At 38.4% G+C, this 142,562-nt stretch overlaps 12 protein-coding genes and 1 long non-coding RNA gene across 22 annotated transcripts in view; 7 read left to right on the plus strand and 6 right to left on the minus strand.

The window, feature by feature from the left end:
- The window catches only part of LOC306907115 (interferon-induced very large GTPase 1-like), an 11,230-nt gene extending 8,561 nt beyond the window's left edge, over positions 1-2,669 (plus strand). For both annotated transcript variants that reach the window (XM_079478977.1, XM_079478978.1), the window contains exon 5: positions 1-2,669. This exon is cut by the window's left edge and continues 2,838 nt beyond it. In XM_079478977.1, the coding sequence (XP_079335103.1) occupies positions 1-1,800 (1,800 nt within the window). In that variant the 3' untranslated portion in view covers positions 1,801-2,669.
- A 7,049-nt stretch (positions 2,670-9,718) lies between these two features.
- On the plus strand, positions 9,719-32,718 carry LOC306907114 (interferon-induced very large GTPase 1-like). Of its 2 annotated transcripts, XM_079478976.1 has the most exons (6): positions 9,719-9,850; positions 12,876-13,454; positions 13,610-13,651; positions 18,227-18,268; positions 25,279-26,897; positions 27,275-32,718. In XM_079478976.1, exons 1-6 carry the CDS (start codon positions 9,835-9,837, stop codon positions 31,922-31,924), a joined length of 6,948 nt encoding a protein of 2,315 aa, XP_079335102.1. In that variant the 5' UTR covers positions 9,719-9,834; the 3' UTR covers positions 31,925-32,718. The 2 variants fall into 2 exon arrangements, with proteins under 2 accessions (XP_079335102.1, XP_079335101.1); XM_079478975.1 differs by lacking the exons at positions 9,719-9,850; positions 12,876-13,454; positions 13,610-13,651; positions 18,227-18,268 and adding an exon at positions 22,365-24,555.
- A 6,977-nt stretch (positions 32,719-39,695) lies between these two features.
- Positions 39,696-44,090, plus strand: LOC306906972 (uncharacterized protein). 2 transcript variants are annotated; one of them, XM_079478749.1, is made up of 4 exons: positions 39,696-39,939; positions 41,656-42,039; positions 42,213-42,340; positions 42,720-44,090. In XM_079478749.1, exons 1-4 carry the CDS (start codon positions 39,888-39,890, stop codon positions 42,825-42,827), a joined length of 672 nt encoding a protein of 223 aa, XP_079334875.1. In that variant the 5' UTR covers positions 39,696-39,887; the 3' UTR covers positions 42,828-44,090. The 2 variants fall into 2 exon arrangements, with proteins under 2 accessions (XP_079334875.1, XP_079334876.1); XM_079478750.1 differs by having other exon boundaries at positions 39,713-39,939; positions 42,213-42,316.
- Positions 44,091-44,473: 383 nt separating this feature from the next.
- Positions 44,474-46,447, minus strand: LOC306906973 (CD48 antigen-like). The gene is made up of 4 exons (XM_079478751.1): positions 46,355-46,447; positions 44,902-45,231; positions 44,743-44,814; positions 44,474-44,659 (listed from the first exon to the last, which is right to left on the minus strand). Exons 1-4 carry the CDS (start codon positions 46,389-46,391, stop codon positions 44,595-44,597), a joined length of 504 nt encoding a protein of 167 aa, XP_079334877.1. The 5' UTR covers positions 46,392-46,447; the 3' UTR covers positions 44,474-44,594.
- A 1,240-nt stretch (positions 46,448-47,687) lies between these two features.
- On the minus strand, positions 47,688-57,502 carry LOC306906642 (interferon-induced very large GTPase 1-like; the record flags this gene model as incomplete). The annotated part of the gene is made up of 5 exons (XM_079478241.1): positions 47,688-52,331; positions 53,834-54,223; positions 54,338-55,170; positions 55,611-56,252; positions 57,487-57,502. 5 exons carry the CDS (start codon positions 57,500-57,502, stop codon positions 47,688-47,690), a joined length of 6,525 nt encoding a protein of 2,174 aa, XP_079334367.1.
- Positions 57,503-59,818: 2,316 nt separating this feature from the next.
- Positions 59,819-63,936, plus strand: LOC306906271 (uncharacterized protein). The gene is made up of 5 exons (XM_079477536.1): positions 59,819-60,021; positions 61,378-61,704; positions 61,867-61,976; positions 62,384-62,465; positions 62,548-63,936. The coding sequence occupies exons 1-5, from the start codon at positions 59,976-59,978 to the stop codon at positions 62,556-62,558; spliced, it is 576 nt and encodes a 191-aa protein (XP_079333662.1). The 5' UTR covers positions 59,819-59,975; the 3' UTR covers positions 62,559-63,936.
- A 2,547-nt stretch (positions 63,937-66,483) lies between these two features.
- LOC306906350 (uncharacterized protein) lies at positions 66,484-69,163 on the plus strand. The gene is made up of 3 exons (XM_079477668.1): positions 66,484-67,057; positions 67,810-67,952; positions 68,278-69,163. The coding sequence occupies exons 1-3, from the start codon at positions 66,613-66,615 to the stop codon at positions 68,311-68,313; spliced, it is 624 nt and encodes a 207-aa protein (XP_079333794.1). The 5' UTR covers positions 66,484-66,612; the 3' UTR covers positions 68,314-69,163.
- A 4,004-nt stretch (positions 69,164-73,167) lies between these two features.
- Positions 73,168-81,041, plus strand: LOC306906854 (uncharacterized protein). The gene is made up of 4 exons (XM_079478541.1): positions 73,168-73,292; positions 73,393-73,722; positions 79,773-79,927; positions 80,253-81,041. Exons 1-4 carry the CDS (start codon positions 73,178-73,180, stop codon positions 80,286-80,288), a joined length of 636 nt encoding a protein of 211 aa, XP_079334667.1. The 5' UTR covers positions 73,168-73,177; the 3' UTR covers positions 80,289-81,041.
- Positions 81,042-86,076: 5,035 nt separating this feature from the next.
- On the minus strand, positions 86,077-88,877 carry LOC306907159 (SLAM family member 9). 5 transcript variants are annotated; one of them, XR_013787890.1, is made up of 7 exons: positions 88,701-88,877; positions 87,698-88,015; positions 87,548-87,607; positions 87,306-87,381; positions 87,130-87,213; positions 86,824-86,997; positions 86,077-86,398 (listed from the first exon to the last, which is right to left on the minus strand). XR_013787890.1 is itself a non-coding variant. In XM_079479080.1 (6 exons), exons 1-5 carry the CDS (start codon positions 88,735-88,737, stop codon positions 86,834-86,836), a joined length of 831 nt encoding a protein of 276 aa, XP_079335206.1. In that variant the 5' UTR covers positions 88,738-88,877; the 3' UTR covers positions 86,077-86,398; positions 86,824-86,833. The 5 variants fall into 5 exon arrangements, 4 of the variants coding, with proteins under 4 accessions (XP_079335206.1, XP_079335205.1, XP_079335204.1 ...); XM_079479080.1 differs by having other exon boundaries at positions 87,130-87,381; XM_079479079.1 differs by lacking the exon at positions 86,077-86,398 and having other exon boundaries at positions 86,425-86,997; positions 87,130-87,381.
- Positions 88,878-89,968: 1,091 nt separating this feature from the next.
- Positions 89,969-91,796, plus strand: LOC306907160 (L-rhamnose-binding lectin CSL3-like). Its single transcript, XM_079479082.1, has 9 exons — positions 89,969-90,118; positions 90,209-90,232; positions 90,321-90,380; positions 90,468-90,524; positions 90,629-90,767; positions 90,845-90,954; positions 91,087-91,222; positions 91,316-91,422; positions 91,524-91,796. Exons 1-9 carry the CDS (start codon positions 90,088-90,090, stop codon positions 91,601-91,603), a joined length of 744 nt encoding a protein of 247 aa, XP_079335208.1. The 5' UTR covers positions 89,969-90,087; the 3' UTR covers positions 91,604-91,796.
- A 510-nt stretch (positions 91,797-92,306) lies between these two features.
- LOC306907161 lies at positions 92,307-93,619 on the minus strand. Its single transcript, XR_013787891.1, has 4 exons — positions 93,569-93,619; positions 93,427-93,491; positions 93,257-93,347; positions 92,307-93,178 (listed from the first exon to the last, which is right to left on the minus strand). It is a non-coding gene; the product is annotated as an uncharacterized lncRNA (long non-coding RNA).
- A 3,165-nt stretch (positions 93,620-96,784) lies between these two features.
- On the minus strand, positions 96,785-102,889 carry tgm2a (transglutaminase 2, C polypeptide A). Its single transcript, XM_079477537.1, has 13 exons — positions 102,753-102,889; positions 101,352-101,531; positions 100,619-100,846; positions 100,358-100,476; positions 100,100-100,228; positions 99,206-99,383; positions 98,971-99,100; positions 98,678-98,781; positions 98,363-98,605; positions 97,949-98,224; positions 97,708-97,868; positions 97,477-97,613; positions 96,785-96,953 (listed from the first exon to the last, which is right to left on the minus strand). The coding sequence occupies exons 1-13, from the start codon at positions 102,841-102,843 to the stop codon at positions 96,806-96,808; spliced, it is 2,124 nt and encodes a 707-aa protein (XP_079333663.1). The 5' UTR covers positions 102,844-102,889; the 3' UTR covers positions 96,785-96,805.
- A 471-nt stretch (positions 102,890-103,360) lies between these two features.
- quoa (quattro a) lies at positions 103,361-120,843 on the minus strand. 3 transcript variants are annotated; one of them, XR_013787861.1, is made up of 25 exons: positions 120,684-120,843; positions 118,692-118,889; positions 116,506-117,715; positions 116,239-116,397; positions 115,734-115,857; positions 115,198-115,291; positions 114,993-115,079; positions 114,776-114,892; positions 114,373-114,471; positions 114,061-114,212; positions 112,682-112,820; positions 112,462-112,584; positions 112,188-112,379; positions 110,381-111,207; positions 109,191-109,440; positions 109,026-109,109; positions 108,719-108,943; positions 107,999-108,169; positions 106,981-107,158; positions 106,617-106,724; positions 105,891-105,934; positions 105,467-105,643; positions 105,057-105,274; positions 104,917-104,969; positions 103,365-104,813 (listed from the first exon to the last, which is right to left on the minus strand). XR_013787861.1 is itself a non-coding variant. In XM_079478350.1 (24 exons), exons 1-23 carry the CDS (start codon positions 120,684-120,686, stop codon positions 104,928-104,930), a joined length of 4,977 nt encoding a protein of 1,658 aa, XP_079334476.1. In that variant the 5' UTR covers positions 120,687-120,843; the 3' UTR covers positions 103,361-104,813; positions 104,917-104,927. The 3 variants fall into 3 exon arrangements, 2 of the variants coding, with proteins under 2 accessions (XP_079334476.1, XP_079334475.1); XM_079478350.1 differs by lacking the exon at positions 105,891-105,934 and having other exon boundaries at positions 103,361-104,813; XM_079478349.1 differs by lacking the exon at positions 105,891-105,934 and having other exon boundaries at positions 103,371-104,813; positions 104,917-105,274.
- Positions 120,844-142,562: the final 21,719 nt, after the last annotated feature.

The raw sequence follows: 142,562 nt of genomic DNA on the forward strand, positions 1-142,562 counted from the left end.
CTTCAACAGCGAGACATGAAGAAAAAGATTGATGCTCAGAGGACACAACATGAAAACAGTCTGTTTGAAAAGAGCAAAGAACTTGCCATGAAACTAAAGGACAAAGCAAATGATGAAAATATAATGAAGAAAGAGTTTGAATGCTTTTGGGAACAACAGATAACTGAGATTATCAGACACACTCCTACAGTCAAAAACATTGATTTATTGAAAGATGTGGCAGATCTGCTTAGAAGCAACTATGAAAGTCTCCCAGTTGACATGAATTTAAGCAGCGAGTACATTGATATGTTTTCTCTGCCAAGATATTTCGATTATGTAAAGTTAAAGAAATCCAGTGGAATTACGGGAGTTTTCAGAAATGCCATCAAAGGAGCTAAACAGATATTGGGCTTTGCTTTATCATCAGAAGATGAAGTGCAGATAAGAACTTTAATCACTGAAGTTGCACAGCAGACTGATAAAATGATTCAGACGTATAACATTGCAAAGATGGGCTACAACATCAGCTACATTCAACAACTCATAGATCACATAAAGACAAAAATAACAGATCATGAGAACGAACCAAAAGTGAAGTATCTGTTCAAGAGAGAATTCTTCAGGGATTTAGTGCTTTACATCTGTCAGAGAGCAAACAAGACAATCATTGATCAACACAGAATGTTCAGAGAAGCCCATGATCCTGTTCTCTATTCTCAACGTAAGAAAGAAGAATACTACAGGATCTTCCAGAAATACTGTAAAGGATCAACATCAGCTGCCATCACTCTTGAATTTATCTGTAATAAACTTAAAGAAACCATCGAGCAGAATGTCTACAAAAAAACTGCCAGAGATTTATCAGATGAAATGAAGACAAACTGTGGATCACTGAATGGAAACAGATCAAAACTGAAGAAACACATCCTGAAGACTCTGGCAATAAAAGAGGATTTCACAGCATACATGACCTACATTCAGAATCCTAAAGAACACTTTAAACATTTCATCAGAGCTGAAGTCAGTCAGTACATCACTGATAGATTTCATGACAGTGTTCAATCTAAGATTGAAAATAACATCACAATCCTAAAGAAGAAGATCATAAACTCATCACATGAGTCCACCAGACATGTTCAAGATGAAGATGGAGATGTTCATTCATGGTTTGATCGTTTCACACACCTGCTGTCTGATGTGCTGGTGTTCTCTGTAAATGACATCAGTGGAGTGAATATTGATGATGTTGATGTCACCGTCCTACATGATGTGATAACAAAAGAAATCCCTTCTGTAATGTCAGATATACGCCGTAGATTCACTACAGAAACATTTCCAGTGAAGCTGGACCATCCAGACAGACCAGATGAGATTCTGATTGATCATTTCTGTCAGTGCTGTTGGGTTCAGTGTCCTTTCTGTGCTGCAATCTGCACCAACACCATAGAAAACCATGATGGAGATCACAGTGTTCCTTTCCATCGTAATAATGGACTGAATGGGATGTCTTACAGAGGAACAATAAACCTTTCTATCGAAATCTGCACATCAGCAGTGGCCAGTGATCGATCTTTTTATCCAGACTCAGATGTTAAATGCCTATGGAAAGAATACAGAAAAGGAGGTCCTAAATATGCTCAGTGGAGTATCACCCCTGACCTCTCTGAGCTGCCGTACTGGAAATGGTTTGTGTGCAAATTCCAGAAGAATCTGGAAGAGTATTACAAGAAAACCTTTGATGGGACTGGAAGGATTCCAGATGAATGGAGAAAATACTCCATAGAAGAAGCTATTGAGAGTTTAGATAAATACATTTAGTGAACACAAAGAACAAGACTCTTGATATACAAGACTTTTTTAAATGAGTTTCTGTCACACACCTGGTAATCTACAATATAAAAAATAGCCTGAAATAATATGTGATTAATGATTAACACAGAAGTAACTGGTCTAGACTCATAGACAGATGTTAGATGAATTTATCAGAGTTTGATTAAATAATACTTACACAGAATCATCTCCACTGTAGTAATATATAGCTACAGTATATCTACCAAATAATGATATGTATCTACAATCACAGATTATTTTGTTTCCTTAAGTATCTGATTAAACCTACATAAAGTGTCTTATATAGGGCTGTCAAAATTATTAAGTGATCTTCTCATCGCAATTATTAAGTGATCGTCTCATCGCAATTATTAAGTGATCGTCTCATCGCTTTGATTTGATGTCATCGCAATTATTGTGAATCCGTTGGAATCAACTGATCTGCAGTATTTGCTGCATTTTACATCTACTGTCATTGATCTTCACTCACTGTTACAGTCAAATGACATTTCTCCATCATTTGAGTTTTATCAGCTTTGGGTTTTTTGTTGATTTTCTTTGTTTCCAGACTTGTTGAATTTATACAGCAAGACTCTCATATCTATTTTTAGTGCTTAAGACTCAAGTCTTCTCTGTTAATGTCACTTTACAGTAAATAATATCAGTTGTTTACAACATTTCCAAAGTATATATTTTCTTCATTAAATAAATGAATCATCAGTAATAGTTGTTAAAAGGCTTATAAAAGACAATTAATCACCAAATGTTATAATCGTTACAGCTATAGCCTTATATGATAAACTACTGTATACACATTAAGTTTCCTGAATAAAGCACAATGATTATAAATGATCAAACTGTTGTTTTTCCCTTTACTGCAGAAATATAATACAAACTGTTGATTAAAGGTTCTAGGTGAAAGTTCAGCTTTATCTTGTTTAATCCTGTGAATCACAACATCAGGTCAGATCTGTATGAACAGCTGCTTTCATCAGTGGTCGATTCTTCTGGCTTCATTTTCTGTTGAGTATCTGCCTCTATTCACACTATTCACTTAAACTTCTAAATGTAATAGAAATTAATGAATTACTCCTCTTATTTACTACTAACAAATAACAATTGTAGTAAATGTTAAAAATAGCATGAGCTATTGAATTTTTTTTATTGTCAAGGTTTATGATAACTAATGAACATGAATTGTCAAAACGTATTAGTAATAGGCCTAATTAAAGTCGGCATGAAACGGAAGTAGTGATTGTATGTTTTCAGTATCTTGACGTACCCGAGTGAAACCACTTGACTCGACTTGAGGGCAACACTTGATTTCATCCATCTAAAACTGATTAATGGTTAAAAGTTGGGCATTTGCCAACAAAATGGAGGCAGATTTGCGATCAGTCAGTCATTGAAGCTGTCGCATCTTTCCTCGTGACCAGAAGTGAAGAGGTTATTTCGAGGAGGGGAGGTAAACGCTTTTGATTAAGGATTACAAGTGCAAATTAACTTTTAAATGAATTCATAAATAATTTATAATAAATATTTCTCCACTGTGTAAAACAATGAGTGATCATTTTAAATGTCATGCCGACTTTAACATTAACTGATATCAACAAATAAAAAAAGTGTAACCAAACTTTTTCCAAACTCACAAGATGTGCTCTGGCTGCAAAATGGTCAGAAGAATTCTCAACCTCTAAACCTGTCACTGTAGTTTCAAATCTTCCCTTCTTGACTTTTGCTGCTACTTTTCGCGATAAACGCGATGCAAAACTAACTTGTTCACGTGAAAGGGCATTTGATGAGGCGGCCAAGATGGCGGACTGAGTAGTCGAGCTGTTTCGTGCTCTTACAAATTTTCCCAAGTCAGTTTAGTTTGACACGTTTTTTTCTACCTCCACCTGCTAGTATACACACCCAAATTGTGGCGTCGATATGGAAGACCATTGTTACGGAATGGAAATAGCTGTATGTTCGAACAAAAGGGAGATAGGAGCTGATTCTGATCCACCCACACAAACCTCAAAGAAAAAGTCAAAAATACCAACAGAGAGTGAGAAAAATGAGGTGCCCAATTCGGCTATACTGGATGCGATTAAAGCCCTTGGAACTAATGTAGATTTAATGAAGCAGCACAGCGATGATTGCAAGCGTTGCTAAGTCCGTCCAAATAAATGCGCAGGAGTTACGAGAATACAAAGATAAAATTAAAATGATGGAGAAACAAATTGGAAATTTGTATGAAGTCAACAATGATCTGAAAATTTGTGTGTTTGAAGAGGAAAGATACAAGAGAAGGTGGTGTCTTCGCATAAAAGGTCTCAAGGAGAACTCAAACGAGCGCATAAGAGAGGTTGTGATTGAACTTCTGGGCAAGATAACACCGGAGTTTGCTTCTAACATGGGGGAGGCTGTGGATGTCGTGCATCGGGTGGGAAGGAAGGAGACTGGTCGTCGAGAGAGGTGATCATTCTCTTTACCCGCAGATACGGGATGAAGTATGGAAGAGAACCAAGCCATCATCTGTGTGCAAAGAAGCTGGCATCCATTTGCCGAAGACCTGACGAGAGAAGACAGACTATTGAGTCGAGACTTATGGCCAAGAATCAAACAAGCCGGAAAGGAAGGCAAGGCAGCTGGCTTCAGAGGTCATTTTGGATATATCGAGGGTAAACGTATCTCGTAAAAAGGGTATTGTCTGCTTCTTTTTGCGATATGCATGAATAAATGTCCAGGCAAGCTTATTACTCATAAGACTGATGTTAATGGCCATTGGCTTGCAGTGGTCCTACACTTAGACAAAATATTTTTCATTATAGTTAATGTATATGGGTATAATGTCCAAACACTGAATAAAGGCCTGTTAGAGACAATAACAAATGTCATAAGTGACCTACAAACTAGTTACCCAACAGATAATATTTTAATCAGTGGGGATTTCAACATGATACCAGATGAATATATAGATAGACCACCTTCTAAATTTGATATTTCTCATGTGAACAGTATTATTCAAAATTTCTGCTTATCCAGTGGATTAATTGATACTTGGAGAAAATTAAACCCCACTGCCAGACACATTTCGTGGTTTCAAACCGAATGCCACTTCAAGGTCGAGAATTGATTATTGGCTCGGATCTGTTGCTCTTTCAAGTAATGCGACTAAATGTAATATTTCAGGTGCCCCCTTAGCAGCTCATTGTGTGATCAACTTAATCTTAGAACAATGAAATAATCTTGTAACACTAAAGGCTATTGGAAATTCAATGCAGACTTGATGAATCATATCGACTTTTGTACATGTATTCAAAAATGATTGCTGAATTTACAGTAAAAAAGATGGCAAGTGGTATTAAATGGGAGTATTTCAAACATAAATTAAGAGAATCTTCAATGATCTTTAGAAAAAATCTGATGAAAAAGAAATGTGAAAAAGAAATCCAGTTAATTCAAGAGATTAATAAATGCTTTTGTCAACCTTAAATGTCAGATGTAGATAAAGAAAAACTTAAGCGTCATTCCATTCTAGATGAATTCTATATCAAAAAGTCTGACTTAACCATACAAGAGATTGATACAGCGATTAAACATAGTAAATCCGGTAAATCACCGGGTCCTGATGGGTTCACCATAGATTTTAATAAAACATTTTGGGATGACCTAAAATATATTTTATTTGAAGCCTTACAAGAGTGTATAAACAATATTGAATTATTGCCAACTATGAAACTGTCACGCCAGGCTCGGACCGGTGTACACACCACAGGCGAACAGGAGATATCAATAGAGACTTTATTAAAGGAGTTATCCAAGCACACAGATCAGTCCAGAGCGTACAAAAAAACAAGGACGTTTCTTCAAAGAAGGATGTAACACAATACATAACAGGTATCCAAGAAAGCGGGGAAACTCCAAAAACAATGGATAAATTCCTTCAGAAACAATGGCTAAATTCCTTCAAAAAACAATGGATAAATTCCTTCAAAAAACAATGGATAAATTCCTTCAAAAAACAATGGATAAATTCCTTCCAAAGAACAATGGATAAATTCCTTCCAAAGAACCACGGATAAATTCCACAACGGGTAAGTTAAGTAAGACATAACAACATCAACACCGAACAAAGACTGAAGTGAAATCCCAAACTAAATAGTGTCCAAACAAATTAGATGACGAGCAGCAGGTGCGGGTGTAATTAGAATTCCGGGGAGTGTGATCTGTGCGGAGGGTGAGAGAGCTCTGTTGTAGGGGGCGTGGTCGGCGGAGCCGGTGTTATAGAAACAAGGACTTATCTTTTCCTGGCTTTGGTATCAAAATGATAAGAAGATATTAGATAATTTACGCCCTATAACACTACTTAATAAAGATTACAAACTGTTTTCTAAAGCACTGGCTTGCAGATTAAAAACCAGAATATCACCAATTATTAGTGTTACCCTATCAGGATTCTTAAAGGATAGATCAATTCATAATAATATCAGGTTAGTGTTTGATTTGATTGAATATGGTTGTTAGGGTGTACCGTCGGTGAAGGTGTAAAATCAATGACGATGGAGAAGAATTCACAATCCAGGGTGTTTATTTTGGTACAAAAAGTGATTCCCAAGAAAAAAGACAAAAATTAAAGCAAAATAAATATTATAACCAGTCTATACGAGGTTCACTTGTGTATTCTGGCTATGCCAATATTCAGGCCCCAAACATACTAGGAAAATCTCCCCTTTAAAATGGCTACCAGGAGCTCTTTTATAGGAGTAGGCTCCTCCCATTTCTGGAACATACCATGTAGCAGTAATTGATCATTTTAAAGAAGGATCACATTACCCAAAATAGTTTAATCAAATGTTATTAATATGCAACCTATGCATCACACTATTAATTACAACAGGATGTCTAAACATTGCAAAGAGAAATGTCTGAAAAATGTTAGTTTCCCTGATTTACCCCTGTGATGTCACTGACAATGAAAGTGCCCTTCCTACTGGGCAATTAGAAGCTTTCAAAATGGCAGCCGTCGCTGCACATGGGTTTGCCAGTAGAAAGGTAACCCACAATGTGAGTACAATAGTATTGTATATGTGTATATGTATGTTGGTTTGTTACAGGGAAAATAAACTTAACATTTGTAAAAGAGTTTGGAGTGGTTTCTGTAAATGTTAAATCATATAACACAACAAACATTAAGCCTTGAGAAAAGTCCTTTTAGCCATAAGTCACAGGCTATCTGTGACAATGGTCATCTAATTGAAGAAGAGAATCATTTTATTTTTGGATTTCTATAAGGCTTTTGACATGATGGAGCATCAATTTATTTTTCAAACCCTTAAACACTTTGTGGGATTTCGAAATCTCCAAACTCTCTGAAAAACTTTCTGCTTTCCATCAACAAGTATTATTATACTGGAAATTGATTTTCAAGCATAATTTTAGGCCTCATAATATGTCAATCTAGAACAACAGATGTATAACTGTGAACAGAAAAGCTTTGTTTATTGATGATTGGTGTCAGAAAGGGTCACTAACACATGTAATGGACAATGTTGGAAATATACTGAGTCATGATGCTTTTTGTGGTTAATACAATCTAAGTTGCTCCTTTAAAAGGTATGAAAAAATTATCAAGAATATTCCATTACCGATGCTTGAATTAGTAAGAGAACATTTAAATATTTAATGATAATACCTAAATTACACAAATTTATTATAAAAATGTAAGTTTTGTTGACAGAAAATATATTTTTTAAGAGAGACTGTTTAGTACAGCATTGTTTCCCAGGACCGGTATTGAGAAATTATATTTTTCGTCATTATGAGAAGAAAGATGTGTGTAAAATAAAGACAGAGATTCATTCCTTTCCCATTAATCCTAAATGTAAAGAGGTGCATTTTAGAATTCTGAATCATATATATATCCAACAAAGAATTTTTAACAGTAAGATTTAATGTTGGGGATTCAAATTTATGTCAAATATGCAAGATAGAGATTGAAACGGTTGAACATTTTTTCAGTGCAATTTGGTAACCAAATTCTGGAAGGATGCGTTGAGCTGGTTGCAACAAAGAATATCTTTAAGGCTGATACTGTCGTGGGGACTTGTTAAGTTTGGACTATTATTTAAGGATGAAAATGTATCTTTTAAGATTAACAGTATGTTGCTCCTGTTGAAATTTAATATTCACAAATGTAAATTTAATTAATTCCTCAACGGTTATTGGCTTTCAAGCAAGAATTCAGAGTATATTTAGAGACAGTGAAAAGGATGAAAAGCCCTAAAGCAGTGTATTTGTACTCCTTATTGGAAGATGTTGTTTTTTTAATTTGAATAACTACCTACTCCCCCACATTGATTATTTTATTTTATTGTTTGTTTATTTTATTTTATTTTTACACTGTCTTCATTGTACTTACTGATGGGAATGTTATGAATATTGTGTTTTAATATTTGTATTTAAGCTCAGGTTGTTTGTGAATTTTTAATTATAAATGCCATTTTTTGTCAATGTTCTTCAATTTGTTAATAAAAAAAATTAAAAAGTAAGGAAAAGGTTAATATGTTTGTTACAGTCTCTGAATTGAATGAAAAATATTTTCTGCCTCTTTTCTGTCCCTTGTGAGAAATAAGACCTTTATTGAAATCAGTTTTATATCACCAGATGGCACTGTTGCATGGTTTAGGGTCAATGATATAACTTGATAAATAAATATTCATACTAAAAAACTACAGCAAATGACAAACTTCTGGGGAAATCCAAGTCTGTGAAACAAACACGGAAGTGACTCAATCTGCAATTCATCGCCTGGACAAGAGACTCGTTCCAAAAGAGAGAAGAATCTTATTGAGTCACATGTTGAAATGCCCAACTTCACAGCAGAAAAACAAAACCTGTTTACAGTCTCGTAATTTCGCCCTTTATGACAACTGGGGGGGGGATTTTATTTTAAATTATATTAAGCCTTAAAATTCTGTCAAATTAAGGGCGTGTACACTTGAGTGACAGGTGGATTCAGCAACCAGGCACCTCAGCTCCAACCACGTCCCGCCTCTTTGCCCATGTTTGATTATTCTAAGATGGCGATGGCCGGCTCTGCCCACTTTAGGCTTCAGAAATCTACTCTGAAACTATGGATGACATCATGGACACTACGTCTGCACAGTCTATGGGGAAGACCCAAGCCAAAACATTAAACCAAATATTGAAGAGGATGTTAAACTAAAGATAAACCAACAATATAAACATAAAATAAAAACACAGGTAACTTCCTATGATTGATAGTCTCTCAAAAAAGAACAATATTTATATTTTCAAACGAAAGCTCCTCTACAGCTTTTCTATTACATGATATAGATGAACGGCAGACACATTACACTTATACCAGGGAGTGGCAAACCTGTGAAAGGTCACATTTCATTTCTTACTTCTATGAATATACCTCCCTTTTAAAGCACTATACAGGGGCTGACACAGAAAGAAGATGTTGTCATGTTTTTGCTTCTTTGCTGAAGGAGATAATGTTTTCATGAAACACCCTTTGTAGAGCAGTTTGTTCGTTTAGGGGACTGCCAGTGTATGTAGATAGAAACAGATTTTTCTAAGGTAATAAAAACATTACGCCTCATTATGTAAGGTCTTTATACACCCCTGATAGACATAGTCATGAATATTATATTGCTTTTCTGTTAATAGATCTGTCAATGATTAAAGCTTTTCCTAACCTTAGTTCAAGGAGATGAACAGAGCACAAAATTTTAACTTTTTTATTTTAAACAAAATAAAACCTTTTCCTCTGTAATATTCGTCTTTAAATTGTGTACTTAACACATTCAATAGAATGATTCAATTGTCATACTTGAGCTATTTATTCAGAAACATTTGTGGGCTTGGTCGCTGTTGTTTTTAAAGGAAAGGACTTTAACCAGATTTTGAGTCTTAAACTGACTAGAGACGTGACAATTGTCACATATCTCAAAACCACTTTCTCTTTCTCTTTCTCTTACAGGAACGCTTGAATGAGATGAAGTTGAGATGGCGTCGAGTGAAGGTAAGAATTAAAGTAAAACATATAACTAAAGATCCAAATATGATGGAATTCCTCTGTATAGACTTTGTTCTATTTAATTATTGTAGTAACTTGTATTTTGTCGGGAATGTTTCACACTATATTTGGCTTCTTAGGTGTGTTTAGCACAAAAATAGCTCGTCAAAAATACACATCTGCAAATATTTCAGAATGTAAATGGCAAATAATTCATAATGTGTTATTTTATTAATCTTTCAAAGGCTTGAATATATATCAAGTAATACCACATAAACCAGGACGGTTACGACATAAATACAGGAAGTACAGTTTCTAGAACTTTCTTACCAAGCGAGATCAAGAGGCCAATTCCAGTTGGAGATTAAAATCTTTATTTCCAGAGATAAAGGACAGAGCCCTTGAGTTTGACCTCTGGTGGAGCTGTTGGGCAATTGCATCTCATAATGAGGTCGACTAAAACATGAAACAGCAACGCCATTTTCTTATCATATAGAGAAGATCATGCTTCCTGCATTATACCCTTTAATGGCGCCAAAACACTGTTTGTGATCAGTTTTTATACTTTTGAATCCTCTGTGTTTAAATATTATCTACTGACTGTTGACCTTTTATGCTTTGCATTCAGGACTTTACCAGCTGAGCAGTATAAATGACAATTTAGCACAAATATTACTTAATGTTATGAAACACTTGTGAGTATTATGGGCGGAGAAATATTGCAAAATAATGCATTGGAACACTAAAGATAAAACATTTACAATATATAATTAATAAATAAGGAAATACTGTTAAATATTAAAGATTTCGAAGTATTAAAATGTTTTAAATGATAAAATACCACAACATGGTCTCTTGTTCAACAAATCTCTTGAACTTCATCAGAGAAGATTTTAAGTCAGAATTAGCATCACCTTCTGAGAAGGCTGTCAGTCAGAGAACATCTTGCATCATTACAATGTTTACGATCACTTAACATGTAACACACACCATAAACGCATGTATACCACATGAACATGTTCACCTCAGTGTTGGACTGTCTAAATAAATAGACTGAAATCAATTACAAAATTATGTATTATGGGGTTTATAAACCTTATGCACACACATTTTAGATGTACATGACATTTCAAAGTATTGCTTAACCATAAATGATTTCTTCCCCACAATATGTAAATTTGGTTGTAGATATTTAGTTTGAATAATTTATCTCAAGTAATGATCTAGATCGGGGTCCCCAAACTTTGAGTTTAGCTCTAACCTTCCTAAACACACCTGCCTGCCATGATCGCGGGTGGTGAGACACGGACAGAGGTGCCAGGTGCAGACAGCGGGTAAGGGGTTAACAAATATTTCATAAATAAATACAAAATTAAAAAAAACACGAGGGGGTAACATAAGAAAACACAGGGAAATAATAACATGACAAGATAGGACAGGACTAACTACACTTAAACAAGGCTAAAATAAACTATTAGTATGAACCACCACACACCACCACACACCACCACACACCACCACACACCACCACACACCACCACACACCACCACACACCACCACACACCACCACACACCACCACACAACACCACACAACACCACACAACACCACACAACACCACACACCACCACACACCACCACACACCACCACACACCACCACACAACACCACACAACACCACACAACACCACACACCACCACACACCACCACACAACACCACACACCACCACACACCACCACACAACACCACACAACACCACACACCACCACACACCACCACACAACACCACACACCACCACACACCACCACACACCACCACACAACACCACACAACACCACACACCACCACACACCACCACACACCACCACACACCACCACACACCACCACACAACACCACACACCACCACACACCACCACACACCACCACACACCACCACACAACACCACACACCACCACACAACACCACACAACACCACACAACACCACACAACACCACACAACACCACACAACACCACACAACACCACACAACACCACACAACACCACACAACACCACACAACACCACACAACACCACACAACACCACACAACACCACACAACACCACACAACACCACACAACACCACACAACACCACACAACACCACACAACACCACACAACACCACACAACACCACACAACACCACACAACACCACACAACACCACACAACACCACACAACACCACACAACACCACACAACACCACACAACACCACACAACACCACACAACACCACACAACACCACACAACACCACACAACACCACACAACACCACACAACACCACACAACACCACACAACACCACACAACACCACACAACACCACACAACACCACACAACACCACACAACACCACACAACACCACACAACACAACACAACACAACACAACACAACACAACACAACACAACACACCACAACACACCACACCACACCACACCACACCACACCACACCACACCACACCACACCACACCACACCACACCACACCACACCACACCACACCACACCACACCACACCACACCACACCACACCACACTACACAGGCACTCACCCAACAACCACAATGAACCAGCACAAGACAGAAGACACAAGGGCATTAAATAAGTGACCAAATCAAGAGGGGAACAGGTGTAGGGTATGAATCAATAACGAGGAGACGAGAGGATGGGAACAGAGACGAGAGCCTATGGCAAGCCAAATAAACTATAATTGCCTCTCTCCACATAAAACATAAGGTTCTGTCATTATCCTGCCACTAAACCAAGAAAAATATGACATGATGTGGAAGAATCATGACACCTGTCTGCCAGTTTCTGATGTGCCTACTAAGATCTTGGTCAGCTGCTTCAGGTGTGTTTATTTAGGGATGGAGTTAACTTCTGCAGGACTGAACCTGGGGACCCCTGATCTATTCTAGTCGAATGACACAGAAAAGACTTGTAGTTTAATCATGTGTTTTTTGTATCGTCATGTGTCCTCCAGTGAGTAATTTGAGGATTATTCTTCTGGGCAAGAATGTCTCAGAAAACAGCAGAGTTGGAAACTTCATCTTGAGAAGATCAGCGTTTGAGACTGAAGCTCCTCCAGATGATGTTGAGCAGCGCAGTGAGAGAGTCAGAGGAAAACTGGAGGAGAGACACATCACTGTGATCAACAATCCTCATGTGCTTCATCCAAACCTCACAGACGATCAGATCAGTCATGAAGTGAGAGAGTGTGTGTCTCTGTCTGCTCCAGGACCTCATGTGATCATCCTCATACTACAACATCATGACTTCAGTGAAGACGACAGAATCAGAGTGAAATATGTGCTGGAGAAATTCAGTGATCAGGCGAATAAATACACCCTAGTGCTGACAGATGAAGACAGAAACACTGAAGAACAGAGCTGTGATTCTATTCATCAGTTAATACAGGAATGTGGAGGTGGACATCTTTATTTTGAAGAAGGAAAGAGAGAATGGCACTCTGAGTTACTCCAAAAGATTAACAAGATACTTGATGATGAAACAAACACATTTCTCAATTGTGACTTGTATGAGGATCAAAATGACACATCGGGTAAGTTTATTTACAAACTAACTGCAAATAAGTGTTTTGTTATACAACTATGACCAAAAAGACCTTTTACCATGTCCTTTCATTGTAAGACTGTTTCTGTGCTTTGAGTTGTATATTGACATTATGATTTACACGTATGTTTTGTGTGTATACAGTCTGCATAAAGAGACAAAGTCCAATTGGTGAACGGCCAGACAGTAAGTGAAACAATACTTGTAAAAATTATTTATAAAACATATTTTAGATAAAAAAAATTAAGAAACTCCATTTTAACTTGGTTAGACAGACACACTTTTCTGATTATTACTATAAACTTTGTGTAAAATTATTATGCAAGTTTTTACTGATTCCAGACCACACCAATCTTTATATATTCTTTAAATTTTTTATTATGTACTGTATAATGTCTATTTATATGGTTAACAAAGCTGAAAGTGAAAAAGCCTTTAGATTCAGGTGTAAATAAATCTAAAATAGAATTTGTGTGGAGGTAAAATTAGTCAAAAAGAGGTTCAATTTACACAGAATTGTGAAAATGGTTATGAGGAACCCTTTAAAACTCTTCTTACTTCTGCATCAGACCTTCGCCATAGGCAAGGCGCAGATTTTCATTTGTTTGTGCATCGTTGTCCGCGTCGCAGTGTTCACAGAGCTGAAGAAGTTCGTTGTGTACGTTAGATGTGTCCCAAATTACATACTATACATTATAAACCATGCAACTCAACCATGTAGGGTATGAATTTATCGTCCCAAAGGGATCATCCCGGTACTTAAGGGAATATTCCACTCAAAAATGAAAATTCTGTCATGAATTATTCACACTCTAGTTGTTCTCCGATAAAATTCTAGCAGTGTTGATGATATGCAGTCCTTCAGCACAGATCTTTTGACAGCCAGACTATGAGGTTAAACAAGGGCTGGCTAAAGGCATGGGCAGGGGTGGGTTGAGCCCACCTAAACATCTGTCTTGCCCAACCAATGAGAATTAAAACATAACACCAAAAATGACTGTATCTTCTGTTGGCTGAAAGCAACATTACTGTTCACTCAAAGAGCAGCTTAAGTTTGTAACAGAGAAGCATGCTACATGCTACATGTGGAAGCAAAATAATGTGCAAAGGAATTTAAGCGCACTACACGCATGCTTTTAATTTATTATAAACAGCATGTAAAATAAATTTTGCAGTAAAATCCAGCGCCGGCGCTGTGTTGGGGCATTCGAGGGCCGTGCACCCCCTAGCGGTCATTGATGCTCCCCTACAGGCCATGGCGTGGCCCAAAAAAAATCCCTTTTAGTTATTATTTTAATATTAAATGTTCAAACTATAACTTAAATAAAATAAAAAGAATGGGGAAAATGCATAATTTTGGTTGTTCATGGCACGTTACTAGGCTTCCTCATGGTGAATGCTTATTGGTCGCCGAGTAAACTTGTTACATTTGATTTGCAGCGCGCGCGCAAAATCCATTTCAAGTTGAAGAACAGTTTTTCAAGTTGGAGCACAGACACACAATACTACACGAGAGAAAGATCAGGTTAGTGCAGCTTGCATTCGGGAAAGACTTGACACGCAAATGCACAAGCGAATGGAAGGACACACAGTACTTAGACGGTTCAGTAGCAACACTCGTCGCCTGCAACTCTTCTGAGGGAAACTCGTTTGTTCAATTCACTTATTGAAGCCAGCCCTGGCTTTCACTGGCCTACTAAACAGGTGAATTGATGATGAATGTTTGTGGGTTCTAACTGCATTTGTGTTTTATACTTGGCTATCTGTAAAGATATATGGGCTTATGTCATTTCTGCTTGGTACGTGCATAAACTGCTGGAAGGTGTGTAACCCAGGTTAAAAACAATTATTAGCATAAAGTAATAGCAGAATATACATTTGTTCTTTAATTATTTTGTTTATGTCACGGTGTGTGGACAGAACCCAACCGCAGGCAGCGGAGTTAAGTAACAAAAACTTTATTTAAACAAAAGACCCTCGATGGGGAAAACATGATCTAAAACAAGACAAAAGTGTAAACTAAAACTTCCCACATGGGGAACAAAACAAACAAAGTCCCATTGAATAGTAAATCAACAAAATCCACAAACTTAGAACAGGAACAAACACGATAATCCATAGACAGGAATAATCCAACAAGGTGACGTGAGGAGGTACGATAATGACAAAATGACAATGAACCGACAAGGGACAGAGGGAAACTGGGGCTTGATAAAGGGAAACACTAACAAGGACTGATGACACAGGGAGAGTGGCGGCAGGTGACATGGATGAAACACTAAGGGAAAGCTAACAGGAGGATTGCACGAGGCAGGTGAGGGGACTGAAACACTAAGGGAAAGATGGATCAGGGCTGGAGAAAAGACTAACACTAATGGACTGCTAACAGGGAAACAAGGGGGCGGGGCTAAAGGACGTGACACCGGAGAGAGAGCATGGCTTCTCAAACCAAAACAATGCTCTTTCTCCACACAAAACACATGGGACTGACATGATCCTGCCACAAGACTCGAAAACCAAGACAAGGAGAGGCAGGATCATGACAGTTTAGAAAATGAGTCCTTTAGAGTATTTAAAGTCCTTGAAACTCTAACAAAAAACGGTGTTTAAAGAATTTATTTTATTTGTTGAAGCACACTTTGTTTTTCTGTATAATTTTTTTTCCATTTCCTGTATTTTATTTTATCTTAATTTATTTATCAAGTTCTACAAAATTTGCATTCTACATAAATCAAAACACAAAAAAATCAGTTAAACCTTATACCATTATTGTTGTGACATCCTACAGGCGAATTTTAGTCTTCTGATTTAACTGGTCCATACGAAGACATTTGTGTGATGATGTGCAACTCGTTTTATGAAGAAAAAAGCCTCAAGTTTTCGGAAACATCTATGAAAAAACTTTGTCTGATGGGGAAATTCTTTTTAACTGATTCAGTGTTTTATTTTTGTCGTCGTAATTTGTTAATTATTTAAGTATAAAAAATATATAGCTATTTATTGTATGCCTATTCTATGTTTTTTATTTAGCCTATATTATATTTATATTATTATTTTCTGTTCTGTTCTGTTGTTTAGGCTATCTGTTCTGGGCCGGGTTTCCCGATAACGATGTAGCCTATCTGAGCTCTTAAAAGAATCTCTACGTGCAAGATTATGACTTTAGCCGCAATTCATCGCGCGTTTCCCAAAAATTTAGCTACTGAACTCGTAGAACGCGAGAACATGTGCTTGAGTCGCTTTCCATTCGCAAAGTGCTGAACTAACCTTATATAGAATAATTTCTGAACGTTTAACCTAACAATCGTCATCTGTTGTGTATAAGGAAACAAGACAGGAAGAAAATATATATAAAATAACATTCTATATAGATCATTGGAGCGAACTGACTCTTGCCGTATCCGGTCGGCAAAACAGCAGATTTCAGCGCTGTCTTCTGTTCCTCTTTTAGATTAAAACCCAAGTCTAAATCGTTCATTGTCATTCTATATAGATCTTTCAGATTTAGGTCTGGATTTCCATACTACTATGAAGTTGCCAATGCGTTAAATGTAACATTCATCATCCAAATGCAGCGAACAAACAAACACACAGGTTATTTTCGTGATCGTAGTGCTCTCTCTATCTCTCTCTGCACACAAGTGAAAGTGACTTATGCCCATGCTCCAGTTCTCGCTTTCCTTGGTTGATTCCTGGGCGTGCCGCATGCTTTTCCGGGATAATTGTCCAATAAGGGATCATTAGATTTTATTCCTGAAACCTGTAGGAACACTGGAGGAGTTTACACAGGATTACAATGTCATAGGTCAAACTAGTTTTTTGACAAGTTGACCAATATTAAGGATGAGAAGCCAGCATGTTTAACATTGTAAATAAGTCAGAATGTATGCACACCGTTGCATCCCCCCTTTAAGAAACAGTTTATTTGCTTGCAATATTTAGGCTAGATTTTAACCTACCGTCCGTCAGGAATGACTGAAAGCTTCCGCTTCAGAAATCTTTCTCTCTCCATTTCAAACACCCCAAATAATGCTGCAGGTGGTAGCAAAACATTGTGCAGTGTATTCAAATTCATTCATTAAAGAGTTTTTTTTGCTTAATTAAGAAGTCAGTGATCGTTCAGTGATGGGAATGTTCCTAGGCCGCTTCCTTTATAGGCTTCTATTTATTTGCTCAACAATAATTATAAAAACAAATTATACTTTTGTAATAAATGCCTGTTTTAATATCTTTAACATCATAAATCATTTAAATTGTGCATGTGTTGAAGTCATATATTGCAGTGTTTGTTGAATTCCAACAAAAGCAAACCTCTCCCAAAGTCACCCAACACGGTGAGAGGATGATAATAAAACTCATTAAGGACTCATTAAAACAAATTCAGGGTTATTTTATGAACCGTTATTTTTAGACTTTTTCTAATACATGTACAAGCATTAGTTTTGTGTTGTTTAAAACTGAATACGAACTTATTTTTTGCGATGTTTCAGTTTAAAAACGCAGATCATCTTTTCAGTAGTTTTCTCCAAATAAACTGTTTGCCGCAAATAATTGCAAATATAAAAAAAAGTTGTATGTCAGAAGTTTACAGAAATTAACAAAAAAGATAATTTTATTAAAACAGAAAAATTCTTATCAGAAAAAAAGAAAATACTTTTGATATGGTCTGTTAATTTAAATTTCATTTTACAAATGATTTAACTAATAATGAAATGAAAACAGTTGTGGATAATATCACGTGTGTGTGTGTTTTTATTGCAGTTGGCACAATGCGGCATAGTCCATCTGGTGATCGCCATTACAGTAAGTCAATACACTTTGGTAAAAAAATAAGAGGTTTATAAACCTTATACACACACCTTTTAGATTTATACATATTTCTAATTATTGCTTAACCATAAATTATTTCTTGCCCACACACAACATGTTACTTTGGCTGTAGATATTTTGTTTGAATCATCTATAAGATGGTGATGATAAATCAAGTAATGATCTATAGCTCGAGGTCCCCAAACTTGGAGTTTAGCTCTACCCTACCTAAACCCACCTGCCTGCCAGTTTCTGCTGTGCCTACTAAGATCTTGATCAGCTGCTTCAGGTGTGTTTATTTAGGGATGGAGTTAACTTCTGCAGGAGACCGGCCCTCCAGGACCGAACCTGGGGACCCCTGATCTATTCTAGTCGGAATTAAACAGAAAATGTCAAAAGACTTGTAGTTCAATCATGTATTTTTTGTATTGTCATGTGTTCTCCAGTGAGTGATTTGAGGATTATTCTTCTGGGCAAGAATATTTCAGAAAACAGCAGAGTGGGAAACTCAGTGATTAAACATCAGTTAAAACAGGAAAGTGGAGGTGGGCATCTTTTTTTTGAAGAAGGAAAATCATGTTACCTTTCTGAGTTATCCAAAAGGATTAAGATGATACTTGATAATGCTGATGACACATTTCTTGTCTGTGACTTATATGAGGACACAGAACAAATATCAGGGGATAAAGAAACCTTAGTGGACAGAAAAATGCCAGCGCATAAAGAAACATCTGTTAATGGAGAAATGCCAGCGCATAAAGAAACATCTGTTAATGGAGAAATGCCAGCGCATAAAGAAACATCTGTTAATGGTGAAATGCCAGCGCATAAAGAAACATCTGTTAATGGAGAAATGCCAGCTCATAAAGAAACATCTGTTAATGGAGAAATGCCAGCTCATAAAGAAACATCTGTTAATGGAGAAATGCCAGCGCATAAAAAAACATCTGTTAATGGAGAAATGCCAGCTCATAAAGAAACATCTGTTAATGGAGAAATGCCAGCGCATAAAGAAACATCTGTTAATGGAGAAATGCCAGCGCATAAAGAAACATCTGTTAATGGAGAAATGCCAGCGCATAAAGAAACATCTGTTAATGGAGAAATGCCAGCTCATAAAGAAACATCTGTTAATGGAGAAATGCCAGCTCATAAAGAAACATCTGTTAATGGAGAAATGCCAGCGCATAAAGAAACATCTGTTAATGGAGAAATGCCAGCGCATAAAGAAACATCTGTTAATGGAGAAATGCCAGCTCATAAAGAAACATCTGTTAATGGAGAAATGCCAGCGCATAAAGAAACATCTGTTAATGGAGAAATGCCAGCGCATAGAGAAACATCTGTTAATGGAGAAGAAATGCCAGCGCATAGAGAAACATCTGTTAATGGAGAAATGCCAGCTCATAAAGAAACATCTGTTAATGGAGAAATGCCAGCGCATAAAGAAACATCTGTTAATGGAGAAATGCCAGCGCATAAAGAAACATCTGTTAATGGAGAAATGCCAGCGCATAAAGAAACATCTGTTAATGGAGAAATGCCAGCGCATAAAGAAACATCTGTTAATGGAGAAATGCCAGCGCATAGAGAAACATCTGTTAATGGTGAAATGCCAGCGCATAAAGAAACATCTGTTAATGATGAAATGCCAGCGCATAAAGAAACATATGTTAATGGAGAAATGCCAGCTCATAAAGAAACATCTGTTAATGGAGAAATGCCAGCGCATAGAGAAACATCTGTTAATGGAGAAATGCCAGCGCATAGAGAAACATCTGTTAATGGAGAAATGCCAGCGCATAAAGAAACATCTGTTAATGGTGAAATGCCAGCGCATAAAGAAACATATGTTAATGGAGAAATGCCAGCTCATAAAGAAACATCTGTTAATGGAGAAATGCCAGCGCATAAAGAAACATCTGTTAATGGAGAAATGCCAGCTCATAAAGAAACATCTGTTAATGGAGAAATGCCAGCGCATAAAGAAACATCTGTTAATGGAGAAATGCCAGCGCATAAAGAAACATCTGTTAATGGAGAAATGCCAGCGCATAAAGAAACATCTGTTAATGGAGAAATGCCAGCTCATAAAGAAACATCTGTTAATGGAGAAATGCCAGCGCATAAAGAAACATCTGTTAATGGAGAAATGCCAGCGCATAAAGAAACATCTGTTAATGGAGAAGAAATGCCAGCGCATAGAGAAACATCTGTTAATGGAGAAATGCCAGCTCATAAAGAAACATCTGTTAATGGAGAAATGCCAGCGCATAAAGAAACATCTGTTAATGGAGAAATGCCAGCGCATAAAGAAACATCTGTTAATGGAGAAATGCCAGCGCATAAAGAAACATCTGTTAATGGAGAAATGCCAGCGCATAAAGAAACATCTGTTAATGGAGAAATGCCAGCGCATAAAGAAACATCTGTTAATGGAGAAATGCAAGCTCATAAAGAAACATCTGTTAATGGAGAAATGCCAGCGCATACAGAAACATCTGTTAATGGAGAAATGCCAGCGCATAAAGAAACATCTGTTAATGGAGAAATGCCAGCGCATATAGAAACATCTGTTAATGGAGAAATGCCAGCGCATAAAGAAACATCTGTTAATGGAGAAATGCCAGCTCATAAAGAAACATCTGTTAATGGAGAAATGCCAGCGCATAAAGAAACATCTGTTAATGGAGAAATGCCAGCGCATAAAGAAACATCTGTTAATGGAGAAATGCCAGCGCATAAAGAAACATCTGTTAATGGAGAAATGCCAGCGCATAAAGAAACATCTGTTAATGGAGAAATGCCAGCTCATAAAGAAACATCTGTTAATGGAGAAATGCCAGCGCATAAAAAAACATCTGTTAATGGAGAAATGCCAGCTCATAAAGAAACATCTGTTAATGGTGAAATAACAGCGCATAAAGAAACATCTGTTAATGGAGAAATGCCAGCGCATAAAGAAACATCTGTTAATGGAGAAATGCCAGCTCATAAAGAAACATCTGTTAATGGTGAAATAACAGCGCATAAAGAAACATCTGTTAATGGAGAAATGCCAGCGCATAAAGAAACATCTGTTAATGGAGAAATGCCAGCGCATAAAGAAACATCTGTTAATGGAGAAATGCCAGCGCATAAAGAAACATATGTTAATGGAGAAATGCCAGCGCATAAAGAAACATCTGTTAATGGAGAAATGCCAGCGCATAAAGAAACATCTGTTAATGGAGAAATGCCAGCGCATAAAGAAACATCTGTTAATGGTGAAATGCCAGCGCATAAAGAAACATCTGTTAATGGTGAAATGCCAGCGCATAAAGAAACATCTGTTAATGGTGAAATGCCAGCGCATAAAGAAACATCTGTTAATGGAGAAATGCCAGCGCATAAAGAAACATCTGTTAATGGAGAAATGCCAGCGCATAAAGAAACATATGTTAATGGAGAAATGCCAGCGCATAAAGAAACATCTGTTAATGGAGAAATGCCAGCTCATAAAGAAACATCTGTTAATGGAGAAATGCCAGCGCATAAAGAAACATCTGTTAATGGAGAAATGCCAGCGCATAAAGAAACATCTGTTAATGGAGAAATGCCAGCGCATAAAGAAACATATGTTAATGGAGAAATGCCAGCGCATAAAGAAACATCTGTTAATGGTGAAATTCCAGCGCATAAAGAAACATCTGTTAATGGAGAAATGCCAGCTCATAAAGAAACATCTGTTAATGGTGAAATGCCAGCGCATAAAGAAACATCTGTTAATGGAGAAATGCCAGCGCATAAAGAAACATCTGTTAATGGAGAAATGCCAGCGCATAAAGAAACATCTGTTAATGGAGAAATGCCAGCGCATAAAGAAACATCTGTTAATGATGAAATGCCAGCGCATAAAGAATCATCTGTTAATGGAGAAATGCCAGCGCACAAAGAAACATCTGTTAATGGAGAAATGCCAGCGCATAAAGAAACATCTGTTAATGGTGAAATGCCAGCGCATAAAGAAACATATGTTAATGGAGAAATGCCAGCGCATAAAGAAACATCTGTTAATGGAGAAATGCCAGCTCATAAAGAAACATCTGTTAATGGAGAAATGCCAGCGCATAAAGAAACATCTGTTAATGGAGAAATGCCAGCGCATAAAGAAACATCTGTTGATGGAGAAATGCCAGCGCATAAAGAAACATCTGTTGATGGAGAAATGCCAGCGCATAAAGAAACATCTGTTAATGGAGAAGAAATGCCAGCGCATAGAGAAACATCTGTTAATGGAGAAATGCCAGCTCATAAAGAAACATCTGTTAATGGAGAAATGCCAGCGCATAAAGAAACATCTGTTAATGGAGAAATGCCAGCTCATAAAGAAACATCTGTTAATGGAGAAATGCCAGCGCATAAAGAAACATCTGTTAATGGAGAAATGCCAGCTCATAAAGAAACATCTGTTAATGGAGAAATGCCAGCGCATAAAGAAACATCTGTTAATGGTGAAATGCCAGCGCATAAAGAAACATCTGTTAATGGTGAAATGCCAGCGCATAAAGAAACATATGTTAATGGAGAAATGCCAGCGCATAAAGAAACATCTGCAGAAGGAAAATTGCCAGCGCATAAAGAAACATCTGCAGAAGGAAAAATGCCAGCGGATAAAGAAACATCTGCGGATGGAGAAATGCCAGCGCATAAAGAAACATATGTTAATGGAGAAATGCCAGCGCATAAAGAAACATCTGTTAATGGAGAAATGCCAGCGCATAAAGAAACATCTGTTAATGGAGAAATGCCAGCGCATAAAGAAACATCTGTTAATGGTGAAATGCCAGCGCATAAAGAAACATCTGTTAATGGTGAAATGCCAGCGCATAAAGAAACATCTGTTAATGGTGAAATGCCAGCGCATAAAGAAACATCTGTTAATGGAGAAATGCCAGCGCATAAAGAAACATCTGTTAATGGAGAAATGCCAGCGCATAAAGAAACATATGTTAATGGAGAAATGCCAGCGCATAAAGAAACATCTGTTAATGGAGAAATGCCAGCTCATAAAGAAACATCTGTTAATGGAGAAATGCCAGCGCATAAAGAAACATCTGTTAATGGAGAAATGCCAGCGCATAAAGAAACATCTGTTGATGGAGAAATGCCAGCGCATAAAGAAACATATGTTAATGGAGAAATGCCAGCGCATAAAGAAACATCTGTTAATGGTGAAATTCCAGCGCATAAAGAAACATCTGTTAATGGAGAAATGCCAGCTCATAAAGAAACATCTGTTAATGGTGAAATGCCAGCGCATAAAGAAACATCTGTTAATGGAGAAATGCCAGCGCATAAAGAAACATCTGTTAATGGAGAAATGCCAGCGCATAAAGAAACATCTGTTAATGGAGAAATGCCAGCGCATAAAGAAACATCTGTTAATGATGAAATGCCAGCGCATAAAGAATCATCTGTTAATGGAGAAATGCCAGCGCACAAAGAAACATCTGTTAATGGAGAAATGCCAGCGCATAAAGAAACATCTGTTAATGGTGAAATGCCAGCGCATAAAGAAACATATGTTAATGGAGAAATGCCAGCGCATAAAGAAACATCTGTTAATGGAGAAATGCCAGCTCATAAAGAAACATCTGTTAATGGAGAAATGCCAGCGCATAAAGAAACATCTGTTAATGGAGAAATGCCAGCGCATAAAGAAACATCTGTTGATGGAGAAATGCCAGCGCATAAAGAAACATCTGTTGATGGAGAAATGCCAGCGCATAAAGAAACATCTGTTAATGGAGAAGAAATGCCAGCGCATAGAGAAACATCTGTTAATGGAGAAATGCCAGCTCATAAAGAAACATCTGTTAATGGAGAAATGCCAGCGCATAAAGAAACATCTGTTAATGGAGAAATGCCAGCGCATAAAGAAACATCTGTTAATGGAGAAATGCCAGCTCATAAAGAAACATCTGTTAATGGAGAAATGCCAGCGCATAAAGAAACATCTGTTAATGGTGAAATGCCAGCGCATAAAGAAACATCTGTTAATGGTGAAATGCCAGCGCATAAAGAAACATATGTTAATGGAGAAATGCCAGCGCATAAAGAAACATCTGCAGAAGGAAAATTGCCAGCGCATAAAGAAACATCTGCAGAAGGAAAAATGCCAGCGGATAAAGAAACATCTGCGGATGGAGAAATGCCAGCGCATAAAGAAACATCTGTTAATGGTTTAGTCAAAGCAGAAGCAGATTCTGATCACAATGAAGCTGGAAAACACAAAAACGGTAATTAAAAATACATGTTGGGTTTGCATTTCAAATGATTTAGTTAAGGAACATCCAGTATGCACCACATTATTTCACAACGTGTTACAGTTAATTTAAGCTAGAAACAATAAAAACATTACATTTAATTTAATGTGTAATGTAATTGTAATGTAATGTGTAACCTTATAATGTAGCTTGTATTTTGGAAGTCCATATAAGAAATGTATTTGTGAAGGTGATAATCAGAAAATGTAAACATCACATACAGTAGTACATAAAATACAGCACATTTGAAGTATATTACCCATAATCAGTTAATTTTAATACTGCGATCAAATGGAATATCCACATTTTCTGTTATTTCAATACTGTACAAAGTGTTCAGCAGAGCCGACAAGATTAATAAGATTAAATATTATTTTTGGCAACAGCCCTGTTTTTCAGATTTGTCTTTTGCTGCTCAGAGTATAATCTGATGATGATTTCTGATGAAAAACATTTATCTTCTGTACATTGGCTTTCCTAAAAACTTAATTTGTTGAATTCAAGACAATTTTTCTGTCTGCACTAATGGCCTCATAGACAATACACTGACATACTATGCAGCTGCGCTCGAGTTTGAGTCCAGATTATTTTGTGGTGTACAATTAAACATTCAAGTGATATTCACATCTAAATGGATTATGTTGTTGCTTTATATACTGCTATATTTCATACCATATGTAATCTTCTCTTCTTCAGATATTACAGAAGGTTCAGATGATGTGAGGATTGTCCTGCTGGGAAAAACTGGAGCTGGGAAGAGTGCGACAGCAAATACCATTTTAGGGAGAAAAGCTTTTAAAGCAGATGTATCTGATGGGTCTGTTACTAAAGAGTGTCAGAGAGAAACAGGTAAAGTCAACAGGCAAAACATCACCGTGATCGACACTCCAGGACTGTTCAATACTGAACTGAGTCCTGAAGAGATCCAGACAGAAATGATCAACTGTATCTCAATGACACTGCCAGGACCACATGTGTTCATTATTGTGTTGAGTTTAGCACAACGCTTCACCAAAGAAGAGACAGAAACAGTCAAGATCATCCAAGAGACTTTTGGTGAAAACTCTACATGGTACAGCATGGTGCTCTTCACCAGAGGAGATGATCTTAAAGATAAAACCATTGAAGAGTACCTGAAAAAATCCAAACCTCCATTAAAGAACCTCATAGAACAGTGTGGAAACAGATATCATGTGTTCAATAATACTGAGACTGAAGACCAAACACAAGTTTCTGCTCTACTGGAGAAAATAGACGTCATGGTGAAAGCAAACGGAGGAAGTTACTACTCAAGTAAGATATTCAGACAGATGGAGCGAGAAAAACAAGAAAAAGAAATAAAGAGACTGATGGAGAGAATTGAACAACTGAGCAAAGAGAAAGAAGAAGAGATAGAGAGAACGAAGATGATGATGGAGCGAGAGAGACAGATGCAGGATAAGATGAGAAGAGAACGAGAGATGTTTAAATACGAAATGGAGGAAATGAAAAAAGAAAATAAAGATCTTCAGATCAAATATGACAAACTAACAGAGGAACTGAGGAATAAAGCAGAGATTGAACGACAGAATCATGAGACAGAGAAAAAGAAAACAAAAGAGGAGTATAAAGAGACAGAAGAAAGCTATAAAGGAAATATTAAGGAGCAAGAGCGACAGATGCGAGATGAGATGAGAAGAGAACGAGAAAGATGTGAGAGAGAGAAACAAGATGAAAGACTGAGTAAAGAAGAAGAGGATCAGAAAAGAAAAGAGAAAGAAAAGAAAATATTGGACCAATATGAGAAAATTAAAAAGGAGAAAGAGAGGACAGAAAGAGAAAGAAACGATCTTCAGCTCAAACATAAAACAGACACAACAGACATGGAGAGAATGAAGAAGATGATGGAGCAAGAAAGACAGAATCATGAGCAAGAGAAGAAGAAAAGAGAAGAAGAGTTTAGAGAAAATGAAAAACAGTACAGAGAGAAGATGAAAGAAATAGAAAAACAGCATCAAGAGCAATTATTGAGAGAACAGAATCAATTCAATAAAAGACTTGAGGAAACAGAGCAACAGATGAAAGATGAAAGACGAAGGATTGAAAATGAGAAACAAAACTGGACAGAGAAACAGAAAACACTTGAAGAAAGAATCCAGAATGAGAAACATCTGAGAGAAGGAGAATGTCAAAATTATGAGGAGAGAATTCAACTGACTAAACAACGATGTCAAGATGAAGCCATGAGAGTAAAACCAAAGACTTATGAAGAAGACAGAAGAAGAGACGTGGAGAACATACAACTGTGCTGCTCTAAAGCAACTTCATGTCAACAGGTGAGTTCCTTTTTTTCGCTCTAGCTTCTCCCTGATTCATTTATATTTATATTCAATGTATAAATTAGTTTGGTCCTGTAGTTTAAAATACTGGAGAGAAAAGTTTAGTCAAGTAACGTTTCCTCTCGGTTTCTTTTGCTTGTCATCAGTAATAATCTTCAGGATCTCTATTGTTTGTGAATGTGTATCAGAAGTTAAGGGCGATCCACGAGCGCGTGCATGCGCAGTAACCGTCTGTATAACTATTGACTAGATGAAACACTTATTTTAAGAGCATATTCATTAGAAATGATCAAATCATGACTATTTTGACATTCTCAGTTGGCAATAACAATTAAGTGTTTAATACATTAATCTGTTCATGTATTTATTTACAGAGAGATGAAGCTGAAGCAAAAATGAATGAACAGCTTAAAACACTCTTCACTAGACTACACTTGACAAACAAGAAGCAAATCAAAATGAGAAGGGAAGACATTCTTCAAATCAGCAAATCTTCACTTCAGTCTCAGGAGCCACAGAATGAGTCTGAACTGGTGAACTCATTCCTACAAAAACTGTTGAACATGAACTACAGAGCAAGAGACAATCTCATAAAACACAGAGAAGAGGATTCAGAGATTCACAGTGATATTCACCCGATGGATGTTCAGATGGCTGTGTTTCATTGTTCTGATAGTTTCCTAAAGCAGCTGATGGTCACTAAACTCTCTCAGTGTCAGTTTGCTCTTCCTCTGCTTGTTCCTGATCCATTCACACAACACATTGAGTTTCCTCTCTGGACATTCAGACAGATCAACAAGAGCTGGAAGATCAGATATACTGACAGTAGAATGACCAGTCAAACCCAACCGGTCTGCAAAGCAGAAACTCCAATGGTGTCGTTCTTCAGGTTTGGTTCTGTGTCTTCATCTAAATCTCAGCTGATGAACAGTCTGATCAATGAGAAACACGACACGTTCTTCCACAGAAACTGTTCAGGCAGCAGCAGAAGCAGATTACTGATGGATGGAGTGGTGGAGATCGCCTGGTACTGTCCATCTGGAAAAAACACAGACAAATTTACTGAATGTGTTGCGTTCTGTAATCTTCATGGTGACGCAGGAGTCAATGAGACACAATATGAGATTTTAACCAGCATTTCTTCAGTCAATGTCCTTTTCTTACCTGATTTTGGACAGAAGAACCAGTATAAGGGTTTGGTGAGATCACTCTTCAGATCTCCTCAGCCTCTTATTTGTCTGCTCACAGAGAATGAGTGTGATCGAACTCAACTGGCAGATGGAAAATTCATGATTGGTCTTTTGAACAAAAATCATTCAGATCTATGTAAACAGATAAGAGACGCTATCAGAGTCAGTCTGAAAGAGCACAAGAGGACTTTTAAACTGGAAGATGTGGCCAAACACACAGGAATTGAAGTAGATGAGAAGAATCCAGAGTGTCAGAGAGGAAGAGAAGCAGCACTTCAGATCATGAGATTACTGGATGGAGAAGATCCATCAACAGTGAAAGAAACAAACCTGCCGTGTCACGGAAAACTCTGGCATGACTGGTGTAAAGTCAACAAAGAGCTCCATCATTTAGGAGGAGAAAATATAGAAGAAGAGAAAAGTACCAAACTAAAGCTGATGAGAGAAATAAGAGAAAAGCAAGTAGATAAGGGATCAAGTGAGCTTATGAAGATTTTCTTTGAAGAACTGAGATCACTGAAAAAAGATGAAACAAACTTTTTGCTCAAATGGACAATAAACCTGTTGGATGACTTCACGTCACATAAGCTTTGTGAAATTCATAAGGAATATGATGTGAAGTGGAGTGAAGTCTTAGCTTTAAAAAAGATGCCTGATAAACTAGACCAACTCAAGATTGAACAAACAAAACTTGAGAAAACATCAGAACAAATCAACAGAACAACATTTGGACTGGAACACATTATGAGAGAGGTCAGTCAGATCTATGAATCGTGGGCATCTGTAAACAAGAACACAGATTTCTCTTTTCTCACGAGTCTTGCAGCAGAGATGATGATGTCTGGATTTCCACTGGAGCTGATGGATGGAGACGCTGCTCATGTTCCTCTGATGTGGGTTTCTGCTGTTCTAGATGAACTCATAAAGAATCTGGGAGATCAGAGAGTGTTTGTTCTGTCAGTTTTAGGGATTCAGAGTTCAGGGAAATCCACGCTGTTGAACGCCATGTTTGGACTTGAGTTTGCTGTCAGTGCCGGCCGCTGCACCAGAGGAGCTTTCATGCAGATGCTGAAAGTGTCTGAAGACATTAAACATCAGCTGAAGTTTGATTATATTCTGGTTGTTGATACTGAGGGTCTTCGTGCACCAGAACTGGATGGAAGATCAACAAGAAATCGTGATAATGAATTGGCCACATTTGTTGTTGGTCTGGGAAATCTGACATTGATCAACATCTTTGGAGAAAACCCGTCTGACATGAAGGACATTCTCCAGATTGTTGTTCAGGCCTTTCTGAGGATGAAGGAGGTGAGACTGAATCCCAGCTGTATGTTTGTTCATCAGAACGTTTCAGACGTCACAGCTGGAGATAAAAACATGGAGGGAAGAAGACGACTGCAGGAGACACTGGATGAGATGACAAAACTCGCTGCTAAAGTAGAAGTCTGTGATGCTGAATGTTTCAGTGATGTCATTGCATTTGATGTTCAGAATGATGTGAAATATTTCTCTCAACTGTGGGAGGGAAGCCCACCCACGGCACCACCAAACCCAAACTACTGTGAGAATGTTCAAGAACTGAAAGAATCTATTTTAAGACATGCTTCAAACTCAGACGGCATGATGCTGACACACCTAAGAGGACGTATTGATGATCTCTGGAAGGCTTTAATGAATGAACAGTTTGTGTTCAGCTTCAAGAATTCTCTGGAAATCGCAACTTACAGGAAATTAGAGACAGAATACAGTAAGTGGAGCTGGAGTCTTAGAAGTGCCATGCTGGGAATTGAGAACAAACTACACAACAGAATAGAAAATGAAGCGGTTCATGAAGTTGAGGAAACTGATCTTCAAAGAGAACTTCAGGTAAAAAGTGAGGAAGTGAAAAAGACGATGTCAGACTTCTTTGAGAAAGACAGAGATGCAGGAATAATGAATCAGTGGAAATCTTCTTTTGAAATAAAAATCAAAGAGCTTCAGGAAAATATCGTGAGAGAGACGAGGAAGAAATTGGATCAGGTTCTTCAACAGCAAGACATGAAGAAAAAGATTGATGCTCAGAGGACACAACATGAAAACAGTCTTTTTGAAAAGAGCAAAGAACTTGCATTAAAGCTAAAGGACAAAGCAAATGACGAAATTATAATGAAGAAAGAGTTTGAATGCTTTTGGGAACAACAGATAACTGTGATTATCAGACACACTCCTACAGTCAAAAACATTGATTTATTGAAAGATGTGGCAGATCTGCTCAGAAGCAACTATGAAAGTCTCCCAGTAGACATGAAATTAAGCAGCGAGTACATTGATATGTTTTCTCTGCCAAGATATTTCCATTATGTGCAGTTGAAGAAATCCAGTGGAATTAAGGGAGCTTTCAACAATGCCTACAAAGGAGCTAAACAGATATTGGGCTTTGTTTTATCATCAGAAGATGAAGTGCAGATAAGAACTTTAATCACTGAAGTTGCACAGCAGACAGATAAAATGATTCAGTCATATAACATTGTAAAGATGGGCTACAACATCAGCTACATTCAACAACTCATAGATCACATAAAGACAAAAATAACAGATCATGAGAACGAACCAAAAGTGAAGTATGAGTTCAAGAGAGAATTCTTCAGGGATTTAGTGCTTTACATCTGTCAGAGAGCAAACAAGACAATCATTGATCAACACAGAATGTTCAGAGAAGCCCATGATCCTGTTCTCTATTCTCAACGTAAGAAAGAAGAATACTACAGGATCTTCCAGAAATACTGTCAAGGATCAACATCAGCTGCCATTACTGGTGAATTTATCTGTAATAAACTTAAAGAAACCATCGAGCAGAATGTCTACAAACAAACTGCCAGAGATTTATCAGATGAAATGAAGACAAACTGTGAATCACTGAATGGAAACAGATCAAATCTGGAGAAACACATCCTGTCAAAGCTGGCTAGAACAGAGGATTTCACAGCATACATGACCTACATTCAGAATCCAGAAGAACACTTTAAACATTTCATCAGAGCTGAAGTCAGTCAGTACATCACTGATAGATTTCATGACAGTGTTCAACCTAAGATTGAAAATAACATCACAATCCTGCAGAAGAAGATCATAAACTCAGCACATGAGTCCACCAGACATGTTCAAGATGAAGATGGAGATGTTCATTCATGGTTTGATCGTTTCACACACCTGCTGTCTGATGTGCTGGTGTTCTCTGTAAGTGACATCAGTGGAGTGAATATTGATGATGTTGATGTCAACTTCCTACATGATGTGATAACAAAAGAAATCCCTTCTATAATGTCAGATATACGCCGTAGATTCACTACAGAAACATTTCCAGTGAAGCTGGACTATCCAGACAGACCAGATGAGATTCTGATTGGTCATTTCTGTCAGTGCTGTTGGGTTCAGTGTCCTTTCTGTGCTGCCATCTGCACCAACACCATAGAAAACCATGATGGAGATCACAGTGTTCCTTTCCATCGTAATAATGGACTGAATGGGTGGTATTACAATGGAACAACAAACCTAGCTATCAACATCTGCACATCAGCAGTGGCCAGTGATCGATCTTTTGATCCAAATCCAGATCCAGACAAAGATGACACATGCCTATGGAAAGAATACAGAAAAGGAGGTCCTAAATATGCTCAGTGGAGTATCACCCCTGACCTCTCTGAGCTGCCGTACTGGAAATGGTTTGTGTGCAAATTCCAGAAGCATCTGGAAGAGTATTACAAGAAAACCTTTGATGGGACTGGAAGGATTCCAGATGAATGGAAAAAATACTCCATAGAAGAAGCTATTGAGAGTTTAGATAAATACATTTAGTGAACACAAAGAAGGAGACTCTTGATATACAAGACTTTTTTAAATGAGTTTCTGTCACACACCTGGTAATATACAAAACTAAAAATAGCCTTTAATAATATGTGATTAATGATTAACACAGAAGTAACTGGTCTAGACTTATAGACAGATGTTAGATGAATTTATCAGAGTTTGATTAAATAATACTTACACAGAATCATCTCCACTGTAGTAATATATAGCTACAGTATATCTACCAAATATTTATATGTATCTACAATCACAGTTTATTTCCACAGTTTATCATCACAATTATTAAGTAATCGTTTCATCGCATTTATTTGATGTCATCGCATTTATTGTGAATCCATAGAAATCAACTGATCTGCAGTATTTGCTGCATTTTACATCTACTGTCATTGATCTTCACTCACTGTTACAGTCAAATGACATTTCTCCATCATTTGAGTTTTATCAGCTTTATATTTTTTGTTGATTTGCTTTGTTTCCAGATTTGCTGCATCTACACAGCAAGACTCTCATATCTAGTTTTAGTTTTCAAGACTCAAGTCTTCTCTGTTAATGTCACTTTACAGTAAATAATATCAGTTGTTTACAACATTTCCAAAGTATATATTTTCTTCATTAAATAAATGAATCATCAGTAATAGTTGTTAAAAGGCTTATAAAAGACAATTAATCACCAAATGTTATAATCGTGACAGCTATAACCTTATATGATAAACTACTGTATATTTGTAATCGACACATTTAGAAAGTTTCCTGAATTTGAAATAAAGCACAATGATTATAAATGATCAAACTGTTGTTTTTTCCCTTTACTGCAGAAATATAATACAAACTGTTGATTAAAGGTTCTAGATGAAAGTTCAGCTTTATCTTGTTTAATCCTGTCAATCACAACATCAGGTCAGATCTGTATGAACAGCTGCTTTCATCAGTGATCGATTCTTGACATCTGGCTTCATTTTCTGTTGAGTATCTGCCTCTATTCACACTATTCAGTTAAACTTCTAAATGTAATAGAAATTAATTAATTGCTCCTCTTATTTACTACTAACAAAGAACAATTTAGCTTTTCAGAATATGAATCCTTATTAATGTTAGTTAATATCAACACAACTACTCATGTTTATGGTGCATTAACTGATGTTAACGGGTACAATGTTTGATTTAAAAAATATTAAAGTAAATGTTAAAAATAGCATAAGCTAAGATTAATAAATGCTGTAGAACTCATTTTTAAATTTTCAATGTTCATGATAACCACTGAACATGACTAATTTGCCAATTCTTTTTCTAATTTGCCAACCAGTGTTAAACACATTGTTCTTAGTTTAGTGATTGAGTCTTTAACAAATTTATTTATTTTTATTTTGGCTTTTAGGATAAAGATAATCAATAAAACGTTTTCTAATAAAGTGGTTAGTGCATTTTTTATCTAGAACAAAGATCCCTTGAATTGATAGTGGGGCCAATTGTGGTTGTATCGTATAAAATGCCAAAGTATTTCTTGTTAGAAGGACAAAACCTTGAGGTTAATTAAACCTTTACGTAATTTATCAAAGTCTGATTTTAAGAGTTTGAAATTATGTTTGATGCAAAATTGTTCATAATTAAAAAAATGTCCATTGGTATCCATTAAGTCGGCCATGGACCATTTGTTTCTCCCATACCAATCCTCAAAGAACAGAGATCGGTTGCGGTACAAAATATATCTGTTGTTCCAGAGTACAGATGTATGGGGTGAGAAGCTATGTACGTATAACATCTTCCAATACAAGAGTATTTGTTTGTGAAACTCTGACAATGATATAGGTAATCTGTTAACATTAAAGTCCGCTCTAAGAAGAAATTCTTATCCTCCAATTTTCTTGAATAAGGCCCAAAAGGAGTTGTTGTGTTTGATCCAAGATTTTAACCAATTTATTTTTGAGGTTCCATTAAGGCAGTCAAAATTAATAGCTTTTAGTCCTCCATCCTTTGTGTCTTTAACCATATTTCTTCATATAATGTGGTCTGTTTCTCCAAATGAAGTTTAGGTTGATTTGGTTGATAGATTGAATCAATTTGTTTGGAATGGCATTGGAATAGGCTGAGTAAATACATCTTGATAAACATTCCATCTTAGTTAGGTAAATTCGACCTAGTATCGATCAGCCCCACTGTAGCCAAATATTTAGTCTTGATTTGCATTCTTTAATTTTATTTTCTACATTCAGAAGATGTCTTTGTTTTTGGTCCTTGGAAAGGTAAATCCCCAGGTATTTGATTTCTGATTTAATAGGGATATTACGGATGTTTTTCAGTGAAGTGCATCAACCAATTCACATTTTTTTTCACAGGCTTTGAGAATGTTTTAATTTTGGCAATAGTTGTTGAAATTTGGAATCTATTTTTTAAGCAAATTGTTGTGTCATCCACTAGTTGGCTGATTATTATGCCTGTGCCAAGTACATTACGTTTTTAATATCATTACAGTTTTTAATATAGATTGCTAGTATTTCTGTGGCTGAGATGAACAGGTATGGTGAGATGGGGCAACCTTGAGGAATACCCACATTGATCTTGAAGCTTGGGAGGTAATAGGACACAGCTAAAATTTGATCCAAATCCAAAGTGTTTGACCACCGAATGAATAAATGGATGCTTTGGCTGCATGACGTAACCGGGAGGACAGGTGGTTGGCCGGCTGGGTTGAGAGTGGAGTGCGCATGGTAGGAAACTCAGGGGATTCTGGAAGCGATCCAGAAATGGAGGAGGAAGAGTCAGGCGTGGGAAATGGAGGTAATAAATGGAAGGTAGTTGAAAATCGAAAAAGAAAACCAGACTGGGGGCAGTCGTCAGATTCTGATAGTGATAAGGGAAAACATCAGTTAAGGAGAAGAAAGGAGGAATATAAGGTAATGATAAAATTCGTATCTGAATCTGATTCGGCAATAAATCCGCTGAAATTAACTAAAGCAATTAATGACGAGATAGGGCCAATTGATAATGCAAAAATATTAAGAGGCGGTAAGTTGTTATTATTCTGTAAAGATAATAAGCAACAGAAAAAGACATTAGGACTGAAAACGATACTGGGGAAAAAAGTAACAAGTTCAATTCCTGAAAAGGAAAATTGGGTAAGAGGAGTAATAACAGGAATCCCGGTAGACATGACAACAGAAAGAATTAAAAATAATATCTCTGGAGCAGAAGTTAAGGAAGTAAGAAGACTACAGTATCTCAAAGACAAAGAAAAGAAGGATAGTTTATCTGTGATGATACATTTTGATGAGGACAAATTACCTGAAAGGGTGTATTTAGGATATATGAGTTATACGGTAAGACCATATGTACCTCCACCATTAAGATGCTTTAAATGCCAAAGATTTGGTCATGTTGCGGCAGTGTGTAGAGGGAAGCAAAGATGTGCAAGATGTGGAGGAGAGCACGATTACGGTAAATGCGAACAAGGAGTAAACCCCAAATGTTGTAACTGTGGGGGAGAGCACAGCGCAGGGTACGGAGGATGTGAAGCGAGACAAAAAGTCCTGAAAGTACAAAATGTAAGAGTGGAAGATGGGTTAACATATGCTGAGGCCCTGAAGAAAGTGGAACAGGAAACAAAAACAAAAGAAATTAAGAAAGCTGCACCTCAGATAATGAACAAAGACATTGAAGGAAATGAGAGGGATCTAGTGAAGATTGATAAAGTGTCTTTTGTAGCATTTATAGTTGAAGTGGTAAATTGCTCAGCACAAACGGAAAGTCGGACCGAGAGAATTAAAATTATAGTGAGAGCAGCAGAAAAGTATTTGGATATAGAGGGAATTAATGTGGAGATGATCAATGAAAAATTAAAAGTACAGGTAGGAAACACCCAGACACCACTCCGTGGAGGCTCGTAATGGTTTAATAATATTACAATGGAACGCAAGAAGTTTGATTGCGAACGGACAGGAATTTAAGAACTTTATATTAAAACAAGAAAGATGCCCAGATATAATATGTGTACAGGAGTCTTGGTTGAAACCATGTCTTAATTTTACAATATTAGGATATATCGCAATACGTAGAGACAGACAAGGTGGAAACGGAGGGGGGATAGTAACTTTCATAAAACAAGATATAGGATACAGGATTGTAGAAATTATTGAGGAACATGAGGTAATAGTAGTTGAAATATGGGAAGGATCAGAAAGGTTAAAAATTGTGAATCTTTATAATCCATGTAAGAAACTAAATATAGGAGATTTGGAAAAAATAGATGAGAACGGTAGACAAAAAATGGTATGGTGTGGAGATTTTAATTCTTATAATACATTGTGGGGGAGTGAATATACAGATCATAATGGATTGGTAGTGGAAGAAATGTTAGATTTAAGAGGATTAGTGTGTATAAATGATGGGTCGGGTACTAGAATAGATATTGGAAGTGGAAAGATGTCAGCTATAGATTTAACTTTGATGTCAGAAAATTTAGCAAGGAAAAGTACTTGGAAGGTAATAAATCACAACAATATAGGAAGCGATCATTTTCCAATATTATGCAAAATAGGAATAGATATTCAAAAAGAAAAGGGTGAGAGAATACAAAGATGGGCATTTAAAAAAGCAAATTGGCAACAATTCAAGGAGATTAGTGAAGTGTATTTGGAGGGTTTTCTGGGAGAAATAGATGATGTAGATGAGTTGAATACACATATTTGTAGAGCAATACGGAAGGCAGCGGTAGAAGCAGTAGGGAAAAAGAAGTCGGGGTGTAGGAAAAAGGTGGTTCCTTGGTGGAATGAGGAATGTAGTGAAGCAGTATATATAAGAAATAAAGCTCTTAGAAAAGTAAGGAGAAGTATCAATTTTAATGATTTAATAAACTATAAAAAAGCACAAGCAAAAGTGAGACGTGTAATAAGAATAACTAAGAGAAAATATTGGAGGAAATTCTGTGAAAGTATTGGTGAAGATATTGAAATTAATAAAATATGGAGGATGATTAGAAAGATGAGTGGAATTCAGAGTTATAGTAGCATTCCAGTTTTAATAGATAAAGGAAAATCAGCAGTTTCAGATAAAGAAAAAGTAGAAGTATTAGCAGAAACTTTTATGAAGGTGCATAGTAATGAGAATATTACTGAGGAAATGAGACGACACAGGAGAGAATGCATTAGAGAAAATCCAAAAATTTTGGAAAAAAGAGGGCAGTCAGGTAATGTAATAGAGGAAGCATTTACAATGTATGAAATGAAGAGAGCACTCTCAGGGGTAAGGAAAACTTCTCCAGGAAAGGACGACATTTGTGTAGAATTGATAAAAAATTTATCAGTAACATCATTAATACAATTCTAGGATTGTTTAATAGAGTATGGGAAACAGGGAAACTTCCTTCTGAGTGGAAACATGGGGTCATAGTACCAATTGGAAAGCCAGGAAAAGACAAAGCGCAACCAAGCAGCTATAGGCCAATAGCTCTGACATCTAACCTATGTAAGCTAATGGAGAGAATGGTAATGTCAAGGTTAGTATATTTTATTGAAAAAAAGGGGTTATTTTCACAATACCAGAGTGGTTTTAGGAAGGGGCGTAGCACAATGGATTCTGTAATTAGTCTGGAGGGAGCAATAAGGAAGGCTCAAGTAAATAAAGAGGTAGTAGTTGGAGTGTTCTTTGATGTTGAGAAGGCATACGATATGTTATGGAAAGAGGGTTTGTTAATGAAACTGGATAGAATGGGAATTAATGGAAGGATGTATGATTGGATCATGGACTTCTTATTGAATAGGACAATACAAGTTAGAATAGGGACAACATATTCTCAAATATATACAATAGACAATGGAACTCCCCAAGGTAGCGTGTGTAGTCCAATACTTTTTAACATCATGATTAATGATATATATACTCAAATAGACTCAGGAATAGGGAGGTCACTGTACGCAGATGATGGTGCACTATGGAAAAAGGGAAGGAATGAAATATTTGTAGTAAAAAGTCTGCAAGGAGCAGTAAATAAGGTAGAAAATTGGGCAAAGGAGTGGGGTTTCCGGTTTTCAATTGAAAAAACGCAGGTCATTTGTTTTACAAAAAGGAGGAAAGATAGTAGAGTAAGTATAAAAATGTATGGTCATGAATTGGAACAAGTTAAAATGTTAAGATTTTTAGGTATGTGGATGGACTCTAAATTAACATTTGGTATTCACATTCAAAAGCTAATAGATAAATGTAAAAAAGGAATAAATGTAATGAGGTGCTTGGCTGGGATTGAGTGGGGTGCGAGTAGACAGTCGTTAAGAAGAATATATAGCGCATTAATAAAACCGGCAATAGATTATGGTAGTTTAATATACTGCTCTGCATCAGAAACATGGCTCAAAAAGATTGAGGTAATACAGACTCAAGCTCTAAGGATTAGCTGTGGTGCATGTAGAACATCTCCAGTACCATCTATTCAAGTAGAGATGGGAGAAATGCCATTAGAAGTTCGTAGGAGAAAGTTAAGGATGAGATACTGGATCAATGTAAAAGGACATGATGAAAGGCATCCAGTTAAAAAGGTGCTTGAAAACTGTTGGGAGTATGAGTATGGAAATATAAGGAGTTTTGGCTGGGTAGCAAATGAGGAAGCACTGGAAACAGGTATAACTGAGATAGAGGTAGCTCCTTCTGTATCAATTTCATCTATACCCCCATGGTTATTCCCAATGCCAGAAATAGACCTATTCATACATAATGAGATACATAAGAATGAATTCAATCTGCCACCGAAAGTAATCGTTCAACAACACATTATTCAAGCATATAACAACATTACTCAAATATTTACAGATGGATCAAAAGATCCGGAAACAGGTAGAGCAGCTGCAGCAATATATATTCCTCAGTACAATATTAAAATATCAAAAAGAGCAACAAATCATATATTTGTTTTTACAACAGAACTGATAGCAGTGTTATTGGCGTTACAATGGATAGAAGAAAAGCAGCCTAACAGTAGCGTGATATGTACAGACTCACTATCAGCTTTGCAGAGTCTAGAAAGTGGGAAATCTTTAGCAAGAAAAGATATTTTAAATGAAACATTACAGAAGCTATATAACATAAAGCACTTAGGGATAAAGGTGAGTTTTCTGTGGGTTCCAGCCCATGTCGGAGTAAAGGGAAATGAGGAAGTAGATAAACTGGCAAAGGAGTCTTTGAAAGATCATGAGATCAACATCAGAGTTCAGATGAGTAAAGCAGAAATTAAGGGGATGATCGGGACTGAAATGAAAAAGAGGTGGCAGAGTTTATGGGATAATGAAATAAGAGGAAGACACATGTATAGCATACAAAGAAACGTGGGGGTGGAAAGAACAACTATAAATAACAGGAAAATGGATGTGATAATTACAAGATTACGTATTGGGCATACTTCACTAAACCAAAGTCTACATAAAATAGGTAAACATGAAACTGGTAATTGCAATAAATGTGGAGATTCTGAAACAGTAAAGCATATATTACTAGAATGTATAGCATACAATAGAGAAAGACTCGAATTAATTCAGTCACTAAAGGATAGGGGTGTAAGCAATTATTCACTAAAGGAAATATTAGGAGAATGAACAAATTATGAAATACACGAGAAATTATTAAAATTTATTAAGGATACAGAACTGGTAAATAAGATATAATTGATATATATATATATATATATTTATTCAACCAAGTCGTGCTCCATACTCCAACCCAGTAGGTGGCGGAAATGCACCTTTAGTTGGTTGCCAACCGCCATATAAACATCAGAAGAAGAAGAATGACGTAATCGAGGAAGTGATGTCAGTTTCGCGCATGCGCAAATCACGTAGCGACAAGCCCCTCGAACATGCCCGCAGAAAGTTCACAACACCGGCAATAATGCACGAAAAACGCCACTAAATGCAACCGCAGAAATCAGTGACAAGCGTTTTGTGTTCGTGTTTCCTGTACACCACATGAAGGGATGTTGTGGAGAAGATCACAGATCCTGGTCCTCGTCCTGATTCTCACTGAAGGTAGGCAACATGTTTTAATTCATTTATTGTCGAGTCATTTTGAAACTTCAGATGACTTTTGCGGGTTTCAGTATATCTGGATTCCAGACACCTCGGGTGTATTAGGATATACCTCCTCAAACTCTGATATAACGCGTGGATGTAGTACAGTAAAGGGGTTTAGTTAAATGAAAACATGATGTCACTGATGGTTTGGTTAACGTTACATTAAAACAGCGCTGTTTTAGAAATGATTTCCGGGTTGAGGCTTAATCTCAGATGTCTGGACCGCAGCATCAAAACCAGAAATTGATCAAACACAGTAGAGACATAAGAGACTCTTTGTTATTCTTATAAAGTTTTATAATTGTGTCAAATATAGGCTGTTCGTTGCCATATTGAGGTCTTCTTAGGGTGAGAAGACCAGCTCAAACCAGTCACGTGTGTTCCCCTTAGAAAGACATTGGAAAACAACCATTCATTCCTTAAATTTACATAATATTTTAAATATACTAATATTTTAAATGGATTTTTCAAATTCAACAAGTCAATCTGATTTTGGTTATGACTTTCGTCATTTAATGTGCTTTGAGTTGCCATCTTATTTGTACACAGAGACTTAAACCTAAACTATCACATCAGTGGTGGTTATGTAAAGCGTGACACCGTTGCTGCGTTCAGCCCGGACAAAACGTTGCAAAACGTTTTTTAAATGGAAACGGTGGTGCGGTTGTGATGACGCAAGAGTTGAACTATGCCAGCTGAACGCTATTCTTTGCGTTCTTTTTCAAGAGGTTTCAGAGCCTGATGAAATCGGTATAAATACGTGTTGAAAAAATACATCCCTTCTAATATCTTCAACGGGCCCTTTTCGCATGACGTTACGCATCTTCCGTTCTGCCGCGAAGCAGTGTATCGTTACTTCCGCTAGCGCCTCAGGTGGGAGTTGACCAAGTCCCCTGCACGACTGCCATAAAACATTCTAGATGACAAGTCGCTTACGACGAGATCAAATCTAGATAAAGGATACACATTCTTTGTTGAACAGTACCTGTTGGATTATGAAGTGTTTTTTCTTTTTGCGTTAGCGAAGGTGCTAGGATAAGTACTCGAATACTTGTTCTGTCAGTCAATAACGTTAAGAAATATTAACATGCCTGATACTAAACACAATAATAAAATTACCGATGTCTCGTATTTTCAGTCTCTGTTGTTCAATTTTAGTGCGACGTCAAAACGGAAGTTATGATACACTTCTTTGCGAAAGGCAAAAGTTGAATGACGTCATTGTGAAATGGGCCTATTGTTGCGTATACTGAGCTGCAGCGGACACATTTAAACACCTTTACTTGGACCCATTGTGGGAGCCGTCTCTTTAATAACACGTGGGTTATATACACATTGCTGCTAATTCTTGACACACCCCCCAAACAAAAGAAAACGCATCTCAAACCCGGAAACGTGTCGTTAAACGTGCCCGTGTCTACAGGTTCTTTAGCGTTACTTCTACACGTGACCTGAACAAATGTTGGTAAAACGTAAGGCTAATGCACAGTCAAAATAGGTCCAATTTCTGGACAGTCAGCACACCTTACATTTAAAAATACATTTTTGTCCTCACATAAAAATCCTCATATAACCGGTCTATTCGTGTAATATTTTTGTCTAAATAACACTTTCAATGCATTTTTGAACATGTTAATAAATCTATACAAATGTTATCTCTTTTCTTTACAGTGCCTGTGGGGTTCTGTGGTACATGGGCAACAACGAATGTTAAGACTGCTCTGGAGGGAGAAACAGTGAAGGAAACAATCCTGAAATGTTCTGCACTGGGAAAAGACGATCAAGTCATGGCGTATTTTCAGGAAAACTCTACCTCTAATGGACGCGAGCTGTGTGCACAGTACTTCTGTGTTAGTGGAACATGTGACAGTGATCTCACAACTGTAGGCCAGTTCCAGGAGAAAGATGGTGATCTACTTCTGGTCATACAAAACGTCAACATTAGCAACTCGGGCCTGTACTCTGTGTCCCACAATGGTGTAATAAACTTGTGCAATTTCACTCTTGATGTTCAAAAATCAACAGAAGAAAAAAATGAGAACAACACTGAGACAGGTAGGTCCCAACTTTATATTTTCTTTTGTGTAATGTCCTTGCAATATAATTGTAATTAGCAATTCACTCAAAAATTAAATTGAAATGCAATTTGCTGATCCAAACTGAGTTTGGATCCAAACTAAATAAACTGCCTGCTCATTTAAAGGTGTTCTGTTTCGTTTTATTTACAGCGATGTCCCAGTCTTCTGTTATAACCTTGTCAGTTTCTGTAACCGCTGTTGTTCTGGGCATTGTTGCTTTGGTTCTGGTCTATATCTACTGCTTTAAGAAGGCGGCAAGTATCAGCACTGGAAATAACGTATGGCTCATTAATTGTACTACAATGCCCACATAACAGTACTTTTTAGCAAACACCCTTTGTTCAGTACTGTTCTGTTTAAAAGATTTAAGCATATTTGTATTATTTGAGAAATGTGATCAGTGTATGAGTTGTCTGGGGATCAAACTCATTTGTCTGTAACCCATCATAGAAGACCCCAAATCTTTTTACAGCCGAGAACTGTTTGTTTTAAGCAGTGCTGTCATGAATTATCTACTTAAGTTGGACAGTTTGGTCATTTCTGCTTCTTTTACGATTGTTTTTGATCATCTAATAAGGATCAGTTACTGAATGCAGCATCAATGAGCAATTACATTTTCTTCAGATAACATTCTGTCATTTTTATATTCACCTGCAGATAATGAACGGTGGAACACGACCTGCAGCAGAAGAACATGAGCTGGAGACAATCAATACTCCTTCTTCATTACACACTGAACAATTGGGAACATTCTCTCAGTCTTAAGCCCACTTACTTCAAAATTCATCCAGAAACAAACACTTAAAGAAATATAGGTGCTTTTACACTATATCAGGCAAAGCCAATTCTGCCTTGAATCTTTCAGTCATGTTTAGCATTACATAAAGAGTGCTAAAGAATAATGTGGCCAAATCTACTTAGAAGTGATGGCTGAAAAAATAAAAAGGATTAAAAAGGGACGAGTCAAACCTGTGCTGCACTAGGAAATACAGGAGCTTGTCAAATCATTTCAGGGTTTTAAAGCTATTTATACCTACTGCCATTAGTGGATCATGAAGTTGAGAAAATGGAAATCTGCTTTGCGTCAGGGTTTACTTCGCATTTTCAGCCGGTAGGATGTTTTATCTTATGTATTAAACGTCGAACTGACGCACTAGAAAATAAGTGAACACAAAATATATTGATTTGGAATATTTTGCTGGCAGTTACCTGTTTTGTTTGTGTTGGTATGAGTAAACACATACATTATACATGAACTAGGGGTTTGCTTTTGGGTATTTGGTGACTGACCAATCAGATTGAAGTATTCAATCCAATGTGATAAAGTGTAATTTGCCTTTCCAGTATATGTAAGCATTTTATTTTATAGATGTCTATAGATGATTATTTTAGAGATATTGTGATTCTCCTTTTTATTACCATAATTTATTTTTTTAAAAGTGGTCTGTGTTACATATTTTTTATGATTGCTATCCCTATGCAATACGTATCACTTTATACTGTGACCTGTGTTTGGAATTGTGAAAGCCTTTTCTCGGGTTTCTGAGAATTTATAACAAATTCTCCAGCATTATTTTGTGAAGAATATTATACTCCTGCAGCATGTGAACGTCTTAAGTGTTTACCAAACTTAAGTTTGACCAAATTACTTGAAACAAAGACTAGGGAGATGTCTTTGTTTTCTTTCAATCTGGTTATCCAGTTGACCAGCATTTTTACCAGAAGTGCCTTAATGTGTGACCTTTAAAAGGCATGCATTTGGCAGAAGCTTTTATCCGAATGTCTTCCAATTGACTGTGTGAGAATCCAGAATTCTCTGTGTCCCTGCTGTTTCAACAGGACAGATATATGTTTTGTCTAAGGGATCTCCATTATGACGGCGTGCTCAGTACACGTTGACCTTATAAATGTCAGATTTATTGTGTTATCTTGTTATTGTGTGAGATGTGCAGATATAAGTGATATGTTCGTCACTTCCTCACTTATATGAACCCATATTTAGTAAACTTGGACTTTGAGTGAACTACACTTCTGAGTCTGTGTCATTCTTGGTCCCCGGATCCGGTTCCTCTGATTGCTCTGTCGACTAGACCCTTCAACTCATGTAAGCTGTACCTAGACAAAGTAATAATCTTACAGACTGTATTTTCTATTTTCGTTTATTGTTTATGTAAATATTTAATGGTTTCAATTTGGTCATTTTATTATACTCCAATTGAAACCTATACAAATATTTTGTTCCCAAAATTGGAACAGTTTCCAAAGTTGATTGTCTTTACTTAATTTTTAAATGTTGTCTCAACTTTAATTGTTTTTGTGTGTTTATATTTGTATTTAATAAAGTATTTTTATTTTTAAGTATATTGTAGTGTTGGAGTCTTTCATAAGCTGAACATTAGCATTACTCACTGTAAAAAGTGATTGCCTGTTATCGGACTGTAATATTAATAGTGATATAAGGTATGTATTTAATATTCAGCCACAGTGGAAGCTGAAACTGGCATTTTGTGTTTATTCATTAAGATGATTTTTTTACAGTGAAGAGAGCTCTTTGACATTGCTGTACAGAAGCACCTGCAGACACAGAGACAAAAAAGCTGAAGGAGAGAGAAAGACATAGTTAGAGATGATCATTTAAACATTTATTGTACAATATATGTAGACAGACAAAAGATCTCACCTGTAGATTGATGCACACTAACCAATGAGCTGCTGCTGTTGCTGATGATGATGACGGGTACAGAGACAGGAGCTTTAGGACGAGAGAAGATCGACACTAAGATGAGATTTATGTAATATTTTGACTATTATTCGGATATTTACTGCAGGTTCATCTTACCATATGCATCCACTTTATACTCCCTTTTTGTAATCTGTTTGTTGATGACAATTAATGCTTCATAAAGCCCAGAATCATCTGTGCTGATGTTTGAGATGTTTAAAGCTCCAGTGTGTTCCTCCAGCTGTACTCTGTCACTGAATCTATTATCATAATGTGTAAACATGTTTCCATGATACAACTGTGCCACGCGAGTACTTTGATTGCTTTTTGAAAATGTCCACAATATTTGATGGTCTTTCTTAAAATGTTCAACTCTTGGATTGAGAACGAGGACGTTTCCCTCCTGCACTTTAACTGTTGTAATGTTGCCAATCTCACTGGAACCCACTAGAATAAAACAGATCAGAAATTGTTGATAGTGGTTACATGTGTATTGTGGATTATCAAAAAGAAACTTTGATATGCAGAGAACATTTTTACATTCATCAGCCCTCCAAAATGTGTCTGCAGAAAACTTGAACATTTTGGGGTGAACTGTCTAGTTAACTGTTTAGTTGCTTCAAGAAGTAGTTCACCCAATTTTTTTATCATCAAAACCTGTATTTGATTCTTTGGATATTTTGAGAAATGTCTCTGTGGTTTCACACAATGGAAGTCAATGGAGTTTGGTGTTGTTCTTCTGTTGTGTTCTACAGAAGAAGTCATACAGGTTTGGAATAACATGAGGGTGAGTAAGTGATAAAATTATCTAAAGATTTTTGAATTATACCCTTAAGATTACTTCTGCTTAAATATTTAAACAAATATAGTGAAGTCTACATTATACCGTATCATACTCTTGATGTCAGATGAATGTAAAAACAACTGTTGTTTGATGTTTAGCTGCATGTTATAGAGAAACCACAAAGGAAATATTCAAAAGAAGCAGGAAGTTGCTTCTTGAGGTTATCCATGCATAATATTTCAAAGTTAAATATGGTTTTAAATAAAATAAAATCTGATGTTTGATTATTTGAGATATCTCAGATCCTGAAAGATGGATTTTTATGCATCTTTTAAACTAAATTTGAAAGAGAAACACTGACTAAAGCAATGCATTAACGTTTTCTTAATACTTTCCATACTGTATATGCAACATAGGAGTCTTTTTATTTTTTGTCTACAAAATAAAGCAGAATTTTATGCTGGCTATTGAACAGATCACTTATTAGGTTCACTTGGCTTTAAAACCAATTGTAATTATTCGAGTCAAGCAGGATGTTTGTCTGTTAACATTTATGCATTTGGCAACGTTTTTATCCAAAGCGACTTACATTGCCTTATCCTATACATTTATACATAGGTATCTGCAATCCCCTGAGATCCAACACACAACCTTGCATTGTTAACACAATGCTCTTACCACTGAGCTACAGGACGTCTGTACTGTACTGAACAGACACATTTTCATGTCTAAATATTTTGCAGCCATTTTTTGTTTGATTTATAACAAAATGGTGTTATATCTTACCCTTCACAGTGATGAAGAACATAATGAAGAGCCACATTATATTTGTGATACCTGATGTTTGTCTCCTGACCTGAAGATGCGTCTGCCGGTTAAATCTGTGACATCATTGTCGGTAACTGTGTGCTTTATCTTCCTGTCATTGTCATCAGTTTTTTTCTTCAAGTGCTTCACACCTTCATTGTACTTTTAAAGGTTTTTCGTTGTTAAAGCAGATCTGATAAGCCAGATATAAGGACTGCATCTAATGTCATGAATACATTTAACTGTAGGCCTTTTAATGTAAATAAGTATTTGACAGTTGAACCGGTGGCTATAAAACAGTGTTGACTACACAAGAAGCCAACAGGTCACCAATTTATGACTATTGATGTTTTTCCCCAGATCAGATCGTGTTCATACTGTCAATCACCAACGAAACAAAAAGATGTCCAAAAACAGCTTGTTTCATAGTTTAATGATTCAAAATCATATGACATTAAACTCTGCAAGAATGTATGTATTACTAATATATTGAACTATTTGTTTTTACAAGGAAAGGTTGACATCAACATATGATAGATACAACAGGTATGCCTCTTTTTTTAGAGACTAGGTCTCAAAGATGCCAGAAGATCACCAGAATATGGTAAGGAATAAATAGCCTGCCGACCATGACTATGACAAGAATATTAGATCCCACTGATATTGGATTTAAAGTAACAGTAAGTTTCCTAGTTTTTGCACTAGGTCTCACTAGATCTAGTACAATGATTGTATCCGTTATTCAAAGACAGTGAAACTGTTGTGTTACACTTCTTATCAATGAGGAAGATACAGATTGATACAGAAAGGAAACTTAGTAGCACTTCAATGCTTTGACATGGACTAGAAACAGATTCAACAGGTATTACACCAACAAAGATTGTTGAAATTTACTGCTTCACAAAAACCTTGACCTTGACACCACTGGAAACCCATATATACTTGTGAAGACAATTCAAATACAGCACCCAACATAAAATCAATATATAACTTATTAATAAAGATACGAAAAAGAAAATAGGAAAAGGAATACAGCACAGATGTTTGTAATCTGGAATCAGAATTGAATCATCTCTCAGATGATACACACATGGTGCTATTAAGAAATTGCCATTTTACTGTTATGAAAACTTATGTCTATGACATGAAACTCGATTCTGTGGAATCTCAAGTTTTAACCAGTTTTCCTTCTGTGTTGCATAGAAATGTTTGATTCAACTTTATCTTCATATTTCAATCAGTTTTTTGAAACTGGTTCTTGAGTAACAGAACTTCATTTGATGATCCTTGAGTCTCATTATTTGTTTGTTCATTAAATGTAATTATCCAAACTCTCAATAGCTTCTTCTATGGAGTATTTTCTCCATTCATCTGGAATCCTTCCAGTCCCATCAAAGGTTTGCTTGTAGAACTCTTCCAGATTCTTCTGGAATTTGCACACAAACCATTTCCAGTACGGCAGCTCAGAGAGGTCAGGGGTGATACTCCACTGAGCATATTCAGAACCTCCTTTTCTGTATTCTTTCATTAGGCATGTGTCATCTGAGTCATTTGGATAAAAAGATTGATCACTGGCCACTGCTGATGTGCAGATGTTGATGGAAAGGTTTGTTGTTCCTTTGTAATACCACCCATTCAGCCCAATATTACGATGGAAAGGAACACTGTGATCTCCATCATGGTTTTCTATGGTGTTGGTGCAGATGGCAGCACAGAAAGGACACTGAACCCAACAGCACTGACAGAAATGATCAATCAGAATCTCATCTGGTCTATCTGGATAGTCCAGCTTCACTGGAAATGTTTCTGTAGTGAATCCACGGCTTATATCTGACATTATAGAAGGGATTTCTTTTGTTATCACATCATGTAGGACGGTGACATCAACATCATCAATATTCACTCCACCGATGTCACTTACAGAGAACACCAGCACATCAGACAGCAGGTGTGTGAAACGATCAAACCATGAATGAACATCTCCATCTTCATCTTGAACATGTCTGGTGGACTCATGTGCTGAGTTTATGATCTTCTTCTGCAGGATTGTGATGTTATTTTCAATCTTAGGTTGAACACTGTCATGAAATCTATCAGTGATGTACTGACTGACTTCAGCTCTGATGAAACACTTAAAGTGTTCTTTAGGATTTTGAATGTAGGTCATGTATGCTGTGAAATCCTCTGTTCTTGCCAGCTTTGTCAGGATGTGTTTCTCCAGATTTGATCTGTTTCCATTCAGTGATTCACAGTTTGTCTTCATTTCATCTGATAAATCTCTGGCAGTTTGTTTGTAGACATTCTGCTCGATGGTTTCTTTAAGTTTATTACAGATAAATTCACCAGTAATGGCAGCTGATGTTGATCCTTGACAGTATTTCTGGAAGATCCTGTAGTATTCTTCTCTTTTTGTGTTAAAATAGAGAACAGGATCATGGGCTTCTCTGAACATTCTGTGTTGATCAGTGATTATCTTGTTTGCTCTCTGACAGATGTAAAGCACTAAATCCCTGAAGAATTCTCTCTTGAACACATACTTCACTTTTGGTCCGTTCTCATGATCTGTTATTTTTGTCTTCATGTGATCTATGAGTTGTTGAATGTAGCTGATGTTGTAGCCCATCTTTACAATGTTATATGACTGAATCATTTTATCAGTCTGCTGTGTAACTTCAGTGATTAAAGTTCTTATCTGCACTTCATCCTCTGATGATAAAACAGAGCCCAATTTCTGTTTAGCTCCTTTGGTGGCATTTTTGAAAACTCCCGTAATTCCACTGGATTTCTTCAACTGCACACAATCTAAATAGCTTGAAAAAGAGAACATATCAATGTACTCGCTGCTTATTTTCATGTCTACAGGGAGACTTTTATAGTTGCTACTGAAGAGATCTGTCAAATCTTTGAATATGTCAATGTTTTTGACTGAAGGAGTGTCTTTGGTCATTTCATCCACCTGATCTTCCCAAAAGCATTCAAACTCCTTTTTAATAATTTTTTCATCATTTGCTTTGTCCTTCAGTTTTAGTGCAAGTTCTTTGCTCTTTTTAAACAGACTGTTTTCATGTTGTGTCCTCTGAGCATCAATCTTTTTCTTCATGTCTCGCTGTTGAAGAAACTGATATAATTTCTTCCTCGTCTCTCTCACAATATTTTCCTGAAGCTCTTTGACTTTTATTTCAAAACAAGCTTTCCACTGATTCATTATTCCTGCATCTCTGTCTTTCTCAAAGAAGTCTGACATCGTCTTTTTCACTTCCTCACTTTTTACCTGAAGTTCTCTTTGAAGATCAGTTTCCTCAACTTTATGAACCGCATCATTTTCTATTCTGTTGTGTAGTTTGTTCTCAATTCCCAGCATGGCACTTCTAAGACTCCAGCTCCACTTACTGTATTCTGTCTCTAATTTCCTGTAAGTTGTGATTTCCAGAGAATTCTTGAAGCTGAACACAAACTGTTCATTCAGTAAAGCCTTCCAGAGATCATCAATACGTCCTCTTAGGTGTGTCAGCATCATCCCGTCTGAGTTTGAAGCATGTCTTAAAATAGATTCTTTCAGTTCTTGAACATTCTCACAGTAGTTTGGGTTTGGTGGTGCCGTGGTTGGACTTCCCTCCCAAAGTTGAGCAAAATATTTCACATCATTCTGAACATCAAATGCAATGACATCACTGAAACATTCAGCATCACAGACTTCAACTTTAGCAGCGAGTTTTGTCATCTCATCCAGTGTCTCCTGCAATCGTCTTCTTCCCTCCATGTTTTTATCTCCAGCTGTGACGTCTGAAACGTTCTGATGAACAAACATACAGCTGGGATTCAGTCTCACCTCCTTCATCCTCAGAAAGGCCTGAACAACAATCTGGAGAATGTCCTTCATGTCAGACGGGTTTTCTCCAAAGATGTTGATCAATGTCAGATTTCCCAGACCAACAACAAATGTGGCCAATTCATTATCACGATTTCTTGTTGATCTTCCATCCAGTTCTGGTGCACGAAGACCCTCAGTATCAACAACCAGAATATAATCAAACTTCAGCTGATGTTTAATGTCTTCAGACACTTTCAGCATCTGCATGAAAGCTCCTCTGGTGCAGCGGCCGGCACTGACAGCAAACTCAAGTCCAAACATGGCGTTCAACAGCGTGGATTTCCCTGAACTCTGAATCCCTAAAACTGACAGAACAAAAACTCTCTGATCTCCCAGATTCTTTATGAGTTCATCTAGAACAGCAGAAACCCACATCAGAGGAACATGAGCAGCGTCTCCGTCCATCAGCTCCAGTGGAAATCCAGACATCAGCATCTCTGCTGCAAGACTCGCGAGAGAAGATGTATCAAGACCCTCCTTCTTCACAGATGCCCATGATTCATAGATCTGACCGACCTCTCTCATAATGTGTTCCAGTCCAAATGTTGTTCTGTTGATTTGTTCTGATGTTTTCTCAAGTTTTGTTTCTTCAGTCTTCAGTTGGTCTAGTTTATCAGGCATCTTTCTTAAAGCTTCAACTTCATTCCACTTCACATCATATTCCTTATGAAGTTCACAAAGCTTATGTGACGTGAAGTCATCCAACAGGTTTATTGTCCATTTATGCAAAAAGTTTGTTTCATTGTTTTTCAGTGATCTCAGTTCTTCAAAAAATATCTTCATAAGCTCACTTGATCCCTTATCTACTTGCTTTTCTCTTATTTCTCTCATCAGCTTTAGTTTGGTACTTTTCTCCTCTTCTATATTTTCTCCTCTTAAATGATGGAGCTCTTTGTTGACTTTACACCAGTCATGCCAGAGTTTTCCCTGACACGGCAGGTTTGTTTCTTTCACTGTTGATGGATCTTCTCCATCCAGTAATCTCATGATCTGAAGTGCTGCTTCTCTTCCTCTCTGACACTCTGGATTCTTCTCATCTACTTCAATTCCTGTGTGTTTGGCCACATCTTCCAGTTTAAAAGTCCTCTTGTGCTCTTTCAGACTGACTTTGATAGCGTCTCTTATCTGTTTAGATAGATCTAATTGATTTTTGTTCAAAAGACCAATCGTGAATTTTCCATCTGCCATTTGAGTTCGATCACACTCATTCTCTGTGAGCAGACAAATAAGAGGCTGAGGAGATCCGAAGAGTGAACTCATCAAACCCTTATACTGATTCTTCTGTCCAAAATCAGGTAAGAAAAGGACATTGACTGAAGACATGCTGGTTAAAATCTCATATTGTGTCTCATTGACTCCTGCGTCACCATGAAGATTACAGAACGCAACACATTCAGTAAATCTATCTGTGTTTTTTCCAGATGGACAGTACCAGGCGATCTCCACCACTCCATCCATCAGTAATCTGCTTCTGCTGCTGCCTGAACAGTTTCTGTGGAAGAACGTGTCGTGTTTCTCATTGATCAGACTGTTCATCAGCTGAGATTTAGATGAAGACACAGAACCAAACCTGAAGAACGACACCATTGGAGTTTCTGCTTTGCACATCGGTTGGGTTTGACTGGTCATTTTACTGTCAGTATTTCTGATCTTCCAGCTCTTGTTGATCTGTCTGAATGTCCAGAGAGGAAACTCAATGTGTTGTGTGAATGGATCAGGAACAAGCAGAGGAAGAGCAAACTGACACTGAGAGAGTTTAGTGACCATCAGCTGCTTTAGGAAACTATCAGAACAATGAAACACAGCCATCTGAACATCCATCGGGTGAATAACACTGTGAATCTCTGCATCATCTTCTCTGTGTTTTATGAGATTGTCTCTTGCTCTGTAGTTCATGTTCAACAGTTTTTGTAGGAATGAGTTCACCAGTTCAGACTCATTCTGTGGCTCCTGGGACTGAAGTGAAAACATGCTGATTTTAAGTACGTCTTCTGTTTTGATTTGACCCTCATATATGTCTGTCAAACCTAGTCTAGTAAAGAGTGTTTTGAGGTTTTCGTTGTTTTTTGGTTCAGCTTCATGTCTCTGCAAACAGATAAATAATAGATTCATATCAATTTATATCCAAATATACTGACAATTAGAAAACTAAATGTCAATAAAAACTAGTGAGCTGGTCCGACAAAACAAGCCTGAGATAAGTTTCAACTATTGGTTTATTCGGTTGCAGGACAGATCATTGGGTACTTCCCAACAGCGATGATACACAGGTGTATCCTATATCAATAATTTGATGCACATCACATATATTTAAGAGCCCTTTGGAGCATTTTTCAGTTATTTATACTCCTTCACTCCTAACTCAGGGTTTTCCTTCAAAGAGAATTTTGCCTCCTCCGGCTGTCATCAAAATTATGTTCAAAACACTGCGTACACTCATTGAATTTTCTATTTTTTAACTGCAGTTGTGGAATTACGCCTCTATGGTGGCACATTTCCATTTATCAGCACAGTGAAGGAACTGAAGAGTTGCCGTTTAATTAGGATTTTTTAACGTAGCACCTTTATTTTCTATGTTTTGCGGCAGTACATGTGAATATTGTTTCTTTCACATCTAAATATGTTCGATTTCTCGAAGAGAATCTCATTAGTGTAATGTGGTCAGCCGTGCAGATGGTTTGTTGAATCAACGTTGAATGTAGCGAGTTCACAAGTATGAACACAGAATTTAAGTGATCAGAATTAATAGCAAACGATTAATTTGAGCCTATTCGTTTAAACAGTTGAGTTGTGTCTGAAGTGATATACTATGCACATAAACGATGCACTCAACCATCTAGCGTTAGAAGGGTAATATTGCCCCATATGGCTTTTAAGTGTGTACGGTTTCCCAGATGTTGGAAAATGACGTCAATTGCACAAAGTGCGTAAATAAAATAAATTTGTACATTGCATATTTAATGTATTTCTGTCTGTTTTGCCCAGCATTACTTTAGTCATCATCAGGTTTAAAAGTAATCACTCTGCAGGATAGTTTTACTCAGACAGGGTCTAATAGCCCCGCCTCCCTTCTGCTACGATTTTTTATGTGAACGCACTACTCACACTATTTACACTTACAAAATGGCGTAGAATAGTGTATAAGTGCAGGATTTGGGATGCACCACGTGAATGAATAAGAGATCATCAAAAAACTCACCAAAGCTCAGTGAATCATAAAGAAACAATTGATAATTCTGGTTAGTAAGATTTTTCCTAAATAATCAAAATTTTTGATTATTTATTTTACTAATTACGGTTGTTCCAATCTATCCAAATCAATGTAATAAAAGTTTAATTAAGTTGTCTATGGTGGGTTAAACAATGTGTGTATGTATATATATATATATATATATATATATATATATAATAGTTTGTTTAGTTAAATTAATTTGATGTTAAATAAAGATGTAGAGTGCATGATATTTATATGGAGAGCAAGGGTATGACATTTAATTTAATCTTTCAATTCTTGGATCCTTCCCTTGCATCCTTGGGGGTGGAGCTAAGACAACTGCAAACAAGGAAAGTTTTCATAGATCACTTACCTGTAGACATGAAGTTGCTTTAGAGCTGCACAGTTGTATGTTCTCCACGTCTCTTCTTCTGTCTTCTTCATATGTCTTTGGTTTTACTCTCATGGCTTCATCTTGACATTGTTGTTTAGTCAGTTGAATTCTCTCCTCATCATTTTTACATTCTCCTTCTCTCAGATGTTTCTCATTCTGGATTCTTTCTTCAAGCATCTTCTGTTTTTCTCTCCAGCTTTGTTTTTCCTTTTCCCGCCTCCTTTCATCATCCTGCATTTGTTTTTGTGTTTCCTCGAGTTTTCTAATCAGTTGCTCTTGTTCCTGGGTTTTCGTCATCTTGATTTCTTTGATCTCTTCTATGTATTGTTTTTCATTTTCACGAAACTGTTCTTCTATTTTCTTTTTCTCCTGCTCATGATACATTTTTTCTTCCTCCATCATCATCCTCATTCTCTCTATTTCTGTTTTATGTTTTAACTGAAGATCTTTCTCTCTTTCGTTCTTCTCGTTCTCATATTCAACAGGTGCCGTCTGTGGTTCTTGTTGCTTCATTTCTCTTTTGTATGTTTCTTCTCTCTCTCTGAATTCCTCTTCTCTTTTCTTCTTCTCCTGCTCATGGTTTTGTTTTTCTTTCTCCATCATCATCTTCATTCTCTCTATCTCTTCTTCTTTCTCTTTGCTCAGTTGTTTAATTCTCTCCGTCAGTCTCTTTATTTCTTTTTCTTGTTTTTCTCGCTTCATCTGTCTGAATATCTTACTTGAGTAGTAACTTCCTCCGTTTGCTTTCACCAAGACGTCTATTTTCTCCAGTAGAGCAGAAACTTGTGTTTGGTCTTCAGTCTCAGTATTATTGAACACATGATATCTGTTTCCACACTGTTCTATGAGGTCCATTAATGGAGATCCAAGTTCTCCCAAAAACTCTTCAATGGTTTTATCTTTAAGATCATCTCCTCTGGTGAAGAGCACCATGCTGTACATTATAGAGTTTTCACCAAAAGTCTGTTGGATGATCTTGACTGTTTCTGTCTCTTCTTTGGTGAAGCGTTGTGCTAAACTCAACACAATAATGAACACATGTGGTCCTGACAGTGTCATTGAGATACAGTTAATGATTTCGGTCTGGATCTCTTCATGACTACGTTCAGTATTGAACAGTCCTGGAGTGTCGATCACTGTGATGTTTTGCCTGGTGACCCTAGCTGTCTCTAGTTGACACTCTTTAGTAACTGACTCATGAGATATGTCTGTTATAAAAGCTTCTCTTCCTAAGATGGTATTTGCCGCTGCACTCTTTCCAGCTCCAGTTTTCCCCAGCAGGACAATCCTCACATCATCTGAACCTTCTCTTAAATCTGTGAATGTGATAAGTGATATTTGTGAATGATCCTTCCAGTAACTCATGAAAAATATAAATATGCATTTTTTATGTTTATTATAGTATTAGATGATTACTATTTGTATAACTAAAGTTTTGCTAACATCTTGGTTAGATAATGGTTTCTGTAGTAAGACAATGGTGAATTTGTGGTTAACATTATTTTGCTATACGAATATAGATCATATTTGGATTTTTAGTAGCTCATGGTAGACTGTCGTGTGTGAAAGGTGCTGACATTGCTGAAACGCATTCGCTGCATTATCATTATTTATTTGGATGATCCGATTCATATTATTTCATACTTTGCCTGACGTTATTTAATAAAACACATAATTGTGACACTGTATAATATACAATGAAATACTGCATGTATCCTATTATATAAAGTGGCTGTTTTACATAATTGAATATTACCTGTATCTTGTGTTTGCATCTTGTTCATCTCTTCGAGTTTCAGAAGTTTCTCCAGCTGTGTATCCCAAAATGTTTCTGTGCAGTAATAACTTCTGCTGTTGTCTTCCATCATCTGCACCAGTTTCTCCATCAACATGGAAACTTGTGTGGTAAGATCCAGAACCTGATGTCTTCCTCCAAAACTCTCAATGACAGATTTAATTTCATCATTCAGTTCTCCTGTGCTGTTCTCCGATTCATGAATAAGGACCATAGTTTGATTGTTGATTCTTGAGCTGAATATTCTCTGGATCTGCTCTGTTTCTGCTTTGTCTTCATCAGTCAGTGGACCATCAGCGATAATGAAGAGAAAAACATGAACTCCAGGATGACAGAGAGACACACAGCGGAGAGCCTGACGCATCACTTCCTCTTCTGAGAGTCGAAGGTTAAACAGAGCTGGAAGATCCACCAGCGTGATGAGATGACCACACGCTTCTAACATCACATACTCTGAGCTTCTGATGTCCTGATATTCTGTCTTTGATCTGATCTCATTCTGATTCAGGATCAGGTCTGATATAGAAGATTTTAATGTGCCATCACTTCCACACAGAACCACATTCAGTGATGGCAAAGAATTAGCATTTGCTCTTTCTGTCACTGAGAAACAACCATAACATTTGTTTACTGGAAAGTCACATAATTTAAACACATTTTACATACGTTAGTAACACTTTATAATACAATTTTACACGTTTGTCATTTAGCTGCAAAAGAGGCGAAAATCTTGGGAGTTTGCTTAACCTTCCCAGCGAAAGGAAATAGATCTGATGAATCACTGAAACATATTTGTATTTTCATGTTTACGCCCTTATTCAAAGTGACTTACAAATAAGGGAGCATTTCGTCTTGCGAGTCAGCAAGAAACACATATACAAAGCTACACTCAGCAATATTAAATGAATACTTTTTCAAAGTAATACGGTTAGTAATAAATAATTAATTGTGGTCAGTGATTGGTTAAATGTTTGTTGAACAGAATTGTACATCATTTGATTGGGTGGAGACTGGCGACGTAATCTACCAGAGGAGAGATAAATGCAAAACTGATTTGATTGAGATTTCAATGTGAGGAAAAAAGAGAAAGATGTTTACATAGTGACTGTCAATGGACAAACCCAGAGCTGTGCCTGATGGAAACATTTTAAATGAACAATAGCATCATTTTGTTTTATTTGGTTTAACTTAATGGTTAAAGATGCCAGGTTGTGTCTCCACAATACATTTATTATGGCTTTATTATGATTTTATTTGTAGCATTTATATTTGACTTCAGTTGTTATGTACTGTGTCTAAATTTATTAATGCCCGCTAATGTTTCAGTTATATTTTTTATATTCTATAAAATATGAATGTTATATGTTTTAATAATCAGTTTCACATTGATTTGGTTAATGCTTTGTTTAAAAAACATGTACAAGTAGGCTAATATTTGTACATATATTATTTATAACCGAAACATATTCGGTTTGTGATCACATAAGGATTTAGATTATTCTTTCTTTAAAGTGTGCTGTATATGTGAATAACATTATAAATATTCACACTTTGAAACATTCTTAATATTTCTCACATCATGGTTGATTTCACTGCTGATGCCATTCTGAAATAATACCAGTGAAGTCTTTTAAACTGCAGTGATGGCTTAAACATTGTCTTAAACATACACTTGCCGTGTCATGGTTGCATGATAAGGCAGCAAGAAAAATGTATTGTTGAAAGCAGATAAAGAAATAAACTCAACCCGATAAGGTGTCTATGCAGTGTAAACTTTACATTTTATTAACGTATTTCTATTATCAATAAAGCTTGTTAAGAATTTTTAAATTCTTACCTGAACTCGATGCCATTTCGACTTCATCTAATGGATGTGCACCTGTTAAAGACAAAGAGAAACCTTAGTGTAGGGATGGGCAGATGAAGAACTTAAACTTGATTTGCATCTTCCCCAAGCTACCAATGATTACAGGTGCTGGTCCTATCGGACACAAATAGATTTTAAAAGTCCTATTTTTTTATACTTTTTATAATGACTTTCACAGAAAGCTGCTTGGTAACAATGAAAATTTTAAAAAGCGCTATATGAATAAAGCTGACTTGACTTGACAGAAAAATTACTTTAATTATTTTAAAACATCATTATTTGTGATTGACATGTAATTTGTGCATTGCTTCCTTTTGTTCCTTTGTAAGTATGCTCATTTTTTTCTGAACATGCACAGTGAGGTCATACACCGGACGTGACAGGCGCATGCGCCGCTCCGCATCCAGTGTGGACAACATTTTAAATAATAATGGGTTCCAATAAGTGATGTCTTTTGTCATGTCCCGTCCGGTGTAGATGCAGTGTAAGAACGTCATGTTTTCATGAATGAAATGGAAGAAAGTCATGTATATCCGTGTAGAATCAGGGTCAATTTTGATAATTTCTTTATGTAGGCTATTCTACACAAGATGCAACTGATCTTCACGTGCCATCCTATTGTGAGAGGATGTGGATTAGACTGATTATCCCAACTCAAGCAATCTCCATCAGCAACCAAGACCAAAGCTGGCCTGGTCGTTATTAAATACTAAACTAACTGTTGTGTTCATTTTGTCTTCCTGAAAATCTACATTGAAACAATAAAACGTTGTAAAAAGCACATTAAAATTCTAATTAAATTTGGGATAATTTAGTGAATAAAATAATCCTGTAATCTGATGTGTGTGCAGAAGGTGGCATGACGCCAAGGTCATGGGTTGGATCCCGGGTATTGCACATACTTAGAAACAAAATGTATAGGATAATGCAATGTAAGTGCTTTGGATAAAAGCATCTGCCAAATTGATTAATGTAAATGTAATCTGATGTGTGTGCAGAAGGTGCAGCTAAATGCTCACATTCCCAGTGAAATTACAACGCATATTTTTTCCTGAAATATTGAAGTGTTTATTGAAGGTCGTTCTCATTTTAATATTGCTGTGCCTTTATAATCTTCAATCAAATCTGAAAACACACTTCAGTCCTGTAGTGACTACAAATACGCTTGATGCTGTAATGAACCTCTTAAGAGGATGCGCTTTGAAGAGAATACATTTGTGGAGGACAGGGTACAAAGCACGTAAGAGTTTAAGAAAAGAATATCACGTTTATTCACACTTCAATCTGGATAATTATAATACTGTTATTTGAATAAGGACACACACGGCGCACGGACACACATATGGACACATGGACACGCAGCTTTGAATGACTTCATCTGGTGACTAAGGGAATGAGCATACACTTCACTCAAGTGATTTATAAATGCACCGCACTACCAAAACTACCCAAATAGGAATCGTGACGTGAGCACACACAATTCATTTCTCACAGTGATACAATTTTGCATTCCCCATGCTCAGCACATATGCAGTATGATTGTTATAACCTTGCATATTGAACACAACCACTCATACACAATAAAATTAGAAACCATTTCCCGTTTTTGTCCAAGAAACAAATCTCTGGGAGATTACACGGCCAATACATCCACATGGGAAGTAAATGCAGTCTTCACGAGGAAGCACTGGTATCCAGGATTAATGCGCACAAAAGAGCACAAAACTCATTGCAGAGTTTAGTCACAGTCCGGGTAAATCCATAGATGTTCAAATGAACTTGCGCATCCATCAATCCTTCCATCCATCCATCCATCCATCCATTCATCCTTCCTTCCATCCATCCTTCCATCCATTCATCCATCCATCCTTCCATACGTCCACCCATCCACCCATCCATCCATCCATCCTCCCATCCTTCCACCCACCCATCCACCCATCCATCCATCCTCCCATCAATACCACCAGGACCCTTTATCTCTCCCGTCAGGTCTGAATTTCCTCTCTCCCTCAGGTGCTCTGCTCTTAACAGTAATAAATCAATAGAACGGCATGAAGCTGGAAATGTCATATTGTCAAATGTCAAAAGAACATGTTATATTGAGATGTCCAACATTTTATAATGAAAGGAGAAATGTCATTTCTGAACTTACGGACATCAATACATTTTTATTTGGTTACAATTTTGGGACAAGTAATAAAAGCTTCAGGTGTTTATTGGGATATTTGAAGAACACAGGGTTATATAAAATAATTTAGGGAGTAGAAGCGAAGAAATACAAAGAGTCGGACCCAAACTCCTAACCAATAGGTGGCGGTAAAATGCTTCTAAGAGTTAAATGCCAAACGCTTTTGATAAGAAGAAGAGAACTTACATATGAGCACGTGAACTTCGTAAAACTTTACAAATAAATAAACAACAACGATGAACCATCATCGAGCAACTAAACTTTGACCAAGATGTTTTGGTTGAGCCTGTTGGCCGTTCTTTTGCACTTATACTCAGGTAAGTTTAAACTTCCTCTTCGACAGCGAGTCGCTTAGTTTGAGTTTGAATGAATACATTCAAGAAGGTAAAGCTAAACATACAATAAGAAAACAAATAAGAATACGGTAAGTATAGGAAACTAAATGATATACAGACTGAAAAAAACAAAAGTGTTTGTGCTTTTATTAGGCAATATCTGATGCGTTGGGTAGATGTGGCCAGAAGTTTAAAGAGCCAGACTTAAAACTCAAAGGTTGCAAGTTTAAATCCCAGGCTGAAGGTTTCCAAGACTTTATTATGTGATCACCTGTGACATATTGTTCACAATCACACATTTACATTCTTATTATAACTTAAAAATTATTTACATAATAAAATACTTCAAAATATTTAGACTCAATGTTATACTGACTGTACTTCTTAAAAATGTCTTTCTGATCCTCAGCCTCCTCCTACAGTTTAGTTTGGAAAGGCCTTTCTCCATTTGCCTTTCAGGATAGGTCTTTTCTACCTCTTTTAACATATGTTTGAACTACATTCATTTAAAAGGTTTATATTACATGAAATATTGGACGTGTAAATGTGGGCCTAACGTTTTATTCTCTACCCGTCACAGCAGAGCTTCATCCTCTAATGCAAATGATTTATCGTGGTTAATGTGTACTGAAGTGTTAAACAGGATTTTTTAAAGATTATGCAGTTTCTACATTTAAAGGAGTCACCATTAATATGACTACATCAGCAACCGTTCAAAGTAAAGCCGATGCATTGCAAAGTCCGTTTTCGCAAAACCAAATAAAAGTAGTTTCTTAAGGAACGAAATGGAGGTTTAATATACAACCTACAGAATTAGAAATGTAATTAAATACACTGGTAGAAAACCATACTCATGGTAAAAAAACAAATCCTACAGAGATAGTCACGATGAATATTGACCTGCAAACACCTTGAACAGATAGAAGCTTGGTTAGAAGGAACAACTGTTGGTGCGATTATTTATTATTACTTGGAAATAATGTACAGTTAAATATTGGGAAAGAACCTCCTCCCCTTAACTAGATCACTGAAGATGGGACGTGGATGTGCCTTTAACATGACAAGGACCCAAAACATATTGCAAAGACAACCAAAGAGTGACTTAAGGAAAAGCACATTAAATGTCCTAGCCAGTCTCTAGACCCTAGTCCTATAGAAAATCTGAGTGGACTCAAATGTATCCAAATGTAGGACATATGTGCAAACCTGGTGACCAACTATCAGAAATATCTGACCTCTGTGCTTGCCAACAAGGGGTTCTCCACAAAGTACAAAGTTATATTTCCCTGAATGTATCTTTGCATATTCACATTAAGAATCTCTCTTTTGTTTTCGTAGGGGCTGTTGTTGACAATGATATTGTGTCACAAGAGGTGCAAGCGGGTAACAATTGCACAATCTCAACTAAACTCCCTAAACTGGATAAAGACCCTCAATTTTTGTTTACTCTTAATGGCACTTCAGAGGTTCTACTTGCACAGTTAACATGCCATTTTCTGAAGTGTTTACCCAATTACTGGACATCTGGAGTTTTGCTGGAATTCAATGAGGAGAATGTGACGCTCATCCTGCTGAACATCACCCGCAGTCAGACGGGCCTTTACAAAGTCAGAGACCTAAGCAGCAAACATCCCAAAGACAAGTTTTTTAATGTTACTGTATATGGTAGGGGCCATACTATAAAAAACATTATCACAACATCTCAGACATATGGGAGTAATGTTTGGAAACTAGCCCTGTTATTGTTCTTAGTCATTACTTTTATAACCTTTACTTATTGTAATGGTGTGAATTATACGTAGTTCTGTTTCTTTTGATCATTTACAGAGCCACCCCCAAAACGTCCTTCCTCCTACATTGACAGGGTTACACTGGGCATAGGTGCAACTATATTGTTGTTCATCATTGGTGTCTTATTCTTTACATTATGCAGAAGGGCAAGTATTATTACCGACTATGTTTTTGTAGATTTTAAAAACAAATTCCATTGATGTCAATGTGTTTCACCTGGTATGATGTTTTGTACTGTACTAAGTCTTTTTTTGTTGATTTTGTAGGACTCATAATTATTTAGCCCAATACTGAGATCCCGATTATTTAACACTATTACTCATTAACTTTTGAAACAACATAGAAAAAACCTTGGCTTTTAGTTTTAAACTGTGAATTCAACTGAAAAATAAATGTTAAAAAATAGCACAGCTGAACGAAGGAAAGGGATGCACTGTGGATTTATACCACAAGAAAAGAGAGGATCCTTGCTAAATAAAATCCTGCACAATAATCGTTTTACCTCGATTATTTAGTTTTGAAGGGAAACATTAACGATACCGATTAATTGCAGTGTATTCATTCACGGGGGACTGAGAATACACAGACTCCTCAACCAGAAAACGAAGTGATGATGAGACAGCGGGACCACTCAGGTGTGGAACTACACATGTTTTATAATCTCGCATGATTTGCAAAAATCTTCAAGTTAGTTTGTTGTTTATGTCTTGTATGCAGGTCAAGGATGAAAAAAAGCTGGACAGCATCAGGACCACAACCCACAGCAAGTACTTTGCCTGACGTGACAAAAAACAAAAAAGAACCCATTGAGTGATGAAATTATTACTGGATTCATTATACAAATTTCCAACAGTTAGCATTACAGTGGCGTGTTACCTTTTAGTTGTCATTGACCTGGACAAGTGTCACGTTTTGATAACTATACATATGGTCCAACATGAAGACATTGATCAAAGATCCCTTGATTTACCTGAGGTGCTGTTCTTGTAGTTTTTTTTATTTATTGCCAGCACAAAATCTCCTTCAGCATGTGACCGTAAAAGTTGTTCAGGGAACGTATCACATGCTTATATTCTAAATGTAAATGCAAAGTGCTGGACACTGTATCTATCAATGATCTATCCTTTTTAAAGCTATTATTAGTACCTCATACACTTTTTAAAAAAGTGGAGCTTCATAAGGCAGATCCCTTTGGCTGAATGATTCCTCAAAGAACCTTTTTGTTTCATAGAAAGTTCTTTGTCGTGGAAAAAGGTTCTTGAGGTTATCAAGATGTTATAAATAAGAACCTTGGTTCTTTAGGGAACCAAAAATGATTCTTCTGTGGCATTGAAGTGAGGAACCTTTTGTAGCACCTTAATTTTTAAAGATAGTACTGTACAATCACTGTCAAAATAACCATGGTCTTAAAATTATTTGAGACTGTTAAAAATACATTTTAGACTGTTGCATTAAAGAACATTCCTACTGCCTTTATTTTATTTACATTTTATTTTTATTTTTTTGTGAATCTTGGTTTTATTTCTTTGTGTATGTATTTATTTCTTTGTGTTCATATTTATTACGTTGTGTTTATATTTATATTTGTGTGTTTATTAATTTCTGTATGTTCTTATTTTTTCTGCTCTTATTTCCTGTAACTTTCCTAGTGAGTCACTTTATCACTTTATAGACAAGTTCAAGGCAGTTTGTTTTGTACAACAGCTATGGGACAGAATGTTTTGGTCGAGCTTTCTCATCCGTAGCACCTAAACTCTGGAATAGCCTTCCCGACACTATTCGAGGGTCAGACACACTCTCCAAATTTAAATCTAGATTACAGACATATTTTCAGCCAAGCATTCACTTAATGCAAAATATACTAAATAATCCACCGGAAGGCTGCATTTATGAGATATTATTTACCAAAATCACCTTGTGTTGTTCTATAATCACCCTGTGCTGTGTTTTACCATTTTTGTGTTTTTCTTATTTTCTAGCTGCTATGGAACAATGCACATTGTTATATAAGCAAATAAAAAAACGCTATATAAATGAAATTGAATTGAATTAAACAATCCAATACAAAAGGTTTAAATAAAATCTCTTTTAATTTGCCTTCAAATCAAATATTTTTCAGATCATTTAGTCAACTGGCCCTATAAATTTGCACGGTTGTGTGTGTATTGCATTAGTAATAGTTTGTGAACCTTCGTAGAATAAATCAGATTTTTGTTTGGTAATAAAGTAAATTAACAGGACATCAGGGAATTTGAGAACAGATGCGGATGCAGTCACCAAGAGATTTTAGACATCAAGACAAAGATCCCACCTGGAGATTGGTGCGTATATGAGAGGTTCAAAGACAAGGGCAATAATAATACAGTGCTCATGAGGGCCATGTGGAACTATGGGAGATTATTAAACCCAATAGTTGCAAGTTATATTAGCAATGTATTTAATCGTCATACATGTCAATGTAATGAGTGTAAATGTCCCTGGGATACTGATGAAGTATATTTGTCTTGAGTTTGCCTTCCAGTTAAATCTGTGTCATCATTGCCAGTCATTTTGTGGTTTATCTCCTCATTTACACTTCCTATCTGCTTTAAATCATCAGTTTTTTTACTTTAAATGACTTTGTGTGTAAATATCCCTGGGATACTGATGAAGTATATTTTTCTTGAGTTAACTTTTAGTCATTTAGCAGACGCTTTTATCCAAAGCGACTTGTAAAGAATTGAGGGAGCAATAAGCAATACGTCTAACAAAAGCTATAGTAAGATAGGTGCTAATACAAAGTTACTATAGTTTCAACAAAAGCTAGACCACTACCTGTTGAGAGAAGAGAGAGGGTTAGTGTAGTTTTTTTCTTAATTTGACAAGTATTCACAGAAGAGATGGTTTTAAGGAGCTTTTTGAAGGTTGTGAGGGTGTGGTTGACCAGACAGAGTTAGGAAGAATGTTCCAGGAAGGAGGTCTCCTGACTTGATGATGTGCCTTCCAGTTAAATCAGTGACATCATTGCCAGTCATTTTGTGGTTTATCTCAAAACATGTATTCATGTAATTGTCTATTGGAAATATGTTTAATCTGTTCTATATTTATTTCTATTTATTAAAAATAACAACATGAATTATCAATTTGCCACTTCTATAAATCAATTACTTAAAATAAAACACAAATCCTTTACTCATTTACATTTATTCATTTGGCAGACGCTTTTATCCAAAGCGACTTACAAGTAGTTTTTTTTTTTATATACAGTGGCACATTACTGCAGAGCAATCAGGGGTAAGGTGTCTTTGCTCAAGGGCCCTTCAGTCATGACCTGCTGACACTGAGATTAGAACCGGCAACCTTCTGATTACAAGCCCAACGCTCTAACCATTAGGCCACAACTTTATACAACTTTATACTTTATACTATATCCTATTAACATAGTCTCCCTCATTGATTGATGGAGCTTTAATTGGAATGTGGGTGCCATTAATGCACCCGATCACATTTGGGAACCCTGAAATTAAGATTACAAGTTTAAAAAGTCTGTGTAGCCTTTACGTGTATGTGTGTGCAGTCAAAATAAACCTACTAAGAAATGTCATTTAATTGAAGTTGATGAAAGAATTTCTGAGAGCAAACCTGCCACCCTGTGGAATTCTTCTTTAATAAAGCGCACAGGTTTATGGCCAGGGAACTGTACAATAGTGTGTAGAAAACGTTTCAGTGCCATGCATACTGTACGAACAGCTCTACACACTGTCACCTTTCCCACATGCTCTGCATCGCCCACATTGTAGAGAAAAGTCCCCGTAGCAAAAAAGCGCAGAGCAATACAAAGAATTTGTCTGGCGCCAAGCGCTGACCCGCGGTTTGTCACGTTTGATATGTGTGGTTTTAGTAGGTTTGTTAAATAAATTAACGACTGCCTTGAAAGACAATAGCGCTCCTTCCTTAGGATAAGAGAACACATCGATACGTGGTTTTATCACCCTCTCATGGCGAAAAAAACCCTGTATAATCTGTGCCTCTCATCAAAAGGGCACGCCATGCTCAGAAACCTCTCTGAAACAAACTAACCCTGCAACATAACCTGCTCCGGAGCAGGTTATCCTCAGAGAGTCAGTTGCTATGGTTACTTACATAACCCGAAAGTTACCTCCGTTTTTGGAACCGAAAGCAGAGGTTATCCGCTTACTTACTCCTTAACTTACCCAGGTAAGTCACATAACCTGCTTTCTGGAATACACCCCAGCCTTGTTGATGCAGATGGTTTCATATGCATCTATTGAAAAACAGTTGAATGATTATACAATGGTTACATGACAGGTAAATCACGCTGATGTTTACAAAGCAAACAAACATGAATCGACCTACTGTAAAAAACGTGACTCGCAATTGCATATATTAGCATTTTCACAAATGCATCATCATATAGATAAATCATTTACAAAACAAATAGAGATGTTTCCTTCTACGAGTTTCCTTCTACGCTTTACAGTAGAACGAGTGTTCTTAGCGCAATTTGAGATAAATAACTTTTATGCTACAGTTCGTGTCAGATTTAATACTTGTTCGGAAACATGTTGTTTAAATGGAAGCCGGTCGTCACATTGATTTCCCAACACAGACGCAGACTTGCATCAGGTCTTTTTTTAAAGTTACTCCTTCGACGAATCAGATTCCTCGCATGTGATAGTTGGAATTCACCTCTACTTCAAAACGCCCGTCGTGCTCGAGGACTTCTGTAAATCTGCATTTATCTCTTCATCAAGTGGAAACAAGACCACCAAACAGATCAGAATGTTTGACTTTAAGATCATCTTTTCTTTTCTGCTTTTAACGGGTTTCGCCGGTCAGTCACGCTCGTTTGCACACGCGCTCTCAGCGCAGAATTACAATGAAAGTGTCTCTAAAGAAGCTGCTTCTGACGACACCGAGGTCGAGTTATCAGTGGTCGAAGGAGGAAACCTCACCGTCTACACCACGACCATTCTATCGGAGCAAGACCCCCAGATTCTGACCAGCCGACTGCACGGAGCATCGGAAGATCTGATCGCACAGCTGTCCTGTTACGATAACAACTGCACGAATGAATGCTCGGGACCTGCTGTTTTAATTCGATACGACGCACAGAATGTGACAATCTTCCTCGTGAACGCCACCCGCAACCAAACGGGGCGATACAAAGTTTACGTTCACTGTGGCACGCGCAACGAAAACTGGATGTACGTCATAACTGTACTCGGTGAGTAAAGCTGTAATTGCGTCATCATACGTAACTCGACAGTCCCTTATCTCATACTGTATATGGGATGCACACTAATGCTTTGGTTTATTGTGATGTAAGCAAAGATTTTAAAGAGAAAGATTTTTAGAGAGAAAAACGTGTGAGTGACGTAACTAGTGGGTGGGATTTGTTATCATCCGAGACCCAACATGCTCGTGTCATATGAGTGGGCGTGTCTGATAATTGAACTGAAGTAAACTCTGTCGTTCAGGTCCAGCTACAATGTAACGTCACAATCATTTAAGTTGTTATTCAGTTTATATTGTCAGTTAAAGTTTTGTTACATTTACAGGTGCATGTAAAAAAAATATTTCGGGAAAATGTGTCACTCATTTCAGAATGTAAAACCAACTGAATTTTGGAATTTTGGGTTTCCATCATCTGTAAGCCATAATCATCAAAAATTCAAGCAATAAAGTCTTGAAATATTTCACTCTATATGTAATGAATCTATATAATATATTGGTTTTACTTTCTGAAATGAGAGAAAATACATTGGCATTTTTCATGATATTATATTTTTTTGAGAACGTATTCACAGTTCACAGGCCGACTAAGAATGTTGGTGTTTCTTGGCATTTGCCAGGTCAGCGTGTAATAGCATTTAAAGATAATGCCAGGTAGCCAGGTAACCTTTCCCTGTGCGCATTTATGTAAATGCCAATCTAAAATAGGTTAAGAAACAACACTAACAGTCTTGTCTTTTACAGAATCTACACTCAGGCCCAACATCCCAGAATCTCCTCGTTATTACATCATCAGTAAACCAGTAACTGCGGGTATAGCTGCTACTGTGGGCATCGTGGTCTTGGCTCTCATCATTGGTGCCATATACCGCACATACCATAGGAAGGCAAGTATTATTGCTGGAAATGTGTTGAGATGTGACCTCTCATTAATATGATTGTGAAATGAAAAATCGTCATTTCACACTCTCATGACATAATAAACCTGTTCGACTTCCTTTCTTCTGCAACATTTGAAAGATTGCTGATGCTTTTCTTTTTTATACAGTAAAGGTGAACTATAAGTTTCATTTAGTCTTCTATGTCAAAGCAGAGGGTTTGAACAATATGAATTGACAGAATGTAAATTCTAACTGTTTATCCACTTAACAATGAAATGATGAGCTAATCTGGTTTATTATGTCCTATAACAGTGTTTTTATGTTAATTTAGGGGATGTTTCAGAGCGTCCCGGATGAAGTGCCATAAACTCTGCATCCAGCAGAACTATACAAGCTGTTGAGAAGGATCTTCTCGATCAACTACTGTACATCTGGACTGTTTCTGAATGAAGGTGATGAGGATTTAAAGTGCACAGAGATAGTTTATGGTCCTCTGGTACACATCACACGTCTACTCGACTGACCTGACTGGGAGAACAAGAAATTTCAGTTTAGCGTGTCTTATCAGCTGTAAATATCCTTTGGATTCTGAGGGTGAACATTGATCTGATTGTTTATACAGCTGGATATTCCTAGAGAATAATGGGTGGGGGTGCAGGAGTGTGTGTGAACCTGTAAACATTGTTTGCCATTGTGTCAGTGAAAGATATGACTTCACCTTTAATGAAGCCAAAAGTGAGCCAGTGAAAAAAGAACACGATGACACGTGAATGTGATTAAATGAACAGAGATCCTAGACTATTAGCACACATGCATCTTGGAGATCTATTTGATGTCATTTACATCTGCAAAACAACTTTTTTGATTGTTTGTTCATCTGCAATACATCTCTGAGATGTCTCCAGTCAGATGTGTAGGATTTCTAAAGGGAAACTGACTTTTCTAAGACGTTTAGTAGATGATTTTACAAACAGAAGTTTTCCAGATCTTAAGCAGACATCTTACAGATGTTGTGTTTTCTAGGAATAAGAAAACATTTTTATTTGATTGGAAGACTGAAACCCTTCTTTTATTTTTGTATTAAATGTGTATTTATTTTCTCACATCATTTTTATACTATTTATTATTCTTTGCAATTATTTTTAAACAAATACAATGAAGATACCACACATGTTTAATTTAAATATTTTCGTTATTGTTACGTATGAACATGTTACAAAAATAAACAGGAAAAACAAACCAAACGTTTGCGTCTCACTGCAAAAATGATCTAGCTTAGTGTCCATCCCCTTTAAAACACGGCTCTTACAAGTTGTTCGTTTCTTTTTGTTTAAATGTTTGCGCACACTGTCTATTTCAGGAGATTCCAACCTTTCTGACAATTAAATAATCTACAGCTCAGCATGACTCCATAAATGTACATTGATTATTAAAAAGCCAAACACCAACCTGCTCCGGTTTACACCTTTTGGTGTCTCATACACATTTCATCATCAGAAGAAATAATCATTTTTTGAGTCCACCTCATGTGCTCAACAAGAAACACAATAGTAGCAATTCCCACCAGAACAGACAGAATCAAGCGGATCAGAACCTCAACATCTCCACAATGCTGCAGACAGTCTGTAGACCAAGAGATTCTGCTAGAATCATTCTCATACACATACACATTCTCAGTAAATGTTTTATCTGTGTTTAAACATGGAAGTTGCACAGATGTGGTTGTGGTAGGAAGAGACTTCTGTGTTGTTTTACCTTCATAATGTGGACAGAGGTGTTTCGTGTGTAGACGGATGCTTTTATTGCTCACTGGATTTGCAGCCGTGCAGCTGTATGATTCTGTATCATTATAATGAAGTTTTAAAGGTAAACTGAGATTAATGCTGAGATCAAAACTACTGCTCTGATTCATTATTTCTTCTCCTTTATACCATGAGATGAAGACGTCTCGATCGTTTTTAACAGAACAGACAACAGTGCAGAAATCATCCATATTCTGTGATGTACCTGGAATAAGCATTAGTATAGTTAAATGTATTGTAAATGTTTAAAAAAAATCTTGTGCCTTCTCTCTGTAGTATTAACTGTAGTGAATTGATAAAATGTAGTACATACTGTAGTATATTTCAATATCATCATTTTTTGAAGCGACTGATGATCTTACCTGGAGGTTGTTGCATAGTCTCGTGTGAGCTGCTCTTAATGTCAGGAACAGAAACAGGAGCTTTAGGACAAGAAGACTGATTGTAAGTTTGTAAATCGTAAATAAAAACATCACAATATTATTAATACTTCCACATTGACAAGATCTTACCATAAACATCCACTTTGTACTTCTTTGTTGAAATCTGTTTGTTGATGACGATTAAAGCCTTATACAGTCCAGAATCGTCTGTGCTGATGTTTGAGATGTTTAAACTTCCCGTGTGCTGGTCCAACTCTACTCTACCAATGAACCTTTCATCATAATGGCTGTAAATCTTCCCGTGATACTGGGCGATGCGCGAACTTTGTTTGCCGTTTTCAAAAGTCCACAGTATTTGTATGTTTCCCTTGAGTTGTCTGGCATCTGTGTTGAGTCTGATGAGATTTCCTTCCATTACTTTAACAATATCATCAGCCTCTCCAGCCGCTGTAGCAACGGAAAATGTGTTTTATAAAGAATGAACACAATAAAAAATGTATTAATGAACTTTATCGGGTGGAACAGACCAAAGTCTTTGCCAAAGCAAAACGTTTCATTCTGTACTTCTCAACAAACATGTGCATGAATTATGGCCTTTGATTTAGGTTTTATCTTTAACTGCAGCTCTGCACGGGCTGGTCTGTGGTTTAAACAGATGAGATGAGAGGCGAGATAGAGGAAGTGAGACAAAGCTGCCTGTAAGTTACAAGGTCTTTACCCAGAAGATGTTACTTTCATTTTTAAAACAAAGTAAAATATAAAAAAATAACTTAAAAGCACACAAGCACAAATATAAAATGTACTTTTCATCTGTATTTGTGTGAAGTGACCTGTTTCACGTTTCATGATGTTAATAGTGTTGTAAATACATTCATATCATACATCTTATAACTGAATCTAAGCATCCCAGACTCCTTCATGTCTCGACCCCTTTTAGCTTTCAGCTCGCTTCTATTTACACAGTAGTACATATATACACGTTTTGGTGTAAACACGTTTTCAATCATCACATCCTCCTGGCTTCTCCTATCACTGCTATGCGGACGACACACAACTCTACTTGTCATTTCAACCGGACGATCCGACGGTCGCTGCTCGCATCGCGGCATGTCTGAGTGACATCTCGCTTTGGATGAAGGATGATCAACTGCAGCTAAACCTTGCAAAAACGGAACTGCTTGTGATCCCGGCCAACCCAAAGATTCACCACAACCTTGCCATTCAACTAGGCTCATCAACGATTACACCGTCCAGCACAGCCAGAAACCTGGGAGTGGTAATCGATGATCGGCTTAACCTCACAAGTCATGTTGCCAGCACCAACCGGTCCTGTAGATTCATCCTCTACCACATTAGGAAAATTAGACCTTTCCTATCGGAGCACTCTACGCAAGTCCTAGTCCAGGCTCTTGTCTTGTCCAAACTGGATTATTGCAATGCGCTTCTGGCTGGACTTCCTGCTTGCACAATCAAACCTCTCCAGATGATCCAGAATGCGGCGGCAAGAGTGGTCTTCAATGAACCGAAGAGAGCGCATGTAACTCCGCTCTTCATCAGGTTACACTGGCTCCCTGTTGCCGCCCGCATAAAGTTCAAAGCTTTGCTCCTGGCCTACAAGACCAACACCGGATCTGCACCATTGTATCTCCACTCGCTAATGCAGATCTATGTTCCTGCCAGATCACTGCGGTCTGCAAAGGAACAACGACTAGTGGTAACATCCCAAAAAGGAAAAAAGTCACTCTCCCGTACCTTCTCTGGATCTGTTCCACATTGGTGGAATGATCTACCAGCTGCTACAAGATCAGCAGACTCGGTTGCCATCTTTAAAAAATGCCTAAAAACGCATCTCTTCCGTCAACACGTCGCTGATTGATTTTTCCTAATTCTCTTCCCTTTCCTTTAAAAAAAAAAAAAACACTTACTAACCTAACTATTCTTAGCTTTTTATACTGTGCTAGGCTTTAATGGACTAGTTTGATGCACTTATGTATTTTGTTGCCTATGTTGTTATAATTGCTTCCAATGTTTCCTCATCTGTAAGTCGCTTTGGATAAAAGCGTCTGCTAAATGACTAAATGTAAAATGTAAATGTAGTGCCCCACTCCCTATTTAAGATGGAAAATGTATTTATGGTACTCACAGTTCGACTCTTTATTTTGTATGCCATAATTTTTTCAGGTTGAACATATAAATTATAACTTATAATGGCAAGCCAACCGGAGAATAGAATAATTCCAACAAAATGAGATTTTAAAATGTCTGACCCTTGACAATGATGAAAAACAAGATAGAAATCCACATTTTGTAAACTCAAGTGCAGGTCCCTTCACTCAATGATGCACCTGAAACTCAGGATGGACATGCAGTTAGAATCTCTTTCTCTATCAAGAGGAAGTGAGAGTTACACATGCTACCATAAACTGACGCTGCACGAGCATTCTCAATTCTGAAAGTGCTCTATAAACTACAATCTATACTCCTAAAAACCTGCCTGACATCAGTTTACCCAAAAAGTTTGCTGATCATTTAGAAATTGAAACCCTTATATATTATATAGATTCATTACATATAGAGTGGAATATTTCAAGACTTTGTTGCTTGAAATTTGAATGATTGTGGTTTACAGATTAGGAAAACCCCTAAATTCAGTGTCTTGGAAAATTAGAAGGGCCTCATCTGTTGGGACACATTTCAATGTAAATAAATATTTGAGATTTAAATTGAATGGACAAATTTTGGGTCTGTAACAGATAGCACACAAGAAACATGTGACCCATTTCATTTATGACTTGTCAAATGTGGATTATCCAGAGATGAGTTGTAAAAAACCAAATAGAAAGCGCTGCAGTGCAGTTCAAGAGTAAATAATGGCACAGACGTGATAAGCACAGCAGTCTTCATATCTGTGACATGAGCATTCCTTCACTGGTGACGTACAGATGTGGGAGGCGCGAGGATGAACCCACAATATTCGACCAATCAGATTCGATGCGTGTCATGTGATATGACTGCCCAAGCGGAGCCGACGAATATAAATTCATTCATGGAAAGCTCATCAGTCGTGTTGACATTTAGCGCTTCTCCGCATCAAATAGGACCAACAAACATCGTCATGATGTCTGTCATTAAGCCTTTCTTCTGTTTTCTCATGTTTGCGGGTAAGCCACGTGCCCGATTCAACTCAAGTTGTTACTTTCACACTTTGTTCACACCGCGTGTTGTTTGTAAACATTGTGACATTGTGACATTGTTTTGAAGGGTTTTCTAATGGCGCTGAGATCAACTTATCAGTGGTCGAAGGAGAAAACCTCACAGTCTTTACTGCGACCGCACGATCTGAGGAACAGCAACAGATTATATTTTGCCTCCTGAACGGAACAAACGAAGATCTGATCGCTCAGTTTTTCTGTGATCAGACCTGTAACGTTACGTATGAGTGCACAGACCCTGCGGTTTTCATTCATCATGACGAACAGAATGTTACGGTTGTGCTCGTGAACGTCAGCCGCAGTCGAGCGGGTCGTTTCAGGTTGTACGCACTCTGTGGCGCACGCAGTGATACCAGGACTTATAATATTACCGTCATAGGTGAGTATTGCACTTATGAAGTGTGATGCAGTGGTGGGGTTGGTGTCTTCTGAAATGAACTGTAGTCTTGCATCATAGCCCATCTTAAAGTCGCTAAAAATCTATAACGATAATAATGGGAATTGGATTGGGTTAGATCGGAAACGATAGTGGTTTCTTTTCTGTTTCGTTGTCTTTTAAGTAGGGTGCGATAACTTAGTTGGAATCAAGTTGATGCGTAGTGATGAAACTTCTGTGACGCGCTGAGGCTGATGCGGTAGTTCACCGCGGTCAAGCCAGCCGCAGTTCGAAAAAACACGGTCAAGCCAGCCGCCGTTTGATTCATTATGCGCGCATACTTAGTAGACTACGGTAATTTCTAGAAACACCGCTTTTAAAGCTTTATTTAAATGCGGATCATCTGTGTGTCTCCTCAATATTATATATTTTGTTTTACGTTTAGAATTTCCGTAATTGATGAACATTTTTGTCAGAATGTTTGCATTATGCATGTTGTGAAAGCAATGTCTCCTTCTGCAACTTTTGTTTAACAGTTACTGTTACTGATATTTCCATCAAATAATACGTGTTAAAATTGTTTTACCTGTAGCCTACTCCTGTGAAATTATTTTTTTAATGTGTATCCTATAGTAAATGTGTTGTTAGTGTCTAAATGATTTGCTACAAAATGCAAATACATGATTTTAATGCAGTAACATAAATTTGTACAAGTTTAACTGTGGAATGGCTTTTGAAAGCGTATTATAGCGTTTTGAAAAAACATGCTTTCCTACTATAATGACTTATAACTAATGGTAATGGTTTACTGTAGCATTTGGGGGAAATTGTCATTTTTCCACTTTAAATGCCTATAGAAACATGATTTCTAATAAGTTTCACAAACGGATGGTCGGATCCTGTAGGGGGCATCCCACACTATATGCACACCATATATGGACTCATTTTACTGTAGCATTTGGGAGAAATTGTCATTTTTCCACTTTAAATGCCTATAGAAACATGATTTCCAATAAGTTTGACAAACGGATGGTCGGATCCTGTAGGGGGCATCCCACACTATATGCACACCATATATGGCCTCATTTTACTGTAGCATTTGGGAGAAATTATCATTTTTCCACTTTAAATGCCTATAGAAACATGATTTCCAATAAGTTTGACAAACGGATGGTCGGATCCTGTAGGGGGCATCCCACACTATATGCACACAATATATGGACTCATTTTACTGTAGCATTTGGGAGAAATTGTCATTTTTCCACTTTAAATCCCTATAGAAACATGATTTCTAATAAGTTTCACAAACCGATGGTCGGACTCTGTTGGGGGCATCCCACACTATATACACACCATATATGGACTCATTTTACTGTAGCATTTGGGAGAAATTGTCATTTTTCCACTTTAAATGCCTATAGAAACATGATTTCCAATAAGTTTCACAAACGGATGGTCGGATCCTGTAGGGGGCATCCCACAGTATATGCACACCATATATGGACTCATTTTACTGTAGCATTTGAGAGAAATTGTCATTTTTCCATTTTAAATGCCTATAGAAACATGATTTCTAATAAGTTTCACAAACGGATGGTCGGATCCTGTAGGGGGCATCCCACACTATATGCACACCATATATGGACTTATTTTACTGTAGCATTTGGGAGAAATGGTCATTTTTTCACTTTAAATGCCTATAGAAACTTGATTTCTAATAAGTTTCACAAACGGATGGTCGGACTCTGTAGGGGGCATCCCACAGTATATGCACACCATATATGGACTCATTTTACTGTAGCATTTGAGAGAAATTGTCATTTTTCCACTTTAAATGCCTATAGAAAGATGATTTCTAATAAGTTTCGCAAGCGGATGTTCGGATCCTGTAGGGGGCATCCCACAGTATATGCACACAATATATGGCCTCATTTTACTGTAGCATTTGAGAGAAATTGTAATTTTTTCACTTTAAATGCCTATAGAAACATGATTTCTAATAAGTTTCACAAACGGATGGTCGGATCCTGTAGGGGGCATCCCACACTATATGCACACCATATATGGACTCATTTTACTGTAGCATTTGGGAGAAATTGTCATTTTTCCACTTTAAATGCCTATAGAAACATGATTTCCAATAAGTTTGACAAACGGATGGTCGGATCCTGTAGGGGGCATCCCACACTATATGCACACCATATATGGACTCATTTTACTGTAGCATTTGAGAGAAATTGTAATTTTTCCACTTTAAATCCCTATAGAAACATGATTTCTAATAAGTTTGACAAACGGATGGTCTCTTCCTGTAGGGGGCATCCCACACTATATACACACCATATATGGACTCATTTTACTGTAGCATTTGGGAGAAATTGTCATTTTTCCACGTTAAATGCCTATAGAAACATGATTTCCAATAAGTTTCACAAACGGATGGTCGGATCCTGTAGGGGGCATCCCACACTATATGCACACCATATATGGACTCATTTTACTGTAGCATTTGGGAGAAATGGCGATTTCCCCAATTTAAATGCCTATAGAAACATGATTTCTAATAAGTTTCACAAACGGATGGTCTCTTCCTGTAGGGGGCATCCCACAGTATATGCACACCATATATGGACTCATTTTACTGTAGCATTTGAGAGAAATTGTAATTTTTCCACTTTAAATGCCTATAGAAACATGATTTCTAATAAGTTTCACAAACGGATGGTCGGATCCTGTAGGGGGCATCCCACACTATATGCACACAATATATGGCCTCATTTTACTGTAGCATTTGGGAGAAATGGCGATTTTCTCAATTTAAATGCCTATAGTATAGAAACGTGATTTCTAATAAGTTTGACAAACAGATGGTCTCTTCCTGTAGGGGGCATCCCATACTATATGCACACAATATATGAACTCATTTTACTGTAGCATTCGGGGGAAATTGTAATTTATCCTATTTAAATGTCTATAGAAACTTGATTTCCAATAAGTTTCACAAACGGATGGTCGGATCCTGTAGGGGGCATCCCACAGTATATGCACACCATATATGGACTCATTTTACTGTAGCATTTGGGAGAAATGGCGATTTTCCCAATTTAAATGCCTATAGTATAGAAACGTGATTTCTAATAAGTTTCACAAACAGATGGTCTCTTCCTGTAGGGGGCATCCCACAGTATATGCACACCATATATGGACTCATTTTACTGTAGCATTTGGGAGAAATGGCGATTTTCTCAATTTAAATGCCTATAGAAACGTGATTTCTAATAAGTTTCACAAACAGATGGTCTCTTCCTGTAGGGGGCATCCCATACTATATGCACACAATATATGAACTCATTTTACTGTAGCATTCGGGGGAAATTGTAATTTATCCTATTTAAATGCCTATAGAAACTTGATTTCTAATAAGTTTCACAAACGGATGGTCGGTTCCTGTAGGGGGCATTCCACACTATATGCACACCATATATGGACTCATTTTACTGTAGCATTCGGGGGAAATTGTAATTTATCCTATTTAAATGCCTATAGAAACTTGATTTCTAATAAGTTTCACAAACGGATGGTCGGTTCCTGTAGGGGGCATTCCACACTATATGCACAAATAATTATTATTGTGACTTTTTTTCGGCCCGTAACTAGTCGTAACAAATCGTCTGGCTTATTGAGGAATGGTGAGCTATGACCTTTATAAGCGATCAGGCGTTGGGGGTATGATAGGGGGGCAAAAACTCGCCCCAAAAATCCCATTGACTTAACTTTACGACAAATTTCAGCGGGTCGTAGCTCCGAGCGAGAATTTCGTTGAGATACATGCTGGTAACGACATTTGAAGAGGCTGGCAGGCCCTGTAAGAACATACCTCACAATGGGGTGTAAGTTGCACCCCTGGGGCGTAGGAGCACCCCCAAAAAGCCCCACTGACTATAATGGATGCCCATATAAGGAGTTAAAATGTCCCGCATGATATAACTTAGCAGTACCAGGCAACGAATCAGCATCCCAGGAACTTCAAAAAGATATGAAGCCACGCCCATAGCAACCATTTACATGGACTTAGCAACCGATCCTATAGACTTCCATTATAAATGGCCCACATTGATATCTTGTCCACACAGTGTCGTAGAGACAAGGGGTGGTCTCATTTGACTCAGGCATTCAATTAATCTGTCACAGGATCATTGTGAAGCTTTTAATCCACGCCCATTGCAACCAAATAGGTTTACTTATTTTACAAGATGTATATCTCTGCATCAGAACATCGTAGAGACATGGGAGTTGGTTCATTTCACTTATACCTCAGAGTTTTAAAAAAAAAAATTTAATGCCAAGCCACGCAACCGTTAGGGCCAATAGCAAAACCTTCATCTTTGCATCAGAACATCGTAGAGACATGGGGGTTGGCTGTTTCACTAGTGGTTTGAAGGGTCATCCCCCTAGCCCAACACCAGCATTTTGCCACATTAGCACCACTTTAAAATTTCTTCAGAGAATGTACCTTTCAATTTATAATTAATGTGTCTATAACTTTTGAAGCAGAAAAATGACAATTTTGGCCATCCGTTTTTGAAACTTATTAGAAATCATATTTCTATAGGCATTTAAAGTGGAAAAATTACAATTTCTCTCAAATGCTACCGTAAAATGAGGCCATATATTGTGTGCATATACTGTGGGATGCCCCCTGCAGGATCCGACCATCCGTTTGTGAAACTTATTGGAAATCATGTTTCTATAGGCATTTAAAGTGGAAAAATGACAATTTCTCTCAAATGCTACAGTAAAATGAGTCCATATATGGTGTGCATATAGTGTGGGATGCCCCCTACAGGATCCGACCATCCGTTTGTGAAACTTATTAGAAATCATGTTTCTATAGGCATTTAAAGTGAAAAAATTACAATTTCTCTCAAATGCTACAGTAAAATTAGTCCATATATGGTGTGCATATAGTGTGGGATGCCCCCTACAGGATCCGACCATCCGTTTGTGAAACTTATTAGAAATCATGTTTCTATAGGCATTTAAAGTGAAAAAATTACAATTTCTCTCAAATGCTACAGTAAAATGAGGCCATATATTGTGTGCATATACTGTGGGATGCCCCCTACAGAGTCCGACCATCCGTTTGTAAAACTTATTAGAAATCAAGTTTCTATAGGCATTTAAAGTGAAAAAATGACCATTTCTCCCAAATGCTTCAGTAAAATGAGTCCATATATGGTGTGCACATAGTGTGGGATGCCCCCAACAGGAAGAGACCATCCGTTTGTGAAACTTATTAGAAATCGTGTATTAAAACCACTAAACTTGTTTTGAACACATTGTTTTTACAATAAAGTAGGCCTACTTTAGCCTACAGAAATTATAATGCAAACATTCCGAAAAAATACATAAATTACTACAAAAACGACATATTCTAAACGTAAAACGCAATATATAATATTGAGGAGACACACAGACGATCCGCATTTAAATAAAGCTTTTAAAGCGGTGTTTCTAGAAAGTACCGTAGTTTACGAAGTATGGGCGCATAATGAATCTAAACGGCGGCTGGCTTGACCGTGTATTTTCGAACTGCGGCTGGCTTGACCGCGGTAATAGTTCGGATGCAACGGAGATTTACGCTACTGTTTTCAGCCTCCCATTCTAACATTACAGTATTTGTTTACCAATAGACGTAAAGTAAACAGAGTAATGTCTCAAACCTTGAATTAACTTAAGAGCCCTTTTAGTGCATCACGTGAGGTCGTGATGTTCGTTTCCTGTGAATGAAAACATTAAACTGCAATGTCATATACAGATTTAGTTACACAGAATTAAGAGTCATATACAGATTTTGAACAACTTGAGTGATGACAGAATGGCTAGTTTTAGGTATTTTTACTGTAAAATACGAAAGTTCAAGACATCATAACACATTTCTAAAGTGACTGTTGTTCAATGACAATATTTATGGTTCATTAAAAGAAATATATCAGTCACAGTGTGAATCTATATTAATATTAACCTGAATGTTTTGTCCTTGATTTTTATAGAGTCTACACTCAGAAACATGGAGTCACAACCCTCGCCCTCTTCCATGACCAGTAAACCTGTAATAGCGGGTATAAGTGCAGCTGTGTCTGTGGGTCTCTTGATTCTTTCTATCATTGTTGTCATAATCGTCATCAGATACAAGAAACGCCGGAAGGCAAGTAGTAACACTTCATTCAGTCTCTCTTGTCTGTTTGATTAAGCCGTGGCAGTTAATAGTTGTTCACATCAATTCTCAATCATCTCATCACCCTCATGTCTTTACAAATCGGGTTTGGAATAATATGAGAGTATAACACCAATCTGACACTAAGAAAAGAGCTAATATTGTGTGATTTGTGCTTTATAAGCCTACAATACTGTCGTTTTTACATTGAGCTTTTGCATCTGTTTGGCACCATGATGTTGATTGGTTCACATTACATCATTTAACAGCATAATGTTTCATTTTTGTTAACAGTCAAGTTGTCTTTACATTGCAGGAAACCTTTCAGAGTGTTCCCACCGAGGTGCCATAGACTTAAACCCTGCAGCCAGCAAAACTACACAAGCTTTTGAGATACGATCTCCACTGACTCTGGATCAGTCAAAGTACATCTGTCCTGGTCATGAATACGGAGACGTGAATGTGGTTATGTTCCTCTGACAAGAACTGTCACTCAGTGCTCGACTGAGCTGGCTGGGTGATCGAGAGATGATGCAAGAGCAAAGCGAAGAACTTTTCTCAATTCTTTTTGAAGTTCAAATACTTTCTGTTTATTGTGATGACAGCATTGGTAGTTTGACCTTGTGAGGGTAAACACTGTGGCTCTACGGAAACATGTTTGTGCAAGAGGAAATGACACATCCTAAAACACAACTTCTAATAAACAATAGAGGGAGATAGGCGGGGCATGCAGGGATGTGTCTAAAAAGTCCCCAAACAATTTCAATGAGAAAACTTGTTAAAGGGGATATAGGAAGTTTATTAAAGTCCAATGTTTTATGAAATTAATACTTTTATACTTAATCTGTTTATTGAACCTTTATAATAATAAAAAGATAAAGATATAGGAGAATAGAGAAATATTTTCCTCACATTACCCCAAATACATGAATTCAATTAATAAGTTGTTTTTTAAATATATATTTTTAATATTCTTAAAAATACCAACATGACTCTTTAAATGCTTCTCATCTTAAATTGTGTCCTTGTTGTTACGTATGCACATTGTTTATTGTGTGTATGTTAAACAGAAATAAACCGATTTATGTATAAAAACATTCCCATCTCATTGCCTAAATCCTCTTTATTTAGTGTCCCTTCCCACATTCAATTTTGCTGTACACAAATTTATAACTTTCCTAAATTACACCTTTTGGTGTCTCATACTCATTTCCTCAGCACAGAAGAAAAAGTTCAGTCTTGAGTTGACCTTACGTGTTCAAGCAGAAAAACAACAGTAGCAAATCCTTCCAGAGCAGACAGAATCAAGCGGATCACTTAACGGGCTCCTTGTGTTAACAAAAGAAGTTTGTTTATTTAACCAGGTGTAGAGTTTAGTGAAAGTAATGATGAGTCAAATCAGCACGTGGATTCTTGAATGAATGACACACCCAGTGGCCACAAGATAATACCAGGAAGCAGCTGTACACTTTCCCTGTGCTCATTTATGTAAATGTCAATCTAAAATAGGTTAAGAAACAACACTTACAGTCTTGTTTTTTACAGAATCTACACTCAGGCCCAACATCCCAGAATCTCCTCGTTATTACATCATCAGTAAACCAGTAACTGCGGGTATAGCTGCTACTGTGGGCATCGTGGTCTTGGCTCTCATCATTGGTGCCTGTCATGATTCCGCTATCATGTCATGTTTATTCTTGGTCTTGCAGCGGAGTCATGGCATAGCCTTAGGTTTTGTGTGAGAAAGCCATGTGCTTTCTCGTGTCTCGTCAGTGTTTCCCGCCATCTCGTTTCCTCGTTAACCTTCCCTGAGTGTTTCAGTACCCGCACCTGACCCTTGTTTATTATCCTTTGTCTGTCTCCCTTTAAAACATCCTCGTGTTCATTGTCCTGTGCTCGTTCGTTGCATCTAGTGTACTGGTATGCCTTACTATTTCATGCTTTATGCTTTGCCATGCCATGCCATGTCTTTGAGTTATGTCTTTGAGTTATTGTGTCTTTGAGTTATTGTGTCTTTGAGTTATTGTGTCTTTGAGTTATTGTGTCTTTGAGTTATTGTGTCTTTGAGTTATTGTGTCTTTGAGTTATTGTGTCTTTGAGTTATTGTGTCTTTGAGTTTTTGTGTCTTTGAGTTTTTGTGTCTTTGAGTTTTTGTGTCTTTGAGTTTTTGTGTCTTTGAGTTTTTGTGTCTTTGAGTTTTTGTGTCTTTGAGTTTTTGTGTCTTTGAGTTTTTGTGTCTTTGAGTTTTTGTGTCTTTGTGTCTTTGTGTCTTTGTGTCTTTGTGTCTTTGTGTCTTTGTGTCTTTGTGTCTTTGTGTCTTTGTGTCTTTGTGTCTTTGTGTCTTTGTGTCTTTGTGTCTTTGTGTCTTTGTGTCTTTGTGTCTTTGTGTCTTTGTGTCTTTGTGTCTTTGTGTCTTTGTGTCTTTGTGTCTTTGTGTCATGTCTTTGTGTCTTTGTGTCATGTCTTTGTGTCTTTGTGTCATGTCTTTGTGTCTTTGTGTCATGTCTTTGTGTCTTTGTGTCATGTCTTTGTGTCTTTGTGTCATGTCTTTGTGTCTTTGTGTCATGTCTTTGTGTCTTTGTGTCATGTCTTTGTGTCTTTGTGTCATGTCTTTGTAATTCTTGTCAAGTGTTTAGTCTGTAGTTAGTTCAGTTTATTGTGTACCCTGTTGTCACCCCCTCGTGGGTTTTTGTTTTGTTCCTGTTTTCTGTTTATATTAAAGTCCTTGTTAACCCCGTCATCCCCGTTTCGCTGCCTGCAATTGGGTTCTCTCTAACACATCCGTGACAGAACGAACGAGCCAGAACTGAACCCAGTAGGCAGTAGCAGCATGGACAGCTCAGCATCGTTCCTGCGATCTCGCCTTGCCCACTTGCTGTTTGGGTTCCGTCAGGGGGATCATGGGACGCAGGAGTTCGCCAGGGCATTTTCTTCGGTGGCGAGGGATACGGAGTTCGGTGATGCAGAATTAAAGGTGATCTTTGATGGCTGCCTCACCAACCGTCTCACGCCATCGGAGAAGAGGATGCTTAAGCCCCTGGGATTCGACGATATGGTCAGGTTCGTGATCAACCGGGACGAGGCCAGAGTGCCAGTCGGGGTACCCGCCCCATTGGCTAGCGTCCCGGAGGATTGCGTCCTGACTGTCGCCGCCCCGGGGGACTCGGCTCCGCCCGGCTCGAGCTCCGCGGCTCATGTTCCGCCTGGCTGCATCCGCGGCGAGTGGGTAGGGGGAGATTCGGGGACGATGTCCGCTGACTCCTCGGGTCGCGGCCTGCAGGTTGGGGTTCTGGGCATCCCCACACCCTCTGCTCCACCACCTTCAGCCTCCCCACCCGTAGTCGGCCTGGGTGGCAAACGGGGAAGGCGTGAATCCTGGGGGTCCTCTTCGGAGGCCTCCAATCCGGAGCCAGACCTGCCCTTCGTCTCCTTCCTTCAGCCAACCACCGGACGGGTGGCCCGTTTGAGAAGGAAGAGGCAAAAGATGAGGGCACGGAAGCAAGCCCAGATGGCGCTGCAGCCCGTGTACAGTGCCCAGTCCAATCCTGCCCAGACGTCAAGTCCGGTGGTCCCGTCAAGTCCGGTGGTCCCGTCAAGTCCGGTGGTCCCGTCAAGTCCGGTGGTCCCGTCAAGTCCACCCACCCCAAGGTCAAGTCCTGCCGGCCTTCCAGCCGGCGTCCCCGTCAAGTCCACCCACCCCAAGGTCAAGTCCTGCCCTGCCGGCCATCCTGCCGGCGTCAAGTCCTGCCCTGCCGGCCATCCTGCCGGCGTCAAGTCCTGCCCTGCCGGCCTTCCTGCCGGCGTCAAGTCCTGCCCTGCCGGCCTTCCTGCCGGCGTCAAGTCCTGCCCTGCCGGCCTTCCTGCCGGCGTCAAGTCCTGCCCTGCCGGCCTTCCTGCCGGCGTCAAGTCCTGCCCTGCCGGCCTTCCTGCCGGCGTCAAGTCCTGCCCTGCCGGCCTTCCTGCCGGCGTCAAGTCCTGCCCTGCCGGCCTTCCAGCCGGCGTCAAGTCCTGCCCTGCCGGCCTTCCAGCCGGCGTCAAGTCCTGCCCTGCCGGCCTTCCAGCCGGCGTCAAGTCCTGCCCTGCCGGCCTTCCAGCCGGCGTCAAGTCCTGCCCTGCCGGCCTTCCAGCCGGCGTCAAGTCCTGCCCTGCCGGCCTTCCAGCCGGCGTCAAGTCCTGCCCTGCCGGCCTTCCAGCCGGCGTCAAGTCCTGCCCTGCCGGCCTTCCAGCCGGCGTCAAGTCCTGCCCTGCCGGCCTTCCAGCCGGCGTCAAGTCCTGCCCTGCCGGCCTTCCAGCCGGCGTCAAGTCCTGCCCTGCCGGCCTTCCAGCCGGCGTCAAGTCCTGCCCTGCCGGCCTTCCAGCCGGCGTCAAGTCCTGCCCTGCCGGCCTTCCAGCCGGCGTCAAGTCCTGCCCTGCCGGCCTTCCAGCCGGCGTCAAGTCCTGCCCTGCCGGCCTTCCAGCCGGCGTCAAGTCCTGCCCTGCCGGCCTTCCAGCCGGCGTCAAGTCCTGCCCTGCCGGCCTTCCAGCCGGCCACTCCTAGGGCCACTGGGACTTTGCGCTCTCGAGTGCTGCCCCCCAGGGTGTCCCCTAAGTCCCCTGGGACTCCGCGCTTCCGAGCGCCAGGGACAAAAACTGTTCCCCAATGTCCCACTCCCTTTGGACTTCCCCCCCATGAACTCAGGTGTTCCCCCCATGAACTTTGTTGTTCCTCCTCCCCCCCTCCCTTGTTTGTTGTTTTTATTATGTCACCCCAACCCTTTTGTTATATACTCTTGTCTGCCCCTAATCTTGTTTACAATGTTTTGCTTTATCTTGTCGTTGTCCCAGTCTGCACTGTCTTGCCAGTCTACCCCTTGATGAGCACCTGGAGGTGTTCATTTAAGGGGGGGCTTATGTCATGATTCCGCTATCATGTCATGTTTATTCTTGGTCTTGCAGCGGAGTCATGGCATAGCCTTAGGTTTTGTGTGAGAAAGCCATGTGCTTTCTCGTGTCTCGTCAGTGTTTCCCGCCATCTCGTTTCCTCGTTAACCTTCCCTGAGTGTTTCAGTACCCGCACCTGACCCTTGTTTATTATCCTTTGTCTGTCTCCCTTTAAAACATCCTCGTGTTCGTTGCATCTAGTGTACTGGTATGCCTTACTATTTCATGCTTTATGCTTTATGCTATGCTATGCCATGTCTTTGAGTTATGTCTTTGAGTTGTTAGTCTAGTCAGTGTGAGTGTTTTGTAGTTGTAATTCTTGTCAAGTGTTTAGTCTGTAGTTAGTTCAGTTTATTGTGTACCCTGTTGTCACCCCCTCGTGGGTTTTTGTTTTGTTCCTGTTTTCTGTTTATATTAAAGTCCTTGTTAACCCCGTCATCCCCGTTTCGCTGCCTGCAATTGGGTTCTCTCTAACACATCCGTGACAGGTGCCATATACCGCATATACCATAGGAAGGCAAGTATTATCACTGGAAAATGTGTTGAGATGTGACATCTCATTAATATGATTGTGAAATGAAAAATCATCATTTCACACTCTCATGACATAATAAACCTGTTCGACTTCCTTTCTTCTGCAACATTTGAACGATTGCTGATGCTTTTCTTTTTTATACAGTAAAGGTGAACTATAAGTTTCATTTAGTCTTCTATGTCAAAGCAGAGGGTTTGAACAATATGAAATGACAGAATGTAAATTTTCTAACTGTTTATCCACTTAACAATGAAATGATGAGCTAATCTGGTTTATTATGTCCTATAACAGTGTTTTTATGTTAATTTAGGGGATGTTTCAGAGCGTGCCGGATGAAGTGCCTTAAACTCTTCAGCCAGCAGAACTATACAAGCTGTTGAGAAGGATCTTCTCGATCAACTACTGTACTCTGGACTGTTTCTGAATGAAGGTGATGAGGATTTAAAGTGCACAGAGATAGTTTATGGTCCTCTGGTACACATCACACGTCTACTCGACTGACCTGACTGGGAGAACAAGAGATTTTAGTTTAGCGTGTCTTATCAGCTGTAAATATCCTTTGGATTTATGACTGTCTGAGGGTGAACATTGATCTGATTGTTTATACAGCTGGATATTCCTAGAGAATAATGGGTGGGGGTGCAGGAGTGTGTGTGAACCTGTAAACATTGTTTGCCATTGTGTCAGTGAAAGATATGACTTCACCTTTAATGAAGCCAAAAGTGAGCCAGTGAAAAAAGAACATGATGACACGTGAATGTGATTAAATGAACAGAGATCCTAGACTATTAGCACACATGCATCTTGGAGATCTATTTGATGTCATTTACATCTGCAAAACAACTTTTTTGATTGTTTGTTCATCTGCAATACATCTCTGAGATGTCTCCAGTCAGATGTGTAGGATTTCTAAAGGGAAACTGACTTTTCTAAGACGTTTAGTAGAGGATTTTACAAAGCAGAAGTTTTCCAGATCTTAAGCAGACATCTTACAGATGTTGTGTTTTCTAGGAATAAGAAAACATCGTTATTTGATTGGAAGACTGAAACCCTTTTATTTTTGTATTAAATGTGTATTTATTTTCTCACATCATTTTTATACTATTTATTATTCTTTGCAATTATTTTTAAACAAATACAATGAAGATACCACACATGTTTAATTTAAATGTTTTCGTTATTGTTACATATGAACATGTTACAAAAATAAACAGGAAAAACAAACCAAACGTTTGCGTCTCACTGCAAAAATGATCTAGCTTAGTGTCCCTCCCCTTTAAAACACGGCTGTACAAGTTGTTGTTTCTTTTTGTTTAAATGTTTGCGCACACTGTCTATTTCAGGAGATTCCAACCTTTCTGACAATTAAATAATCTACAGTTTAGCATGAATCCACAAATGTACATTGATTATTAAAAAGCCAAACACCAACCTGCTCCGGTTTACACCTTTTGGTGTCTCATACACATTTCATCATCAGAAGAAATAATCGTTTTTTGAGTCGACCTCATGTGCTCAACAAGAAACACAATAGTAGCAATTCCCACCAGAACAGACAGAATCAAGCGGATCAGAACCTCAACATCTCCACAATGCTGCAGACAGTCTGTAGACCAAGAGATTCTGCTAGAATCATTCTCATACACATACTCATTCTCAGTAAATGTTTTATCTGTGTTTAAACACGGAAGTTGCACAGATGTGGTTGTGGTAGGAAGAGACTTCTGTGTTGTTTTACCTTCATAATGTGGACAGAAGTGTTTCGTGTGTAGACGGATGCTTTTATTGCTCACTGGATTTGCAGCCGTGCAGCTGTATGATTCTGTATCATTATAATGAAGTTTTAAAGGTAAACTGAGATTAATGCTGAGATCAAAACTACTGCTCTGATTCATTATTTCTTCTCCTTTATACCATGAGATGAAGACGTCTCGATTGTTTTTAACAGAACAGACAAGAGAGCAGAATTCATCCATATTCTGTGATGTACCTGTAATAAGCATTAGTATAGTTAAATGTATTGTAAATGTTTAAAAAAATCTTGTGCCTTCTCTCTGTAGAATTAACTGTAGTGAATTGATAAAATGTAGTACATGCTGTAGTATATTTCAATATTTATATACAACATCATTTTCTGAAGCGACAGATGATCTTACCTGGAGGTTGTTGCATAGTCTCATGTGAGCTGCTCTTAATGTCAGGAACAGAAACAGGAGCTTTAGGACAAGAAGACGGATTGTAAGTTTGTAAATCGTAAATAAAAACATCACAATATTATAAATATGTCCACATTGACTTGATCTTACCATAAACATCCACTTTGTACTTCTTTGTTGAAATCTGTTTGTTGATGACGATTAATGCCTTATACAGTCCAGAATCGTCTGTGCTGACGTTTGAGATGTTTAAACTTCCCGTGTGCTGGTCCAACTCTACTCTACCAATGAACCTTTCATCATAATGGCTGTAAATCTTCCCGTGATACTGGGCGATGCGCGAACTTTGTTTGCCGTTTTCAAAAGTCCACAGTATTTGTATGTTTCCCTTGAGTTGTCTGGCATCTGTGTTGAGTCTGAGGAGACTTCCCTCCATCACTTTAACAATATCATCAGCCTCTCCAGCCGCTGTAGCAAAGGAAAATGTGTTTTATAAAGAATGAACGCAATAAAAAATGAATTAATGAACTTTATCGGGTGGAATAGACCAAGGTCTTTGCTAAAGCAAAACGTTTCATTCTGTAATTATGGCCTTTGATTTAGGTTTTATCTTTAACTGCAGCTCTACACGGGCTGGTTTGTGGTTTAACCAGATGAGATGAGAGGCGAGATAGAGGAAGTTAGACAAAGCTGCCTGTTAGTTACAAGGTCTTGACCAGAAGGTGTTACTTTCATTTTTAAAACAAAGTAAAATATAAAAAAATTACTTAAAAGCACACAAACACAAATATAAAATGTACTTTTCATCTGTATTTGTGTTAAGTGACCTGTTTCACGTTTCATGATGTTAATAGTGTTGTAAATATATTCATATCATACATCTTATAACTGAATCTAAGCATCCCAGACTCCTTCATGTCTCGACCCCTTTTAGCTTTCAGCTCGCTTCTATTTACACAGTAGTACATGTATACACGTTTTAGTGCCCCACTCCCTATTTAAGATGGGAAATGTATTTATGGTACTCACAGTTCGACTCTTTATTTTGTATGCCATAATTTTTTCAGGTTGAACATATAAATTATAAATTATAATGGCAAGCCAACCAGAGAATAGAATAATTCCAACAAAATGAGATTTTAAAATGTCTTACCCTCCACAATGATGAAAAACAAGATAAGAATCCACATTTTGTAAACTCAAGTGTATGTCCCTTCAATCGATGATGCACCTGAAACTCAACAGGATGGACATGCAGTTAGAATCTCTTTCTCTATCAAGAGGAAGTGAGAGTTACACATGCTACCAGATGGCGCTACATAAGCATCCTCAATTCTGAAAATTCACTATACTCTATACTCCTAAAAACCTGCCTGGCATCATGACAGAGTTAACCCCAAAAAGTTTGTTGATCATTTACATTTAGTTATTTAGTCATTTTGCAGACGCTTTTATCCAAAGCGACTTAAAGAGAGTTCAGGGAGCAATAAGCGATATGTCATACAAGAGCAAACACAATAAATATATTTTTAAAGGTACAGATGAAGACACTATATTGCAGTGCTTTGTTATTGTAGCAATATATATTGTATAGTTAATATATTGCTGTTAATATATGCTAAAATATACACAAGAAAAATGCTAAAAGAATAGTCTGACCCAGAGCCATTGAGAGAGTGAGTTGCGTCAACTCCATTGACTCCAATGAAACAGTTTTTTTCACAGCAATGATGGAAGTTATTAGTAACGCATGGAGCTGCAGCTACCGATTGTGACAAACTTTTAACCGAAGACGTAAGCAATCTAATGTCTACAAAATGAAAGAAATAAAGTATTTAAAGAGAAAACACATCTTGCTCCATGAATCACGTGAAATGAAAATGTTGAACTTCGTTATTCCGACTCTCTCTCTCAACGGCTCTGGTCTGACCAAACGGTCAGAATCATGTACCAGATCTAACTGACACTAATATGTTTTGTGTTGTTTCAGCTGGAAGTTAAACAATTGCCTTCAAAGTATGCAAATATACGCAATAACCACAAATTCAATGTTTTCAAGTGAATTTTACAAAATAAGTGATGAAGAAGTGAAGGTGACACGTCTGTATAACCCACTCAGTTTAAGTTCTGTGAATCATCAATTTTGTTAAGTTCCTTACAGTAAGTTGAACCGCGAGCCTTGCTTAAAAATGTTTTAATAGAATGAGGTCAGGTTTTCTGTTCCAGCATGACAAAGGACCCTGTGCACAAAGCAGCATCTATAAAGAAACGGTTTACAGTGTCCGGTGTGGAAACCGAAGCCCATTTACTTAAACGGGAGCAAATCCCCACACCCTAACCCGTAACAAGTAGAACACAACACATGCGCCACAAATCCACACATCACAAAGCCCTGCGGAAAACTGCATCCTTTCACCTGCATCATCAAACTCCTCTGAGAATTTGAACGTGCTTTCAGGTAAGAATCAAATGCAGTGGAGAAGTGTGCGTGTAATATAAAAAGGAGGACGTGTTACTGTAGTTTGTACTTTACAGTCAACATGTTAAAACAAGAGCTGAACTTTATAACTTGTAAGTATGCTCATCATTTCTTTCATCCAGATTGTGTGATTTAACAGTGACGAGTGTTTATTTATTTATTTTTGTTGTTGAATTTTTCAGTGTTGTTGCTACTGTGCCAACATGGTAAGGACTGATTTGATACTTCCGTGTGTGCGATGTTCTCATGTTCAAGAAAATGTAAAAGTGCATGTAAATGTGTTTGTCTCTCTAGGTGTTAAAGCAGTGAACATCATCACTTGTCACGAAGGGATTTCCTACCTGGACTGCCAAGGTCATTGATATTTTTATTTAATTAAAGAAAGCCCTATAAATACAAATAAGCATTTCTGAATCGCTTTGTCATCCTCTCCATCCCCAGGTATTACATACAAGCGTCTACTTACCTGTGAATGGGAGACCGCTCATCTCAGCTGTGGTGAGTTCTCTGGGTTTCATTAAAACATGCTTGATGCACAATTCGTTTGAAAACCGTGGTTTGACAATAAGAGATGAAAAAGTATTGTAATTTCGCACCGACAGACCATCAGGCGACCATTAAAGTGCTTTCAGCCAACTATGGACGTACGAACAGTGTTACCTGCTCTTATGGAAAACCGACCAGTCAGCTCTCAAACGTTCAGTGTATTCAGACCACATCTGTCTCTGTGATGGCCACTAAGTAAGCATCTTTACAAGGGACATTAAAGTAGTTTGACTTTGTCTTTTAAAAATCTGTTTAATTCTCTGTGTTAATAGGTGCAATGGGAAACAAAATTGTTTGGTTTCAGCGAGTAACGTCGTTTTTAGCGATCCATGCATAGGAACTTTCAAATACCTGACGGTGACCTATTCCTGTGTCCCAATATGTGAGTTCATCATTTGTTCCTTTCATACATTATCATGATCTACACTATATTTCAACAGGTTCTCTTGCTTAATATTTACACGTCTTTATTAACACAAAAATAATTTGAGTCAATTCTGCTTCTTATCAACAGACCCAAAATATATCAAAGTGCTTTCTGCAAATTATGGACGTACAAACAGTGAGACGTGCTCTAATGGAAAACCGGCCAGCCAGCTCTCAAACATTCAGTGCATTCAGAGTACATCTCTCTCTATAATGGCCTCTCAGTAAGAATAGTGTAAACATCTTTACAAGTTAAGAGACATTAAACATGTTTGATTTTGTCTTTTTAAAATCACTTTCATTCTGTGTGTTCATAGATGCAATGGAAAGCAGAACTGTGGGGCTTTTGCAAGTCACACTGTTTTCGGTGATCCATGCTCTGGAACTTACAAATACCTGAATGTGACCTACACCTGTGTCACGAGTAAGTCTCTTATAAATGACAAAACATATTGCGCCGGTCTATAATTAATAATTGACCGATAGGCTTAACTTTTCTCTGTTTCTCTTAAAATGTCAATGCAGAAATGGTCCTTTGGAACTACAACGTGACATTTCCGATTACATCTCTTCTGCTGCCGCAAGCTTCCGTTGAGGGAAACTGAGAACTTCTGCTTCAGTTCTTCATCTGTTTTATCCGTGAGATTGATCTATGACACATTAATACACTGAACAAGATGAAACATAATAAGCAGTTGTATTTTAAACAAGTATCACTGTATTTTGTATCACAGTTAATGCAAAAGACACTCTTGCTTTTATTTGAGACTGTCAGTTCAATAAACAGCTTTTAAATGCAACCTCTCGTTTTCTCTTGTGCTTATTCTGAAATTTCACAAACACACGATTCAGAGCTTTCTAAATGTCTCACTTCTAAAAAAGCATCACCTGCCTTTCGGCAAGATAACAACACCGACCTCTATGTTTTCACATTGTTGGCCCCGCCCACCGGCGTTCAGTCTGAGGTTTACAAATACATAATTTTTTTATTACAGTAAGAATGTGACATCTTACAAGTGATGTGTAAGGCTATACCATATTGTTTATGGATATTGTTTTTTAAGCGAATGTTATTTAGTCATGTCAGTGCTCACTGTGCGTGCAGGTGTCAACTGTTTTGGACCCGACAAGCATCTCGCAAAAAGTAGGTGTGACGAGGTGGTGAAATTTGAGACACAGAGTAAGTTCTATTCACGAATAAAGAGTCCGACTACGCCACCCTAGGAATTAATCCCAGGGAAAAATACTCAAACTATGAGCAAAGCACACAGGTTCAGTTCCCTCATGGAAGTAGACAAGAGACGCGAGTAATACAAAAATACAAATGTTTATTACTAGGAAAATCCTTTAAAATGTTAGATGGGACATTGAAACCCCACTTCAAATAAAACAAACAGAAACACATACAAACCAACTTGATATAGAGCAGCTGTAAAACAAATCTAAATACCAGCAGGGCTGAAGCTCCCAACGGCAGGAAGCACTGGGGAGTTCGATTCTACGGGACACACTTCCACACGACACTCACACCCGTGCAGTTTAATCACACTATCACACACTCGAGTGTACACTGCACACGATAGGACCACCACCAGAAAGAGCAATCCACCCGTGGGACCTCAGCTCCTGCAAAATAATAAGAAACTATAACAATAAAGATGGCAGTGTTGACATTAATAGAGTCCAAATTAATAAATGGAAATAACAAACATAAAGAAAAACCAATCCAGTTTAGGAAGATCAATTGTTGGTCTTCTACGAGACTTTAACTCAGTAGATGCTCACACACCAATAGGATTTCACAAGCAGATAGTTGATCACAGATATCCCAAGCTAGGAGCAATTTACTGCCCTTACAATAAGGAGCAGAGAGAAAAGCAAATAAATAAAACTAAACAAACCGTAATTCATGAAAATAAAAGTAACAAAACAAAAGAAAAAGGTTAAATAACAGAAACAACAGAAGGGAGCTAGCTCCGCTGCAAGCAGGAGGAGCTTAATAGTCCTTCCACACAAGGCAGAGATGTATGAAGCGGGATTATATGTATATATAACGCCCCGATTATAACCAAGCGAGCAGTCCCCTTTGTTTGCGATGATGGTCGCGTATACACTGGCCGTATAAACTGCAGCGCTTTAATCGCAGCGTAAAATCACGGCATAGAACGAGAGGGAGAATCCTATAACAAACAAACGGAGATGTTATCCATTATAATACTATGACCACTCTAAGTCATAGTTACGTTAAAAACACTTACCATCAGGTTGTCAAGCTAGATAGCACACTTAACGGACACGGATTGGTCAGTCATGCCCACCGCGAACACAATAGGATACAGGGAATCACACCTATTTGATACCCGAAAAGCATGTTAAACCCACGCAACCATTTTCGCACTAGATCACAAGCTTTTAACCATTTATGTACCTGAGAGGTGAACAGTCATCAAACCAACTAAGCAGTATGCCGGGCAACACGGCACCAAAGCTGCACTGATTAATAAAAACAATTAAAAACTACGCACAACAACAATTCCAAGAATTATCACATAAAAACATAGCACGCTTACCTACAATCAGAGTCAACGCGATCAAAACAACGGGGAAATCGGACGTGACGCATACCAGGTAACAGCCAATCAGCCTTTAAATGGAAGGTACTACTCGCTGATAGGCTAACCCTGCTGTCAATCACCTAATCCCATTACATAGGCAAAGCATTTTGCATCGTATAACCAGTAATAAAGATCTGTGAGTTTAAAATGACTTCTGAATACAAACCACAAATGTTTTCAAACCACAAATGTTTTCAAAAAATTAAGGCTCGTGTCTGTTAAATCTATCCAGTTTAAGATAAAACTTATGGAAAGGGGAGTCATCATTTTACTAAACCACTAATCTAATTACTTGTTTGCTTGGAAACATATAATGTGCCATAAATCCATAAATCACAGCCCTACGGAGAACTGCGTCCTATATATATATATATATATATATATATATATATACATACACCATCAAATTATAAATACAAAATATATTTTTTCACTTCTGTGACATTTCTATTAATCTTTACAGTCAACTTTGCCAAAATGGTAAGGACTGTTTATCTGTCACTGTCAAATTGACACGTATGTGCAATGAACTAGGGGTCATGAAAATGTAAAAATGTATGTAAATGTGAATGACCAGCTGTTTGTCTCTCTAGGTGTTAAAGCGAAAGTGAACGTCATCGCCTGTCAAGGACGGTCAGCCTACCTTTTTTTTATTTAACCCCTATGGGATGACCATGTGCTGGTGTACAGTCCTAAAAAGCCATAGAAGAACCATTTTTTGTAGTGGAAAAAGGTTCAAAAGTAAGAAATGGTTCCTTTAATGGAAAAACATATAATGAAAAAAAATTCTACTATATTCTACTGAAATTCAAGTTTTAACATGATTAAATTGACCATTCATTTGTTTAATTCCACAAACAGTTGTCATTTATCTAAATAAGAATATTTTAGTGTGGTTGTTTTATAGACATGCATTTAGACATCTATTTAGACTTTGCCTGTTAAAGCTATTCTGTGCCTCCTCACGAGCTCGGCCCTTTCCATAGAAATGGGTTTTGTTGTTTTGACATTTAGAGGAGAAACAGATGAAGTATTCTTACTTCTTACCAACAGACCATGGAACCACCAAGTGCCTCATCTTTTAAAAGCATCACCTGCCGAAACAACATCCCCTTTACTGAGTAGCATCTTTTTAAAACAGTTGTTTAAAACAGAAACAAATCTTATTCTTTATTATGTTTGTCTACAAATTTATGAAGAGATTCAAGACTGTTTACCAAGGTTTTTTCTTTCATGTTATCAGCTGACTTTTCAAACTATAGACAAGTTAATAAACTAACCAGCAACATATAAGCTTTTAAAAAATAAAATTAACCACAACCAGACATGCAACAAGTGTTTCCACCAGTAGAAGCATCAACAATGAATAAAAGACATCAGTTTTCAACATGAAAAAGTGTAAATCTAGTTATAATGCACAAATACACAGACAACAAACAGTATTGTGTCGAGATATTTGGGCATGTTTTAAAAATCCTTTACAGGGTGATGGCAGAACACAGTAGATATTATACTGCAGATAACAGTCTGATAAGTAAGATGCTGTGATCGATCGGCCGAAGATCTGTATTGTTTGATGACGATGACTCTGGATCGGCTGATAAAATCCTGATCGGAGCATCCCTAATCTCTACCTTTTATGCTCTCTCAGATTTATTTTCAAGTCATGAATCAGATTTGATTTAGTGCAGATATTGAAATACACATAAATAGTAGTCAAACTACAAACTACTTCTTTAGAAAAATGGTATACAGCTGTTAAGGAGACAAAATATGCTTATGTGAGACATCCATTAAAAGGGCTGTTTGTATATTCCATAAAAAATATATTCCAGGTGTCAAATCGGTTAAATGAAAGAAATGCATTAACAAACCGGCTGTTTTCCGAGACGTTTGAGGTAAAGAACCGGGTTCACAAATCCTATCGTGATACTAAAAAATAAGGAAACAGACCAGGACAAAAGATACTTCTCTAACTCGATCATATAAATAAGGATAAGAGAGAGAATTAGGGGCCCATACATGATAACTGAAGACACCAACACCGTAAGAATGATCCGGAAAGCTTTGATTTTATCTCTGTTTACTCCGTCTTTCTGTTTGCCGTTGTCACCAGGTCCAGGACGCAGTAAAGCCTTCAGGACCATCAAGCAACTGTACAGTTTAACAGAGAAAAAAAATAGAAGATTTGGCAACATGAAGTCTTGAAACTCAACGACACGCATCGTAACGATAAGGCTGGAGGTGACGATCACAATCCAACCGACAGCACAACACGCAATCCTGTATTTCATGGCTCTGAGTTTGAGGAACGTCAACGGATGAACAACCCCTACATAACGTTCCACGCAGATACAGCTCTGAAACAGAGGACGACCGACCAACAGCAACACCCCAGGAAAATAAATCCCGAACCTGCAGTTTGTGCAGTTCAAGAAATACTGTTGAATGATAAACACGTAAGAAGTGCAGAAGGTGACCTCAGCAAGCGATCCGTTGAAAACGAAGATATCAGTGGACTGTCCTCGGATCATCTCGTTCACGCAGAGCCACAGGATGTAGCAGTTCGCCGGAAGACCGAGAATCATGTTGACGCCGAGAGAACAGGCGATCAAATAAGAGGGAAAAACATAACATGCGCTAGAGTTCACTGAGAAAATCAACGGGGTACACGTTGAATCGTTTGACGCCATACCTAGATTTCTGCAAGACAAAAGAAATAACAAGTTAAAACAATAATGAATAAAAAATGTAAAATTTTAAAACATTTAACGAAATATATTTCACCTTTTATATCTGAAAATATTGTTTTCAGCTGCTTGTCAGGATTGCAGTAGACGATAGTTTGACCGTGTCGTTGAAGATCATGACTGTGACTTTTTTTCCCAGTTGATTTATGACTTGGCATGTATATGATTGATAGAGCAGTTTTGCATCGATGCAACATTCAAATTCAGTTGATCTAGCATGAAATGCATATCATACATGCAAATGCAGAATTCCATTAAAAGACAAAACGAGCAAATATACTTTGCTTCAAATAATAATTCTGGACTTTAACGTTTTGGTGCTTTTTAAATCTTAAACTGGCCAAAAATTGAGACTAGAACTTTAGGTACGTGATGTAAAAAGCAATCTAAAGCATTATTCAAAAAGAGCAAGACGCTGAATGGATTAGTAAAATGAGCTCATTTATTCATAGATGACAAGATTCTCAAACGCCTCAATATTATGAAGTTTGTCACAGTCAAAATCGATCAGTATCTTTCTTGGTCCCGGCAGCTTTGGTGTAAACTCCACTTTGGCGATGGCGCAACCTTTAGGACCGACTGCTCCGACCCTGCAGAGGAAGAACACAAGATTTACACTTTACTTTAGTACGTTTTTCCATTAAGAAAAGTTCAAATTTCTCGTCTTCACCTGGTTTTTAGTGTTTAGAACTATACTAAACACCAACTTAGTTAATGCATCAGGGGCAAACGTTTGCATTTACTTTGTAAATTTGCCACACAACGATCTTCATTTACATAGAAAGGTGCTTGTATTTGTTCTAAAAATAATAAATGAATACTTCAAGTGTAAACAATTCAAAAATGCTGATTTGTTTCAGTCCATTGTTGGGAAAACATGGACAAACCCAAACGTTGGTTCAAATGAACATATGCTGGATAGTAGTTGGTTTTGTCTGTGTTTGGTTAAAAGCAACCCAACATTTTTTAGCAAGTAGTTGAATGACAATATAGGTTCAAGTTTCTAATATGCAACCTGTTCTCTCTCTTAAGTGATGAGTTGAAATGACATGTTTGCCGGCGGAGTGGATGAATTTAGTTTCTCACTCCGGGTGCAGTGATCGGATGACTTACTCATGACTGATGGGTTTGCCGTCGGTCAAGTTGGCACCGTGTACAGTGAACACACAGTTCTCGAGAGGTTCTGGGAGGGGATTTTGGAGAGCTAAATCTGCCACGAGGTTCTGACCCACTTTTGGCACACCCAGGATCTGTGGGAGGGTAAACATCCACGTTGTCATTCATGCAGGAAGTCATTCGGATCGAAATAGATACTGACTCATTTTAAGAAGTGCTTTGATGTACATTAATGACTATTTCAGGGTTGTCCAGCACAATGGTCTTTGTCGCTCTGTGGAACTCGCGTGTGTCTGCGTCTATGACTAAAGCCACCAGTTTGATCATTCTGTCCTGAGGTATGGCTTTACTGTATTCTGCATACTCCAGCCGAAGAGTTACCTCGCCCCCTAAGCACAAAACAAACGCGAGATTCAGCTTTCTGAAAAGATCTTGTATTAAAAAAGTGTATCATTATGATAAGGTTTACTTTCAGTAGATTCTAAATTCATCTCTGTAAACTCTCCCAATCCACACGTTTCCCCAAGTTTGCCATTGTAGGTCACGGCCTGAGCGTAAAACATGACACGACAGGCTTTGGTGACCATGGTGTTGTTCTTGAGCTCCGCATAGACGTCAAAATCAGAGCCGATCTGCATTTCCGGGGTCACTCTGATCTTGATGTGTAAACCAGGTTCCTCTCCAGTCTGAGCCAGTCTGTTGTGATGGTTCGCTTTCTCAAAAACCTTTCTCTCCTCCTCAGAACCTGAACACAATAGTCTTTATTTGTCATGAGATTGAGACCAACATGGCTGATCACTTGCACATTTGTATGTGCTGTAACCTTATCAGAACGATGTTCTAGATCAACCAGTTTTGAAGAATGACGTATTCAGAATCTCACCTTCTGGATACTTGTAGCTGTATGTGATGTCCTCCCGCTCATCTCTACCCACCGCTTTGGTGCTTATGGATTTGCCCACCAGTGTTGTGGATCCGCTCATCTTCACCACTCTTCCATCGTTGAGTTTAATGTACTCCACGACGTCCGCGTTCACCTCGGCGTATACATACGGAACATCGCTTTGTAAAGTGAGCTCACCCTCTCTAACAGCTCTAACAGGGGCCGGGCCACAGCAGAACACACCTGCAAATGAAACAACCTTCTTCTTCATTCACTGTAGTAGAGTTTTATGAGAAATATTGTAGATTATCTCACCATCACTCCTGTGTTGCGGCGTCGGGTCACTTGCCTGCCAACCCTCATATCCGAGAGGCAAGTCTGAGCGGGTCATCCAGCTCTCCAACCACACGTGGAAGTTCCTGAAGAAGACAACTTTTGATGAACATGACTTTTAGCACTTACTGTATATAGTCCAATATTGACCTGTTGAAAAAAGTTTTATAAATTTTTTATCAACCTACAGTACAACGCTTTGGCAAATTCCAAAGTACCGATAAGCTGTCCATGTAACAAACCTTTATTTTTCAACTGTTAAACACTAAACGTACCATATGGAGTCGCCTGAAATGTTCTCGTCAAATTCATTGTAGAAACGCTCCATTAAAAGGTCGCCATTGCTGTCATGTGCCGATCCAAAGTTAGTGATGATTCTGCAGGGGATTCCCAAAGCTCTGGACACTGAACACAAACCAAACTCATAGAATATTATACATTTCGAAAAAATGTTATCAGATGTTATCAAATGTAGCAATTGATTTGTAGTATTTAGTGTTTAAAACTGACCTGTGCAGGCGACGCCTGCAAACACCCAGCACTGTCCGTATCGCACCCTACCGCAGCCTGTATCACTCCACTGCCGGAGGATGGAACAACTGTCTTTCCATGCGGTCGGCTTCACTCCATCCTCATAATCACCTGACCAACTGCCCACCAGAACACCTTTATCATCATTACTGTTGATCTGCGCAAAAAAGAACAGAAGACAAATACATCAGAAAGTGAAACAAAAGAGGGACGCAACCACAGTACTGCGGAACACCACATCACTTATATTCATGCTACTATAGCTCAGCAGAAAATATATGTTTTCATTTCCCAGGGAATTCTGATCAAATGTATGGATAAAGCCATCAGTCAAATGCATAAATGCTCATCGTAAATGTTACTCAAATTGATTTACTTTTACATTTAATCCTCTATAGACCCCCTTCGGAAGTTGTAAAGCAAAGCAGATCCAGAAAAAACGTCCGGTTTCAGTTTTTGACACTGCACAAACTTTTGAAAGACAAAAAACACGACCAACACAACATTTAAAACTGAATCAAAATGTTAAACAAATATGTTTTTAATTGAATTTTATCAAGATTTTTTTAAATAATATAAAAAAATGAAACCAGAATTGCTGCTGGAGGTGTTTAAATCCTGCAAAGTGTGTCTATAAGTGAAAGATTATTTACAATAGTCCAAATCATAGGTTTTCAAAATTGGGTAATGATTATCCCTATTAAAATAATAAAATAAATGTAGGTAGTCATATTATCATTCAGTAATATCTCTTATTGTATATTAAATAAATAAATAAAATAAATCAAAATGTATTTGAATCTGACATTTCTTCTGTAATTTCATAGAAATGCACGACAAACATGTTTATATTTTATTAAGGTTGTCACTGACCATAGCACTGAGCACTCGAGTAACATAAACAGGACTTTTCCTCTCAGAACAATCTAAAGCCGCATCACTAATATATTTTGGGTTTTCATCCAGGATCTGCAGACAGATGTCCAGTATTCCCGGCTCGAACTATGGAAAATTTGGAAACCAAGGAAAATGAGCGGAATCTTACACTCGGCAAGGATAGTATTATTGTGTGATTTAAAAAGGAAACTTCGAAAAGTAGCATTAAATGAAAATGTTTTAAAGGTTGGAGACCTGTCCAAAGGTCCACGGGAGGGCCGTGATACGCTTGGGTGTCCCGCGGTAGATCAGGCCGTCCTGAGAAAGGACATATTCATCTCGCTCAGCTTCATTCGACAGGTACACCGAATCTCCTGAATGATGATGATGAGTTACATACACATTCAGTTTACATTTATATACTTTTATTTAAACCTGGAGAAGAGACGAATACAATCAAAGAGCAACAAGACATGAATATCTTTGATGTTCAGAAATATAATAAGTTATTCTTACGTTTACACCAGGGGTTAAAGAGCAATACAAACTCTGCCAGAGTGACTCCCGCTCCCTGATCCAGGATCAGCTGATAGACTCCGACAGGAGCGTTTGGATGCGAGCACACTGTCAGACATACGATGTTCTCAGATGTTGTTTCTGAAGTTGCACTCCAGCTTGATCTTGAGATGAATTTACTGAGGCTGAATTTCACTTTGGTCTGTTTATCCACTGACGGTATCGGACCTTAAACACAAACAAAAGCCATAAACACTTAACAGTTTGATCTCCGGCTAATGTGACGTGCTTGTATAAAAATCTTAAGGATGTGTTTCTAATTATGGATGGGCACATGATGCAACTCTAGCACTACGCCGATGACTTTCAACACTGTACATCTTCTAAATATAGAGGTAAACATCACTGTGATGTGATGAAACACATTTACTTTTTGGCTGATGTCACCGAATCCTTTATTAAACCAACCACTTGTCATACACCGTAACTAAGTGTGGTTTATTCTGTTCATTTAGATAACTTCATTTCTTTTGTGTGTATATTTACACCAACAGTGATTTAATGGCGGGTTTTACCGACGGGTGTTCCTGAAATGAAGAAGTTAGATCATGTGACCTCTGTCCTTATTCATTATGGCCAATCATGTAGATATTTATATCAGACATTTTTAAAGACGTCAAACGTGGTTGGATTTTGATTTGAAGTCTGTTTTGGGTGGAATTGAATGACGTACCTGTTTTGCCGATGAAGTTGACGTTGGCCCCATTCTGAAAGTGAGTTCCCGGTTGCAGGTGTAGATAGATGGTGAAAGGTTGTCCTCTTCTTACGATCAATCTGTCCACGCCGTTCAGCTGCGTGTGATGATCTGTGTTGTTCAACTCGCATGACAGATCAATGCGCTCGATCTCCACCGCTGTGAAGAAAATATACACTCATTCACTTCATTCAAAATGAATTTGTCAAGACTACACTGTAAACCTTTGCTGTAATTTTGCAGCAGGTTCGCCAGTAAATTACTGTAGATTTAATGTACAATTTCGTTGTAAGCAGGAACATACCTAGTTTTTATATTTGTCTTTCGTAAAACAAAAATCAAAACACATTTCTTGTTTTGTAAATGTACCGTAAAGAGTAAAATGCTTAGGTAGAATGTCATTTTTTGCAGTGTTGCTGTGCTAATGCCAGTCTCTTGCTCATTTTGAATCTCAAAAGTCAAAGTGTTTTTATTTCGATTGAAGTAATTGAAAACAATACTAAATGAAAGTATATTAAGTAGTAGTTAAATCTACAGTAAGTTACTGGCAAACCTGCTGTACAGTGTTGCACTGGATGGTGTTTGACAAATAAATATGATATTTATTGGTATTTTTTGTGTTGTCGGCAAAGGGTTGGAGTTGCACTAATAGACTAATATAAAGTATTGATTAAGGCCAGACAATATATTGAAATTATCGAAGCAAATGATCATAATGCAATGGTTTTAATGCTTCAAAAAAGTGATGTTTTGTCAAGGTTTTTGGTTGATTCTTTAGTGCAACCGTGTGCTCTGAAATGTAGAATATGATCAACGATCAGAAAGAATGTAAAACATGTACGTTACAATACAGTTCGAATTGATTGTCGCATATTACATTTTATTCAATATCATGCAGCTCTAATGTTGATCCAGGAACATTGTATATTACAGATAGCGTCATGTTGCAGCGTTGGACAGGACTAAGCAGGATCTATTTCTGGACATGAGGCATAAATCCCTGACTTACATGAAAGGAATAAGAATGAATGAGCTTGATACAGATGCTGAAGCCTCGTGAGGCTTCAACACTCTGACCCGTGAAGTAATGAAGATATTTTAAACAGACAAGGGATCACAATGCCAGATGTAAATGCATGACATTTCAGAGGAATAATATTGGGCAGCAGGTCAACGGGAGACATCACATTTTAGGCAGAAATGATGCACATAAACCAGTTTCAATCTAGCATACTAGATTATTTTATTCTATTAACAACCTTATTAGATCCTAAGCACTGATCACTGTACTGAATTAATGGCGCAACAGCCATAAAGACAGCTTGATAAATAATGTTGCATGTTGAACAAATGAGATGTTAGAATGAATCTCAGTCTTACCTTCGCTCATGGTTGCAGGCGGTAATGCTCGGCCCGTGGCGGGCAGATTCGCTCCGTGTTGGGTGACTTCAACTGGTGTCGGGGTTACCATGCAAAGGGATATTTCGAGTGTGGTGTCATTATGTTACTGTGGTGTCAGGAGGACTTTGAACCGGTGCCCTTATTTGTGACACTAACTGTCTTCTAGCAGAGACTAATGACATTAAATCATGTGTCACGAGTCTATTTTAGACTGGTGGTCTCTGAGGGGGCATAGCGGCTCATCAATTATGAAATCTATATATACACACAACCCTGTACACGTGTACCTCCATCTGTAAAGTTGATAGTTAATATCTATCTATGTTCTGTACATCTATCTATCTGTAAAATGATGGGTTGTTTGTTGGTAATCTAAAGTTGGGTCAAATATTGATAGTTTATAACCTACAGTTCTGTTGGGCTGTTTTAATCCATACAGGCATTTTCCGTGTTAGTTTACCCCAAGCGTTTGGATTGTCCTTTTTGACCTGGGTTGAAAATAACTTTTTTCAATATTTTTTTTCTGTTCATCTGTTTGTCTATCTATCGTATCCATCATAAAACATAGACTGACACATGCAAAACATAAATAAATATTGCCATTTACCATTTATTTGCAATAAATCTTTTAAATAGTACAATTTTACATTTTTAATCTCCACAAATGGCATTAAGTAGAACACTATTATATTATACTTTATGTAACAATCATCACATGCTGTATAAAACCCCTGAAAATGACATAATATTCATACAAAGATTCTAAGCAGTTCTGTTAACGTGATGTATACAGTATACTGTAAATATCTTTATCTTTACCCTAATCTCTTCCACCTTGTCAGAATTTCCTCATTCAACCCAAATAATCGCACAGTTCTTCATGATTCCATAGTTCTTATAAGATCTTTTGACTCAAGGTCGTGCACTTTTGCACTGTTCCACGTCATTTTGTAGTCTAGTGTGAGTAGTGCGTTCACATTGAAAATTCTTTAAGAAGAAGTGCCCTGATGATGCACTTTTTCAACCAAAAAAGTGAAGTGTGGACCTTGGGACACTTCACGCACTCAACGGACGCCTTTTCCGCTTTGAGATGCTGCTCGAACAAAGTTTTCAGGCGCAGTGATAGTGCTTCAATCTGATGATGACCAAAGTAATGCTGGACCAAACACATAAAAAATTACATTAAATGTACAATGTACGACTTGATTTTTATTCACACGCATTGTGCCTTGCGATTGACGTCATTTGCTGGGAAACCGATGGGAAACGGATATACTTACGGTTAGTACAAAATGGTTTAGTATTCCAGTTGGGACGATACTACTCTAAAATACACACATCACATGGTTGAGTAGTAAGTGTATAGTATGTCATTTGGGACACAGCTTCAATTATTTCTTGCGGAACCAAAACTGACTTATAAAAAGTACAGATCTGGTCCTTGATTCTGATTGAAGTCGAGTTCAAAGCCGTTATAAAATAACCCGATTTATTAAAGCTGACCGCATTACATAGCCTAAATATCATTTTATTTACTTTATATTATGAAATCTTGCTACGTACACAAAATAACCGTTTTATAAACGCAACAAGCCCTGCGAAGCAGTAGGTTACAGTGCATTTTATAACGGAATTTGGAAACTGGCTCAAAGTCCATGTGATGGGCCATGGTGGTAAAATTTCGGGATGGTGTTGTGACAACTCCAGGTACAATAATCTCAGACCTGTAGAGAGATTCAGTCACATTTGAGTCCTTGACCTCCATGTGGACTATCTGTCTTTAGTAGTCTTGTAAGTTGTTTGAGTAACTTAAAATGCATCTGCTAATGACTATTGAAAATGACTATTAAAGATATTGATGTAATTCAGTCATTAAAATCGACAGCAATGACTGACAACATCATTTCTTAACAATACATTCTGATATCTCATCTGGCCCGTGCAGTGTAGAAGCAGATGTGTCTAAATGTTAAAGTAAGTCTAGGGGTTCCTGTTGGCACGCCCGAGGTCAGATACTTCATCGTTGAGATGTTTTCAGGCCTGTGAAAATGTGGCATCATTAGAGTCATCCATAACACTTATTTTTCTAAAGGTGTGTGGTTACAGACAGCAGGAATTTAAACTGGATGAGTTTTTTACTTACCAATATCAAAGCTAAACGTTGGTAGATAACTTAGATCGAATTGACTCTTGAAACTGAAAGAGAATAAAAAGAAAATCAGACAGAATATTTCGTGCAGATTTAGGACAGACATTATCAAACCAGGATTTGGTGCGTGTAACCTTGAGAGGGTTGGGAGCATCTGTCAGTGGAATGAATCCTGCTGACATCTTTCTTCTGGACAGAGCAGGTGAGCTGTATTTCAGAACGTGAGCCGGAGACGTTGGACCGGAAGTTCTGGAGTGAACCAATGAAGAAACAGACGCTCTCCTTACTGTGAGACGATTGCCTTCTGGACCCCTAAACAGAGCTCTGTTTTCTGCATGACAATCCATCACATCTGCCAACAGAATTAAAGGAGATTAGAGACATTTGTGAAAAAAAGATTGATCGAAATAAGCAAACGCATCGATTTTATTAGACTTCCACGTGAGCAAAATGGAGCACAAATAAGTCCAGAATAGTGACACGATCGTGAAATGTAAAACTGAATGTGTCTGACAAAAAGTTGAAAACATAAACAGTTTAGTACCATATTTTCCAAGGTAGGCGCTTGGTGACATGGAGCCCCGTCCAGACGATGATGACGTGTAGCTGCCTGCGGTGGACGTGCTGCTGCCCGAGCCAATAGAATCTGGCCGTGGGAATGCCACACCCCTTTGAAGGCTGGACACCAGACGATTGGGCGTTTTCAATTCTCCTACAGTTTCTGTTAGAACACGTCACACCGATGAAAAAAACCAAGATTTTTCTGAGAATAATCCGTATTATACGAAAGGAATTGAAGGCAGTTGTGTAAATGATTTTGAGATGAAGCCTCAGCCAGCCGGTGCATTTGTCAGTGGGCGGAGCAAACACGCAAGCGTTAAGCGCTAATCACACTACAGCTAATGCTCACCAACGCCAATAGCAAATTAGTTTACACATAAAGCGTACATTTATGAGTCAAGTCGCACCTGACACAGTCTGTGAGTTGAGCCACTGGCACAACCAAAACTACCTGAAGAGATAGAAGAGAGCGACAGAATAGAGATGTTGGGAATTGTTTTGGGTCTAAAGCACAGGTACGTCTGTAAGATGTCTGCTAAAGAGCTGGAAGACATCTGATGTGCAAAAGCATCTGAGAAACGTCGTAGAAAAGTCAGTTTTACATTCATTCTAATCATAAACATCTTACAGACATCTTCTAGATGTCTATATGACATCTGACAGGAGATGACATCAAATGGACGTCTCCCATGTGTATGTGCTATTTTCATTACAAATATGCTACTGTAACTATTGTTTTAAAGTTTCTAGAAAGTCAAATAAGGTTGAATCTCATTGGTTCTTATGTGTCTTGTGATGAAATATACATAGGACAACCAATGAGATTTTACCACATTTATTTCTATGTATAATGTACATATATGTATATTTCCATGGATATGCATCGTATCAATAGAAATCTTATAAAAATATTTTCACTTTAGAAGACATTTATTAGCTGAATTAAAATTTGGATTATGTTAACGATCAATGTTTTCTGTTCGTGGGAATCATGTAACGTGTCCAGCCCACCTTTCCAACTGATCATACACCCTTAAATTGGATATTTTTAACCCTAAAATGCATCGTAAATGGCTATAAGAGATGTTATTAGTATCGTAGAGGAATTTTATTTTTGATGGGTTGATAAATACCTCTTCCTGTGATGTCACCGTTCGTTATTTGATTGTTATTGGCTGCACGAATGTCAACACTTGGTTTCCAGCCCATTCCCATAAACACTCGCTCCTGTCTTCTCAACTCTGAAACATGCACATTCATATATTCAACACATCACAAATTAACACAGACATACAGTATAGTTCACTCACTTTACATGTGACAATACCGATAAACCCCTTTAAAGGGATAGTTCACACAAAAATGAAAATTCATCATTTATTCACCCTCGTGCTATTCCAAACATGACTTTCCGTCTTCATTTATTAGGAGTCACATACAGGATTACAATCACATGAGGCGGAATAAATGATGAGAGAATTTAGATTTCTCTCTGACCTCGGCTCTTCAGCGCTTGTTCCCACAGTATTTGTTCAAGGTCTCTGGTCCAGGCCTCTTTGAGTTCGTGTGTAGGCGCTTGTAGGATGTACGTGTCCTGCGATCGTCTCCTCCTGAACCAGATCTCAAAAGACAATCCTCTTTGTCCGCAGGACTGTGTCATGCCAATCTCACAGGTCTACAGAAAACATAAAAGTTGCCTCATTTACTGCGAGAAAAACTCTTATTTGTAGAATTACGCCAAATATATACTTGCATATTGCCTTCTCATTAAGAGTTAATTTGGTTTATAATGATAAACTACCACCCCTAAAAAAACCCCAGAAATTCTTAGCTTCGTATACTGCGGGAGGTTAACTCAGACCATTGATGTTCTTTTGTTGCACAAATATCTTCTATCGTTTTCCCTACTTTGTAAGTGGCCTTGGATAGAAGCGTATCCTTAATGCGTTTTTGAAAAGTTTCACATACACACGACAGCGTTATCAAAACGATCTGCATTTACACAGACCTTATAAAAACTATGTATTATGCATGCCACGCCAGGGGATGCGCTATAATGAAACCCTCTGTTCTTGCTCACATCTGCACACACTGTTTTAATCTAAAAGCGCTTTTTATATACTTTGTCGGTTATAGTGGTACAGTAAATCTACTTTTTGCTGGAGAAATTATGAAAAACTATGTCACACGGCACAAACATGCAGCACTGATGCCGCCATTTTTGTTCAGACTGAACGTGTAATACGCATCCCTGTGATGTCATCATTTTCTCATTCTTGCGTTTTCGGGGTTCCCAACGAGTACGGCTTCGTTTTCAAAAACTTGCACTTTAAAACGCGTTCTCAAAAGTTTGTGTTTTCATTCCCCTAAAACGCAGTTTTCGTTTAAACGGACAGCCAAAACTCATATTTCTTTTTGCGCTTTTACTTGCAACGGTCTCGTGTAAACGGCCTTCTAATGTAAATGCAAATAAATATTGATCAGGTGAGAAAAAATAACAATATTACGTGTATACCTTGATAGACAGTTTGTAAACATACACATCGTCCCCACGTTCATTTTTTTTGGTCTTGGTGAAGAGAATGACGTCTTGAAAGAGGAAGATACGCCGGAGGGAGCGTTTCTTGCGGAAAATCACCCAGAATTCATCTTGACGAATCAGCTGACCTTGCTCATTCAGATTCAACTGCAGAAAAAAGATCAAACAAACAAAAAAGTCCACATTTATCTGTGTCTATTATAATGTTTGCATCTGTTATCATGTTTAAAACTCACCTTATGACATATTTGTTTGTTGCTAACATGTAAATTATTTTTAGGACTGGATGTTTTCTCTTTTATTACTATTTCTACAATTTTATTGGTCTTACATAGTTGATTGTATTTTTTTTCTCCGATCTTTTCGTTTCTTCTATTTTATATTGTACTACTGTATGGAATTGTACAGCACTTTGGTTCACTCTGTGGCTTTATAAATAACATTTTGATCGATTTATTTAAAGGGATAGTTCGACCAAAATGTCATTTTAAACCCGTATGAGTTTCTTTCGTCTGCAGAACACAAAAGAAGATATTTTGAGAATATTGATAACCAAACAACACAATGAACACAAACTCACAGAATATCTTCTTTTGTGTCCCACCGAAGAAAGACTCACATACAGGTTTCGAACAACGTGAGGATGAATAGAGAATGCGGTTTAAAAGAGAAGATCACATTAACATCATGACTAACATCACAGTCTCTGATGGCGTCCATGGTGAGCAGATCATTTCCGTGTCGCAGCTGAAACCGGACCACGTCTAAAGCTGCTTGTATCTCCTGTCTCTCCTCGCTTTGATCGGACACACAGTCCTCCAGGATCTCCTGAAGCAAGAGACTGTATTTACTGATCCTCTGAACCGGCTTCAGAAGATAGGAGGACAGATCCATACTGTCACCCAACTCCATCTGTTTCCGCTGAGAAAGAGAAGAAACGTCTAGCAGACTGCATTTTTCTTAAAAATGGACATTTCATTTCTCTCTGTTGAGGACTTTTCACCTTGAAGTATTTGTGATGCTGGATGAGAGTGTCAGACTGAGGTTTATTCTTGCTGTAAAGAGCATAGAGTCCAAAACTCTCTTTCTGTTTGAACACAAGGGTAAACAGACATTTGTGTGATATTCAAGCTCGGTGAAAAATGGTGTAATTGAGGAACGGTCTTACGTGATGGAGGAAACAGCGGCCGACTCCCAGAGGTTCAGCTCGACACGCCTCCAGGTCCTGCTGGAAGTTCTGACTGTGGAATTCGTAGAGTTTCTCCAGGTTACCGAAGATCCGTCCGCGCTGACCGCGCAGATCCTGAGGGACGTCAGGTCGGGCCAGCAGGGGGAAGTAATGAGTCAAAATATAGCCCAGAGATCGCACGTACTCCACCTCCGTCAGCAGAAGCTCCTCTGTGATGCGATGCAACTTCCTGACATCAAAATCATTCCATAAGAAAAATCAGATGAGCTTTCTTTAATATCTCGATTATTTAACATCAGTAAGATTAAATGGAGAGCAAATAGAAACCTCATCTGCATCTCAGATAATTCTCCTGAGAAAAAGAGTCAGAAATCCGACAAATGTCTCCGTCATAGAGTTTGAGAAGAGATGTCAACAGTCTGTCAAACTGAGCTCAGATTTGTCAATATTATTGATCTCAATATGAACTCAAACATTTCTCATCAAATTGACCCAAATACAGATGATTTGACCTCTACAATCTACGTTCATTTTTCACCTCGTTCATGGATTTTAGCAATTTTTATTTCTTCCAGGCAATTTTAGGAGAAACATTTGAGACTAAATTGATCATTAATGAAATCTCAGAACTCAGCTTTAGTATTTCCAATATTTCTTTATTTGAAAGAAAAATCATCTTTGATAGAGTCCATAGTGCTGTGGTATGTGTTTCTCTGACATAATAATGACATAGCCTAACACATGGTACATATATCACCATCAGCACCATCAGTACATCATTTGAAAGACACAGTACTTGTAAGTGTAAGGACTAGGCCTTGTCGTTTTAAAAAACATTACTGGTGTGCATCTCGAGAAAAACTTAATCTCACTTAGATATTTTAAGATATGTCAGCGTAAATTGTTTTCGATCAAGACACCTCTAGCATTGAAGTTACTGTCAGGGGTCCGCCCCTATGTGTATGATCTGAAGTCTTGATGTTTAACATGAGTTACATTTAACTTCTGTAATGTAAAGTATTTCCGTGACGAGAGGTTTTTTATAGGATATAATGTCAGGCCGAACGTTGGATCTTATTCTTCTGAATTTGAACGGATCATGTAAAGAAAGCTGTGTGATATCGTGAATTAAAGTGTTAGGGTCGTGAGAATACTGCTGTATTACTCACATGGTTCGGCTGGGGCTCTCTGAAGTGGACGATGTGTTTTCTCCAAGCGCACACACATCTTGAACTCTTTCTGTCTCCTCACAGGGCGTCTCGGAGCACAAGCTGCTGTTGTGCGAGTCCTGGTTCCGCTGCGCGACCTGCTGCTGATTCTGTGAAAACGTTGCATCTGTGATTCGCCGCTCGGCACCGCTGGAACCTTTGCTGCTCTTTTTGTTTCCTGCATGTTGCCATGGAAACCACTGGCAGCCCACCGTCCCCGACCCTGCGATGGTTTTCTGATGTTTGCCTCTCTGAACACACTCCGCAGTATTCTCCTTCGCCCTGTGCCCCGGTTTGGACACTTTCCTGCTTTTGTGTTCTGACCTGAAGTTGAAGCAGCTGACGGTGCCGTGAATGCTGTCTCTCGCTCGACTCGCCCGGCTCTCTGACCTCTCAAACACCGGCGGGTCACTGTCCTGTGCCACTGGTGCTTCCAGGGGTAATCCAGGCTCCGACCTCTCACCTGGCACCATCTCCAGCCAATCAGAGTGACGTCCATCAGGTGAGACTGTGAGGGTAGAAAGGTGCTGGGCTTCTAGAAGCATCAGTTTGTCCTCCAGCGGTTGTCTGACCTCCTGATAGTGAATCCAGGCGGCGTCCCACACCTGCAGAGCCCTGGGAGTAGACAGACAGCACGCCTGCTCTCTCACGTCCTGAAAGTGCTCGGCAGAGAACTCATCTAACCTCTGCAGGTACGTCCGAAGATGAGTCCAGCTCGCTTGATCCGAAGAGCAACATAATTGTTCTTGCTCCAAAAACCGCCGACAGTCACTGGCCACAGCCGAAGCCTGAAAACATTGATTAGGGTCACATTTATTAATATTCATATTTTCAAAGATCAATACTCGCATAAACACTAATGCTTTTATTGTTTATTTATCATAAAGGTTAAAGTGCATCATAATCCTTCAAAGAGGAAATGTAAAACCTTCGCAGAATTCATTTCAACAGAAAAACTTTAGTTATTAAGTAAAGACGTATTTTGCAGCATTAAATAATGATAACAAAAGTTTTGATAAATGTTTGATAACGTTTAATAATATAAAAAAAAGTTAGATAACACACAGTTTAGGCCTGTAAATGCTAATAATGTCTTTTATTTTGACATTTATAATGTCAAATGTAAGTAAACTGTAAATATTTTGTTTTCTACCCAGTGTTGGGTTAAAAAGGGACAAACCATGCCATTGAGTTACACAAACTTTGCTTGTTGGTTTAACCTATTGTTGGGTCAAATATAAACATTTCGTAGGTTAATTTACCCAAACACTTGGGTTTGTCCTTTTATGAACTAACACTGGAATGATGCTATTTAATTAGTATTTTACTCCGTCACCCCGCTAATACAAGTCACATGAACTCAATTTTTAATAAATGTATACATATGTATATACCTATGTACAGTTTAATATGAATTTCAGATTGAAAAGTAATTGTGTTTATTGATTTAATTTTTTAAGTAGTTCATGTAAGAGTACACTAGATGGCAGCACACTCCCATCTGCCGTATCAGTTCCATTGCCACGATGTAATTTACTGTCAATCATTCATACACACAAACACATAACCCTACAGTCATAACTGGAGTCATCAAATGCCAGTCTGAGAGTTCAAAATGTCAAATCTGACAACGTGTTTCGGTTCTGTAATGATGCGACTGTATATACATCACCTGTATGATCAAAGTTGTAACATAAGCACGTTTCAGAAGCTCTCTTCTTTAAAGACACGGAGTCTTACATAAGTAAATAAAATCTTTAGGTCGTACCCTCTCGCAGAAGTGGCAGATGTAAACCATGGTGCCGAGCTCTTCACAACACAGTTCGGCTCGCGTCAGAAAGTCATTCAGGCTGGATTTAAAGGTGGACACCATTCTGTGAAACACCTCCGTCTCGGGATAGTTCGGCCCCTTCACGTTCTCTGCGTCTGACACTAACCTCATAGCCTGATGCTTGCGCTCCTAATATTTAATTAGAAAAAGCAAAGAGAATCCTGTGACAGTCATCGAACGGTGAGAGATGTCAATGAGTGGTTAAACATACATTTGCTTCAGTGAGAAAAGCATTGAAGCTCTGCAGTGTTTGCTGAATTTTATCACTGGAGTCATCCACAGTCTCAGCCTGCTGGAGACGCTTCTCTCCTTCTGTGTCAAACCATTCCTTAATCTACAGACCGACAGACAGAGAAATGTGAGCGTTTGGATCCTTTTAGATGTATTTTTCATTGGTCGCTGTGGTGTATATTTCAGGTGTGTGATGGTACCGTGGTTAATCTGCTCTCCATTTCTCGGAGCTGTAACAGGAAGTCCAGGTGTTGCAGAGACATGTTGGATTTCCTTGCGAGCACATGCACCTGTTCCTCCATCGCATTATACAGATGAGTGACTGTGTCTATCACCTCACTGCAGGTATACAGTAATATACTAATCACCTCAAAACTTTTACTGATACAATTATAAAATCTTAATAGAAACTATTTTGTACAATCAGAAAACGTTACCCCATTTTTGGATCAAATCTTGATAATATTGTGGTAATGACATTTGTCAAATCGGCTGTAAACTTTTAAATGGTTGGAACTGTATTTCAAAATAATTTATGAAATGTGTAAATACACTTCTTGGTCAAATGGAAACACATGTTTATAGTGATTTAAGTTGGTATAATTGCTCAATCATGACATCTGATGGTGTGTTTGTGTGTGTAGTGACTGCCTGCATGTGTGTGTATGTGTGTTTGTAGTAAATGACATGACATGACGTATGTGTGTGTGCGCATTTGTGTAAATTACATGATGTGTGTGTGTGTGTGTGTGTGTGCGCATGCGCATGCGCATGCCTTTGTGCAAATGACATGATGTGTGTGTGTGTGTGTGTGTGTGTGCGTGCGTGCGTGTGTGTGTGTACATGTGTATGCGTGTGCACGTGAGTAAATGACATTACATGTGTGTTCATGTGTGCATGTGTGTAAATGACATGACGTGTGTGTGTGCATGCGTGTGCGCGTTCATGTGTGTAAATGACATGATGTGTGTGTGTGCGTGTGTGTGCGTGTTCATGTTTGTAAATGACATGAAGTGTGTGTGCGCGTGCATGTGTGTAAATGACACGATGGTTGTGTGTGCATGTGTGTGCGCGTGCATGTGTATAAATTACATGATGTGTGTGTGCATGCGTGTGCGCGTTCATGTGTGTAAATGACATGATGTGTGTGTGTGTGTGTGTGTGTGTGTGTGTGTGTGTGCGTGGGTGTGCGTGTTCATGTTTGTAAATGACATGAAGTGTGTGTGCGCGTGCATGTGTGTAAATGACATGATGTGTGTGTGTGTGTGTGTGTGCATGTGTGTGCGCGTGCATGTGTGTAAGTGACATGATGTGTGTGTGCATGCGTGTGCGCGTTCATGTGTGTAAATGACATGATGTGTGTGTGTGTGTGTGCGTGTGTGTGCGTGGGTGTGCGTGTTCATGTTTGTAAATGACATGAAGTGTGTGTGCGCGTGCATGTGTGTAAATGACATGATGTGTGTGTGTGTGCATGTGTGTGCGCGTGCATGTATGTAAATGACATGATGTGTGTGTGTGTGCATGTGTGTGTGCGCGTGCATGTGTGTAAATGACATGACGAGTGTGTATGTGCAGTTACCAGCTGTGTTCGCTGTTTGATGACCTAATATCAGTTTCCCATCTCAGCCTTGCCAGCATGGCCCCGCCTCCCCTTTGCAGGGCAACCAATCGGGCATCCTCAAGCACATTCTTCATCAGCGCTCTCTGTTCCAGAATGCATTGCTGCACGTCCTGATATACACACACAGACACAAACACACGATGATTTGCTAACTGTCATTATGTAAAGTGCTCTCAGCATTACCTCTGAATGAGGGCAGCATCACCTCCTCCCCATCTGACAGAAGTTAATGTTCGACTGAAGAAGAGCAGATGAAATCAGAACAATTACCTGCACTGTGTCAATTTTATGAACGCCTTCTAGTTTCTTTATGGCTTCTGTTAACAGAGCCGACGCGTCCCGCAGGTCTGACACGAACGGATACAGTTTCTGTAAAGCAAAAGCTGTTTATTATTGTACGCTTACATTTACACAGTTGACAGGTGCTTTTATCCAAAGCGACGTACAATGCATTCAAGTTATATCTTTTATTACATCAAATGGGAATCGATGGGAATTAAATCCCTGACTTTGCTGCGACCTCAGCTGTGCTACAAGAACATTTATTCTGATGTTAGAAACATGAAAGTACAACATTTTATTTTATTACAACACCAACTGCAGTCGGACGGTTCAATATGAAGACACGTCAGAAACATTAATGCGGTAGGAAAAGCTCTCGACATGATCATACCTGATGGATTTCTATCCAATGAGTGTGATTGTAAGGTAAAGATCCCTGCAGGGCCGCGGTCAGTTGATGGACGTCCACAAGTTTATAAAGAGCTTTGAGTGAGCTCAAGGTTTCCATCTGCACGGGGTGGAGATCACAGTCTTTTGTTGCATTCATCGAAAGATTTCGCTCACATTTATTTTAGTAGAGGAGCAAACTCTGCTAAACTCTTTCTGACCGTTACAGCAGGTCTTTTCTCATGGATGTGGCCGCTGTCTTTATTAACCAGCAGTAGAACCCAATGCAAAGCGTGAGGATTGAGCTCCTGTGAACAAGATTTAGAGACCGAAGAGATTCAAATGCACAAATAAGGGTTAACACAACCGGAATACAGAATTGATAAGGTTTACATGAGAATCTGAAGGAAATGTGTTTGTACTCACCTGGACCATCAGCAGAGCTTTGATAAACTCTGGGTGAAGCGGTGTCTTCCGTGCATCAAACACTATCGTCATGCCATCATCTTTCATCTCTTTCCTAAAAAATATACAATGTAACAGTTTGTCACTGTCAGGTTGAAACGTTGTATCTTTAAACCACTTAGGGAATAGAAGAAACAATGTAGTGTTATAAATGACCAAACACTGTTTTGCCAAAGTCGACCACATGTTTTATGCACAAATGTTTCCAAAATAGATAAAACATGAAGGGTGAGGATTAGCATGCTGGTTTAGTCATATTTAGTAGTAATGATCATTTTACCAACACATACCTAGAAATAAGACATTTAGAAAAACTGAGTATATATATATTTATTCCCCTGGGAAGACCTTGGCTCGACTAGCATGATGTTGTACCAGTTGAGCTACATAAACAAACCTTATTCCTGGTCGATTCACTTTGAACTTTTGTAGATATTTGACAGGATAAAAGTGAATATATCACAGAAAGTAGATCGTGTGGATGGGGTGTGTTGTACCTGCTGATGATGTGGAGGTACAGTAATAGTTTACAGAGCTCCTGACTTGAGATCAGTGCAGAACTCCAGACCTGATAATCTCCATTCATCTCCAAAACGCCTCTGCCTGATCGGTCCTGACCGCCTGGTCAACAGATGACATGTTAGATCATGACGTTTCGATCACACTGAAGGGGCTTATTTCTGTGATAACAGCCGGCTGCTTGTACATTATCCCGCATATTACACGGCTACTCACCACATGAGAAAAAAAGTGGACATGAAATGTGAATTTGAAATATTTTAACCGAAAAACGCTGATGGGTTTTTAAATTTAGTCAAATGAGAGAGATATTTCGGGATCATTCATTGGTCAACATTCCAGTCAACCAATCAGATTTAAAGGATAGGTTGGCAGGTTACTGTGTGTTTGTTAAGACTCTCTCGCCTGGCCAAATCAGTTTGACTGACAGTTTGAGCATTAGAAACAGCCGCTGTCGTGTCGTTTTTTTACTTTTGTGTTTACCTGTAAGACAGGCTATTCCTAAATAAAGGAGAGCGTCAGCTTTAAGAGGAGATGGTGTGGATGCTGAGTTCTCCAGGTTATTTTGTATGTTATTCTGAGCTGAGATGTTGGAGATCTGTGGTCCAAGAGAGGAGGACGTTTCTGAGTCCTTAGGATCATCTACAAACAGACATACGTGTTAAAAACAAAAAACGATCATGATCATATGTTAATCATTTATATTACACATATCACATTTATCTAATATGGTTCAAATGTCGTGCAAACCTTGCTTCAGCAGTCGTCTTCTGTTCACCTTTGGAGACACGAGTCCAAACGTCATGGCGTTCCTCCCCGGCACCACGTGAAGCCGTGGAATCATGTCCAAGCAGCTGTTTCTGTCCACATCGTTTGCTTGTCCTTGAACAACAATCTGACATTTCTCTGATGTCCCGACCACGGGTGGAGGAAAACTGGCCGTTTCTTTAACGCTGTCTTGAGAAAGATCCTCAGTCCATTCTCGGCTGGAGGAATAACCGCTGTTGCTCTGCTGGCACATTTCTGATGTTCTGCAGGACGCTGGAGTTTCCCAGGCAGGTTTCTGAAGGTTTCTGTGCTCGGTCAGAGATTCATATGAAGGTTCTGGTCCTCTCTGGGAGTTGATGGGTTTCTCCTGTGCCTCCGTGTAGGACTTTCTATACCGACATTCTAGGACTTGGGTCCCTTTTCCATGTTTCCTCTGCATGCAGGGTGTACAAGGGTCTTCTGCGAATCTGACGGTCCGTACACACGCCATCCGGTCACCGCCAGAACCTTTTTGGTTTGATCTTAGCAAAGGAGTGAGGGGTTGAGACCATGTCCCTTGGGTTTCTTCACGATTGCCCACAAAACGGCTTTTACTTCTGCTGTCCCACGTGTTTGGAGACACCCAGCCCACCGGTCTCATCCCGGACTGAGCCGGATCCATTTCAACGGCTTTGCTGCTGTCTACCAGTCGTAAGGACACAGCTATTCCATCCTTCGCGGGCCGAATCCTAGTCTCGACGGAGTAAGCAAAAGTGCTGGCGGACGGACAGCGCAAACTCGAATCCGTTTGGTTTGAAGGAGCAGCGGAGGCCATGCTCTGAGTCGTCTCCACAAATTCAGGGTTGGCCACCTCCTCCCAGGGAACCTTGACTACACCCCGCTGGGTTTTGAGAACGCAGCGAGCGAGATGTGTTCCATGTCTCCCGGCGTTGAGCTCTTTAAGCCAGTTCTCCGTGAAGATGCTGGTGTACGAGGTCTCGTATATGGGGGTCTCCTCTAGTTCACGTTCCTCCTTTTCCAGGAGACTTTGGATCACAATACGAGCCGCCTGGTTCCCGAAGGGCACAACCTGTAGGTAGAAATCTCCCGGTCTGAGCAGCAAAGGGTTGATGGGAGCAAGATGGATCACGACACGCTCGTGTAAACACAACGGCCAGCCAGCACAACAGAAAACCCTCTCGGAATACGGAGCCTGTCCGGAACAAACATGCGCAAATTAAATCACATAACGCCAAATGTCAATACATTTATCTCAGATTATTGACAGATTTAAAGATAAAAAGTTAAGTAAGATAAAGCTGTCCATCTGAAACCTCATATCTCCATATTTCAAGTTAAATTTTAAATCATTATTATTGTTCAACCTTCACGTTTGTCACTGGGTTTTGCAAATATCTAACCATTCAAAAGTGTTAAAAAGTGCTTGTCAACTTTGTCAGCACAGTGTTTAATCGTTTAAAAAGATTAAAGATTTCATTTCCTGAACAGTGAATTTGGACATCTGAGGCTTTGGAAGGACAGTGAGGATCTGCAAACAAGTAAATGAAGCAATAAACCATTACCGGCTCATTAACTGAAAATTGATGTAAAGACATCCCATAATGACAGTTTAAGAGCTCCTGAAGAACACCTGAGCAGGACGACTCCTTGACCTAACATTCAGTCTAGAGAACTGCATTACGAAGTTCTCTCTTAAAGTCGAGATTTCTCTATTCCTCAATTTAATTTGATGTTCAAATTTACTTTTTCTGTAACATATCTATTCAGTTTTTATTCATTGAGAAACAGAAGGATAATAAATTCTATCATAATTTAATCATTAGATTACGCTCATTTCATACCTGTACATTCTACACTGGTAGTGGATGATCATTTCATCCAAATATCTTTCTCTGTGTTCATTGGAAAAATAAAATGTATACAGGTTTTTCATTTTTGGATGAACTATCCCATCTTGAATGTTGTCAATTCTATAACACACTGTATGTATGACTAAACCTAATAATGTACATTCTGTACCAGGGAATTTAAATAACATTTAAGGTCAGAACTCAGAATTGTGAGTCTCTCTCGTTACAGATAGATCATATTTTGGTCTAATAGTGTGAGAGATTGAGTCTGATTTGAAGTGTGTGTTATGATTTGTCATGTTTTTATCTGACACTCACACAGGCCGCCTGATGTACGGCCTCCAGCAGATGTCTGGCAGGAATCAGGAAGTCAGTCAGACACTGGAGGGTGTCGCCGTGGAAACGACCATCAATGACCTGGAATAGCTGGTCGAGGATAGTGGGGGCCGTGACCTCAAACGGTGAATACAGGACACGCAGACAGCTCTGAATAGACACATCCAATGAGTCTGGATTCTGATCAAACACACAAATAAAACACCATCAACTGTGTGTGTGTGTACCAAAACCTGAACCTAAATATACTGATAACCTTTATTATAATATAAACCATCAATCAAATTAAGGAGATGCCTACAGTAAATGAAATCTCCAGAGATGAGAAACACTTATTTCACGTGGTTCAGAACGATTCGGATCATTTTAGCTTTGGAAAACATTTGACTTGCTGTCAATGCAAAAGTTAAGATTCTTAAAAGTCATCCTACTGTATATAATATCTAGATTTCATTTGATGCGGATAACCCAGTGTTCAGAATTCAAATAGCGTTGGAAAGCAAAACACGACATTCAAAACAAACCCGACAGGAAAACAACAACAAAGATGTGTTGTGCCATGAATCATTGTGTTAGCAGGTAAATGTGAAACTGACAAGGATCTTACACACACGGACACGTATAAAGACGCTGAAAACTGTGAGCAAATTGAAATGAGTTTAGAAGTCTTGATATTCTTCAGCCGGATAAACTAAGAGAGGTTAAGTAATACAGGAACAATGACTCCATGATCCACAAACCATCCAAAACCCTGACAACCAACCCCTTCAAAATGACAGATGAGCTCTTCTGAACACGCAAGTAAAACAGTAGCATGCAGACAGACAGATGGACAGCTGGTCCTGAGACGGTCTTTGGGGATCTGAGGCGGTCTCAGATTCAAAGAGTTGTGTTCTGACCTTCAGACTCAGACCGTCTCATTGAGTCTCATCTGGATTTAGCTGCTCGACGAGGGTCTGCAGGGTTCATGGACATTCCCATTGTCCGGTGGGATTGAGCACAAACAAGCAGGGTTTTACACTTACAGACAAGTTAGAGAAGGCAGCGATCGATCTCGATTCGTCTTCCAATACAATTTTTTGTCTTGTTTTAAAGTTCATAAACAGTCAAACACACTTTCTATTACAAAGCTGATTGAAACTGAACTAAAATGTTTTATAAAAAGTACACAACCGCACTTCAATGGTCAAGGTTTGACTGTTTCACGTCTGAAGTGATTTACAGAAACTCCTGCCGAGGTTTGATATGTTCAGTCTGTGATATCAGATCCTCTGTTTTCAGTCTGTGTATTTCTGACTGATCCTCTTACTGCATATATCCTGCAGAAATACTGTCTCTAAATGACCTCTGACCCCAGTAACCATCCGTCAAATCACATGACCACCTGAAGAGTGTGTGTGAGTGATTCAACCCGCAATCCAACAGTGTCCAGTTTCTCTCTCAACCGGGTTTACAACACATTGTATTTATATATTTTGTACAGTACAAACTCCATATTCTATCCTCACACCTTAAACCGAACACTCAGACTAAACGTTCTGCATTTTTACATTTAAACAAATATATAGTTTAGTATAATGTTTGTGTGTCCATGTGTCTGTTAGTGTGTTCTTTAGAAAGGCACTTTAAAGTGTGTGTTTGTAAAGCAGAAAATCTAACACACAAACACACACGAGATGTGTTTGATTTTAATCTTTGTATCATTTGGCACAGTGTCTAAGAGCTCGTCCTGTGAACGTTATGAGGAAATCACCGCTTCCTTTGTTTATCGCTGTAAAACATAATGTTAACCGTCTGATTGGAATCACATGTACAGTACTGTCCGTTCCTTAAAACCACACACTTAGAGAATAAGATCAACGTACAAATCGAAATTACTTTTGTGTTAAACGAACGTGTGGTTATAAATCACATTTATAATCATTAACACGATTAATAAACAGAGCTGTGAATACAGAACAAGGGTTACGGTACCATTTCAGCCACGGCTCAACAGTTCACGTGTCAAGCTTCAGTGTCACGCTGAAGTCCATTTCACAAGAACGTCTGACTGAAAATATTCCATCCATTTCATATCCATAGGATTCCTCTATCGGTCATTTTCTGACTTTGAAAGAGGGCTGTCCGCTCACGATAAAACCGTTCGTCAGAGAGAGAGAGAGAGAGAGAGAGAGAGAGAGAGAGAGAGAGAGAGAGAGAGAGAGAGAGAGAGAGAGAGAGAGAGAGAGAGACAGAGACAGAGAGAGAGAGAGAGAGAGAGAGAGAGAGAGAGAGAGAGAGGGAGAGAGAGAGAGAGAGAGAGAGAGAGAGAGAGAGAGAGAGAGAGAGAGACGCTCACGATAAAACCGTTCATCAGAGAGAGAGAGATTTTCCTTTTTTGAGTAATTCATTATCTGCTTAAAAACAAAATGAGATGTTTTATGAAAGCTGAAACATGTTTCCTATTAAGTTGATTTTGATTTCTCTTTTAAAACTTCAACTTCTAAATTCACCTCTTAAAGCAAAACATATTCAGTTAAACCCACAAAGCATTATACATTTTGTTAAAGCTATTTAAGTACAACCAAACCGAAACACTCGTTGAAATTGCTTAATGATCTGTTTAAAGCTCTAAAACTAAAATGCAGTAAAAAAGAAAAAGGAAGCTTTATGATTATTAACATTATGGTTTTCACAGTTTACGACACACAATGTAAGTGATCTATAGATTATTATTATTATTACTATTGGGATGTCTAAACTCAGAGCCTGTGAACCATCTGTACCTCAAAACAAACATTGAAATCCTCATTAAGTCTCTGCAAACGGTCAAAGAGTTTACAAGTACAGAACAAATGGCCGGTCGCTCAGATAACAGCTGACCACAGACGGCCATATACTGTAGACTAAACCACACGAGATGACCACAGAGATACATCACAACCGCATTACATAACTGACAAATACACAGTAAAGACAAAGCGTTATATCAACTTCTGGACGGCAATAATATAATGCAAAGTCAACCACACGGACGCTGCAGAAAAGACCTTTGATTTGAACTCGAGACGTTTGCGGTGTAATTTCTCGACGTGCAGAGTAAGAGACCGCTGATCTCCAGAGAGTCATTAGATAAATAGCAGTCTAAGATAGCAGCTATTAACTGGGCCGGGCATACACAGAGTTTAGACTGTTCAAACACACACAGACAACAAGAAACATGCTTGTTTGCATTCTTTTCTAATGAAAAAGCAATGTATAATGATAAATAATGACATTTTGTAACAACTTGAATTGCATAGATCGGTAGTTTTCTTAAAATCACAGATTAATATCGCAATTATTTCTCTTAGACATCAGTGAGATTAAATGGAGAGCAAATAGGAACATCTCATCATTCCTGAGAAAAAGAGTCAGAAATCTCACAAATGTCTGTCATGAGAGTTTTAGGAGAGATGTCAACAACGTCTCAAACTGCGCTCAGATTGATCTGCAATCCAAAATCAATATTAGTGAAGATCTCATTATGAACTCAAACATTTCTCATCAAATTGACCCAAATCCAGATTATTGACCTCTACAAGAGGTAATACTTAAATAAACCCATCTCAAAACTCCATCAAATTTGAGTGTGTGGTGGTGTGGTGGTGAATGTGATGGTTATTATTTTTGTCAACAGCAAGAGCAAGTTCTCGTTGCTCCGTTGAGCATCTAACAGCGAGAGAAACATTTAACACTGATCACGGATAACACACGCCTGTAACACATACAGTACATGACCTTGCCAGAGAAAACACACTGACTCACACGCTCGCTCTCTCTCGCTCTCTCTCTACACCGCACACTATCCCAGACGCCTCAGGGTATGCAGAAATGCCACCGCTCGAATCTCGAAAGCCCGATCTAGAGAGTTCTGTGGCCTGAGGTGCGTGTCGGGTGGGTAGCCACCGCTGAGATGTCCTTGGCCTTACAACAAATTCACTTTATGTAATAAGTGAAAGAGAAATGACAACAGCGCTGAACTGAAGTTAAATAAGCAGTCTAAACGTCGCATTCGCTCAAACTCATCCATTACAGTAAAGTACCACAGTTCATCCCAAAACCTTCTTCTGTTCTTTGCAGACAAAGCTTCATCTATCCAACCAAATGCCGAAACTGTCTTATTGTTGAAAACCAAAGTTGCATTTAGAAGATTTTCCATAAGACTCAAAGCAGTTGAATTTAGAAAGGATTGAGAAAGACAATTATAGACATCTGAGCAACTTTCTGAGTGGGATGGATCAGTTACCTCAGTCGCGTTTGCTTGTGGTTCAAGATAATGAAGACGTTGACTGTCAGACCACAGGTGCAGTTTAACTTTTACAACCGTCTGAATGAGATCTGAGTGTAATTCCTGCCGTTATCTGTGAAAACATAATCCTCAGGGATGTTAATATAACACACAGTAATGTAACTCGCGGAGGGAATGTAACAGTTATACATCTGCCTCCCGCAGGCCTGATTGGTTTGCACTCAGTAAATATACCCGCAGAAAGACGAGAGCTATTTTAAATCGGTGGTGAGAAGTCCGGAACACATCTATCAGAGAACACGTCAGCTGTTTACCATGAAGTGTGCTTCATACCGCTCAGGTTTGATGTGTTTGGACCATTTGCCAACTGGTCAGAATGGGAAAGCCGCGTGGCCAACACACTAAACCAGATAAACATCAGCCTGGACTGCCTAGAACCAGCAGACCACCTTGATCAGTCATTCAATTGTAACTGAAATCACTGCATGTATGGGCCATTTCTATTTCCTACTTAAGACTTTTATTTTAATACTATCTTCATTCCAGTAAGTTCACTATGCTATATTGGCCATATAGTCACAATTTCATTATAAAAACACATTTAACCGTGAATATATTGGCTTTATAGGACTACCACCAAAGGCTTTTCGACGCATTCTCCTCTCCGTGGTGTTTAAAACACCCAAGAGTTTTGTGTTTCAATGATCCTCTGATGTGACCACAGACGGCACTGAGGGTTTGGAGACGGCAGTACAGCTGCGTACACAACAACAAACAGCTGAGTCTCTCACAGAGATGCTGAACACAAGAAACACACAGCTGAGAGAGAGAGAGAGAGAGAGAGAGAGAGAGAGAGAGAGAGACCTGTCAAATTAGACTGAGATACAGAAATACACAGATGTGAAAGTTAATTATAATCCATCTTTCATTAAAAGGATTTTGTTCTGTTGTCGTCTTCTGCACACTTCCTCTCGAATCACCAGCTTGAGTTACTAAAAATAAAACCATCAGACTCTCAAGCAACCGACCGCATCAGAACACCTCAACATGGGGTGAAAACAGCAGCGCAACACCAGCAGGATCATACGGGATAATGTATGAGCATTTAAAATATCTAAATCCAGCACATTAGAAAAACACCAAACATCTGAACATCAGTAGAAAGTGCAAAAACAGAATCACCAGCTGACATCCCAACCGTCCCAACTTACTTTCATCTGTTATGCACTTATGATATATAAGAACGTGAAAGTCACTTTTAAAGATGACGGCGTTTGTTATTGAAATAAAACTGTATCTTAGAGAATTGAACTCTCACATGCAGGTTTCTAGGATAACTGTGTCTGAATGTGACTCGATATACGCCAGTTTCATATTAAAAACGATTCAAGCCACGTATGCTTTTTCACATGAATATGCCTTTTTCTAAGGGTTTAAATGTTTGTTTCATAATGCTCTTTAGATCTGTGTATTGCGACAGAAAAATAAATCGAAGGAAAGAGGTAGAGGTACCTGGCTGAAAGAGAAAAGGAAAGTGTTCAATCTCCATTATCCCAGACAGACTCTCTCTCTCTCTCTCTCTCTCTCTCTGTCTGAGAAGTGATGAGGCTCTGAGGACACATAAGTGTGTAATGTTCTTTCACTGTGTCATAAACAAACAAGTCACTTCACAGGCAAACCCACACAGAGTGCAGTTTCTTTATTGACTACAGCAAACTCCTTCCTTTCGTAATGAAGCCGCAGACCTGCAGAATCACTGTGGCGTTAAGGGTCAGCAGTTCAAACCAGTCTGTCTGCACTTTTCAGAAATGAGACCCATGTTAGAGGAATGAAGCTGTTTAAAATAAAAGTTATCATTTTATATAAACTGATTTTAAGTAACTATAGCAGCGAGTCTTCTGTGATTTCAGCTATTTTGTTTTACTTGTATAACTTTGTATGTTTCGCTTATAGTCCGTATGTTTCATGTACAGCAGCTTTGTAACAATGAAAATTGTAATTGTACATGCTTTATGTGACTGGGAACACAAACCCAACTAAAGTTTCTTACCACCTGCCCTGTTCATGTCACCACACATCTATTTTAGACCCTAAACTCCAGGACACTGTTACTCCTGTCAGGACCTCCAAATGACTGAAAAATATTTGTGTGGTCAAATACTGTTTAACATGTGAGATATCATCAGGGATGAATTTATTTTTCCCACAAGGTGTGTCAGTCTAAATAGTTAAACACTCTTAGTGTTTTCTCAAAGCCTTCTTTAATGGTCCAACATGAATGTTCCCCTGCATTACCAAACTGAGAAAAGTTGCCTTGTTCATTTAAATAGAGAACATCTTTTACAAAAAAAACATTTAATAGTTTGAAATGTTAGAAAACTTTTAATCGTGACATTTATGTAAACTACGGATGATATTGTATGTCACGCGTAACCGAACACTCCAGATTCATTTTACGCACATTACGCGCGAGTAACTTAAGACTCCTTAACTTCTGAAAACAAACGTGAGACACAAATACAAAAAAAGAGAATCTGCCAAACACACAAGACTCTTCAGAATACGTATAAACATTGTAAGGAGAGACAACAAACGTTTAAATTCCCTTTGTTGGAAACAAAAAGTTTCCTTAATTGAAGATCCACTTGAAAAATAATATAGGTTTGTCTACGAGAGCTTCACCCCTTCTTGAAAACATTAAGACAAAACTTCAAGAAAAACTACAGCGACCACAAAGAAATACCAACATAGTGTTTGAGATCATGAGCTCGTCTGCGCGTCTTACCTGAACTGCTCCTCAAAGACTCCAAATTGACTCTGCGTATGCGTGTCTTTATCCCGGGTGGGAGAGACAGACAGAGCAAGAACGTGAGATCAAATCTAATGACTGTCTGAATTCATAATCAATAACCACCCGGATGACAGCACCTGTGTTCGGCTACTGATCGGTGCCGCGGTGCCAAAGCGTCGCCATACAGACACCGGCACTCCAGCAATCCCACCACCAGTGTCCAAAAATAACTTCAGTGGGAATTCTGATGTGGTCTTCAGGAAAACAGCACGGGGGTCACGAATGTAGAATACACCAACAATCCTCCCAATTTTTTAAAGTGACGTAATTCCAGACCCATCACCAAGACCATCATCTGCGGACAATGACACGCTTTCTGATCAAAGCCATTCAGCTCGGGATTATTGATATAGATTACATTTTAAAAGTGATTTCTTTAATTTGAGTACATCATAAATATGGTATAATAAAATAATTAATTAAAATGTGTAGGCCTACTTTACATATCTCACGTGTGGCTTATACATTATAAATAATTCACAATAAAAAAATAATAACAAAGTGTAGATGGTAAACATTATTAAATTATTATATAATTCTGTATATATTAGTCTGTTTTTATTAAAAGTGTATTATACCTATAATATGAATATACACGTGCCGTAATTATTTGAATTGATTAAATACATATTCAGTAGGATGCCCAGAGCTTTAATAGTGCATGGCTTTTATATTTTTATAAGGCTTGCACTATTTAAGGACTTTTTCATACCAGAAATTGCATTTGAAAATTCTACCCTCATTTTGTGAAGGCCCACTAAATGATCTTGAACAACAACACAAACAAACATCATAACTGCTGTCTGTCTGTTTGTGTGTAATGTAATTCTGACTAACAGTCTCTTCCGCTGTGCATACTTGTAATAATAATAGCGCATGGATAATTCAAGACCTTCTCATGGGAAAGTGCTCAAGCAAGCCGGATATTTAGATTTGTATTACGTCACAAATTGTTTATTCTTTTGCATTTGTTTGGACAATGATTAGTCCTTCAGCTATGATCTTTGTCCTTTGTATATGGCACTTTCGATCTCAGTTGGGGTTTTGGAAATGATAAATGTTATCAAAATAATATGATCATTATTAATGCATGCATTTCACTCTTGAACCCAGTCACTCCTTTGTGCTACAATACACAAAATATACCAGTAGGTGGCACTGTGACGTCAGAACGATCTTTCCCAGTGATTAAATGTCAGTGATATAATTAGTGGTGAATGTATATTTTATACCAATATTTTATTGGTTACCATTAATGCTTCATACTGCACAAGAGGCCTAACTGGACAGACCTACTATGTAAAAATGATCATTCCTAAAAAATATGTCATTGTTTACTCATCTTCCTCACTAGCAGCGTGACATTTATTCAGTAAAACAGAAATGGAGATTGGTCATTATGAGCACATTAGATCATTATGAGATGGTATAACACAATATAACTTAATAAAACGTGTCACTGACATCATTTAGGAACATAAGGTGAATCATGACAAAGAAGTTATGATAAAGCAAATTTATTATTTTCAGTAAATATGACAAAAGCAGCTCATGCCACAGATCATACCATGGCGATGTTGATTCTAGTGGAAATACGCATTATTATAATGTGAAACAACATGTGCTCAGATGGTAGTTTCGGCCCACTTAAGCAACAGTGAGATTGGGTTAGTTTTGTTAACCATCGTTCCTAACCAGTAAAAAAACTTGTCTAAACGCCAATTGGCGATTTGTGGCAATACGTCAACGGTGCCGCCATATTGGACCGGGCAAGGATCACCTATAAACACAGATGTGTACGGAGGAGCTGCGGTTTTTAAGGTAAAAGCACACACCGGTAATGTTTACATTTCTCAAACAATCCCAATGGGTTACAGTGGACTACTTATAATCTCGATTCTAAGATTCGCCACATTATGTTTGACATGAGATTACCAAAGACATTTCCTTCAGTAAATCCTACTATAAATTAAAATACCTTATAAACCGCGCAGTGTGACAAACTAACATAACACCACATTACAGTTCATTAACAGACAGTGCACACAAATTCTGTTCAAATATAAGATCAAATTGTTCCCATAAAACCCAGTAATCCATGCAAAGCCTCGATAGACTCATCAGAAAAAGTGTCAAACTGTCCTACTTCCAAACTGGATGTCTTCCCTCCAGTTATACTTGAGACAAACAAGGCTGTTTTTGACCCTCCTGTCAAATGCATTTGCTGATTTCATAATGTGCGGTTGAATTACAGAAAGGTGACATTATCAGAATTGTTATATGCTATTTGTGTTCAGATTGTATTTAGCATGGCGAGAAGAGTTTCTGCCATCTGTGAGTGAGAGATCTGGTGGCTGGATTATGTTACTGATGGCGTGTACGTGTGTGTGAGACCTGGCACACGGCATGCACACATGCAAAAGAGCCAAATCCACTGGGAAGCTGCTCTACTTCTGGTATGTGGGTACATGGCCAGTTGAACTCGCTGAGAGCTGTTCAGACCTTTGTTGAATTGAGTTTTTTTCTGTGAATGTGGTTATTGTGTAAATGATACAAGACACTTAAATATGTAAAATGTTTAAACTAAATGTAGTATTTATGAAATAGTGTCTTTGTTGCACATGCATTTGATATGTTTACATGTAAACTCTCTTCACTAAATGTCAACCTTTAAGTAGTATTTAAAGGTCATATAAAGTGATGTTTAATGCAGGGAGTTAAGTTAGCCGTTTTTAAAGTGTAGTTGTAATAAAGTTCGTAAGATGGGAAGGAAGGAGGCGGGAACCGGCGAACATTGAACAATACTAAAACTTTAATTAAATAAACAAACCGGCAGCCACCTCATGGTAGACTGCCGGCCATAAAACATACACAAACTAAACACAGTTTCGGGCCCGGTCCTCTCTCGTCAACAGTCCTGCCGAACATCCTTTTAAGCTCCCAATCTCCTCCGTGATAAGATGCGGGACCGGTGCGCGCACAGCTGCTTCCACTTATCACTCACGCCACCGGCCCCGCGTCACGGCTCTCGTCCCGCCTTCCTCACCACAGTAGTATGGATATGATGCACATTCAGTATCTGACTTCCAAAAGTGTTTCTTTAGGAATGTAAGTTGATCTGGTAATTGCAGTAGAAATGAGTCACCAACTCGTTTTGTTTCTGCAACCATTAGTGATATCTAATCTGAATGAATATTAATGTGAGTTAAACTCGCTAAACAGCATCTGTGACCATGTTAATCGTTACCAAAGGAAATAATTTAGCCTCAAACCCAAGACAAAGCATTTACAATAATGTACTTACAACATACGTGGCCAGACATGAAATAAACATTATGCAAACATAACCTTTTTTGGCCACAAAATGCATGCAGATCAGTATATTATGTTTAACATAAAAAATATGAGCTGCCTTGCTCGTAGACTTCTTTCGTTAGTGTATCGATGTAAATGTGATTTTCTTTGTTTTTTAAAACTGAATTGAATGTCCGGGGTTATCAATAGCATGTCACAGAAAGATATAAGATTTATATTTACATTTAGTCATTAAGCAGACGCTTTTATCCAAAGCGACTTACAGAGAGTTCAGGGAGCAATAAGCGATATGTCAAAAAAGAGCAATAGTACTATAGGTGCTAATACGAAGTTACTAGTTTTCAACAAAAGCCACACCACTACCTGTTGAAGAGGGTTAGTGTACATTTTTTTTCCATAATTTGTTTGTCAAGTATTTACAGAAGAGATGTGTTTTACCTGTACCTATATTTTGTGTCATAAAGTCTACCAATCCATCACTGATGAGAAGGGTCCATTTGGTTAAGACTCCACTACTTTGGTTAAGTGTACAGTAAGCCGGGTCACATATATTTTTCATTACTTATAACCTAAACTCAACGTTAAACCTGAGAAACTGACCTGAATCCCAACTGTTTGTCAGGTGTCTTTTAGTTCAGTCTCAGTTAGCAGATCTCTGAGAGCCCATCAGAACCCTAGTGTGCTTGAAAATGGGTTATCTTTAGTGAGAAACTCATGGCCAGATTCATCGATTCAGAAGCAGGTTCATTTAGATACTCCCACAACGCTATTTATATCACCTATAGCGTTTAGTGGGCTGGGTAAATAACACTGATGGATAAATGGACTCTAATGTAGCGTGTTTACCTGCGTAGGGCAGATTTACCGCGCTTAACACTGAAGATCGGACCGCACACGCCGCGGCTTCTAAATGTCATTTCATTCTGACCCATTAGAGCCACATTTTAATAATGAAGAAATGGGCAGTTTGTGTAGATTAAAAGCTTCCCCACTCCATACAGCCATGGTAACGTAACCCGAGTCTGTCATCATCACATCCAATGCAATATGTCTCTCATTCTCGCTCTCGCTGTTTGCATAATGATCTGTTCCCTTTCCCAGCACTTCGTCTTGCTGTCTTATTCACTCATTTACTGAGCTTCGTGCCCTTTGCAGGGTTCTCCATTATTATTATTATACTATTCATAAAAGCCTCATTGTGTTACATAATTGCAGCCTCGTGCGATGTGTTCCAAAATAATATGTCATATTCTGCACACGTGTGGTAGCCAGAAGTCTTTAGTTTGATAAAACAATTTCCCTGTTTCGTCCATGACTATGTGCTGTGTCTAGGTCTTGAATGTTTTTTAATTGGAAGAGATATTGTCACGGTTCATGTAGATTCAGATTTTTGTATAGATCACTGCTCTCATTTTCTGGCTTTAGGAGAGTGGTTAGGTTAGTTGTGGTTTTTTGGGCGTTGCTATCTGGATGCCAAAGTTTTTAGAGGATAGCTAAGTAGTTGTCTGTGGTTTTCAGGACCGTTTCTATAGTTTTAAAGATGTTCTTTGGAGTTGTTTTAAGTGCGTTGCTAAGGAGTGGTTTGTGGTACCAGAACTGTCCCGATTCGCTTCCTATCTCCTATACAGTGCACTGATTCATTTTCTACATTCGTTCATTACTTTTTACCCACAATGCACTCTGATTGTCTCATGATACAACGCGAATCAACCGCTTGATTAGAATCAAGTGTTAATGCCACAATTGAACTTTTATACACTTGAGTTAGTTCTTGTTTACAGCTCATTTCTACATTATACACAATAAAACACATGAAATGAATGTTATAGACAGTTTTATTTTAAATAGATTAAATAATTTGATTTAACGTTATAAATAAACCTTATGGCAAACACTTTTGTTCTCTTTATCATAAACTATTATAATAAATCTGACAAACAAGGTGAAAATAAACTTTGTTACATTACAATATAAAGCCACGCAGGTGTAATATAGGCGGTATGACGAATGTCATTGACAGTACTGTCAGACGCAGGGTATATCACGTCAGTTTCCGAAGTCGTTGACTCATTATATAGTCGTCTACGCTTATTTAGCGTTCACTATATAGGGAATAGTAGTGAATGAGTGAACGAGTGAGCGAAAGTTTAGAGTTATTTTTAGTGGGTTGCTAAGGAGTTCTTTGTGGTTGCCAGGGCAGCTGTCACAACGTTTCTAAGGTTTCAGAGTTGTTTTTAGGGGTTGCTAAGGAGTTCTTTGTAGTTGCCAGGGCAGTTATTACAACGTTTCTAAGGTTTCAGAGTTGTTTTTAGGGGTTGCTAAGGAGTTCCTTGTGGTTGCCAGGGCAGTTGTTACAAGGTTTCAGAGTTGTTTTTAGGGGTTGCTAAGGAGTAGTTTGTGGTTGCCAGGGCAATTCCTTCATTGTTTCTAAGGTGTTCTGAGTGATTTTTAATTAGACATCAAACACACACATAATTTCAAACTAAAATGGTTCCCGACCTTCTTAAAACGTCCTTAAATAGAGCAAGCGTAACACTCGCTGCGGGTACCCAAACAGAACCGCCGGCCTGGGTATCACATGCCTGTGATGTCAGCACATTTCTGACGCCGTCATTGGCCGAGAGAGGCGGGGTGGCACTGGGTGCAGTGAGGTTTTCCGACCCCTTCTGCTTATTTTAAGCCAAAAACGCCTCCACAAATAAACTGCCCCCACCGTGAGCTGTAATTGGTGTAGTATCTCCCAGCACTGGTGTAAGAGAAAGTGTGTTTTCCTGCCAGAGCTCTGCAGGAGAAAAGTCTATTTCCATGAACCACTGGGTCAAAGCGCTACACAGACTGCTCAAACGTTAATGGCCGACACTTTCCAACTAATAAAGTAGAATGATGTTCTTTTTGCGTGTGTAAATGTTCACGACTTTAAAAGAGGAGACTGTACTTTAGTGGATAAGTATGAATAAATGTTATGGATGCATGTTAAGTGTTAAAATAAATGTTCTCTTTATTAACATTATGACATCATTGACTTCACCCGGTCCTTAGACCACCAGGTGATTTTTTTTCGTAGGGCTTAAATGCCATAGTCATATTTTGCCAACCAACATCGTTGAATGAAGCTTCAGCTTAAGATCTTTTGTTTTATTGTCCTTTAGCTGTTTGTTGGTACACTTTCTTATAAGGGTAATATCACATCTCTTCTCAACAAGCTGCACTTTTGAGTGACCATTTATTCACAAAATAAACAGTAACACACTCAAGTTTAACATATCAGGTAAATTGATTTGTATTTGAATCTGTGCATTCATACGAAACAGTCTTTTTCATGATGGACAGCTCTGAGTATTGGTCTGGATAGAAAGTGTTTCTGGGCTTGTGTGTCTTTTTGTTTTTGAGGGTTATAGCATTACTCCATAGAACATTGTGTGCTGTGAAGACTCAAATTGTTCACAGTAGGGGGATTGAAATGAAACACATTCACAGAAGGTCCTAAATCTAAACGAAATCTTCGACATATAACACACTTTTATCTACGGTGACAGTTCAATATTAACACAAATATGATTTCACTGTTATTGTTGCTTTTATTGTGCATATATTTAGTTAAAGACGTGAAGAGACATTCTGGATTGACGTCTTGGTCCGAACCGTTCCAAACCTCTTGGGATCCGTATCAGAAGCTTTTCAATTATTTTTGCATTTGATAGACTTGAACGATGACGACTGTTTTAAATACGGTTGAATGGCAATGCTTTCAAATGTACCAAATTGCTCTGTGATCGAGTCATAAACTAGCAGCAATATTTAAGCCATGGCAAACCTGAAAATCAATCGATTTTTACTGTGATTATAGTCATGAGAACTCCTCTTAACCACGGTAAAACCGCCTAAAGTGGCTTATTTCTTTGGTTCATTGACCTGACAAATTGAACGCAGCAGTCGTAGTGGACATCCAAGAACATTCACACTAACTCTTGGTTTGTTAGTTCAGTGTGTGTGTTTTCATCCTGTTGGTCTTGTAGTTGTGTGTTTTCAACCGTACGTTGTTTATTAGTTTCCGAAGGACATACGAAAAGCAAGGTACAGTAACGCAGCTCTGGAAATTGTGGCGTCTCATTAAGTCTCCGTGCTTGTCTAGTTATTACACTCACACTATGAAAAATCTTTTAAAATGCAGAACTAGAAATGAGGTCATTTATTAAACCTTGATATTTAGTAATAAAGGCAAATACTGTATGGTCAGTGCTGCATGGTTATATTATCGGTGTTATTGCTTATACAAACTAATCCATGGGGTAATGTACACAAAAATGAAAATTATTTGCCACATCGTGTCAAGCCTGTGTGAGACTCAAAAGAAGATATTTTGAAGAATGTTGATAACCCATATTGACTTCCATTGTATGAAGACAAAATGTCACATTTATCAAAACATCTTCTTTTGTGTTCCAAAGCAAAGTCATTTACAAGTGTGGAATGACATGAGGATGAGTAAATGATGACAAAAGTTTCATGTTTGTGTGAACGATTTGTGTTTAAAGAGAGAGCCAAGACAGTTATCACAGGGGCTTGTAGTGGCTCTTTTGCCTTGAGCTGTTAAACATCCATCCAACACCTTAGCAACCACATGGAAATGCCCTAGCAACGAGCTTTGCACAGTCGCCCACGTTTACTCGAGAAATTTATTGATTGGGATTTTTTCATTCCAATAACCCTGTTTCAGATTCACAGCCTCTCTCTCTCTCCGTGTCTCTTCCTGATTCGACCTTGATCCCAGGAGAGCACTTTAATAGCCCATCTGTGTGACTCGCAGGACTGTTATCTGCCTGATTTCTCTCTTTCCTCACCATCGCTGTGCACAAAAGAGAGACCCTCGAGGAACGCCACACATATTTCCATATCCCACCTCTCTCCGAAACTCTGCCCCTCCGTCATGGTCAAATCTCATTAAGAGATTCCTTTGCTAATATTTCGGTCGTTCCATTCCAAAAGGAGCTGATGCGTTCTTTTTCTCTTTTTCTCTCTTTCACCTTCATTCCCCGGTTCCATTTCCCAGCGATGGGGTTATTTATGAGGGTAACCCTCTCTCGGCCTGTCAGGGCTCGGGAACGAGGCGGAGGCACAGCAGTGGATTTCAATCACGACGCTCAGACCGTGACCTTCCTGTAAATCCACCCCCCCAGCTGGAATGACGAACAGGGGGTTGTGAGGAAACCAAGCGGCTGAAATAGAAAGACCGTTGGAGAGACGTTAGCAGTGTTTATATGTAGGAACGTTTCTTGTTACGACACACATTTACAGTGACAAATTCAATCATAAATAACGTCACTCACTATTGTCAGTACCGAGCGTAAGAGAATCGTAATTTGCAATTCCCGCTGTGATGAAACCGCTGTGAAAATCGAAGCTTGTGAGCTTGTTTGCCATCTATTATTCTATATAATCCATTAAATCTCAATCTTGCCCCGTTTTTATGGCTTGTTACAGTAAAACGGCTTTGTGACGCCCTTGCGGATCATTTAATTTACATGCACGCATTTGGCAGACGTGACTTGCAAGTGCATTCTAGGGATGACGTTTATTAATTTATGGGAATTGGACGACCTTGGATGACCTGTCTGAGGCTCATCCTTGTCATTTCTCATGTCTTTGACCCCTGTGGATTTGGGTGTTAAGCTGACCATTACTAAGTCGGATGAAGATAAACATAAAATCACTGATCTTTGAGAGTTAGTGAACCATCATGAGTCGTGTCCAAGCATTTTAAAGCCATGTAGATTGTCTCTGGTCTTAACGTAACAGCACAAATGCGTTTGGATGATAATGGAATTCGGTTTCCATATTTTCAATAGAATCCGCAGGAACAGAAGTCATCTGATGTCAGACCATTACACCAGTAGTCTGACACAAAATTTACATTTAGTCATTTAGCAGACGCTTTTATTTAAAGCGATTTACAGATGAAATCTACCTTAACTAATCTAATCAGTGTTGATGTAGCTCATGTGTTAGAAAGGTTGTGGATTAAAAATCCCAGTGAAGAAATTATGAAATGTGTATCTCTTGAATGTACTGTAAATGGCTTTGAATAAATGTGTCATATAAATCAAAAATGTACAATACTGATTTACCTTAACTAATCATATAGATCTTCCATAACAAATGGTCCATCACAGTTCAGTGGGTCTAATTTTAATAATTCAACACTTGGTTTTGGTTATGATGTTTTAACCTGGACATTGTTTTACATGGAAAGCTTGATAGTGAAAAAATGGTTTCGAATACTTTAATGTTTTACTTTTGGTGATCCGTGTGTATGCTGGAGATCTCCGGGCATATGGTGCATCCAGCAGTTCTGTGTTTGTCCTGCTGCTTTGGGCTCAGATCTGTGTCAAATCTAACTTTGAAGCTTTTGATGTTGACCTAAATAACATCTAGATCTATAATCGACATCATCTGAACTACTTTGAAAGTTTGAAAGCAGAATGATCAACATTGGGGGAAAGAAACTCATCTGGGTTGATGAAGTAAGTTTGTGTTGTGCGGATGTAAGGGGAATGTTTAATTGTGCTATTTTCCCCATAATGTTTCATACGGAAAAGCAATATTTGATCTTACTCTGTCTGTTGCACTTTCATAGATTTGGACTGAGTTAGGTGACTACCTGAATACATTTCCTACTTATACGCATAGTATTTGTATTTTCAATTGATCAAATATTTAAGATATGTTTATTTCGGTGACATTGGTGACCTTTCATAACGCCTAAAAGAATCAGAAGAATCAGAATCAGAAGGGGCTTTATTACTAAGTATGTTTACACACACAAGGAATTTGACTTGGTGACAGAAGCTCAGTGCAGAAGAAAGTGTACACATGGTGCCAACATAGATGAAAAACATGAATAAACAATTAGATAGAAAAAAAGGAAATGAAATAATTAAAATAATGCACTATATACAAAAGTGACAAACATATAATATTGTTTCTTACAATGTACAGTTTCCAGATGCAATGTGCAAGTGTGCAATGTAATGGACAGTTTGTAGTAAGACACACACGACTATTGATGTCCATCGTGCGCAGGTCTTGGGTCGTTCTGAATCAGCACGTGAAACCACATTTACATTTACATTTATTCATTTGGCAGACGCTTTTATCCAAAGTGACTTACAATAGTTTCATGTGTACTATGATTGATCATTAAGAGATTTGTTAAGTAAGTGAATCTCATTTATTTATGTCCATATCATCATTTAATAATGTGCTTTACTTACAAATACTTTTGCCGTTGCTGTTCAGTTTAGACTTTGAATTGCATGCTGTAGACATGAGCGCATAAACATTTTATTGTGTGTCCGTGTGTGTGGCGGTCAGACCTTCTGCTCACCCCCTGCAGTGCTGATAAACATTAAAACATGACGTCCTCTCTGTCATCTTAGAATTAAACAGAATCATCTCAGGAAAGAAATGTTCGACAGGTCAGACTGATGGCACTGCTTGGGTCATTGTATAAAAACATATATTTCTGCAAGATTTTAAGATTTGAGGACATCAGATAAAAGATCATAACGGGGGTGATATTTCAAAATTGTCCTCTACTGACAAACTTTAGTCAATTTTATGAAACATTTTCGTAAAATGCGTGATTGGAACACGAGGGCAATAATTGAGGGTTTATTGGATTTTTAATAATGTGTGAGCAGAATCTCATTCATTTAATGAGAGACCCAAAGCACCTTATGTCTCATGTTTAATAATGTGTTGTAGAAGTCCTTGCCCTTGAGCATGTGGCTGTGTGTGTGTGCGCGTGTTTGTGTGTGTGCTCATGTGTACTGTATGTGTGTATTAGCATGCAGTCGCATCTTCATATTTAGAGAGTCTCTGGAAACACACTTCAAATATAAAACCCAGTGGAGTGTGCAAGCGCCTGCCGACATGAAGAGCTCTCGGTAACACAAGAACAATCCACGCTACCCTTACCTTAACATTCAGTGCTAACCCAAACCGGCCGACGCATTTCAATCACTCGTTCATCAGTTTACACACGTCTCGCTGAGCTCAGGGATCCGTCTCGTCGAGCTGAAGAGTTGTATGGAAACACCACATCTTACCAGAACTTACAGAGATCTTCAATGTTTCACTTCAAACATTGGTACAGCTAGATATGATAGTGATGTTTGATATGAAAATCAGACTTTTGGAGATTTAGTCAATCTGAGACAGTATGAGACACTGGTGTCGGAAAATGCTCTCCATTTACTCCATCTTTGAGGCAATAAATGGGTTATTGAAGAAAGAGGTGATGCTCCAATAAATAGGTCTTGGAAACGTTTGAGCTCTTATTGACTCCTGTGAGATCACAATCTTGACATGTTGAGAAAGCAAATGTGCTCTTTAATCTCTTTAATTATTTTATTGGGGAAAATATGAAACGAGGTATTACAGAGAGATGTGCTTATTTTGAACAAAAGCAGTTATTTGGGGATTTATTTTGGAACCCAAATAGTTTTGTATAGAAGGACTTTATGAGAGAGACAGGAGATGCTCATGTTTGGGCTTGTCAGAATTGTACGAAAAAAGGTTTGTCCTGAAATTTGGAGACTTGGCACATCTGAGCCCAAAGGTCGTTTCTAAACCAATAAAGGAGCCATGTAAAATCACTCCTGAAATAAACATGAGAAGCAAATGCCGCACGTTCATCTCCCCTCTCTCCAATTGAAACGTTAAAGAGATCTCGTTTGTCATGTTGCTTTCCCACGGGGATGTCCAGTCACAACCAAACCCTCTCACTTCAGATGAGAACCAAACCCACGTACGTCTCCAGACGCATCCAGTGGTCGCGTCCCGCTCATCGGCATCATCACCAGCGCTCGTCACTGAACGCGCGCGCGTCTTCCTCATTCACTGATGCGGTGCGCGCTCGCTCGCCCGCCGCGTCTCCGTTAAACAGCACCGTTTGTCATCCGAGCAGTCGCGCCCGGTACCGGATCGTGTCTCGAGAGGATGTACTGTATCACCGGAGGGATCCGGCGGCGGTCGCTTTCGGGGGCCCTTCCGTGAGACGCAAACGCGGACGGACGCGCATTTTTGAGTCGATGTATGTGGTGAGTGCGCCTGGCGTTTTCATTGACGTGCGAGACATGTATGTGAGAATGAAATAAGAAAGCGTCCGCGGAGACGCGCTGCGTGTTGCTGTCAAACGCATGTAAATTTCTGCTGCATCGCGTCTGACGCATTTTGCGGTTGTCTGCGTGCCAGGGGCCAAACCTGAACCCTCATTCACAGTCTGCTTGTGGCTCTCCGTGGTATTTCTGGCTGAAGTTATTGATGTGTCCGATTAGGATGTACAGTTATGTAAAGCTGGTTGTCATATCATGTGTCAAACTTGCCTTGTTTTACATTCCCTATATAAGTGCACCAGTGGTTATTTATTTGGGTAAATGTGTGAGACGTCTAACTGTACGACAAAATATTTCAAGCGCTTCATTAACTGTAAGTGGTTCATTCTCTAAGTAGTTCACGTAAGAGATGCTGATGGCTGTGTTGTCATGGTATCGCACTAAACGGTCAGTTGATTGCATTAGACAGCAGATATGATGAGTTTTCTTTACCACGGGCCAAAGGTGAGGATTGCTAATGCACAGCCTGTTTATTTATCTCATACATTGTAAATTCACGTTGTTTTGTTTACAGAGTAGAATTGGTTGAAAATCAGTTTTAAAGACGATGTTAGAAGTAATTCAAGCATCCTTTTTAAGTATCTGAATCAGTGCACGTTTGGGATGTACTGTATGTTGGCAACACTGGACTGTAGAAAGGTTTGGGTAAAGAGAAAGTGAATATGAGCAGCTATTATGTTTCTACCTGTCTTGAGGTTGTTTTAATGTCTTTCATTGGTGTAACTTGTGCAGTTCATTTATTAATGTAAATATTAAGCTTGGTTTTACTGTACTGTCATCTTAGTTGTCATGCCTTTGAACTAAACATCATCTTCTTTGAATAGCAGATGATGAGAACATTCATCCAAATGGAAATCCAGTCTTTTTTTGTTTCATTCTCGTGCTTTAGTCACTGATGCGTTTAGATTTGCCACGGATAACACAAAAGCAGAATTCTGAAAGAATTGTTTTCCGGTGCAGTTCACAGTATTTCACGTCTGTTCAGTTTCAAAACAAAGACTTCTGAAACTGTTTGTGTGAATGGTGAAACGGGACGTTTTAAGTGATGGCAAATGTCGCACGACAAATTGACGATTTATTTAGCCCGATGTATTTTCTTGGACATAAAGTGCCGTTGTACAGAGTTCACCTGTCTTAGCACAGGTGTGGAATGACATCAGAAAAAGAAAATGCATTTTCACACCGTCCCCTTTTCTCTTACCCGGACAGAACTGTATCGACCTCTCTTCTAACAGGATTTCAGTATTTGATTTCATCTCCAGAGTCTCTTTACTGCTTGTCTAAAGCCAGAGAGACACAAACCGCTGATAGATTCTCTTTCTGTCACTAAACTGTAAGCAAAAACCAGCTGGCGATTGATATCAGCATCCCGGAGCGGCTTGATTTAACACGTATTTAGTGTTTTTTCACCCCCAGATGTTTCGTCCCCGTCTTGGCGCCGGTCCAGCTGGCACGCGAGGATGTGATTGGTTCTCTCGCCGGGTAGCTGAGGGGCCTCGCCGTGCGTTTCTGCATCAGGACCCCTCTGTTCTCGCAGCCAGACGAGACCCTCCGTAATTAAAAGGCCATTGCTACGGCGGGCGCTCTGATGGATTGCACTTTTGGGTGTTGTGGCAAATCTGAAGACTGCACGGGTGGCTGGTGGTGAGGGGAGAAATAAATCAGCGTTTAAATTGAACAGTAACGTTTGTCTTAATAACAGGAGCTGCGCTGGGGCGTCTGCGCAGGTTTCGCAGCAGATCTGAGATAATGCAGCCGCTGGCAGATGAACCCGTGCACCTCTCCGGCACATAGCAGCCGTCTTTAATGAAACACTTTGTATGTGTGATGTCAACAGGGATTTATCCTCGACTGTTAACTTGCATGTGTGTTCAGAAGAAAAGTGTATGAATGTTTTGAAAAATGTCAGTTTAATGTGTATTGTGTGTTGGATTCGAGTTGTATTGTCACACTTCAGGCTGTTTTATGTACTCTTAACCAGTGTGTTCAGGCTAATGCATTGAAAGCATTCAGTTCTGTTGTATGCTTTTAAAATGAACGGCAGTAACAAATTGTAGTACTCGAATGGACAGCGATGTGTTCTCATGTAGTTAGCTTTAAATATCTTTGCATTAACTGGGATGTCTCACCGTTTAAAACATGTAGAAACTGCAGATTTAGTTTTTGTAGAAGATGATTCATGTTAATGTCATGTACAGCGCCCCCTGTGGCAATGCCAAGAATGCAGCGCAGAAAGTGCATGACCGTTAGCAACATATTAATGCGCAGACATCGTTATTTTATATCTCAAGAGATTTGATGATGTTCCCAATTGTTTTCAACATAGTCTCTGACGTTTCTCTTGAAAATCCGGTGTTTTCTTATGGCTGGAATACACGACAAGACTATGTAGGACCATATCTTGATGCTTCAGTTGTTCTTCAGAGGTTCCTCAGAATCATGCAGGGGCTTAACAGGTTCTTTATACGTAAGCAGTATATAAAGCATCTTAGTCACGCTAAAGAACCACTGAAGCACCAAGATATAGTTTTATAGCACTTATAGTATATTAACGGACCAAGAGCCGCTTTTTGGTTTCCCTATGTATAAGAGTGTATGTGTGCGGATGGAGAAAAACGAGAAAAATCTTCAGGTTTGATGTAGTGAGTTAAAAATCAATGCAAGTGCTGCGAGGCTCAAATAGACGTTGTGCGTGTTTGTGTGTATAACAGTATGATCCACAAGGGGTTTGGTTTGACACTCAAGACAACCGAGAAGTCGACGTTTTGTCTGGTGTGCTGAGTATGAACATGCATCCGTTTGCATTACTGGACTATGTGGTGATGTTTTTACTATACTTGCATACCACGTCTCAAGACTCGTGTACAGTTCGACTTCTGCTGACATGCGCACATTGGTGTAAGATCACGTTATGACATCATATAGCCACCGTCACGGTTGCAGCAATTTGTAGTGATGTTAAATGACACGTTTCTCTATTGGCTCGCTCTCTCAGCGGGACTATAAATGTGTGTCAGAGGCCAGTATGAACCCTACCTGCTCTCATTAACAACTGTAAGAAAATACACACATAAGTGTCAGGAGTGATCGATGGTTTACTCCAGAGAAACGGCCTGTGAAATGATGTAGTAAAGCGTGCTTTTGTGTTGCCTGCTCTTCTGGAGACGGTGGAGGGTGTTGGCACACTGCAATAACGAGCTTGAGTTTCAGTCTGTTTAGACCGATGTGTATGTGTCTCCCGATCATTTATCAGATCACTTATGAATAATCTGACAGCTGGCGCCCACCTGTACAGTACGCTAGATGGATTTAATCCATTTCGATTGATTTAAAGTGGTTAGAGATATAGTCGCGGAGGACAAACCCACAGATGGGACGCTGACCGACGCTTGTGTGTTGTGTAAGGGATAATGTACAGGTTTATTTTGTGATAACAGCCGGCTGCTTGTACATTATCCCGCTTATTACACGGCTACTTGCCACATGAGAAAGTAAATTGACATGAAATGTGAATTTGAAATAATTGTCCGTGAGGAAAAGACGTTTACTTTCGAAAAGGTGAGAAACAACGTTTAAATGTCACGAACAGGCAATTTGGTTGAATCATTGGTAAATATAATGTCATATATATGATTAATAATTGTGTGTTATTTCTTTTGAGAGTTACGCAATGTTGTGACTGGCCAATCAGAATCAAGTATTCCAATGATCCACAAACACAAATATGACAGGAGGCGGCTAGAATTGTAAGCCGGCATCTTGTTGGCTTTACACAAAGTTTTATTTTTTGGGGTTATGTGCCGTGCTTCTTCAACCAAATAATTAGCCATGTGAACTAGAAATCGAGATTTAAATACTACAGTCGGATGTGTAATGGCAACGTGATTCTCAAACTTAATCTTGGTTATTTGGACCAGTCGTCCCAACACTAAATGTGACATCATGCCAAGATGAAGAACCCATTAGAATAAGAGGAAGATGTAGCAAAGGTGGCAGAAAGATTTCAAAGCAAAATGTCTTGTCTCTTCCTAACCTTATTAGACCCAAACATAAGAAATTTGAAATGAAAATGCTTAAAAACACAGCCACAGCGTAAAAGGCTAAAGCCTTGGAGCAAAACAGTTTGAGAAGACACTGAACTTGCCGTTTTAAGACACAGTTGATGGTTTTATCTCCACAGGCTCCTCGCACGCTGAATAACTCAATATATCAAAAATTATTATTTTAATAATAACATAAAC

The sequence above is a fragment of the Barbatula barbatula genome, assembly GCF_947034865.1.
Source record: "Barbatula barbatula genome assembly, chromosome: 17".
NCBI lineage: Eukaryota > Metazoa > Chordata > Actinopteri > Cypriniformes > Nemacheilidae > Barbatula > Barbatula barbatula.

What these genes read in the sequence shown, in the direction of transcription:
- LOC306907114 (XM_079478975.1), top strand. Translation starts at nt 22,374, where the DNA reads ATGCCAGCGCATAAAGAAACATCTGTTAATGGAGAAATGCCAGCGCAT. An exon ending in AGCTGGAAAACACAAAAACG is followed by an intron (nt 24,556 to 25,278) that starts GTAATTAAAAAT and finishes TCTCTTCTTCAG; the next exon opens with ATATTACAGAAGGTTCAGAT. An exon ending in AAGCAACTTCATGTCAACAG is followed by an intron (nt 26,898 to 27,274) that starts GTGAGTTCCTTT and finishes ATTTATTTACAG; the next exon opens with AGAGATGAAGCTGAAGCAAA.
- LOC306906972 (XM_079478749.1), top strand. Translation starts at nt 39,888, where the DNA reads ATGTTGTGGAGAAGATCACAGATCCTGGTCCTCGTCCTGATTCTCACT. An exon ending in CGTCCTGATTCTCACTGAAG is followed by an intron (nt 39,940 to 41,655) that starts GTAGGCAACATG and finishes TTTTCTTTACAG; the next exon opens with TGCCTGTGGGGTTCTGTGGT. An exon ending in GTATCAGCACTGGAAATAAC is followed by an intron (nt 42,341 to 42,719) that starts GTATGGCTCATT and finishes ATTCACCTGCAG; the next exon opens with ATAATGAACGGTGGAACACG.
- LOC306906973 (XM_079478751.1), bottom strand. Translation starts at nt 46,391, where the DNA reads ATGTGGCTCTTCATTATGTTCTTCATCACTGTGAAGG. An exon ending in GTATAAAGTGGATGCATATG is followed by an intron (nt 44,815 to 44,901) that starts GTAAGATGAACC and finishes CTCGTCCTAAAG; the next exon opens with CTCCTGTCTCTGTACCCGTC. An exon ending in TAGTGTGCATCAATCTACAG is followed by an intron (nt 44,660 to 44,742) that starts GTGAGATCTTTT and finishes TCTCTCCTTCAG; the next exon opens with CTTTTTTGTCTCTGTGTCTG.
- LOC306906271 (XM_079477536.1), top strand. Translation starts at nt 59,976, where the DNA reads ATGTTTTGGTTGAGCCTGTTGGCCGTTCTTTTGCACTTATACTCAG. An exon ending in TCTTTTGCACTTATACTCAG is followed by an intron (nt 60,022 to 61,377) that starts GTAAGTTTAAAC and finishes TTGTTTTCGTAG; the next exon opens with GGGCTGTTGTTGACAATGAT. An exon ending in TCTTTACATTATGCAGAAGG is followed by an intron (nt 61,977 to 62,383) that starts GCAAGTATTATT and finishes GATTAATTGCAG; the next exon opens with TGTATTCATTCACGGGGGAC.
- LOC306906350 (XM_079477668.1), top strand. Translation starts at nt 66,613, where the DNA reads ATGTTTGACTTTAAGATCATCTTTTCTTTTCTGCTTTTAACGGGTTTC. An exon ending in GTACGTCATAACTGTACTCG is followed by an intron (nt 67,058 to 67,809) that starts GTGAGTAAAGCT and finishes TGTCTTTTACAG; the next exon opens with AATCTACACTCAGGCCCAAC. An exon ending in ACCGCACATACCATAGGAAG is followed by an intron (nt 67,953 to 68,277) that starts GCAAGTATTATT and finishes ATGTTAATTTAG; the next exon opens with GGGATGTTTCAGAGCGTCCC.
- LOC306906854 (XM_079478541.1), top strand. Translation starts at nt 73,178, where the DNA reads ATGGAAAGCTCATCAGTCGTGTTGACATTTAGCGCTTCTCCGCATCAA. An exon ending in CTGTTTTCTCATGTTTGCGG is followed by an intron (nt 73,293 to 73,392) that starts GTAAGCCACGTG and finishes ATTGTTTTGAAG; the next exon opens with GGTTTTCTAATGGCGCTGAG. An exon ending in GATACAAGAAACGCCGGAAG is followed by an intron (nt 79,928 to 80,252) that starts GCAAGTAGTAAC and finishes TTTACATTGCAG; the next exon opens with GAAACCTTTCAGAGTGTTCC.
- LOC306907159 (XM_079479078.1), bottom strand. Translation starts at nt 88,737, where the DNA reads ATGTGGATTCTTATCTTGTTTTTCATCATTGTGGAGG. An exon ending in GTACAAAGTGGATGTTTATG is followed by an intron (nt 87,608 to 87,697) that starts GTAAGATCAAGT and finishes CTTGTCCTAAAG; the next exon opens with CTCCTGTTTCTGTTCCTGAC. An exon ending in GACTATGCAACAACCTCCAG is followed by an intron (nt 87,382 to 87,547) that starts GTAAGATCATCT and finishes TGCTTATTACAG; the next exon opens with GTACATCACAGAATATGGAT.
- LOC306907160 (XM_079479082.1), top strand. Translation starts at nt 90,088, where the DNA reads ATGTTAAAACAAGAGCTGAACTTTATAACTT. An exon ending in GTTGCTACTGTGCCAACATG is followed by an intron (nt 90,233 to 90,320) that starts GTAAGGACTGAT and finishes TTGTCTCTCTAG; the next exon opens with GTGTTAAAGCAGTGAACATC. An exon ending in GACCTACACCTGTGTCACGA is followed by an intron (nt 91,423 to 91,523) that starts GTAAGTCTCTTA and finishes ATGTCAATGCAG; the next exon opens with AAATGGTCCTTTGGAACTAC.
- tgm2a (XM_079477537.1), bottom strand. Translation starts at nt 102,843, where the DNA reads ATGGTAACCCCGACACCAGTTGAAGTCACCCAACACGGAGCGAATCTG. An exon ending in GCCTGCAACCATGAGCGAAG is followed by an intron (nt 101,532 to 102,752) that starts GTAAGACTGAGA and finishes TTTTCTTCACAG; the next exon opens with CGGTGGAGATCGAGCGCATT. An exon ending in CAACTTCATCGGCAAAACAG is followed by an intron (nt 100,847 to 101,351) that starts GTACGTCATTCA and finishes TTTGTGTTTAAG; the next exon opens with GTCCGATACCGTCAGTGGAT.
- quoa (XM_079478349.1), bottom strand. An exon ending in CCGTACATCAGGCGGCCTGT is followed by an intron (nt 117,716 to 118,691) that starts GTGAGTGTCAGA and finishes TGTTCCGGACAG; the next exon opens with GCTCCGTATTCCGAGAGGGT. An exon ending in ACGCCATCAGAGACTGTGAT is followed by an intron (nt 108,170 to 108,718) that starts GTTAGTCATGAT and finishes TTTTTTCTGCAG; the next exon opens with TTGAATCTGAATGAGCAAGG.